Consider the following 144,179-nt stretch of genomic DNA (forward strand, 5'->3'; position numbering starts at 1 on the left):
TAAATACTTTTCTGCATGTGGGACCCTTTCCTATTTTTATGATCTGTTGGGGATGCAGTCCTAGAAGCACTATTGCTGGGTCAGAGGATATGCATAGTTTTATAGTCTTTTGGGCATAGTTCCAAATTGCTCCCCAGAATGGTTGGATCAGCTTACAGCTCCATCAACAGTATATTAGTGTTCCAACTCTCCCACATTCCCTCCAACATTTATCATCTTCCTGTTCTGTTACGTTTGCCAATCTGATAGGTGTGATGTGATACCTCAGAGTTGTTTTGATTAGCACCTCTCTAATCAAAATTAATTTAGAGGATTTTTTCATATGTCCATAGATATCTTTAATTTCTTCCTCTGAAAATTGCCTGTTCATATCCTTTGACCATTTATCAACTGGAAATGACTTGGGTTTTTATACATTTGACTCAGCTCTCCATATATTCTAGAAATGAGGCCTTTATTCCCAAGATTAGCTTTAAAAATTCTTTCCCAGTTTTCTACATTCCTCTGAATTTTGGTTACATTGGGTTTGGTTGTGCAAAAACTTTTTAATTTAATGCAATCAAAATTATCTACCTTACACTTCATAATGCTTTCTATCTCTTCTTTGGTAAAAAATTCTTCCCTTCTCCATAAATCTGATAAATACACTATTCCTTGCTCCACCAATTTGTCCATAGTATCAATGTTTATACCTAGATAGTATATCCATTTGGATTTCATTCTTGTGTATGGTGTCAGGCATTGGTCTATGACTAGTTTCCACCACACTTCTATCCAGTTTTCCCAGTAATTTTTGTGAAGACTGAGTTCTTATCCCAGAAGCTGGGGTCTTTGGGTTTATCAAATAGTACATTGCTGTATTCATTGTCTACTGTGTTTTGAATACCTAGCATATTCCACTTGTCTACCCTTCTGTTTCTTAGCCAGTACCAAGTGGTTTTGATAATTGCTGCTTTATAATACAATTTGAGTCTGGTAGCGCTAGGCCACCTTCGCTAGCATTTCTTTTCATTAGTCCCCTTGATATTCTGGATCTTTTGTTCATCAAGATGAATTTTGATACTATTTTTTTCCAGCTCGAGAAAATAATTTTCTGATAGTTTAATTGGTATGGCACTAAATAAGTAAATTAATTTAGGTAGAATTGTCATTTTTATTATATTGGCTCAGCCTACCCATGAGCAACTGATGTTTTTCCACTTACTTAGATCTGACTTTATTTGTATGAAAAGTATCTTGTAGTTGTGTTCATATAGTCCCTAGGTTTGTTTTGGCAAGTAAACCCTTAAATACTTTATAGTGTCTACCCTAGCTTTAAATGGGATTTCTTTTTCTATCTCTTGCTGTTGGGCTTTGTTACTAATATATAGAAATGCAGAAAATTTGTATGGGTTTACTTTGTAACCTGCAACTCTGCCAAAGTTGTTTTTTGTTTCAAGTAGTTTTTTACTTACACCTCTGGAATTTTCTAAGTATATCATCATATCATCTGCAAAGAGCGATAACTTAGTTTCTTTTTTGCCTGTTTTTATTTCTTCAATTTTCTTATCTTGTCTAATTGCTATAGCTGACATTTGTAGTACCATATTGAATAATAGTGGTGATAATGGACATCCTTGTTTCACAACTGATCTTACTGGAAATGCATCTAGCTTACTGCCATTCCATATAATGCTTGCAGAAGGTTTTAGGTAAATACTGCTTATTATTCTGTGGAAAGTTCCCTTTATTTCTATGCTCTCCAATGTTTTTAATAGGAATGAGTGTTGTATTTTGTGAAAAGCTTTTTCTGCGTCTATTGAGATAATCATGTGGTTACTGTTGGTTTTGTTGTTGATATGATCAATAATGCTAATAGTTTTCCTAATGTTGAGCCAGCCCTGCATTCCTGGTATGAATCCTATCTGACCATAATGTGTTATTCTCGTGATAAGTTGCTGTATTCGTTTTGCTAAAATCTTATTTAAAATTTTTGCACCTATATTCACTAGAGAAATTGATCTATAATTTTCTTTCTCTGTTTTGTCTCTTCCTGGTTTAGGTATCAAAATAGTATTTGCATCATAAAAAGAATTTGGGAGGACTCCTTCTTCCCCATTTTACAAAAATAGTTTATATAGTATTGGAATTAACTGTTATTTAAAAGTTTGATAGAATTCAATTGTAAATCTACCCGGCCCTGGAAATTTTCTCCTAGGGAGTTCTTTGATGGCTTGTTTAATTTCTTTTTCTGAGATGGGGTTGTTTAAATATTCAACTTCCTCTTCTGTTCATCTGGGCAATTTGTATTTTTCAAAATACTAATCCATCTCATTTAGATTGTCAAATTTATGAGCATAAAGTTGGGCAAAGTAATTTCTGATTATTGTTTTAATTTCCTCCTCATTGGAGGTGAGTTCATCCCTTTCATTTTTGATTTTAGTAATTTGGTTTCCTTCTTTCTTTTCTAAATCAGATTGACCAAAGGTTTATCATTTTTATTAGTTTTTTTCATAAAACCAACTATTGGTTTTATTTATTAATTCAATAGTTTTCTTACCTTCAATTTTATTAATCTCTCCTTTGGTTTTCAGTATTTCTAATTTGGTATTTACTTGGGGATTTTCAATTTGTTCTTTTTCTAGCTTTTTCAGCTGTATGCTCAAGTCATTAATCTCCTTTTTCTCTATTTTATTCATGTAGGCATTCAAAGATATGACTTCCCCTAGGAACTGCTTTTGCAGTATCCCATAATATTTGGTAGGTTGTCTTGCTATTGTCATTCTCTTGAATGAAGTTGTTGACTGTTTTTATGGTTTCTTGTTTAACCCACTCCTTCTTTAGGATTAGATTATTTAATTTCCAATTAATTTTTGGTTTATCTTTCCCTGGCCTTTTATTACATATAATTTTTATTGCATAATGATCTGAGAAGGATGCATTGACTATCTCTGCCTTTCTGCACTGGATTGTGAGGTTTTTATGCCCTAGAACATGATCAGTTTTTGTACATATGCCATGTACTTTTGAGAAAAAGGTATATTCCTTTCTATTCCCATTCAGTTTTCTCCAGAAATCTGTCATATCTAACTTATCCAGAGTTTTATTTACCTCCTTAACCTCTTTCTTGTTTATTTTGAGGTTAGATTTATCAAGTGCAGAGAGGGGGAGGTTGAGGTCCCCTATTAGTATAGTTTTGCTGTCTATTTCTTCCTTCAACTCCCCCAACCTCTCCTCTAAGAATTTGGATGCTATATCACTTAGAGCATACATGTTTAGTAAGGATATTGCTTCATTATTTATTGTGCCTTTTCGCAGGATATAGTTTCCTTCCTTATCTCTTTTGATTAGATCTATTTCTGGTTTTGCTTTGTCTGAGATTAGGATTGCTACTCCTGCTTTTCTTATATCACCTGAGGCACAATATATTCTGCTCCAACCTTTTAACTTCGCCCTGTGTGTATTCCCCTGTTTCAAATGAGTTTCTTGTAAACAACATATTATTGAATTATGGCTTTAAATCCATTCTACTCTCTATCTCCGTTTTATGGGAGAGTTCATTCTATTCACATTTACAGTTATGATTACAATCTGTGTCTTCCCCTCCATCGTCTTTCCCACCGTTTGTACTGTTAGTTCTTCCATCTCTCTTCCCCTCCTCAATAGTTTTTACTTTTCACCACCACCTACCTCAGTCTTCCCTTCCTTCTTTCAGCCCCACTCCCTTTTGCTTCCCTTTACCCTTACTACTTCTTCCCTCCCTTTTAGCTTCCACTGCTGTTTCTTCCCCCTTCCCCTCCTACTGCCTATCGAGCTAGTTGGATTTATATACTTAAATTTATTGCTCCCTCCTCGAAATACATCAGATGAGAGTACCTCTCAAACAATGCTAATCTCTCTCCCCTCTTTCCCTCTATTATAGTTTTGTACTTCTTCCTGTCATGTAATTTACCATTTTCTGCTTTCCCCTTTTCGCATCTCCTGTTACAATCCCTTTGCTTGCCTAAATCATATTTTATCATCACATCATTTACTTTATACCCATTTCCTCTATGTATGTCCCTTTCATATTTCATAATAGATGTACAATTCTCAGGATTAACAAGTATCATCTTTCCTTATAGGGAAATAAACAGTTGGGCCAACTTGAGTAAGAAGCTTTTCTTTCCCCCTGTTAACCTTTTTATGCCTCACTTGAGACTTGCGTTTGAAGATCGAATTTTCTATTGAGTTCTGGCCTTTTTGTCAGGAAGGTCTGGAAATCCCTAATTTCATCAAATGTCCATCTCTTTGCCTAGAATATTATGCTGACCTTTTCTGGGTAATTGATCCTTCGTTGTAATCCCAGCTCCTTTGCCTTACGGAATATCATATTCCAGTTCCTTCGATCTTTTAATGTAGAAGCTGCAAGATCCTGGGTGATCCTGACTGTTGCTCCTCAGTGTCTGGCCTAACTGCTGTGGGCTGCCAGGTCCTTCGTACCTAACTCAGGTCTTCAGTGATCAGCCAGATAAACGTAATGAGAGAAGAGACCTCCAGAGTCAAACAGAGGTGTAGGCTTTATTCCGGATCTTAGCTACATGTCAGCATGCAGGGTGAGTTCTCCCCGGGGAGCCCCCTTCTCCTTCTGGAGGAGAGAGGAACCCTCCCCCTCTCAGTATTCAGGGCTAGTGCTCCCCGCGAGAGCCCCCTGTGGGAGCCCCCTTCTCCCTCCCAAGGAGCAAGGAAAAGGAACCCTCAGGCTTTCCTGTCCCCATTTAAGCTCTCCCAGCCACATAGTTCGCTGTGGACACCGTGCATTCTCTCAGCCCCTTAGCCAATTAACAACAGGTGTGCTCAGACCAAGGACCAATCTCAAGGGTGGGATGCTCTCCCCAGCAAGTTTCCACTGAGAAGAGGTGGAAAAACGAGATAGCTCGTGTCTCCCTCCCCAATTCCCAGCTGTTCCCTGGGGGGCCTCGTGAGAGCTTGGCGTTTTCAAGAACCCTCACCTTTACCTAACCTGAGACCATTCACTTGAGAACTGAGCCTACCTTAACACCTTAGTATCTGAATGGCTTCTTTCTGGCTTTTTCTCCTTCATTTGACAGTTCTGGAATTTGTCAATAATATTTCTTGGGGTTTTTAGTTTGGGATCCCTTTATGGAGGTGAATGGTGGATTCTTTGGATGACTATTTTACCCTCTGGATCTAACACTTCTGGGCAGTTTTTTTGATGATTTCTTGGAATATATTATCCAGACTCTTTTTTTCATCGTGGCTTTCTGGTAGGCCAATAATTCCTAAATTTTTTCTCCTGGATCTATTTTCCATGTCAGTTGTTTTACCAATTAGATATTTTACATTTTCTTCTATCATTTCATTCTTTAGATTGGGTTTGACTGATTCTTAATGTCTCATAGAGGCATTAGTTTCTACCTGCTCAATTCTAATTTTTATCAAATTGTTTTCTTCAGTTAACTTTTGCATCTCCTGCATCTGTCCAATTATTCCTTTTAAGGAGTTATTTTCTCCAGTTAGTTTTTGCATTTACTTTTCCATTTGTCCAATTTTCCCAGTTAGGTTTTGTGTTTTTTTTTTTCATTTGTCCAATTTTCCCAGTTAGGTTTTGTGCTTCCTTTTTCATTTGTCCAATTTTCTCAGGTTTTCTTCTTCCTTTTCCATTTGATCAATTTTCCTTGTTAAAAAGATGTTCTCATTACTGAATTATTTTTTCCTACTTTTAAAATCATTGACCAGTTTTTCTTCCATTTCCTTCTTCAGCTGTTCCAGGAGAGCTATTTGTGCCTGCAAACAGTTCATGGTCCCTTCTGAAGTTTCAGATGGGAGTACAGTCTCACTACTGACCTCTTTGGTATTCTTCTTTTGGTCCTTGTCCCCATAGAAAGATTCTATGGTTTTTTCACCCTTGTTTTGCTTTTTCTTGCTCATCATGATGATTTGTGTTGTGGCTTCTGGTTCTTTCAGTTAGAAGCTGCAGAACTTGGTGTTGAGCTGACCGGTGTAAAAAAGCTAAGGGCAGATGCCTTTTTATCTTTTTGTTTTGTGTTTCCATGATCAGCCCTGGGGCTAGCTTAGCAAATGTAGGGGAGAGGTGGTCTGGTCCTGGGAGATCTCCTCAGCTGAGTTGAGGCAAAGGCAAGCTAAGGGGTTGCTGATCCTGGCTGCCCTATTATCTTCCCATTTCCCCTGGAGCTCTGAGGCACTCCTGGGTCCTAGTGCAAGTTTCCACCTCCCCTGGAGCTCCTCTCCTAGGCCTGAGGCTTTCTTGGGTCCTAGTGTGAGTTTCTACCATCCTGGGGCCCCTCTCCTTCTGGTTCACCTCTGCCACAGTAAGAGGAATCCCTCTTAGCTATTTTCTAGCCTCAGGTGTTATGAGACTGTTTGCCCCTTCACTGTGCCCCCTGATCGGGGATTTTTCTGGGGAAATATTTTATACTTCTTTCAAGGTCACCAAGGGGAGAGGAGAGAGCATTTACTGGTCACTCTACCATTTTAGCTCCTGGAAGTTCTAGTAGGTGACTTACAGACATTTGATCTGCGGGCTGAAAGTCTTAGGAGTTGCTGTGGCTAATATCTGGGCTGTCACTCGCTTGACTCTGCTGTTCTCTTACTCTGGGCTGCTGCTCCACTGATTCCACCTCCCCGGGGCCCTCCCCTTCTGCTGCTCTGGACTCGTTTTCCTGTGTGCTATGAGCTTACCCCCAAGGTGACCTGTCAACCTTACAGTCTGTCCTGGGTTGTGAACCTGCCACAGTCTGTCTCCTATTGGATTCTCCACCTCCAAAATTTGGTCAGATTCTCTTTTTAGAGGTATCTGAAGGAATCTGTCTAAGAGCTTAAGTGAGTAGTTGCTCTCACTCCGCCATCTTAGCTCTACCCTCCTGACATATTTTTAAAAAGATAAAATACCTGTAGCAGCATTTAAATGCAACTACTATAGAATATATGGATTTTTTTTAGCACCAACCAGAACTTTCATAGAAATTGGTTATATTGGGGTGGAGCCAAGATGGTGGAGTAGAAGGACACACATATGCTACCTCCGAACCCATAGCCCATTAAATATCTGTAAAAAAGAACTACCAACAAATTCTGGAGCAGCAGAAGCCACAGAACAACGGAGCAGATGAGATTTCTGTTCCAGAGAGCCTGAAAGCCTCTCGCAAAAGGTCCTTTGTGCACCAGACTGGGAGCGGAGCCAAGCCCTGCTGTGGCTACATGGCACCAAGAGGAGCAGATCAGAGCAGGCTTCAGGGATGGAATCTCCAGCAGCTGTGCGGGTCCCTTCACCCACAGGTGACAAGGGTTGGTGAGAGGGTCTCTTTGGCAGGTCGAGAGGGGAGTGGGGTGCCCCCATAACTTAGGCCCCCTCAGGAGGCAGCAGTGGAGGTGGCAGCAGACTGGGGCTCCCCAAGCAGGCAGGATTCTGGATCCATTGTTGAAGGTCTCTGCATAAAACCCCTGAGGGAACTGAGCCCATGAGGCGGCCCTGCCCCGACTTGAGCACCTGAACTTAATGTCACACTGAATAGCAGCCCTGCCCCCACCCAAAGCCCTGAGGCTGGGGAACAGCATTTGAATCTCAGACCCCAAGTGCTGGCTGGGTGGATCTGGAGGCGAAGTGGGTGTGAAGAGGACCCTCAGAAGTCAAGTCATTGGCTGGGAAAATGCCCAGAAAAGGGAAAAATAATAAGACTATAGAAGGCTACTTTCTTGGTGAACAGGTATTTCCTCCCTTCCTTTCTGATGAGGAAGAACAATGCTTACCATCAGGAAAAGACACGGCAGTCAAGGCTTCCGTATCCCAGCCCACCCAATGGGCTCAGGCCATGGAAGAGCTCAAAAAGTATTTTGAAAATCAAGTTAGAGAGGTGGAGGAAAAACTGGGAAGAGAAATGAGACAGATGCAAGAAAAGCATGAAAAGCAGGTCCACACCCTGCTAAAGGAGACCCCAAAAAATGCTGAAGAAAATAACACCTTGAAAAATAGGCTAACTCCATTGGCAAAAGAGGTTCAAAAAGCCAATGAGGAGAAGAATGCCTTCAAAAGCAGAATTAGCCAAATGGAAAAGGAGGTTCAAAAGCTCACTGAAGAAAACAGTTCTTTCAAAATTAGAATGGAACAGATGGAGGCTAATGACTTTATGAGAAACCAAGAAATCACAAAAGAAAACCAAAAGAATGAAAAAATGGAAGATAATGTGAAATATCTTATTGGAAAAACAACTGACCTGGAAAATAGAATCAGGAGAGACAATGTAAAAATTCTGGGACTACCTGAAAACCATGATCAAAAGAAGAGCCTAGACATCATCTTCCATGAAATTATCAAGGAAAACTGCCCTGAGATTCTAGAACCAGAAGGCAAAATAAGTATTCAAGGAATCCGCAGAACACCGCATGAAAGAGATCCAAAAAGAGAAACTCCTAGGAGCATTGTGGCCAAATTCCAGAATTCCCAGGTGAAAGAGAAAATATTGCAAGCAGCTAGAAAGAAACAATTCAAGTATTGTGGAAATACAATCAGGAAAGCACAAGATCTGGAACCCTCTACATTGAGGGATAGAAGGGAATGGAATAGGATATTCCAGAAGTCAAAGGAACTAGGACTGAAGCCAAGAATCACCTACCCAGCAAAACTGAGTATAATACTTCAGGAGAAAAAATGGTCTTTCAATGAAATAGAAGACTTTCAAATTTTCCTGATGAAAAGACCAGAGCTGGAAAGAAAATTTGACTTTCTAACACAAGAATGAAGAGAACCATGAAAAGGCGAACAGCAAAGAAAAATCATAAGGGACTTACTAAAGTTGAACTGTTTACATTCCTACATGGAAAGACAATATTTATAACTCTTGAAACATTTCAGTATCTGGGCACTGGGTGGGAGTACACACACACACACATGCACACACATACACATACATAGAGACAGAGTGCACAGAGTGAATTGAAGAGGATGGGATCATATATTAAAAAAAAATGAAATCAAGCAGTGAGAGAGAAATATTGGGAGGAGAAAGGGAGAAGTTGAATGGGGCAAATTATCTCTCATAAAAGAGGCAAGCAAAAGACTTATTAGTGGAGGGATAAAGAGGGGAGGCAAGAGAAAAACATGAGGTCTACTCTCATCACATTCCACGAAAGGAAAGAATATAATGCACACTCATTTTGATAGGAAAACCTATCTCATAATACAGGAGAGTGGGGGACAGGGGCACAAGCAGGGTGGGGGGGAGGATGGAGGGGAGGGTATGGGGAGGAGAATGCAATACGAGGTCGACACTCATGGGGAGGGAAAGGACCATAAGAAAATAGAAGTAAAGGGGAACAGGATAGGATGCAGGGAAATATAGTTAGTCCTATACAACACAACTAGTATGGAAATAATTTGCAAAACTAAACAGATATGGCCTATATTGAGTTGCCTGTCTTTCAAGGGGAAGGGGTGGAGAGGGAGGGAGCTAAGGAGGTTGGAACTCAAAGTGTTAGGACCAAATGTAATGTTCTTACCACTGGGTAACAAGAAATACAGGTTAAGGGGTCAAGAAAGCTATCTGGTCCTACAGGACAAAAGAGAAGACGGAGACAAGGGCAGGGAGGGAGGATAGAGGAGAGAGCAGATAGGTCACAGGGGCAATTAGAAAGCTTGGGTTTGGGGGGGGAGGGGAGAAAAGGGGAGAAAATTTGTAACCCAAAATTGTGTGAAAATAAATGTTAAAAATTAATAAAAAAAATAAAATAAATAAAAATGAAATCAAGCAGTGAGGGAGAAATATATTGGGAGGAGAAAGGAAGAAATTGAATGGGGCAAATTATCTCTCATAAAAGAGGCAAGGAAAAGACTCATTAATGGAGGGATAAAGAGGGGAGGTGAGAGAAAAACATGAAGTTTACTCTCATCACATTCCACTAAAGGAAGGAATAAAATGCACACTCATTTTGGTACGAAAACCTATCTTACAATACAGGAAAGTAGGGGATAAGGGGATAAGCGGGGGGGGGGGGGGGGATGATGGGAGGGAGGGCATGGGGAGGAGGGAGCAATTTGAGGTCAACACTCATGAGGAGGGACAGGATCAAAAGAGAGAATAGAAGTAATGGGGGGCAGGATAGGATGGAGGGAACTATAGTTAGTCTTATAGAACACGACTATTATGGAAGTCATTTGCAAAACTACACAGATTTGGCCTATATTGAATTGCTTGCCTTCCAAAGGGAAGGGGTGGGGAGCGAGGGAGGAAAAGAAGTTGGAACTCAAAGTTTTAGGAACAACTGTCAAGTACTGTTCTTGCCACTAGGAAATAAGAAATATAGGTAAAGGGGTATAGAAAGTTATTTAGCCCTACAGTACAAAAGAGAAGATGGAGACAAGGGCAGAGAGGGATGATAGAAGAGAGAGCAGATTGGTGATAGGGGCAATTAGAATGCTTGGTGTTTTGGGTTGGGGGGAGGGGACAAAAGGGGAGAAAATTTGGAACCCAAAATTTTGTGAAAATGAATGTTAAAAGTTAAATAAATAAATAAATTAAAAAAATTTTTTTTTTTAAAAAAAGGTAAAATGCCTTCCACATCCAGAGAAAGAACTATGGAATTCGATGGCACAATGTAGCAGATCATTTTCTTTTGTATTACATTTTGGTTTGTTTTATGATTTCTCCCATTCATTTTAATTCTTCTATGCAACATGACTAAGATGAAAATGTATTTAATAGGAATGTATGTGTAGAACCTGTGTAAAATTGTATGCCATCTCAGGGAGGGAGATGAGATGGGGAGAAAGAAGGCAGGGAGGGGAAAAAAACTTAGTTATAGGGAAGTGATTGTAGAACACTGAGAAACAATAAAATAATAATAATAATAAAAAAGAAAAACTCTTAGCAAAAAAAAAAGAAATTGGTTATATCTTAGCACAGAGATATTGTAAATGAATGGGAAAATTGAATAGAAAAGACATGGTTTATAGATCATAGCAAAATAAAAATCAATCAGGGAGTTTTATTCAGGCAGCACAAATAAAATACACAGATCTAATCAGTGAGCCAATAAACATTTATTAAGCACTTACTATGTTCCAAGCACTCTGGTAAGTGTTAGAGATACAAATATGAGAAAGACAATTCCAGTCATCACTGAGTTTACAAATCTAATGGAAAAAGTTAACACAGAGAATGAATCTTAAAAGCAATAGTGGCAGGGAGGAGATATCTGTTGTGGGGAGTACAGCTAGAAAGAAAATGAAGAGGGGGTTGGCTTGGGTTCGTTGTGAAAGGTCATAGGAGGAAAGTGGTGATGAGGTAGCAGGTACCAGGGCTGATGTGATAATGCAGGATTAAGAGGTTTCTGAGGCATAAAACAGAAGGACCAAGAAATGTAATTAGGTGAAGAAAAGGTCCTCAAAAAGAAGGCTGAACAGTGAAATCCTGAATCATGGGAGGACTAAAGAACAAATCATATACACAATGATTAATTATGTGAAAGAATACAATAGTGATGAAACAACATACCAAAAGTAAACCAGTACTCAGAAGGAAAAAATTATTTCTAAAATAATTTATTAATGAAGTTGAAAAGGCCAGATTTACTAAAGGAAATATCCCACTACACGTCTAAACAAAAATGAACATGAAAGAAGAAATGTTGAAAAGAAATTAGAGAGCAAAATAATATCACTAAAAGAATTCTTTGAAAAGTCTAACAAAATTAATAAATCTTTGGCAATTTGATTACAGAAAAAGGCAAGTATATAAAATGAATGATATGTTAAAAGAACAGAGTCAGATAAGAACAACACTAGAAGGAATAAAAGGAACTATGAGAATCCAGTATGTGCAACTATATGCCAACAAAACTTTTATAGAAAAGAAATTGCGAAATATTTTAAAATATATTTTAAAAAGGAGTAGAAGAGTAGGAATTCAACTAATCCAATCTCAGAAAAGGAAACAGAGCAAACTAAAGGAACTATCCAAAGGAAAAGAAATAGAAAAAAAGATCTTGTCCTGATGGATTTAGCTGAGTGTACTGTCACACTGTTAAAGGAAAAACATGCTAATACTATACAATTTGTTCTCCACAACTAAGAAGGAAGTACCTTACCAGATTCCTTCTCTGAGACAAAAAGCCCGAATACTTAACCTAGGAAAAGATGAATTAAAGAGGTAGACAGAGAATAGGTCAATATGATTAATGAACATCTATTTGAATATTTAAAGAAAATTTTGTGAGGCTACAGAAATTCATTCAATAAATCAGTCCTTATGGCCAATTTAGCTTTAAAGAAAGTGTAGTTTCATATTAGGAACTCAATTAACATAATTACATTAAAATCAAAATAGTCAAAACCCATAGAATTTTCTATATATAATATAAGACTTTGAAAAAGTATATTCATTTATGCTAAAAAAACCCTCTATATAAATCATAAGGATAAAAGACCCATTTTAAGAATGATAGAAATATCTTGTTTTTTAAAAAATTATTTCTTTTAAGTTTTCAACTTTCATTTCCACAAGATTTCAAGTTCCAAATTTTCTCTCCATCTCTCCTCTTCCCCCACTCCAAAGTGCCAAGCATTCTAATTACCTCTGCCACCAATCTGCCCTCCCTTTTAACATCTATCCGTTCCCTTATCCCCATCTTCTCTTTTGTCCTGTAGGACAAGATAATTTTCTATGCCCCATTACCTGTATTTCTTGTTTCCCAGTTGTATGCAAGAACAATACTCAATAGTTGTTCCTAAAACTTTGAGTTCCAACTTCTCCTCCTTCCGCCCTCCCCACCCATCCCCATTTGGAAGGCAAGCAATTCAATATGGGCTGCATATGTGTAGTTTTGCAACTGACTTCCATCATAGTCATGTTATGTAAGACTAACTATATTTCTCTCCATCCTATTCTGCCCCCCATTTTTTCTGTTCTCTCTTTTGACCTTATTCCTGCCCAAGAGTGTTGACTTTTAATTGTTTCCTCTTCCCATTGCCCTCCCTTCCATCATCCCCCCCCAACCCTGCTTATCTCTTTCTCCTCCACTTTCCTGTATTGTAAGATAGGTTTTCTCCAAAGTGTGTGCACATTTTATGCCTTGCTTGAGTCAAATGTGATGAGAGTAAGCTTCACGTTTTCCCTCTCACTTCTCCCCTTTTTCCCTCCATTGCAAAGGCGTTTCCTTACCTCTTTTATGGGAGATAATTTGTCCCATTCTATTTCTCCCTTTCTCCTCCCAATATATTCCTCTCTCACCCCTTAATTTCATTTTTTTAGATATGATCTCTTCCTACTCAACTCAGCCTGTGCGCTCTCTCTCTCTCTCTCTCTCTCTCTCTCTCTCTCTCCCTCCCTCCCTCTCTCTCTCCCCCTCTCTATGTGTCTGTGTGTATATGTGTGTTTGTGTGGGCACGTGTAAAATCCCACCAACTACTCAGACACTGAAAAAAGTTTCAAGAGTTTCAAATATTGTCTTTCCATGTAGGGAGGTAAACAGTTCAACTTTAGTAAATCCCTTATGATTTCTCTTTCCTGTTTACCTTTTCGTACTTCTCTTGATTTTTGTGTTTGAAAGTCACATTTTCTTTTCAGTTAGGATCTTTTCATCAAGAATGCTTGAAAGTCCTCTGTTTCATTGAAATACCATTTTCCTCCTGAAGTATTATACTCAGTTTTACTGGGTAAGTCATTTTTGGTTTTAGTCCTAGTTCCTTTGACTTCTGGAATATCATATTCCATGCTTTTAGATTCCTTATTGTAGAAGCTAGATCTTGTGTTATCCTGATGGTATTTTCACAATGCTCAAATTGTTTCTTTCTAGCTGCTTGCAATATTTTCTCCTTGACCTGGGAACTCTGGAATTTGTCCACAATGTTCCTAGGAGTTTCTCTTTCAGGAGGTGCTTGGTGGATTCTTTCAATATTTATTTTGCCCTCTAGTTCTAGAATCTCCGGGCAGTTTTCCTTGATAATTTCATGAAAGATGACGTCTAGGCTCTTTTTTTGATCATGGTTTTCAGGTAGTCCCATAATTTTTAAATTGTCTCTCCTGGATCTGTTTTCCAGGTCAGTTGTTTTGCCAGTGAGATACTTGACACTATCTTCCATTTTTTCATTCTTTTGGTTTTGTTTTGTGATTTTCTTGGTTTCTCATAAAGTCAATAGCCTCCATCTGTTCCATTCTAATTTTGAAAGAACTATTTTCTTCAGTGAGCTTTTGAACCTCTTTTTCCATTTGGCTAATTCTGCTTTTGAAAGCATTCTTCTCCTCATTGGCTTTTTGAAACCCTTTTTCAAATTGAGTTAGCCTATTTTTATACGTGTTATTTTCTTCAGTATTTTTTTGGGTCTCCTTTAGCAAAGTGTTGACCTGCTTTTCATGCTTTTCTTGCATCTCTCTCATTTCTCTTTCCAATTTTTCCTCCACCTCTCTTACTTGATTTTCAAAATCCTTTTTGAGCTCTTCCATGGCCTGACACCATTGAATATTTATTTTTGATGTTTGGGATATAGAAGCCTTGACTTTTATGTCTTTCCTTGATGGTAAGCATTGTTCTTCATCCGAAAGGATGGGAGAAGATATCTGTTCACCAAGAAAGTAACCTTCTATAGTCTTATTTTTCCCTTTTTTGGGCATTTTCCCAACCAGTTACTTGACTTTTGGGTCCTTTGTCAAGAGGAGGGTGTGCTCTGGGGATCTGTAAGTTCTCATTTCCTCCAAGGTGGCACAATCAAGTGTGTACACCAGTCTGGGGGCAACCAGAAACTTTTCTGCCCAGAATCTGTGAGTAGTAGTTTCATCTCCACAATCACCTGACCTCCAGTTCCACCAAGCCAGCCCTGGGTGCTGAGATTCAGATAAGCTGCTTGATTCTCCCAGGGGATTTTAGCACAGGCAGGGCCACCATTCAGTGTGAGATAAAGATCATCTGCTCAATTCCTCCAGGAGCACTAGGTGGGGGCAAGGCCTCCACACAGGATGAGGTAAGGATCAATGCCCCCAGAGATTTTATGATCCAACTATGGATGTGGCTGCTTTGGGAGCTGCTTTGGGAGCTGCAGCTGCCCAATGCAGCCACTGCCTCCACTGCCTGAAATCTCCCTTCTCAACTAGTTGAAAAAACTCTTTCACTGACCTTTGGCGCCTACAAGTTGAGGGATCTGCAAATTTCTGCTACTGCCACTGGGGATTCTGCCCCTGAGGCCTGCTCATGTCCTCCTCCTGGCGGCGCCATCTCTTGTGGCCAAAGCTGGTCTGGGCTCTGCTCTGTGTCTGGTGCAACAGACTTTTCACATAGTCCTTTCCCATTGGCCTTTCAGGTCACCCTGGGCTGGATATCTCCACTCCATTGTTCTGTGACTTCTGCTGCTCTAGAATTTGTTGAGAGTCTTTCTTTACAGATATTTTATGGACTTGTGGGGGAAGAGCTAGTGGATGTGTGTCTTTCTACTCAGTCATCTTGGCTCTGTCCCTGATAGAAATATCTAAAATTAAAAACATACATCATTTACAAAAGAGGTACACCAGAAGTTTTCCCAATAAGAAGAACAAAGCAAGTCAGCTCACTCTCACTGCTGTAATTTGATAATAATTCTAATGATGCTAGGAATAGCAATAAGAGAAAGAAATTACAGGTGTTAACAGAGACCAAAAGGAGATTAAAATAAACCACAATTATAAAACATTGTATATAGTCTCATTTTTAATAAATTTACCTATTTTACAGAATTTTTTCCCCTATTCTTCCTTTCTGTTTTTTCTTAATTTTCATAAGGTATGTATTTCCTGGGAAAGAGAGGGATACAGAAGGAAATATAAAAAAATGTAAAATTTCAGGATATCAATCAAAATTTTTTTAAAAGAATAGGAAACATTTTAGGTGTTACTTTAGCTCATGTGAGAAACTTCATCATCCCATATCTCTTCTGATTATTCTGCTGGCCCCAGACAGTGGACATAGACTCTCCCATACTCACGTTTACATTGAACGTTTTCATATGTGAGACACTATACTAGGCACAATTCAGACCCTGAAAAATCGTTCCTGATATCCTCATGGAGCTTTTGTTTTATGGACTTTACAAAATGACCTATTTTCACATGAATTGACTTCAAATTACTCTACCTCTCAGTTCTTTCCCAGGCCACTACCCTTGCATTGGCCGCATCACCTTGAATCACACTATCCTCTTCTGTCCAGTTCCTTACGCTTTTTTATTCTATCATCTGTCTTACCCTGCTAAACCCGAGTTTGGATTATCCCCATTTTCCACTTCCTTCAGTCCTATTCACATCCTGCTGAAGAAACTAGAGAAACCACAAAACTGTGATACCTGGGTCCATTGCAAATTTACATTGTACAATCTCAAATGGACCCTCGTTTCAGCAAGGTAATCTTTTTATTTGTCTCTAAGTGATTCAATATGTTACTCACCATGGCACATTTTCAAAATATTTTCATCTTTCTTCAAATGTCTTATGATTTTCCTCTCTGTCTCCCTGCCCCTCTACATACTCTTTCATCTGAGAATTTTGCCTCATCTATCATTGAAGAAGAATGAGGCCACATAGGAATCTCTCTTCTTCCCTTATCATCTCTCATATTCCTTTCCTCACTATTTACTACCTCAATCCTGTCTCTAATGAAGAAGTAGATTTTCTCCTCCAGAGGGCTACCCTCTACAAACACAAGTGACCCTCCTCTAGCTCATCTTCTCGAGCAGATTGTTCCACTATTATCCCCATTCACTTACTAGTCTTCAGTTATCTCCCTATCTACTGACTGCTTCCTAGCTACCCATAAACATGCACATATCTTACCCATCCTCAAAACATCTTTAGTTGATTCAGTCTTACCTGTTTATGTCACCCTATGTTTCCTCCTCTGTTTCATGTCTACACTTTCCAGAGAAAATTATTTAGAACTGTTGTCTCAACTTGCTTTTTTCCTAATTCTCTCATTAATTATCTGCAGTATGGCTTCTGATTTCATCTTTCAACTGAAATTACTCTGTTCAAAGTTACCAATGATATTTTAATTGCCAATTTGAATAGCTTTTTCTTTGTCCTCAAACTTCTTGACCTCTTTCAACCTTTGAAGGTATAAGTCACACTCCCTCCTCCTCATCCCCCTCTTTCATGTTTTCAACAAACATAACATCTCTTGGTTCTCCTTTCTGCCTGTAGCTAGTCTCAGTGTCTGTTGTTGGATCTTCATTCAGGCCACATCTTTGTAGCAGATGGGTACCTCCCCCCACTCCACTCCCAGGCTCTATCCTGGGTCCCTTACCCTTCTTCTTCAAGGTTATTTTGCTTTGTGATTTCATCAACTCAAAGGGATTGAATTTCATTTATATGCACGATTTACAGATATTTTTATACAGCCCTAACTTCTCTCTTGACTTTCTTCTATCTCTAAGTACCTATTTAGTATCTCATACTGGATGTCCTACAAACTTCTTAAATTCAATATACTCAAAGCCCATGATTTTGCTCCTCAAACCTCCCTCCTTCTTGATTTCCCTGTTACTGTCAAGGGCACTACTATCTTTCCAGTCACCTAGGCTAGGAACCTAGGTGTGTCTCAAAAGTTCATTTTTTTCTCATTCCTCCTTGCTGATTTCATGCAGTTCACATAGATTTCCCTCAAGCTTGAAATACTTTGCTTTATTGTCTCAGGATCTTAGCTTCCCTGGATTCTTTGAAGTTGCTGCTAAAATTCAGCTTTTTTGAGAAGCCTTTCCCTCTCCCCCATAATGTCATATTGTCTTCTCTCCAAGTTTATCTCTAATTTTTCCTTGGTATGTTTTATGTACATAGTGGTTTTCATCTTGTATCTCCTATTAGATTGTAAGTTCATTGAGCGTAGGGACTATTCTGTCTTTTTTTTTGTATCCCTGACATATAATACGTACTTATTAGTGTCAGGTGATTTAACTTGACTTGATTTGAATTTTAGGGCCCCTGACTGAATGCTTAAGTTGATAAAGAGAAGCTGTCAACAGGATACAGTAGTAGAGAAAAATGAGGTAAAGGTAGAAAAAAATATCTAGAATGAACAAGACATTGGAGACACCTGAGAGAGGTATCATCTATAAAAGTAACTGAGATGATGGCACTCTCCACAACTTCCTGGTCTCTGTTGAAGATATTTGTCTTGCTCAAAGTTCAGCTAATATGAAGGCATTTCAGAGATTAAGCGTGCTGTGCATTTTAGTTTTCCAGGCTTGGACCCAAGACTATCCAGGTAAATGGGAGAATAATGGATATTCATATAATGCTTCCATTTTGATAAACAATTCCTAGTTGGGCTATTAGTAGATGGGCTTATACTCACATGTCTGGATGTTGTAGTTTTTATGGAAAAACTGACTTCCTAAGACACTAGTCTCCCTAACCTCTGTCTGTTCTTCTCCATGGTATTTGTCCAAAATTAAACCCATCATTTCCCATGTTAAACACAGAATATCTTTTGGTGGCTCCTTTTCTTTTCTTTTGAAATTTTATTTTTAATATATGAAATAATACAAACATTTCTATAACATAGTACAATTAAAAAGATGTCTGCACATGAAATTGCAAATTCACTACATACAATTTGTTATTCCTTCTAAATACACAATGAAGTTATTTTGTAAATTTCCTTTTTTTACCCTTTCTTTTCTCCCTCCTCAGAGATGGCTGCCATTTGTCAAAAATAAGTATATGAATATATATATTTATAATATTATATGTATTATATAAAATTGTGAAATTCTACACAAATTTCTATTTATCAGTTTTTTCTCTGGATGCAGATAACATCTTTTTTTCATGTGTCCTTAATAATTTGGGTATTTATAATAGTCAAAATGATTTATTCACTCAAAAGTCATTCTTAAAACAATATTGCTCATACTGTATACAATCTCTTGATTCTGCTCATTTTGCTTTTTTAAATTTCATGCAGGTCTTTTCATGTTTTTCTAACTTCAGTAAGCTCATCATTTCTTATAACATAGCTATATTCCATCACAATCACATACCACATCTCATTCAGCTATTCCACAATTGATTGACAACCCTGAAATTTCCAGTTCTTTGCCAACGCAGAGAGCAACTATAAACATTTTAGAATGTATATGTTCTTTTCTTTTCCTCTACGTACCTTTTGCCCCCTGAGGATATTGCTCAGAGATTGACCATTGCACCTTTGCTTCTTTCTTTCTCACTAGTGTTGAATCCTTTAATTCTTAGTGCTTAATATTCTATACCTTTGTCCTTTTGAGAATCACTTAATTGATATTGCTTTGATTCTTATTTCAAGCGCACTGACTCGCATTTTTATATCTCCAGCAATTACTTCTGATCCAAGGTCCAATACTTTGTCCATTTGGCATCGTATTGTTTTCCCCTTTGCTGTCCTATCAAGCACAATTCAATGCATCTGAAATCAAGCTCTTCAGCTTGCTCTCTTCCTACCTCCAAACTGTCTTTTCTTCCTAACTAGTTCAGTGTCTTTGATCTCATCTCTCTCCCTCTCTCTTAGATTCTTCATTGACTCATTTATTACTTATCTCCAATCAATCTCTTTGGTTTGTTAGCCTATGATATTCATTTTCTCCTCACTTTCATCTTCCTAGTTTGCCTGTTTACCAACATTCTTGCATCTGGGTTATTTCAGTTACTTCCTAATTGGCCTTCTGTATCTAATTTCTACTTCCTTCTAATTGATTTTAGAGAGATAGCTGTGGAACATTCCTCATGCTTTAGTGAGTGATGTTAAGATTACTCATTTCGGTGTTTTGGGCCCTCTTTTCTTTGATCTAAACTTACTTTTACAACATTTTTTGACTCCTTAGATAAGGATCTACTTCATCTACATCATTCTCTGACTATTTTATACTCAACTTTCATGGTGCTACTTGTTTTGTTTTGTTTTGGAGGGAGGAGGCAAGGCAATCGAGGTTAAGTGACTTATCCAAGTCACAGAGCTAGTAAGTGTTAAGTGTCTGAGGCTGGATTTGAACTCAGATCCTTCTGACTCCAGGCTGGTACTCTATTCACATTTCATTTATATCTCTTAATGTTTTAACATTCAACCCAATGATGCACTCTGTGCCAACGGTAACTGTTGTCCTTCATCGTACACCCACATCGTATGGGATTGTCCTGGTTCATTGTAGGTACTCCCTAAACGGTTGCCCAGACTAGAATATAGAAACATGTGTTACAATCAGTCTCTAATCTCTTCTTAATTACCTACCATATGTGAGGCCCTAAGGATAAAAAGACAAGTGAAAAAATCTTGTGGCCAATGATTTTATATTTTATAAAAGAAATGGCATGATTTTTTGGTTATATCATTTGGGGGAAGGATCTAGGAGAGTGGTAACTAAGGGGAAGGACTAAGGAAGAACTCATGTAGAAGTTCCATTGGAGCTGATCTAATTCTTAAATAAAAATAGGAAATCTGTGAGGTCATGGTGAGGAGAGAATGTATGCCAGGCATGGGAGAAGGAGCATGATGCCAAAATCCTGAAGCACAGCCAGAAGGGTAATGAAATTTGATTGTCTTGGGCACTCTTCTAAAAGTAAAAGTCCCAGGAGAAGCTCCCACATGGGAGAAGACAGTATGGAGATGGAATGTTACAGGGTGAGGAGCCCCCTGTTTTGAGGGAAGTCCGAAGTTATAACTGCAGTTGAAGTATAATGTTTGACTCCAGAAAATCAGAAGCATATATGGGAGTCATAGTAAAGAGGTGATAATTAAAGGAAGAAGGATATCAGTCAGGGAGCTATGTTGGGTGGGATCTGCTTTTAAAGAATGAAATTTAATGGAGAAGTAAAGAGAGGAGACTGAGTTGCAACAACATCTGTTTCTTTGTCAGGTCAATGCCAAGTCATTCTTCTCCCTAACTCATATCCTAGGCTGCTTAGAAAAGAGCCACAGTGTGTCATTCCACCCTCACTTTGGCCTACAGAACAGTTAACTGGCTGTGAGATGTGAACCATGAATTGGCAATGTCCTCTCTAGGCAAGCCTTTGGCAAATGTCTTTCTCAAAAGGGCAGTAGTGGAGAGGCTACAGAGAGATTTTCCCTGAAAATCGTTTCTGATTTCCTACAGCTTTGAAGCTTTTCTCCTAAGGAGACTTGAGAAACTGGCCTCCTGGACCTTTATCTTTTTCCTGAAGGGTAACTAATGGATAGCTTATTTCCCTCAACTTTATTCACCAGAGATTAATAACTTGGCCAATTTGAGGGGGAAAATTACTCTACCGTTTAAGAATAAAAACTTACTGCCACCAAAGATATAGATATATAATTTTTTTTTAAAAAGTATCATTCCTCTCAACTCCAAATTCCAAAAAGTGTCTGGAGCAACAGCATCCATCAAGGAAACCTGTGTAAAACAAAAAAGTCCTTGAAGGTAAAATTATAAATGAATATTCAGAGTGGTTAAGTGCTGATGCCTGTTAAAAAGTGTCATTCATATGTAGACATACTCTATAAAAACCAGCAACTTTTCATCTGCATCCATCTGAATGACGTGCAGTTAGTTAGTTGTGCCTGACTTCATGACTCCATTTGGGGTTTTTATGGCAGAGTTCCTGGAGCGTTTTACCATTTCCTTCTTCAGCTCATTTTATGGAGGAGAACTGAGGCAAATAGGGTTAAATGACTTGCACAGGGTTACATGGTGTCTGAGGCTGGATCTGAACCCTGCTCTTCCTGAGTCTAGATCCAGTGCTCTATTGATGGCACCAACTAGCAACCCTAAAAATGTATAGACTGTGACCGTTTTCAGAGCCTTAAGATGTGAGATGGCTTTTGTTGCTGAGGTTTGAACAGTTTTATAATTGGTGAATCTTCCAGTTGATAGGTGGACTGTTCTATTCGTGGTTTATACTGATACTTTTTTGAAGAATTGGGTAGTATCCTCTCTAAAAGTATACAATAGCCTCATGGTTCATTCATCACCATCTCCATGCATTCAAAACCTCATTCTGGCTGTCGAATATTTTTTTGGTGCTCAAGTTTTTGCTCTAAGAATTTCACTTTGTGAAAATTGAAGATCCATATTTGGATGTACTTGTACTTAAAGGACTTAAGAGGGAGTCAAAATCACCTATCTCTTTGTTCACTTTGTGGTGATGCAGCCACAATTCAAACCCTGTAAGGAAAGCCTTGCTATATATTCCTTTATTTCTATCATTGATGCATTCAAGGCAAAAATCTTTTAACTGTCGTTTTGAGTCTTCAGAACATTTTTAAGGTCTTAACATCTTCTAGTATGACTGCAAAATGCTTCTATTCTTCCCAAATTGAAGACACTCTCAGTTTAAAAGTTTCAAGTCAGATGCCATCAATGTCTCTTAGAAAGGTTTGAGTTTTTGTGCAGAAAAGTGGACAGCATACAACACAAAGGCATTTACTTTCTGCCAACTCTATGCTGATAGATATGCTAATCTCTATGATACCTTGGTGAAAGGGAGGAGGTGACTTCTCTGCCAGGAATACTGCCTGGTTCTTTGAGCATCTTATGTCATTATGAAGCCAAGTAAATAGGACTGAGATCTCCATATTTTCCTGCTTTAAGGGTGGGCTTAGAATTCATTCTTTTTCTTGAGACATCTTTGGAAATCTTTGAAAAGACAGAAGATGCAACATAAATTTTCACAGAAATGGGCATTGGTATTAATTGATCTTGATACTTGGGCATCTTATTCTTTAGAGATCCATTCCATATAATGGAGATTAAGAGAAAACTAAAACTGGAATTTAGCCAGTGTGGTATAGTGGCTAGAGTATAGAGGAAGACAACCTAGATTCATAAGCCAAGTGCTTAAATTCTCCTTACCTGAGTTTCCTTGTCTGTAAAATTATGACTGACCAAAAAAATCTTTCTTTTGTGATCCTATAATATAAAGTCTGATATTATGTGTAATGACACATATCATTAGTATTTTTGTTTCCTTGTTTGCAAACGTGCTGCTTTTTTTTCCTCCAGTGTTTGGGACCAAACTTGAAAACATGTTAAACATAGATGATAATCTCATTTTCCTTATAGACTTGTTGTTGTCAAATATAATACGAGGAATGTTGTAAACATGCAAACCGTACAAAAATGCGAACTCATTTTGTTTTGTGGATCAGTCTTTAGCTACATTTTTCCTTACTGTGCAAATCAAAGTCATTTTTCAGTCTTCAGTCATGTCTTTGGGGACATTTATTGCATTCAGACTATATGAAATCATATTTTGGTCTTTCTGCAGTGACATCAAAATGCACCCTTCTCGACCTACTGGTATCAGTGAGGAGAAATCTGTTTAATGATGGTATATGGATAAGTTCTAATGATGTGATATTGGGAGATGGCTGTTCAGTAAATAATGTGGTAACTGATGTGTTTGAGTTCCAGTACTCCGTGAGAGAGTGTGGAATATATACAGAGGTAAGTAAGGTGACTGCAACAATAAATTAATGAATGTTGTCATGGCTAGTTGACCAGAGGTCTTTTTTGACTCCTAGAATATTTTCCAGAGAGAAAAATAAATTGAATTTCCCGTAAGCCAATGCTGGTATGATAGGCATGTGATGTGGCAAAGAACTAGTGGCACCATCATCAACTTAAGCCCCAACATCCATTGCTGTAGGATAGGGAGATTCTTCATGACCAAAAAGATGGGTTCCATTAGCCCAGAAAGTTTTTCTCTTTGTAGGCTAGGCTGAGGTAGGCTTTCTTAGAGATCTGAGATTTGAGCTATAGTACAATTCATTATTAACTTCATCTAGCCTCAGTAATATACCCTGAGTAACCTCAGAACCTCCACCAATGTAAAGTGTCTCAAAGGAGAACAGTACCTATTTCGACTTATCTTTGACTGTCAGCTCAGACCTTATGAGTCAAATTATGGTGTTCCTGAATCAGAGGCATCCCTGCTAAAGGAAACTTGAGTGAGGACCCATCACAAAGAGGAGTCTTCCATAATTGTTATAAGGTCCTTAAGAGATGATGTCTAGAAAACACTTTAATTAGAAAACTCTAGGTGAAGAATTATGAGCTCATGCTTATTGCTTACTTTTAACAACCTCTCTCTGAGTTACTCAACATTGTTTTCCCTTTATCAAACCTAGACTTATGGTTTCAAACTTTTAACCACACAGTCCTAGGCAGACTGTTTCTACCACTGGAGATTCTGGTTGAATCAGAATGCCTAAATGATTGTGTATTGTTTTGCTTATAAAGAATATTTCCACTATATTGAGTCTTAGAAGTGGAAGAACTAATCTTTCCCATGATTGCTTCTAGATGAGCAGGCAGGCCTTCACTGTCTTACTCTTACACTATGAATTACGAGATTTACTTCTTGGGTAGTCTCAACTTGTAAATGCATTCATTAAGTGGCCACTGTATTTTAGATGTTGTACTTGAGATAAAGGGGACTGGGAATAAAATGAGAACACTTGAACTGGGTTTGAAAGGAACCTGAAGACTCTCTGAAACAGATGTGAGAATAGAGAGAATTTTCTGGACTTTGGGGACAATCCAGGTACAAACATGGAAATTGGCAATGGAATGCAATTTTTGTGAAGGAGCAAATAGGCCAATTTGGAAGAACTAATGAACATGTAGGATACAAGGGAGAACCTAACAAACATTTGTTAAACACCTATTATGTTCCAATTGTCAGCTAAGTGATGAAATGGATGGAGCACTGGGCTTGGAAACAGGAAGACATGTTCCTGTCTTCCAATCTGACTACCTGGGTGACCCAGGGACATTGCCTCAGCTTCCTCATCTGGAAAATGAACTGGAGAAGGAAATGGCAAACCATTCTGGTATCTTTACCTAGAAAACCCTAAGTAGATTCAGTTATGACTGAAATGACTGAACAGCAACAAATGTTCCAGGTATTGTACTAAGTGCTTTAAGTACCATTTCATGTAATCATGTTGTAAGTGTGGAAAGAATAAGTTGAAGTTAGACTGCAAAGGTCTTTAAATGGCAGACAGAAGAGCTGGTATTTAATCCTGGAGGTTGGAAGGATTCGCTGGACTTCTAGACTAGAAACTAGACATGGTAGCACCTGCGCTTTAAGAATATCAGTTTTGTAGCTGTTAGAAAGATGCATTGGAAAAGGGAAAGACTGGAGGATATTCCTATAGTAATCCAGGCAATAGATGATGAGAGCCTCTACTAATATGATAGCTATGTGAGAGGAATTACTGGGACAGATATAAGATATTTCTAAGATAAAATTGAAGAGATGTGATAATTGGTGATGTGAGGGATAGCCACAGATTATTGCAAGTTGGTTGATTGGGCTGCCTAGAAGGATAGTGGTGGTGCACTCCACCATAGGAACATAGCAAAATGTGAGTGCTTTGTTGGGATGGAGATAGATAATATACTCTTTTTTGGATATTTTTGAATTCAATATAACAATGGCCAGTAGAATTGTTGGAATAGAGATTAGCAGAGAGAGTTGGACTAGATTTGTGGGCCTAGATGCCATCAACCCATAGAAAGTTGAATCCACAAAAGTTTATATCATGATAAAGGGAATAAAGAAAGCCAAGCACAGAATCCTGGATTTTGTATCTGTGTGTGTTCATCCTTTATTGCTGAAGAAGACCATGCCTTCAGAGGAATATGACATGACTTGCACTTGACTTTGTTTTGAGTGAGTGAGGGCTGTGCAGGTCACCAGCCTCACTTCTCTTCCAGAGCCATCTGAATCTAGTGACCAGATATTCATCAGGATGACTGGAGATGACCCAGGATGAAGCAATTGGGGTTAAGTTACTTGCCCAAGATCACACAGCTAGTGAGTGTCAAGTGTCTGATGTGAGATTTGAACTCAGGTCCTCCTGACTCCTGCACTGGTGCTCTATCCACTACACCACCTACCTGCCCCTGCAACCATCTGTAGTATCTGGGACAAGGATGATGATCTGTCAAAGAAGGTTGTGAAAGTATGGATAGCCACATTAAAAGAGAACTAGGCATAGGCAAGATCATGAGGACCCAGTTTGGAAAAATAGAGTCTTGGAGTAGGGGTTGGTCAGCTGACTCACCTACTACAGAATGGAAGAAAAAAAGAGTCCTTGGGAGAGACCAGTCATCTATCCATATATACATCATGGGTAACTTTGGAAGACATAGTTCCAGTTGAGTAGGAAGAGCAAAAACTAAATTTCATGGTATAAGAAATTGAGGAAGATGAGACTATAATGAGGATAAGAAGCTTTGCCCAGTAGAATATCTGTGCAAAGGAAAACACTAGAAATTTAGCCTGAGGTCATGCTAGCATCAAGTGAAATCTTTTTAAAGCTGAGCAAGAGCTAGACTTCTTTGTAAATATCAGATCAGCCAATACATAAAGAGATTGAAGATTAGGAAGACAGCAGGGATGCTCAACAGAGAAAGATAGAAGTAAGGGCAGAAGAGGATGTGGTTTTGAAACTCTCACTGAAATTCTTTCTCTCTGCCTAAAAGGTTTATGCAACTAAACTCATTTTCAAAACTGTCATCTACTATACCCCAACATCATATGGGAGAGAATGTTTTCATTCAAAGACCGAGTTCTATGTATCATGTTCAGTAGATAGGTAAGTTTCAGAGTTGACATCTGTTACCACTCATCTTAATATCATTCTCTTTTAATCTACCACCTGAACAGTAATATTGGCTTATTTTTCCCTTGCCTTTTAGTCTGTATTGATAGAAACCCTTTATTAGGATTGAGACTATAGAGGAGAGCCAAGATGGTGGACTTGCATCTTGAAACCTGTGTTTCAAGCATGACCATGCTACTTGATTACCCGTGTAATACTGAGATTCACTCTTCTCCCCAACATAGCTTCCTTACTTGTAAAATTAGGGCAAGTCAGCATGTATTTATTAATCACATATGTGTAAACACTCTATTTCTAGGATTTAAAACCTTCCCCTTGCCCTCCTCCAAATACCTTTAGAGGACAATGCTCTCAAGGAAGTTGCATTTTGCTTGAATTACTTCAATTGTATGTGAGATATCCTTCTCAAAATTCCAAGGAGTAAAATACCTGGGCTTGGTTAAGAGGTGAAAGAGGCTGAAGGACCATCTCATTCTTCCTAGGACATGAATTGTATCTAAATAATGCAGTATATTTAGCAGTGAAAATACTTCACCACCTGTCCTCAACTGAAGTTTAAAGCCATACTCTCCGTTATTCCATTTGCATTCTATACTCCAACCAAATTACTCTTCCTACTCATCGTCAACAACACACTCCATCTCCCATCTCCCTGCCTTTGCACAGACTGTCTCCTATGGCCAGAATACACTCGTTCTTCGGTTTCACTTTTCAAAACTTGGCAAAAAAGTATCAATTTCAAAATGATTTTTGGGATTCCCAACTCCTCTGCTTTCCTTCATCAATTTCTATTATGTAAGTGTAAGTTGCTTCCCCCACTAAAAGTAAACTCCATGAGAACAAGACCTATTTTATTTTCTTCTTTATATCCTTGCACATTAGGGTGTCATAGCAAATGACTTATGATTTAGTAAACTTCTTCCCCCTCCCCTTACAGGACAGTATCACCACAGTATTCCCTCATATCTTCTGAGGAAGATCCACAGAGCAGTGAAAGAAGATATCAGGCTTGCACGAAAAGATCTGTGTTTTCAAGTCCAGAATTTCACTTCTTCTTATTTAAGTAACAGCACAGAGCCGTAGAAGATAAAAATACATCCTGCCAAAGATATATCAGCATTAATTATGGTGGATCTGAACTACTGAGAAGTTTGAGACTCTTTAACATGGGTATCATTGCATGATCATTTATACTTGGCAGTCTCCCATTTCTGGAATGTATTCACCATCTCTGCCTCTGAGAATCATTTCAACACCCAGTTCGCTGGTATTATCTTTATATATAACTGCTTTCTATCTCAAAACTCCTCTGATGTTTCTTCAGCCTGCTCTCAACTGCTTGTGTCCTCTTTGCTTAAATTGTATTTATTGTATTTGATTGTCATTATTATGTATATTATTCATATATACCTAGTATCACCTGGACAAGAATAGAAGACCATTAAGAACAATGACGATCACATGCTGTTTTTGTATTGCATACACCAGTTACTAGAATAAATGCTTGTAAGTTGGCAGACATCTACTATGGTAAATAAACAAATGAGGAGCAAAGACTAGAAAATCTTTATCTTTAATAAGTATTTATTCAACATCTACTATATGTCATCTATTTTACTATGTACCAAGGACATAAAGACAAAAACATTCCCCTATGGAGTTCATGTTCTAATGGGTGTAGGTAGCATGCAAATAATTTTGTAGAACTAATTTACATTGCAAAGGGAAATAAGATAAGTGTAAAAGACCGTGTGAGTTCAGGGAAGGGAGAGATTAACTGTGTGTGTGTGTGTGTGTGTGTGTGTGTGTGTTCCTATATTAATGAGATGGAATTAAAGAAATGGATATCTCTTACTCCATTAAGCCTCTCTGTGGCAAAGTCTGCTCACTAAATCCTTCCATATTCTCCCCAAGGAACTGTTTCCTGATTCCCTACCCGGTACTGGTATCCACATACCATAGCTACATGGTATATCCATATGCTATAGCTACATTAGGTTACCTGTGCCCAGAGCTATGTATCTAACAGTCCTTCCTATCTTCCCTCCCCACCTTTCCTGTCTTCTTACACCATCCATATCCCACCAATCCAAGGACTCTGTGATCCAGGAACATTGACTTTCTTGCTGTTGCTTGAACAGGACACTCTATCTCTCTCTCTCCAAACATTTTCACTGGCCATCCCCCACGCAGGATTGTATTCCTTCCTCATCTCTGCCTTCTGGCTCCTTCAACTTCCAGCTAAATTGCCACCTTAATTCAAGAACACTGACATCCTTAAAAGCTAATCTAGACCCTTTCCCCCCATGAGTTTCTCCCTCAATGTACTCTTTATCATTAAAGCAGCTGTCTCTTGTGCCCAAATGTTAATTAAGACTCATAATTCAAACAGGAGCCTGTGTGATGGAGGAAAGTCCCTTGACTGCTCTGTTTCATAAATGGAAAGAATAAAGCTTATGCTTAAAATATAACTAATAGCACTACTGTGAGGAGAGGTCTTTTTGAGTCATACATATGCCCTTTATAATAACGAGGAACACATTTCTATAGGGCTTTGTTTGAACAAAGACAACTCTGACCCACTCTCTAGGGGTCTGTTCCATTAGGACATAAGCTCCTTGAGGCAGGGGTTGTTTTCCTGCTTATATTTGTATTCTCGGTACTTAGCACAGTGTCTGGAACATAGCATTTAATAAATGCCTGTTGCAGACTTTTCTTCCCTTCCTTCCCCCACAAAAGATGCTCATCACCTTTGTGAGAGAAGGTTCTAGTTAATTACTGAGGATCAAGAAGGACAGCCCAAGACGGGACTTTTCATATGTAGCTTTGTGTGGAGTTGACCTTGAAAACCAAAAATTGAATGTATTTTACTTTAGTTTCATAAGATTTCATACCACTTCCTGCATAATGGGTGGGGTTGCTTTGACTAAGAAGGAAGACAGAGATATTTGGACAAGTTTGACAACACAACATCCTTCTTGCCCAAACCAAGGATTAGGTAATCCCTTCAAGAAGGTGATGAGGCAATATTTTGCATGAAGCAGTCACTGTAGGAATAATTTTCCTCCACCTGGAGCAGAGACACCCAGGAGACGCAGGGGTGGAACACAGCTGATGTCTGTCAACATCACCTCCAAGTAGCTCTCCAAAATCCTTCTTTCTTGGTGTCTGCCTGCCTGACTCTCTAAAAAGGTGTCTATTGGTAAACTGCTGCTAACATCCTTGAAAAAGAAAGATTTATATGCTCTAGTGAGAAGCATTATTAATATAATGAGGGAAGTTGTGTAGAACACTGAAAAGTGTGCTGGATTTCAAGTCAAAGGATGCTGTCCATCTATATAATTCAGGACAAGTCATTTAACTTCTCTGAAATGTAGTTTCCTCATCTGTAAAGTGAGTAGTTTGGACTAGATGATCTCTAATGTCCCTTCTAGGACCAAATCCAAGATTCTCTGATAATATAAATATATAAAAATATGACAAATTCACATCATGGCATACATCTACTTGTGTATTAGAGAGACATTTATATAGTACCTACTATGTGCCAGGCACTATGCTAAGCACTTTATAAATATTTGCTCCTTTGTAATATGGTGTTGAAGTAAGAATCATGAAGGCCTGGCTTCAAATCGTGTCTCAAATTCTCACTATGTTTATTTGGTCAAGTCATTTAAGCTTTCTGGGGCCTCAGTTTCTTAATGCATAAAATGAGAAAGTTGCACTTGAGAATCTGTGATTTTGATCTCATAAATCTGTGATTTAGAATTCTCCATCAATACAGACCACAACCCATTTAGGTGTGCTTGGGGAATTCTTGTGCTTGGTCTTTTCCAGAGAGGATTGACCTAATGCATCAATAACTTCCTTAAGGATTATTTATTTATTTATTTTACCAATCATGGCAATCAGTGAAGGACTTGGGCTGTCATTTTGTTAGCTTGTTGCATAATCAGTTCTGTTTTCTTATTAGGAAAGGAGAAATTCTCATGATTAAATAAGACCCAACTTGAGATGGTGTGCTATAGATTTAGCTTGGTGGTGGAGATCACCTCTCAATCTGTCTCCAGAAGTATATTGATTTATTCTTTATTAAAACACAAATTATAACACTGGTTTGATGCAAAGTTCGTTTCCCAGCATAGATTACTTTTCAGAATAGAAGATTTGCCTTTTTCCCCTTCTATATCCATATAACGATGTACACAGATATCTCTATATAGAAATAGCTGTATAAAAATGGCTACATTTTAATTCAATGATGGGAAAATTATCTATAGAGATTATGTTATATATGTGTGTATTAATGCTTATAGCCCTTTTATGTGTGTGTGTATATGTGTATGTGTGTATACATATATGAGCAGGAGGGAAGGAGAGAGAGAGAGAGAGAGAGAGAGAGAGAGAGAGAGAGAGAGAGAGAGAGAGAGAGAGAGAGAGAGAGAGCATGTAATTTTCTTGCCATTTTAGTAAATTGTTTACTCATTTCAGTTCATTAGGACTAATACAACACCTACTCCAGGCTACAGCAATTTTATTATAAAAGATCATATTAGTATTCAAGTTGAATTGACTACTGGGTGACTTTCTGTAATGTGTAACATTCCACCTGAGAAGAACTGATTCACTTGGGTACTTAGAATCAGCTGCATTCACTGTCCTTATGTTGAGAGAGAGGAATGGAGTGGGAAAGTTCCATATCATTTTGCCTTCCAGGCAATGGCACAGCACACTGGAAAGAATCCACAATACGTGACTACCCCAACTATCAGTACTCACATCATGCAGCTGGAGCAGCATGAGTCAGCTAGATCCTCCCATAAATCTTTGGATGAATCTCTGAAGATGCTCAAAGGAAATCCAAAGTATGACAGCCTGTGCTTCCAAAGAGAGTTAAGGGAGAATAACCAGTTTACACAGATAGGCCTGGAGATATAGACTTGCCTAACTTTAACTCTCCATCTTAGTGGCTCTGCTCAGTTGTAATGGCATGTGATTTGGGCTTAGCAAATTGAAAGAAAAGGCAGAGTGTTCACATAACTTAGAGCAAGGCTTTCTAATGTGTTTTGTTTCCTGGACTCCTTTGGCAATCTAAAGACCATATACCTCTGCTCAGAATAATGTTTTTGAATGCATAAAATAAAATTCATGGGATTTAAAAGGAAAGCAAACAAAATATAGGAAAGGCATAAAAATTCCCAGACCTTAGCTTAAGAACCCCTGACCTTATGCAAAGAATCCATGTAAGCATGTGATGGTATATCAAAAAACTTCAGTCTCAGAAGACCTGGGTTTGAATCCATGCTCTTTTAATTTGGGCAAGTAATTTCATTTCTCTGGGCTTTTGTCTCATCTGTAAAATGAGAAGCTTGTAGCTGATAATTTAAAAAGTCATTTCAAATTTTAAATCAGCGATCCTACTATTCCAAACACTTTTGGGAGGTGTTTTCAAATGTCCTCATTTTGTTCTTCACATTAATTCCATAAAGCAGGTTAGGCACCAGAGCTCATTATCACACACTAGTATTTCTGCCCTTTCAATTTGGAGGAGAGGGGGAAGGATGTCATTTCTAATTTTTGAGGGCCTACATCAGGAATTCCTAAGTTTTAAAGGAATTTTTGTAACCATTTCAATATATGACTTCCTTTATAATCTTATGACTTTATGCATTTAAAAACACTATTCTACAAGGGCTCGATAAGGCTTCACTAGAATGCCAAAGGGGTCTATGACTCCAAAAAGAATCTTGTGTCTAAATCCAATCTATGATATGGAAAAGCAACTGGATTCAGAGTTAGGGGAACTGATTTTGAATCCTGGTTCTCCCACTTCGAGTAAGTCACTTATTCCATCTAGAATTTTCTTTCTTATCTGTAAAGTGAGAGAGTTGGACCAGATGATTTCCAAGGTCCCTCCTCACTCTAGGTCTTATAAGCCTTTTCCTTTATTTTGAATCCCTCACCTCATACCCTGTAATGGTATTTGGACTTATCTGGGGTGAGGAACCTGAGACCTCAGGGCCATATGTGACCCTCTAGGTCTTCAAGTGCGACCTTTTAATTGAATCCATGCTTCACAGAACAAATATTTAATAAGATGATTTGTTCCGTGAAACTTGGACTGAGTCAAAAGGCTGCATCCAAGGACCAAGAAGGCTACATGTGACCTTGAGGCTGCAGGTTCCCCACCTCTGTAAACCTCTTCTGTTCCAGATATGCTCCCTTTCTGGATACATTTGAGAGTCAGGGCTTGGGTACCCATATGATGTCATTAATTATAGTTTCATCTAGATAGAGGTGGGATATGACCAGGTTAATTTCCTTGTAGTGCAAGGAATAGGATGGAGAGGAAGGGGAAATCTTGTGTGATTCACTGTGGTTCCTTAATTGTAACCACCCTCTTCTTGAGTTGAAAAACAAAAATTAAATCAACCTCTTTAATTTGTCTTTCTTTTCCCTACAGGCTCTCCAGATCCTGAATGGGAGTATGATCTTTGCCTTAGGGATATTTTTAGGCTTATTACAACATGTTTCTGATTTCCCCAGAAATGCATTTTTCATAACAGTCTACACAGGCTACCCTTTCTGGGGAGGTGCATCTGTGAGTACTCCCAACTATTAACATTTTGGATTTCTTTTTTCTCTATTCATGTTGATTTTTCCCTTTAATAGACTTTAAGTTCTTTGAAGACAAGCATTGCAACATAAGTCTATACCACCAGTCCATAGTGCAATGCTTGCCATGGAGTAAATACTTGCTGAATGAATACATACTGGTATGAATGAAAAATTCACATTTGTAGTAATTTTATGATTTATAAAGCACTCAGTTCCATGAGACAAGAGTAATGAACTTTGCTGTACCCTCTCACAATTTAAGAGTCAACAACTTAGGTAATGATCATCTATATACCACAGGTCTTGTGAAAAAGGATGTGTGGTTTCTATGGTCACTGCACAAGGGTGAGATCCTTAACAAATGCTAAGAAAGGCAGAGTAATTTACAAAGTGATGGAATGCAAAGAGCTCTGCGACCAGAGACAAGAATCTCTGAATCTGAGTCACATTTTGTCACTGTTTCCTCGTGTCAGTGACAACAGCAGCAACAGCCAACTTCCAGATTGTTAGGAGGATAAAATGAAATAATGTAAAGTACCTTGCAAAATATGCACGCACACACATACGTATATATATTACCTAGTCTTATCATTACAAACATAAAATATAGTGACAATACCTAGAAATTGTTAGTAATATTAATAATTGTAGTTAATTATTTTTATGATAATAATAGTTAGCATGTATATAGTACCTTAAGGCATTGCTTTTTTGTTTTGGAAGATAGATGTTTTATTATTATTATTCTTTTTCAGATAAGGAAACTGAGGCTGAGAGAGGTTAAATGATTTGTCTGGGATCATACAGATAGTGAGTGAGGCTAGATTTGAGGTCAGATCTTCCTAACTCCAGTTTCAACAGTCCTATCAACTATACCACCTAGCTTGTTTTAAGTGAGTGATTTTCCATTTCTGGGCCTCAATTTCTCCCTTTTGTAAAAGCAAGGCAGACTTGATACTATCTAAGACTCCTCCTAACTATGATATTATGTTGGTCTAGATTGAGTCTGACCTGTGGAAGAGCCTTCCAAGCTTGATCTGATTTTGGTCTGATCAGTCACACTCAGACACACTGTACCTTGACCCCAATCTGGTGATGTTTCTGGTCCTATTTGAGAAAGAAGGTGAACAGCCAAGTCTAGGAAAGATAAAATAAAATGAATCCTGATGGATACATTTTTAACCTAAAGGGAGATAGGCTGGTCTTAGAGCAAGAATATGGGAAACAGCCTGAGGGTTGCATCAGTATATTTCATAAAATATTGGAAGAACCTCAGGAAGATCTCTGATCTTTTAGGCTAATTTTCCATGGAGGACTTAGGGAAAGAAATGGAAAAAAAATTACAATGGATGAAAATCAAGGATGGGTAGCAATCTATGATGTTCAGGGGAATGATACCTAATGGTAACATTAAGAATGAGGATAAAAATAGTGCTTCAAAGTTGTGAATCAACTGACAAACATTTGAGCCTTGCAACAGCCCTGTGAGTAATGTGCTACTATCTCCATTTTATAAATGGAGAAACTGAGTTTCAAGGAGTTTAAATGGCTTTCTTAGCTTTATATTACCTGTAATTATCAGAAGCAGGCTTCAAACCCTGGCTTGTTGCTTACCATCACAATTAGGGATTTAGAGATGTGGGAGGAAGGGTGGAGAGTCTAGACCAGCATCTTGCATTCTAGCTGAATAGTTGGTAATTTACAGCAGCAACAAGGGGACAATATAGTTGAAACAACATTTCTTTGTGATATTTCTTATTTCCTAACCAGTTCATTATTTCAGGATCCCTTTCCATTGTAGCTGAAGGAAAACCCACAAGGAATTTGGTAAGTGATAATGTTCCTGCTATTTCTCTAAGGACATAGAAACGGGTCTAATCCTTTTCCTTTTAAGAGAAGCTATATCACTCAATAAGCCTTCCTTTAGTGTGACTCTGGGGCATGGTGACTCATGCCTTTAAATCTATTTTACTGATTAGACTGAAGTTGGTAAACAACTTGACTTCAGGAATTTTAAGGTGTAGTAGGTCTGAAGTTGATTGGGTGAACATGCTAGTCTGGCACCAATATGATGAGCCCTAGGAGAAGAGGCAAACTGGGCCAGTTTGGAAATATTTGCCAAGGCCAGTTTAATCAGTATATATTTAGTATGTGTTTACTATGTGGTAGTCACTGTGTTAAGTAATGAAGATACAAAAAAGATCCCTACCCTTAAGTTGTTTACAATCTAGGAGACAGCAAGCATCTAAAAATATACAAAAAAACTATATACAGGATAAATAGGAAATAATTAAGAGAGAGAAGGCACTGGGATGAAGAGAAGGATTAGGAAAGGCTTACTCTAGAAGACTGGATTTTAGTTTGAATTAAAGGAAGTCAGGTGGAGACAATCAGGGAGATCATTGCAGGCATGGGAGAGAGAAAACATTCACAGAGCTGGGAGATGGAGTGTCTTGTTCATGGAACAGCAAGGAAACCAGTGTCACTGAATCTAAGAGTACATGAGAGGAAATGAGTTGTAAGAAGACTTGAACTGCAGGAGAGGCTAGGTTATGATGACTTTGAACACCATACAGAGGATTTTGTATTTGATACGTAGTATTTGGATTTTAACAAAAAGGGAAAGTGAGGCAAATCTCCATGCAAGATAAACTTTATTAAGAGGGGTGTGCTATCTGCCAACAAATGGGTCAGTGGATTGCCTTCATTATGCCAAAGTTCCCAAGAAAAAGGAAAATACTCCTTTGGCAGGTTTTGGGTCATGCAGAACAAAGAATAGAATAGGATATATGACATTGTGGGGTGGGGGCCAACATTACTGGTTACAAAACTGATGCACAGGGAACAACATGTTTGGTTTGAATTTTGGTAATGGAGACTAGCAATAACCCCCTCCCTCTCCTTTCTTCTTCCATGAGATTAAGAAGAGTTTGTTTGAATACAGGTACGAGGTAGAGGCCCAGAGTTTTGGAGAACAAACCAGTTACCCTTAGATGATAGCTTGTTAAAGTAAAGATATGAGGTCTGACTACCTTAGTGTTCATACCTTCCTAAGGTTTTCAAAATTCTTTGAGACAAGAATAGATCTGTAATTGACAGGAGAGTTGGATTTCTAAAATTAATCCAATATAGGCCAGCTGAATTCTGAACCAAAGTCAGAGTCAAAGAACCATAACTTAAATAGTTACAGGACAAAAGCAGTTACAGGACAAAATCAATGAATTATAAATTGGATCAATAAGAAAATGATAAAGAATTGACCTTAATCTTTTCAGATCTTTGCAATAATAGGGAGCCACTTGAATTTATTAAGAAGAGAAGTGACCTGGTCAGTCTTGTACTTTAAGAAAATCACTTTGGTGACTGAATGAAGGATAGATTGGAGTGGAGAGAGGTATGATTCAGGTAGAACTACCAGCAGGTTATTTCAATAGTCCAGGCATGGGGTGATGAGGCCTTGTACCAGAGTGGTGGCATTGTTAGAGGAGGGAAAGGGACATCCTTCAGAGATGTTGTAAGGTGAAAGCAACAAGCCTTAGCAACAGTCAGGAAAGGGAGAGTAAGAGATAGTGAGGAGTGGAGGAGGACATTTAAGTTGCACATCTGAGAGGTTTCTTATGACTCTTTTTCATTCATTCAGGGCTTAGGTAGATCTGGAAAATATGGAAAGGTCATGAGAAGATGAGTTAAGAGAATGAATAAAGCAAACTTTTACTCTGGAAGGAGATGATATCAATGATGAATGATGGAAATTTCTTAGACTTCACCCCTAGTGTCACTATCAGCTAACATCAGCTGAAGAAGAAAGATATTGTGGGTAGTGATCTGGGCCTGGACCTGTGGAAACCTCGTATTATGTCTTGACTGACAAATACTAGCTATGTAACCATGGGAAAACTATTCAACCTCTCACCTCAATCAATTTTCTAAGACTAAGTGACAGAACAGTTGTCAATTGCAGCAATGAAGGTAACTTCCACACAGGGAAATCTCCCTGTTTGTGAAGTCATAGGTCTAGACCCACTCCCCCAAATAATTGAACCAGTTATGACTTTGTCATTGTATATCTTTAATTCTTCCACCAATGCCAATTACCAACCAGTTTCATAAGTTGTCTACAAAAAACAGCCAGTGATTAGCCTTGTTCAATAGTGATGCTTCACATACTTATCAATTGCCTCCCATACAGAAAACAATCTCCCACATGCCAGAGATATGTAATATTTAGATAAGGCACAGATTTTGTCCTGGTGGAGTTTGCAATTTAGTAGGAGATAAATAACAAACATAGATAACTGATTTAAAATGTTGCCCAAATACACCAGGGAAGTAGAGTACAAAGTGATATGGAAGGTCGCAGGGGATGTTTGCTCTTCTCTCTATTTCATAATCTATCTCATAATCTTCTACAAGTCAGAGATGCAATCCATAAATATCGCTTTGCATTGGTCACATATCCAGGCATGTTGTTGTTGAATCATTTCAGTTGTGTCTGACTCTTTGTGACTTCATTTGGGGGTTTTCTTGGCAAATATACTGAAATGGTTTACCTTTTTCTTCTCCAGCTCATTTTAGAGAGGAGGAAACTAGTCGTGTAACTTGCCCAGGGTCATACCATTAGTAAGTGTCTGATGCCAGATTTGAACTGAGGAAGATGAGTTAAGAGTAGTCACTCTCAAAGTAGTTCTAATTCTGTAAAATGATCACCAGATGAACTTCTGCATTGCCTGGAGAAATGTAGGGTTTGTTCTGTGCCCATACAAACTTCATGTTCTTGTGATCATTTTTAGGTGCAAAGCAGTTTTGGGATGAACATTGTCAGTGCAATAATCTGTTTCATCACGCTCATTTTTCTCTTTATCAATTTTGTGCTAAATAGTTGGGAAGCCAACAAATGTTCAATGGCATCTCCTAATGTGTACACTTTGACCAGTTCAACATCGACTGTAAGTCTTTTGTGGGTGCGTATTCTGCAGGGATCGATAGTGATTGTGTGATGCTGAGGTATGGGCATAGCTGGAGAGAATGGGGTGTACTATTGTTGGCTAAGACAAGAAGAGCTGGAGTTAAAGATGGGAATGCACAAAAGTTGGAGGTGGTAGAGTCAGTAAATTCAAAGAGTGCATGAAAACCCAGAAGCCAAGAGGGAATAAATGATTGAAGCTGGGCAGATATTCAAAAGTCAGGAAGTCTGAAAAAGCTAGAAGGAGAGACAGGAAAACTGGTCCAAGCATGGTAATTAGTCCGAATATCAGTCATGATACAAAAGACAAAAGAACCTTCAACAGTTGATAGCTAATGCTGCTACCAAAGCTCCTTTAATGTTTACGAAATATTTTGCATGCATTGTCCTACCTGAGGATCTTGTGAATTGGGTAATATGATTGTTTGGACTGGACCTGTAATATCTGTTGGTGGAGAGAAGTCCTACTGAGGAAACTAACTGTACCTCCTTAGTATTATAACTACCAGTCCATTTTATAGAGGAGATAACTGAGGCTCAGGGAGGTGAACTGATGTGCTTAGAAATCACAAAGATGGTAAGTGGCAGAGGTGGGATTTTAATCCTGGTATCTGTCAACTTCAAGTTCACTGTTCTTTCCATTACCATTTATTAAACACCTGCTATTCACAAAGCAGCGTGGAATAATGGCTAGAGAGCTATTCTGTCATGCAATTCTCATCTAAGAATGTAAGTTAAGACTTCTATTGGCACATGAAGTTTCTCATTTAAAGTTCCTATATCACTGAAATCACAGATTTGGTCCCCATTTCTGCCCTACCAAAAAAAGAAAGAAAAAGTCACAAGATATGAGAAATGCAAAGAGAAAAAAAAATGTCTGTACTACCTAGGAGCTGATATCCTTATTCAACTTTGCATCTGAGATGATCCTGTCTTAATAAGAAGATTCTAATTGATCTTTGCAATAATTGTCAGAGTATGAGTGTCCTGGTCAGGCCAGGACCTAGGTCTCAGGCTAGGACAGTCCATCAGCTCTCAAGCTTTAACCAGTCCAGAATTACATGGGGCTAGATAAGTGTTTTTCCAATGGAAAAAGCAGGCTTAAGTCAGGATTGGAAAACCATCCTTTTGATTTGCTGGTTGAACTGATTTTCACAATGATTTCCGCAGGGGCACCTGTCTTTGATACTGATCCTCACTGTGCTAGAATTCTGCCTTACCATCTCTTTCACAATCTTGGAGTGTAAAGCAAACTGTTGTGAGCCTAATGAGGTGAGTTCATGTTGTGGGCCACACGTAGGTCTTATATTTGACACCTTTAATCAATACTCCATGCCTCTACTTCATCTCTTTTCAGTTTCTTTTGAACACTCTGTACTCTAGTTTCCAATCTCATCATTCTCCTGAAACCACTCTGTCCAAATTTAGCAATGCCTTCTTATCAAACTCTGTCTTTCTAGACCTCTCTGTAGCTTTGGACACTTGGAAACACTTCCTGCTGGATGTTTTCTCCTTTCCTGTTTAATTAAAATTCTCTCTCTTTGTTCTTCTATTCTTGTCTGACCATTCCTTTTTAGTCTATTGTGTAAATCTTCATCCATGCCATGCCCTAGTGTTTTCCTGGTAAATGTTTAGCCATTGGTTCTCTAAAAATGTATACTTTATACACTTTAAAATTTGATTTTATAATCATAATTATTCTGTCATTCACTTAAGTATAGACATTCAACAAAACAATACATCAAGTCTTGATTTGTATTTCTTGAAGATTTTTGAGGTGTAAGTGCTTAAACTAAAATTTTAACAATGGTCTCTAGAGAGCAGACTCCAGTACCCTCACAACTCTTTACTGGAATTTCTACTATTTTCTGTTTTCAGTCTTAATTGTTGATCTTATCAACTGAGTGGGTTCAATTTCTCCATGCAGATTCTATGAATCAAGTTCTGTTTTCTGTCATAAGCCTTAGTCTCTCAATGTCAATTGCCCATCAGAAGTCTATTGAAATAGAGTTGGCTTCTGAGATCAAACATCCCAAAACATCCCTCTTCTAAACATTTCTAGAACCTTTAAAAGGTGCCATCATCCTCCCAAACATCAAAGGTCACAATCTCTATGACATCTTTCTCTCCTCACTCTCAATCATCTAGTATTTACAATTAGCTGCTCAGTCTTCATATTTTGCCTCCACAACCATCACACACACACACACACACACACACACATGCACACACACAAAATGTGGTGTAGGCACACATATAGTGTCATATATATTATATATAATATATTATAATATAATATAAATTATATAGATTATATTATATAATAATATAACAATATTATATAATAATATATATATTATATATAATTTTGTATATATGATGTGATGTATCTAATGTGTATATCTATAGCTATAGATCTTTGTATAGATTAAGGTATATCTATAGATTTGTAGATATAGATTCTCTCCATATATATATATGTGTGTGTGTGTGTGTGTGTGTGTATATATATGTATGTATGTCCCCTTCTTTCTACTTACACAGCAATCTTTTATTATTGTTCTTCATCACTTATCATCTGAACTATTATTGTACTAGCCTTTAATTAGCCTCCCTGCCTCATCTCTCTCTACTCCAATCTATCTTCTAATCAACTACCAAAGTAATGGTCTGACCATAGTAACCCTCTCCCCATTCAATAAACTTTGATACTCTCTATTACCTATAGTACCAAATACAAGCTAATTTTTGACATTTCAAGATCTTCATAACTTGGTCCCTTGTCACCTTTCCAGTCTTCTTATACTTTGGTCTCCTCCACTCACACTAGGATATAGCTATTCTAGCCTACTTGGTTTCCTACACACATGTTCCATCCCCTGTCTCTGGGCTTTTGTACTGGCTGTTCCTCCACATCCAGAAAGATTTCTCTCCTCACTTCTGCCTCTTAGAATCCATGGCATCCAGGCTCCATTTCTGTGTCAGTTTCTCTATGAGGCCTTCCCAGGCTGAAGTCTCTTATAGACTTCTCCAAGGTTCCTTCCATCTTCTCAGTCTATACCTTCTATGTTCCTATTTATAGGCATGTTCTTTCCCCATTTGAATGAAGTTCCTTAACCTTTTTTTTTGGTTATTGTATAGCCAAATAGTTTAGTGTCTACCATCTAAAGCTTCACAAATGATTTTTGATTAGTGTTAAAAGATGATGATGATGATGATGATGATGATGATGATGATGATGATGGAGGGAGGAGATGGAAGGTGATCATTAAAGGCAATGAACAATTTTCTTTTCTTTTTTGTTTGGCCTCATATTACAAATGGTTTTTTCTCTTCCTGATTCTTCTGTGGTGGCTGGGATGCCCCCTGCTGAGCACCATTCTGAAGGCTTGGAAGCCTCAGTCCCAGTGAATGATACTGAGATATTAAGCAACTAGTTCTAGTGATATCTACAGAAATGCTCCTTTAGAGCTAACAGTTGAACAAATCTTTAACCAAGGGCACCCTACTGAATGATGTGGCCTCAATTTTTCCCTTTCAACAGAATGTGACTTTTGGGTTCCTTGCAATCTCCGTTTGTGTGCTTTCCAAAGCACTTTTCCTTCACCCACTATACATATTTTTGCCTTCATTAGGATTCTGTCTTCTATCATGAAAGATCCCATTGATGAATGTTCATTCACCTAGCTATCCTATAATGAAGAGAGGAAAGACTTAGAGACCAATGAATATGCTGGATATACATCATATAGAGATATCAGAGACATAGTCAGATCAAGATGGGGGAACTTTGGATACTGATAATCAAAAATGATCCAGACTGTTAATGCTGTCATAATGGACATGTTCTTCTCCACTGAAACTATAAGAGAGATAGAAATATCAAAGGCAGTTGGTCATTCATTCCTAAGTTTTGGTGTTTTGGTGAGAATTTAGAGTCCCTTCCCAGTCATACAAGTCTCCCTTCTACTCCAAATTAAACACCTTGTGGGCCAGAACTAGCTGTTTGGGTTGAAACACCTAGTTTTTCTTTTTTCCTATTATTTCTAGTAAATCATGCAAGCCTTGTGTTGATTGTACTGAATAATTTCCTTTCTCTGAGTTATGAAAGAATGCAGTCACTTTGACCAATACAAGTTATCATCTTTGAAGCATGTGTTGGGAGGAAAAAGGATGCAATGAAGTTATTTCCCTTATTGTTCTTCATTTAGAAATTTCTGCAGCTGGCTGTAGTCCTGGACTCTGCACTGAGCATTTATTAGATAAGAATGATATGGGAAAATGACTCTTTGTTGTGCAATCAACTATCTTTGATGGATACTTACCATGACGATCATTCTGGGACAGGTGACTTTATCTCTCTCCTTTCCAGAGAACAAATTATAAAAGTTTACAATTCAAATTCCTTGTGAGGGGTAGGAGAGTCTCCTTCTACACTGGAGCCTGAGAACAGAAACCAAGTCTCAAAGAAAAGATTGGCATTGACACTCAAGGAAAAACATTACCTTCTCTTAGTGGTGGTCCCCCCTCCATCTCAGGAAGCTGTGTCCAGCTTTCCTGAAGGATCTTCTGCATGTGGAAAAAGGAATGGAAGGGACATTATGGGAGTTGAGTTACTATCACCTTTCAAGACTGTTAGGGCCAGTGCCTAACTGTTGTGACTTTAAAGAATCTTAAAGAACCAGATCAGTCCAGTTGTAATTTCAGTAGACTGAAAGCTTAATACATACATACATACATACATACATACATACATACATACATACATACACACACATAAATGAATGAATGAATGAATAAATAAATTACCAGTCTGCATGGCAACCAATTGCCTGAAAAAAATTAGGTATAGAGTATGAACTTGTTATTTTGTTGGTATAGGAAGCCACATGGGTGAGGGAACTCCTAAAAATGCAAATTTGTCCCTTCTCTGAAACTTACAATCTTTGAGAATTGACTAAACCACTGAGAGGCTATCTGGCATGTCAATATGTATTAGAGTCTGGACTTGCACGCAAGCCTTCCTGGCTCTGAGACTATCTACTCTGACACACATCCTCTCATTGTAAACTGAATTAGTGATGTCGGTCTCATAGAAATTTAGTTGAAATATCACCCAGTCTGTCCTTCAACAAGGATCTCCTCTACTTTATCCCCAACAAGTAGACTACAGCTTCCAATGATTACACTGTGGGGAGCACAAAGTTATCAAATTATGTTGAAATGAAGAGCATATGAAGGACAGAAGTGTTAAGTAAATCACATAGAGATTAGAGTCACATTATGAAGGGTCTTAAAAATCAGAGTTAATTTTACCCTGAAAGCAATGAAGCTAGCTCTTTCTTTCTTTTTTCTTTCTTTCTTTCTTTCTTTCTTTCTTTCTTTCTTTCTTTCTTTCTTTCTTTCTTTCTTTCTTTCTTTCTTTCTTTCTTTCTCTCTCTTCCTCTCCTTTTATTTCTTTCTCTCTCCCTTTATTCCTTTTTTCTACCTTCCTTCCTTTTTCTTTCCTTCCTTGCTTCCCTCCTTCCTTCCTTCTCTCCTTCCTTCCTTCCTTCCTTCCTTCCTTCCTTCCTTCCTTCCTTCCTTCCTTCCTTCCTTCCTTTCTTCTTCTCCTTCTTTCTTCTTCTCCTCTTCCTCCTCTTCCTTTTCTTCCTCTTTCTCCTCCTCCTAGCAGAGGAATGACATGCTCAGAAATGTGCTTCAGGCATCTCAATTGGTTGATATTTGTAATATTCATTCACTTTTTTTTTTTACAGTTCCGATGAAATGCCTCATTTCCTCCATAATAGGAAATGTGTTTTAGATGGCATGTGTTTGTCAAAGTTGTGAATAATTCAAAGGTGACCATCAGTGTGGGCCAGGATCTAGAATGAGTTCTCAGATTCATTCTTCTAAGTCACTTGTGAACATTTTGAACAGTGTAGGATACTGAAAGATCCCTGGAATATTTTGAGACACCCCTATACAGAATAACATTGATTCATCAATCAAAAGTCCTTGTGCATGGTCATTCAATCAATTCTGTATCCACCTAAGTATATTATAGTCCTTATCAACTCCCAGTATCCTTTTCCCAGCTCCCAGTGTCACTGATGATTCAATTTTCCAGAATGTTAGTCTGCCTAGATTTCCATCTCAGGGTTACAAGGGTATCCTGGAAAGTTTAAAATATCTTTCTGAGGTTTTTGTCAAGAGTGGTATTCAATCTATCAAGCAATTAATAAACATTTGTTAAGTGTAAGGCACTGTGCTAAGTTATTCCTGCTGATATCTTCATTATATCATTGATTCATCTAGTGATGAGCACCCTGATATCACTGAACCAATTAACATTGATAAGACATTCAACGAAAAACTATATAGGAAAAGAAGTATAAATTCATCCCTCTGAACCAAGGGCACACTCTTCCCATATCACTTCAGTCCCTGGAAAGAGTGGGCTCCAACTGAAAGCATTTGCCCTACCAAGTCCACTTTCAGATGAGGCAAAGATGATGGATGAGATTGCTCCCTTGCTTGCAGAAACTGGTGCCTTACTGTATGGTCTGATTCATTGATGGGCTGGATCTCATGGGCTGCCCCAGGAGCTGCTCTGAAGCACTAGACTATCTTCATGAAAACTTTGTCATGGATGCCAATGTGTGGAACCTGGATGACAACCTTTCCTGAATTTTCAAAGCTTGCAAGTTTCTAATTTTATGTCTATAAGGGTGAGGAGAGGAAGAGAAAGAGAGAGAGGGAGAGAGAGAGAGAGAGAGAGAGAGAGAGAGAGAGAGAGAGAGAGAGAGAGAGAGAGAGAGAGAGAGACAGACAGACTTGATGGTGCTCTTTTCCTTCACCCTGATGATTACAATAGTTATTAACTTCTTAATTGAAGGTAGGCAGGAAATAGAACAAGGGTGAGTCATCAGAGTTTTTAGCATACTTACTCGATTCTAACCCTCAATTCTAAATGCCTTACAGATTGATCAGAGCCTTTTCTCTGCTTTGAGATATGGGGACAGGAAACAATCATGGAATAACTGTGTATAGTCTGAAATAAGCTTCATTTTGCATGCATTGTTATCATTCGATCATTTCAGTCATGTTTGATTCTTTGTGACCCCATTCGGGATTTTCTTGACAGTGATACAGAAGCGGTTTGCCATTTGCTTCTCTAGATCATTTTACATATGAGGAAACTGAAGCCAGCAGGGTAAAATGAGTTGCCCAGGGTCACAGAGCTAGTAAGTATCTGAGGCCAGATTTGAATTCAGGTCTTTCTGACTCCAGGTCTGGCACTCTATCCACCACACCACCTAGCTGCCTATGCATGCTAGAAGCAGGCTAACCAAATTGCCCATTACTGGGTCCATTTTATCCAGTCTCCTGTGCCAATAAGATCACCAAGTGTAGGCTTCTCTATCATTATCCCAAGGATACCATGATGGACTTTCTCAGAAGACTGCAGCCTTTCTGGGGAGAAGATTTCAAATGAACTGGTGATGGAATGTCTCAAGATATAATTCTGCTTCTATGAAGCTAAGAGTTTTCAGTATCTGGATAATACAGTACCTAAGGTACACTTACGCATTACCAGCTATAATGATAGGGAATAAAATGTAGGTTAGTTCTCCCAAATATAGTGGAATTGAAGTACAATGGTTGCCTCCCACAGAACATAGAAGGAAAATGTGGGAAGAGACTCAGAGGCCATTTAGTCCAACCTGGCAAAACACAAGGCAGCAAGACTGATGTGTATAATAATACCTAAGAGGAAGGATGGTGTGGTTGACAGAAATCTGAACTGGGAGTCAGGAAGACTTGGATTCAAATCCTGTCTCTAGCACTTTAGCACAGTGAATAGAGTGCTGGATCTGGAGTTAGAAAATGTGAGCTCAAACACTACTGGTATGATACTGGGTAAGTCATTTAACTGCAGTTTGCCTTACCTTCCTCATCTATAAAATGTTCATGCTCCATACTATACCATGCTATGGCTGGGGAAAAGAGAGTCTGTTTTCCTTTCTTCTTTGCATGTGGGAAGGAGAATCCCCCATAGTATGAATGGAGAGATCAGCTTCCTCAGTAGAAAGAGTGTATTCCTTCCCCCGTACTCATAGCTATGGTACCAGTGAGGCATTTAGCAAACCTTGCTGATAAGATTCAGTAGAGAGATAGCAGGGACTTGTTGATAGGGTGAAGAAATCTGTCCAATAGCCCCCTAGAGGCTAAAGATCACACCAATATTATTCTAAAACCCTTTTTATTATCTTTAAGATATAGAACTGTTTTGAAATGACTGGAGCCAAGAACATTGTCATTCAGTCTGATGAGACTGACCCATGTATGATATCACCTTTGAATCACTGTGTGACTGATGATCACTGTGGACCATCTCTTCAGAACAATGTGATTATCCTCTGCAAGTCCTTCCATTGGAGTGTCTAGTAGCTGCTTTAAGACCTGTACAACTTTCATTTATGTGTACCACCTCCTTCCTACATATGCCTCCTTCCCCACCTTGATTACTATCTCAGATTCAAAATGCAGTAGGTGTTTGTGTTAGTATCGACTAAACCAGAGCTCCCAAGGCCCTACAGATATGTATACCTTACCAACTGACTGGAGGATACAGTTCATAATCAATAACATTTAATTAAACTGGCCACTGGACCCAGATGACTCTAGAGGTGAAAGTGAGGCCAGTGACTTTTTATGCCCTCCCTCTCTTAAATCCAATTGATTCACAAGTCAGGGCATCACCTCCTTGGTGTCATGGTCCTCTTTGAGAAGGAAGGACAAACAGCAGCAGCAGCTATCAAGATAAATGACACGAAGGGTTTCCTTTATGCAAATGTGGATACATCCTGCTTCAGGTTACCACACTAGCAGTAGTAGAAGGGGACAATCAAAATTAGTGCCAATTATTAGGGAAAATTCATGGGAGGGCCTGGATCAGGAAGCACACACAACCAGGACAATTGAGTAGTGGTCTAACACACTACAGAGTCATCAGTTACATCACCAGCCACCATCAGGGGAGCTTCTTTCTCCATTGAGCTGATCTTCCTCTGCCTTTCTGCTCTCTCTGTGGGAATACCTGAACTTCAGCATATTTTCCTGGCTTCCATTAGTGTTGACTCAGTTGTCCTCTGCTTCGCTCTGTTTGTTCTCAGTGGTGCGGATTCTTAGGGTCTTCTGATGCTCTCTGCTGCCATCTGTTATGGCTCAACTACTAGGTGTCTGCTGGTGGAAGGTTGAGGTAACAACTGAAACAACATGATGATAATTGACAAGGAGAGAGACAGCAGCCTCAAGGAGCAAAGCTGATGTTACTTCCTCCTTAAAAACAATGATTTTGACAATAAACCTGTGAAGATGGAGATTGAATCTTCATCCCACATAAAAACCACATACATTTTCACATTCAGAGAATTGACTTCACAATTAGAAGATGTTGAAGGTCACAAAGAGTAGGATATGACTGAGAAAAGTGACTAAACAACAGTAATCACTTCAGGTAATGGAGTCTCCTAACTCCAGGTCCAGCACACTCTATCCACTGAATCACCTAGCTGCCAGAATAAGAGAGAAAGAAGTACCCATATTCTGACATGTAAGCATGTGTAACTAAATCTTGATGATTTCATTATTTTAAAAAGTCCTTTATCAAATTTCAATAGGGGGTGAAGTTGGGGGAAAATGGATGGGGAAAAATAGGAGAAAGATGACCATACCTCTGAATTGAAAATGTATGGGTTTTCAAACTTGGTATTTAAGGAATTGATTTTTGCTTTCTAAAGTTATATTCTTACATAGAAATAATGCAGTGCAGTAGATAAACAGCCTTGGCATAGGGGACTGGAGTGAAAGCCCTGCCTCTGATGTGTACTGGCTATGTAACCCTGGGCAGATCATTCATTTCCTTAGTGCCCCTCAGGCAACTCCCTGTGAATATTCATTGTTCTGCACGGGTGGAACCAGTTTAGCACACAGTTTTAGATTTAATCCATTTTCTTATACCCAATGATAAGTTTAATTTTCTTTGTATCAACATCTATGAGCACAGTGCCTGACACATTACTAATCTCTTACATGTTTGTTGACTTTTGTCTCTCACACATGTATGAAACTTCATAAATAATATAGTTCTTAAAAAAACAAAAAGCCCCACTGTGACAGCTCTTTTGGGTTTCCTATATAGTCCTTTCCCCTATTCTTCTTCATGTCTTAAAATCTTTGTTATGGTTTGTGACTTAAATTCATAATCAAAATAAAAAAAGAACAAGAACATATCTTTTGCTAAGAACAAAAGAGGAATTATTAGTTACTTCCGATGTTGGAAATGAAACAATTCAGAAACTCTGAAACTCTGCTTGTTGTAGGTCTCATCAGCATATCCTTTAAGGCCCAGAAAACTGCAGGGGGAAGGGCAATGTGTCAGGGGGAAGCAGGCGGACAGACCAGCGTGAAACCGCAGGGGAGGATTTCCTATTCAGTGTAGCTCCATCCATTGACTAGGCAGTGTGTGACAAGGGAGACTTGAAGACCAGGAGACCCTGGAAAAGCTGGCCGATTGGACGGGTAGGCACGCCAGGTAGTTCTCATCTTTGCTTTGAGGTGAAGTTAAAACCCAGGGAAGATGGGAATGGGAGGGATCCAAGGGGGCCTTGAGTGGGAAGGAGTATTCAAGTCTTTGGGTCTGATGAATATCTTCAGTCATAAGACAGAGCAGGTTTGATTGTACTAGCATGAAGATGAACGTTCTTTGGGGATATAAAGAGAGACCCACTGGGCTTTACGGTCCTGATTTTGCCCAGGCTGACATCCTCTGCAGGGGATGAGCAGCCCCTGGTGCCTCCTATATGCTTCTAGCTCAGAGACAGCCAGAATGTCCAGATCTGCCCTGGATATTAGGTAGAATAGGCATGGTTCAGTGGTCTCTTGGGACTCCTTCTGCCCTGAATTTCTCAGCCCAGAACTCATTGCCTGACTCTCAGGTATAACTAAAGGCAAATGTTTGTGTCATGGTGTTGGTGAAATCTTCCCCTTCCTTTGGAGAAAGGCAACCCCACATTTCATTGTGCAGATGAGATTAATGCCGGGGAAGGAAGAAATGTCTTGAGGGATGGTTCTCCTGGTACAGAGACTTAGTCCCTTCTTTGCACTAATGTCAGACCTGTTTTCCCTTAAGCACCACTCCTGCAGTGCAGATTATGAGCCCTTTGTAATCCCTGAGAGGGATGGAAGGGAGGGGACCTTAGAGATCAGAGGTCAGAGAAATTCATACCCAAACCTCACCTTCCCACCTTTCTACTCTTATGATTTAATTAATTAATTTAAAGCTCATTTTGAGGTCTGCAATGACCATGAAGTTTGGTTTCCTGGCTACTCAAGAATCTCTCTTTTTTCCCTCTAATCTCCCAAAGGACTCCTTTCTCATAAAGCTTTTCAGAGGCAGATCATAGGTTTCTTTTTTTTAAATAAATTCTCTTATTTAGTCCATCTATTCTTCCTGGACACAGGTAATCTTTGGGTAATAAGGAGCTTGTCTTCTCTTGCCCCTTTCCCCAAGGCCTTAACTCATCCTAGGTCCTTAGTAAAGGCTATGTGGAGTCAAGGCATCAGAATAGCATGGGCTCCTGGTAGCTAATCAAGACTGTTTCTTCCAATTTATTTTCATCCTTATAGACCTTCCCACTTCCCTGAGAGAGTCCTGTCACTTTAAGGGGGTTATTGGGAGGAGTCTGCTCTGCTTCTCCCTTGGAGTGACAGATCTGATCTATGTGCTCTGTGCCTTGCCTACTCCTGGTATAGGGTCAGGATGGGATTACTGACTGGATCATTTTCATGATCACAATAGAGTGATTTGAAAAATTTGGTTTCTTACAGAAACCTTCAAGTAAAATTAATAATCCAAATGATTGCATCAATTAGTTCCCTCTCAATCAACCAAGTAATCAACAAAAAATTACTAATTGAGGGCAGCTAGGTGATGCAGTAGATAGAGCACCAGCCTTGGAGTCAGGAGGACCTGAGTTCAAATCCAGCCTCAGACACTTGACACTTACTAGCTGTGTGACCCTGGGCAAGTCACTTAACCTCAATTGCCTTGAAAAGAAGAATTTATTAATTGGCCTCTAGTTGCTTAGCACTGTTCTGGGCATATTTTATTGGAGGAAATTTGAAAAAAATATTGAGACATTCCCAGCTGTCCCCGGGGAATCAAGATATATAGGCAACTGGTGTCAGGGAAAGAGTGCTTAGGATTGAGTAGTCATGAGTTTGTAAGTGAGTCTATGAGACCATGAGATGCTGCACCCTTTTCAGGACCAGTAAGTGGTGACACTGGTTTGATTATTTTTCCCTGAGCATAAGTGAAGAGAGGGGATAGGAGGGTAGACATGTGGTGTCTTGTAAATGGCAAGATTGTCCTTGCTATGTAGACCCTTGTGTCTTGGTAGATATCTAGATGGGATGTAGCATATTATAGGCTTGAAAGAGAAGGACAAATGGAAGATTCACTGACCCCTCCACCTTACAATCCAGGCATCTTTATCTGAAGGAAGGTAATTCCCAAAGTTGAGTAGACTACCTTTTTATCCCTACTTCCCTTGAAGACCTTTGGGATGACATTCAAAGTCTCTGTAGAAGTCTGATCTTGAGTCAGTGATAGTTGAACCCTTCTAGTTTGGAACATATATGAACATAGTACTAATCAGTCTCAAACCCTATGTGGGACAGTTTACTTTGTTCTGATCTATGAACAGAATTTAACTTCCTTGTCCATATGTCTTTGGTCATGCTCAGGTTGAAGCTGGAGAGGATGTATGGATAATGTGCATAGCATGTGTCCTATAATGGTGTCCCCTGTGAAGGATGTGACACTTTGTCTTTATATCTCATTGCATAACTTTCAAGGTCTTTCATATCCATTTCCTCATTTTATTCTTTCAACTTCTTCTTTCCAAAGTAACCATACCCATTTTTTTCAATCAACTATAATATGGCAATGTCTCTAAGCTCGTAATCATTCTGGTTGTCCTCTATTGCATGCTCTCCAGCTGATCAGGTCCTTCCTAAAATATGGATCCACAAAATGAACACAATAATCCAGCTGTGATCTGACCTGGGCAGAAGAATGTTGTACCATCAACTTCATTATTCCACGTATTCCTCTCTTAGTGTGACCCAAGAGAGCATTAACTTTTTTGGGCTGCCATTCCTGCTTTTTTTGGGGGGGAGTAGGGACACTGAGCCTGTGTTTCATGCAACTTCTCTTCTCTTACAGCGTCATCAGTAGCCTCATGGACTCCCAGGAAACTCCAAAGGGAATGGTCTCATTCTATCCTCAGCCAGGTTTCATCTCCTTCTCACAGGGTCCAGTGCAGACACCTATACAACTCTTTAAATCAAAAGCATCCCTGCAGAAATTCCTGAAAGGGGAACCCAAGGCACTAGGGGTGAGTCAGAGTCCCCCATCCATTGTGAGAGCAGATTCATATGTTTCCAGCTGGGATGGACTTACATGTCTGTAGTTTTGGGAGCCAGAAGAAACTACTTTTGTCTTTGTATCTGCAGAGCCTAGCACAGTAAGAGCATAATGAATGCATGTGGGTGATTAAGTTATCTTAAAATTATTAAGATATATTTTAATACCATGAGATCTGAAATAAACCTCAAAAATATCTTAGTCCTCCCTTCCCACATTGTTTTAGAGTTGAGGAAACTGAGGCTTTAGCAGGGTTAGAGGCACACCTAACATCATGGAGATGGTTCATAACAGACCCAAGATTTTAAAGCAGGTAAATAATTCCTATCACAATACTCTTTCAAATGTTTGCATTTCAGGAAAATCTCTCATTTTACAAATGAGTAAACTAGAGAGATTCAATGATTTGCTGGCATGTAGATACTGAGGAGTAGTACTCAGAATTTGAATACATTCTTGTCTTAAAATTCGGTGATATTTCCATTCTATAGGCTGCCTCAGCTATGTGACCTTCTCAGGGGTTAGTAGATTTCAGAATGGGCCAAAATGGCTCCATGAAATCGTCATTCTGAACAGTGCCATAGCTAGACCTAGAGAGGACCCAGGGCTTTGTACCAACTTTATGTGGCCCTTGTCTAGAATCCTTTTAATTTAGTCAGGGTACTGGGAAAGGAAAAGAGAGATGTCCCCATTGGTTATGGAGGTGGGTATCTATAAATTGATGCTTTGGAGCATCTGCCCTCTTCTGTTGTCCTAGGGAGCAGAGTAGGGATTTTCTGGTGAAGTTTCTATTTTTTTCCTATTCTTTCCTCTGTGAGATGATATCAGATAAGAAGGACTAGCAGGGAATAGAAAGGCAAGAGGCACTTAGGAAGAGGAAGAAAAAAAACAGGATGTCTCTCAGCATTGGGATCTAGATCAAATGGATCATTTCTTTACATGCCAATTCCATCCACGTGATATAATTTCTATGGCCTTCTGTTGATTTCCCCTCATCATTTCTTGGTTCAGAGTCAGGTGTGTAAATGTTTAATAATAGATTTTGTGAAAAAAAAATGTATGCAAGACAGATTTTAATGTTAACATTATTTGCTACATCAATTAAGTCTAGACAATCCACAAAGCATTAAATCAAGCCCCAGTTTGGAGGGATTGTCAGTTTCTGAAGGATAAATGATCGCATTGATGATTTAGCCATTGGTTTTCTCATTTGGAACTTCTCTAGTGTATCCTTGTGTCCTGGAAAGAGTTGGTTTGTTGGACCAGTAAAAGACCAAGGCAACAATTTCAAATAGCTGATAGCATAAAGGAAATTACATGAATCCTTTAGAACTATTTAATTAAGTTCAGCTTCTATTTATCTCCTTCCTGGCAAGTAAATTATTAAATAAAATTTATTAAATTATGAATTAAATTCTTAATAAATGCTTATTGATTGACAGTCTGAGTTGGGGGCAGAGAAGTAAACTAGCTTTCAGGGATGTCGGTAGCTCATGTACTAGAGAGAATAGCTATTCTAGGTTTACTTTAATTCAATAAACATTTATTAAGTGCTTACTATGTGCCAGGTACTGTACTAATCTATGAGGATATAATTAATAAAATAAATACAATCCCTGCATTCAAAGATCCCAATCTAAAGAAAGAGACAAAACACATCAGGAATCAGGAAAGTACAGGAGGGGGAGTAGGGACACTGAAAGATACCCATCTCAGGGCTTCTCTGTTCTAAGAATCTGAAACAAGGTAAAGCAGCAATGCAAAGTGGAGTGATCTAAGAATCCAATATCTGCCCTCTAGAAAGAAAGGTGCTGGAGGAGTTTGGCATTCCACCCTTAATCCCTCCAGCCAGCGAGAAGAGGAAGCTAAGGGAGGTGGGGTCAATCACCGCTTGAGTTAGCAGCATGGCAGTATCTAGGGTGTCTGAAAGTCAACATCCTGGTAGGGTCATCTTGTTTCATGGAACTGAAACCAAGCAGGGCAGTGAATGTGAAGTGCATATTCAGTTATACTTATTTTCCAGATAGAGTTCACTTTCAAAATCCACCAACAAAGCTCACAAAGTTACACTAGGGGACACTCTTCCTCTTGGTTTTAGAGTAAACCTGTGATCTTATTGGTGTAAAATGCTCCTAAAGAGGAAAAATGCTTTATCAATGAAAATTGGCCCCAGCTTTATGACATATTCATAGACAGTGACTCTGAAGGGATTTGGGATACGGTGACAACAAGTGATTTGCAGCCAGTATGTGTCAAAGGCAGGACTTTAACCCATATCACAGTGACTCTAATGACAGCTGTTTTTCTAATTTGCCATAATGCCTGTCATTTTATCCTTACTGGGAATAATCATTCAAATTTGGAAAGCTTCAAAATTGGCCAAGTACTCAACAGAAATTATATTGGGATTAAAAAAATTGCTTTTTCAAAATAAATTAGCTCAAAATTTTAAAAATAATACAATTTAATTTTTGTAATGTGGAGCTATGATTTTATTGTTGTAGGGAAGTGTCAATGAGAAAATCTCCCAGTACCAGCATAGATCCATTTGTAATCTAACAAAGTGGCTAGGGGCATTAGCAACTGAATGATGTGTCTGGGACGTCATGGCCAACATATAAGAGACAGGAAGAGCACAGACCAGTTCTTTCTGACCCTTCAGAGAAGTCTCTACCCATTGAGTGTATATGCATTTCTTGCGCTCATATGATTAGAGGATTTTTGAGCTGGACAAGACTTTACATATCTTCTAGTTCAACTTCCTCATTTTATAGATGAGGAAACTGAGACCTAGAGACAGGAAGGGACATGTCCTAATTTCTAGAGATTTTAAATAGTAGATCTGGGGATTGCTCTAAGTTCTCCCAAGCAATCACTCAATTAACCAGTTACAGACTTTTATGAAGCCTCTCCTACCTGCCAGGTACTGTGAGTTCTTGCCAGACCCTAGCAAGATTCTGGAAAGGAAGAAAGGTACTTGAGGAAGGCAGAAAACCCTTGCCTCCATTTCTAGAGAGAAGTGACTCAGTCCTCTGTATGCTCATGAGAATCCCTTTTTCTTCTAGACTGTCCAGATCATGATTGCCCTGATGAACTTCAGCTTAGGAATGGTTCTCATTTTGATTTCTTCGGATCCTTATAGACGTGAAGTTTTTCTGTTTTACACTGGCTATATATTCTGGGGAACAGCATTTGTGAGTAGAGTTGGTAAAACTAATTCTGAAATGTAGATTTTTCCCTTTGTACCTAGAAGGGAAGTAGGAACCTGGGTCCCAGCAACATGTCCAGTGTCTTCAAGGTTTCCTTTTTACTACTTCCAGTGATGGATTTGGGGAAGGGTTGATATGCAAACATACATACGTAAACAAATATGTATACATATATATCTATTTCTCAATCTCATATCCCTGCTCGTTGGTTGTAATCCTAGGCTGAATTTTAGATATTTGAGACATCCTCCAGGGCAGCTCATCAGCCGCTCATTTGCTTTTAAAAATGATAGAAGTGTAACACTTTTATCTACTTAATTGTAGCCTGAGAGAGGCATGGACTCCCCATTGTTCTCTGGGCCACCTCACACATCCATTTTTTCATCATGCTGTAACATCAAATTTCCCTATAGGAGTGGTCATTCAGAGTCCTAGTTGTAAGCCAAATTCAGGAGAGGATTTACCGTTATGATTTGCCACTGGAACTCCTGAGACCTTTTAAGGGTACTTTACATTTGTGCAAAATCAGTTACCCTTGACTCCCTCTCTTTCTTTACCTCTGTCTCTCTTTCTCTTTCTTCTCCAACTTTCACCAAGTCCAAGCCATGTCAGAGTGATTTGTGATTATTCTCATTGTGAAAGAAGGCAGTCCTGTCTGCTTGCTTTTTGTTCAACTGTTCAGGAGGCCCCTGGAGTATATGATGGATCCATCAGAGACATCAAGTCCTCAGGGATGGGAGAGGCAGGTCTTAGTGACTGACTTTGAAAGGGTGAGCACAGTGGGGACAGAAATGAAAGTTTTAGGGCATTGATTTGTTCCCTGTTCTGCCCACAGTTCATCATCTCTGGCTCTCTCACCATTGCTGCAGAGAACAGAACCACAAATACTCTGGTGAGTAGGCTTTCTTCTTTTCCTGCAGCTCAAGAGGAAAAATCTTCTAATATTTTCTGTGCCCTCTGAAAGGGGAGGGGAAAATAGAAGGGTTTTTGAGAGACAGCCTCAGCAAGTCTAGGTTTGTCTGACTGATGCCACGGGGCTGAGCTTGTAACCTAGGGTCACAGAAGGGATGAATCACTATTGACTGCTCTCCCATTATTCAGATGGTTACCTGGCAGAGCTTGCAGTCATACCGGCAGAAATAAAAATAGTTCTCTTGACTTTACAGTTCCCTTGATCTCTTCAATTACCTTTATGTAAAGAAAGGATTCCTATACACCCACTGCTTAGTAGAATGTAAGGCTTTTGAGAACTAAGCATTTCTCCCTTATTCCTTGTATTTCCAGGGCCTGACATACTGTCTTGCATACACAGTAGACATTCAATAGATACATCTTTCTCTTGTTCCTGTTGGGGGCACATGTGCATCTTGAACAAGACTGAATATATGTAGCAATTCTATAACCACATGTTAATGGGTTGACTGTTCTTATGTGTTTTCAGATCCAAAGCAGCCTAGCAATGAACATTGTTAGCTCAGTGGTGGCTGGACTGGGAATTATCTTTTTTGCAGTCAACTTGGTAATGTCTGATCACATCCTCTACTATTACTGTCACCAAGAAGGTTACTATGATTCCTGTGCTTTGGGTCAGTCAATATTACTGGTGAGTACTTCCAAACTGGAAACGATTATGATCATGGATCTTCGGAACCGACAATCTTTACAGGCCAGGGCAGAAACATTGACGGCTTTGTAGAGGTCTGAACCTTTGAGGACAAGAAGTTTCCTTGGATTGGGAAATAAGAGGAGATTCTTTAATATTTCTGACTTTATTCCTGTTGTCTGAGTCAGAAATGTGAATTTTGAGAACTCCAAAGGGTAAAAAAGCAATTAACATTGCCATTCAATTAAGTTCATTCTCATCAATTTGGAGAAATTAATAATAATGATAATTACAACAACAATCAGTTATCACCATGTGTGAGGTGATAAACTCTTCCCAGGGTATGTGACACAAGAAGGTCAGGTAGTTCTGAAAGAAAGCTTCAAGAAGTATTGGAGGAGAGACAACCCACTTTCGACTTAAGAAAGGCAAGGTGAGTCAACAGTTTTTAAGGAGTCAATGCCAATTGTAATGGATCTTGAAGGAACAGGACTTTAGCAGATACACATGGGGTTTACTAGAGCCTATTTCTGGCTGGTGTTTGATGCATAAAGGTCATTGCAAAGAGACAGAGCAGAGAAAGATTTGGGGACAGATCATGTCCACAGCTAGCCTGGATGGAAATCAAGAAAGAGGAATGAGTTCAGCAAGAGATAAAGATCATAATATAATGAAGTCTGGAACTAGACGTTAGGAACAAATGTGGAGAGTAAGAGCTCTTCTAATAGTGCCTTTGTTCACTTCCCCTTTCCTTTGTGAATGATAAACTTTTAAGTCACGATCAGGTCTCTGAGTGGTGGCCGCAGGCACCATTGTGTGCTCACTGCACCAGGGAGTTACTGATGATTTCAGCAACCCAGAGTTACCAAATCTGGAAGAAAAACAGACACAGAAATTGAACCCTGGTTAGAAATCTGTTTCTTTCTAGGGAATTTGGGGTTTTATTTATCAAATAAACATTTGATGAGCATCCATGACACACCTAGACAGATGTCAACCTAGCTTCTGTATGGAATGGAACATAAGGGAAGAATACTTTTGTGATCATAGGCAGTCCAGTTTACATTTCTGAGCCTTAGTTTGCTGATGTGAAAAATGGGGGTGATTATATTTGCACAATATATCACATAGGATTATTGTGAGGAAAATGCTGTGAGTCTTAAAATGATGTGGACATATGATTTCTCACTATTGCTAATAATAATAATATTTATCTCACATTGCACCTTAAGGTTTGTTAAGAGCTTAATATAAGTCTTAAATTTTGTTTCAGGACAATCTCTTGTTTCCTGTCTTGCCCCACTCAATACTCCCCTTTACCTCATTTCTTTCTGAGTTGTCAGAAGTAGGGCCTTGTATCCACCTCTCACCATTTATTCTCTGTTTGGTTCCTCTTTCCAGGGAATCAATTTTATTCTTCTGATCCTAACTGTTTTGGAATTTATCATCTCCCTCACGATCTCAGGCTTTGGCTGCAAGGCAAGCTGTTGTGTCCAGAGTGGGGTGAGTAACTGAAGCCGTGTGGTGCCCTGGTCACTTTGATGGGGATATGTAATGAGGCTACTGCATGGAGGCTCAGGAGATAGGTCTTTTCAGGCATAAGAGAAGGGACTGAAGTTACATCCTTAAGTGTCATTAATTGGGGGAAGTTTGGTTGTCTTAGGATTCCTTGGGCAGCTGTCAGATCTTGGTATTCAGCCTATGTAAAAAAGAAAATGACAAGGTCAGCCTTTTACCTCTCCCTCCCTATTTTAGATGGGTTCAGAGAGCAATTCTGCTATGAGTGAACTTGGAGAAAGAGTTAGAGGGCAAGGTGGTCGTAAGCTAGAATGGTGGAGGGGAGAGAAGAAGACAGGAGTATGGAAGAGTGGAGAAGGCAAAGAGTGAGAGGACATGAGAAATCAGTTGTTTAATGCCCTCCCAATGCTACCCTTCCCATCTCATTTATCCAGGGCTCTGGCCTTAGCATAAAGCTGATGTAACTAGGAGTATTCTGCCCTTACAATCCTTTCAGTTTTATTGCTGTCCCTTTGGGTGACTCATGCGTGGGCTTTCTGTTGGCCTTATAGGTCACTGTCTTCATGCCTCCCCCACCCTACATGCCAGAAAATCCAGCTGCTGAAGCCTGCAAAGGAGGGACCAAGCTTCAGAGCCCAGTTGCTGACACAAGTGCATTTCCAGGAAGCCATCCTGACAGTTTCATCTAGAACACATGCTTTCCTGTTCCCAGGGAAGGCTCTTTGCCTTGCTAGCTGTTTCTCAATGAAAAATAAAACAGATTAATTATGGTTTCCTAGATTTCTTTGTTAATAAACCCCTTCAATTTTGGGGATGGACTCCTTCCTCTTTCCTTTGTCTCATAACAATTCCCTAATAATGTCAGTGTTTCCTCACAGTAGCATCAGTCAAAACATCAGTGAGTTGTGTTTTAATGTGGCTGCCTCACAAGTGTAGCCTCCCTCAGTCACCCTATGGATTCCTATAAGAGATGAGGACAGTGGGATAAAACTGGGACCCTTGCTGTTCTCCATGTATGAGCATCCTCACCTTCTGGAGTGTTCTGTCACTCCTATCTGAAGATACACTGTGATTTCACCTCCAGTGCTGGAGGCTTTATCATCTTTGACCTTTGACCACTCTGGTGGCTCCTCTAGCCTCTGACCTCTCCTCTCTACCTTGCTTTCCTGTTAGTGAGCCATTTGTAGAGCAACCCTAATCTCAAGGTTTCTTCATCCTTTTCTAACCCCACAGTTCCTCACAAAATCATAAATTCCTTTGGAGTTTCCTCTTCTTTTACCACCAAAGTCTCCTTTTGAGGACTTCCTGATTCAAAGTGGTATAGCAGAATGAATGCTACACTGGGAATGCAAATCTTACCCCTGACATTTGCTTAGACATCATCCAATTTAACCCTTTCATTTTAGAGAGAAAAATATGAAGCCTAGAGAAGTTAAGTCTTTCCTTGACTGACACTGTAAGTTTCATAGAGCTGGGATTCAAACTTGGGGGATTGTCTCCAAATGTGGTCTTCTTTGCACCATACCAGGTACCTTCCTGTTTTACAGAGAGAAATAAACTCATTTCCCTTTTCTTGACCTCTCTCATAAAACTGGAGAAAAGTTTCTCTAGGAGGCCAAGAGAGGACTAATAGCTCTGCTACAGATATACAACTTCGAACTAAATGCTATAGCCCACTTCCCAAGTGGTCACTTGTCATCCAGGCAAGTGCTCTTATCACTGCATTATGCTGCTTCTTTAGCATATAAGAGAATTTAAAATTGAAGCCCAATGACCTTAGCTCCATCATAGGGCAAATTTCCCCCATAAATCTTGTTTTATTTTCAGCTTTATAGGAGTTCTCACCTACCATACTCAGAGAATATAGGACTGTTTGCTATGAATGTCCTCTAACTTTCTTCAGGATTTCATTGAACAGAATAATCAAGGGTGAAAGTCGGCACAGGTACTTGTGCAAGAATTATGTGACAAATTAATTTTCCATGTACCTAATTTGTTTCTTACTGTCTTCCCTATTAGAACGTAAGCTCTTTCAGATCTGGAACTGTGTGTGGACTTTTCTTTGTATCTCCATTGATAAGCACAGAACCTAGAATGCCAGTAAATCTTACTAAATGTTTGTTGACTGTTACTACTTACACACATGTATATGAATTATGGATGTAATATAGTTTTTTTTCAAGCTAGCTCATTTTGATTAGATTTGCTGCTAACTTTGAATATCCTGTTTTTCAATACAAAATAGTCATTGACATCTTGAGGAATCCTTTGAAGACAATGTAATGACATTGGCATTTGTCTAAGACTTGAATAATCTTATGCAATTCATCCATGCCTTCTGATTTTTTCAGACTCTAATCCATGTCCTGCTGATATGTGAGACAAAGTTGTGGCATGAGTTTATCATTAGTTACTTCCTATGTTGGAAAGTAACAGTTCATGATTTTTGGAAACTGCTTACTATGGTCATCATCACATATAAGTAAGAGAAAACCAGTGGGAAGGACATAGTATCAGGGCAAAGAAGGAAGATAAGACAGGTTGGAACCCCAGTGGAGGATCCCTAATTCAGTGCAGCTCTATCCCTTGTCTTAGCAGACTGTAAGGAGGAAAACTTGAAGGCCAAGGGACCCTGGATGAGCTGAGGGAGAGGACAGGTAAGCATTCTGAGTAGTTCCCATCCCTGGTTTCAGGAGAAGCTAGAACCCAGAGAAGATGGATTTGGAAGGAATCTAAGAGGGCTTGAGGGGGAAGGAGTGTTCAAGTCTCTGGATTCAGGGACCTCTTCAGTCAGCTTTCCCCCAATACTCACAGGACAGATCAGGGTTGGTCATAGGAAGATGAAGACAAAAGATCTTTTGACTGTGAGCAGAGACATTTTGGACCTTATTGTATTTCCCAAAAGCTCCTTCCTGGCCTTGCCCAGGCTGGGGTCTTCTGAAGGGAATAGACTTTCATTGGGCAGCCCTTAGGTCTTCACAAAGAGTTCTAGCTTAGCAACAGCCAAAAAAGTCTTCCAATCTGCCCTGTTTATTGTGGATAAGAGGAATAGACTGTCACCCTTTTCGACATCCTTTTGCTTTGAATTTCTCAGTCTAGAATTCATTATCAGGCTCTCAGGTGCAGCCAGGGCCTCAAGACAGAGAAAAAAATTATACCGGGATACTGACAAGGTCCTTTACTTTGGTGACAGTCATTGCCACATTATATTGCACATATGGGATTAAGGATGGGGAAGTCTTGGGGGATGATACTCCTGGAATAGACACTCAAACCCCATTTGCACAAACTTCAGACCTGCAGTCATGTTAGCTCCAGTGCTGCAGTGCAGACTCTAAGGCTTTGTAAACTGAGAGAGTGAGGCATGGGAGAGAGGAAATATTGGCAGTAAGAGATCATAGAAATTCGCACCCATCATTATGTTCCCCTTTTCATATCTTATGATATACTATTCAAAGTCCAGTTCAAGGTGCATAATGACTTTTAAACTTGACTTCCTGACCACTTGGGGCATCCCAAGTAATCTGTATCTCTTCTGCCCTTCCAAAGCACTTCTTTCTCCTAGGCCTTCCCAAAGATAGCTCTTGGCTGTTGCCTTTTTCACTTCTCTTCTTTAGTTCATCCATTGTCCTTAGGCAGAGGCAAGCTTTGGAAAATGAGAAGCTGTATTCTCCTGCCGTTTCCCCAAGGCAAAGCTGAACTCAGATCTAGATTTATACTAGGCCCTCAAAGCTCCATGGAGTAAAGGAATCTGAATGGGATAGGCTCCTAGCTGGTTAAATTCATTTCTTCCTTTTCATTTTTCCCATCCTAAACCTCCCCAGTCCCCATACAGTCTTGTGACAAAATGAGGGGGTTGCAGAGCAAGGGTGAATTATTGATTGGATCCTTTTCATGCTCAGAACAGGCTGATTTGTGAAAACTTGTTTCTTGCATTTAAGCAAGATCAATAACCCCATTTATATGACTCATTCAACCAGTTCCCTCTCAATCAATTGATCAACAAAAAATTATTAAATGGAAACTATGTGCCTAACTTAGCACTATTCTAGGTGTGTTTCATGAGGATGCAAATTCAAAACTGAGACAGTCCCGATTTCCCTAGGAGATACAGGTAAGTGGGAGCAGGGGAAGAGTACTTTGATCTAGATAGTCATGGAAGTTGCTTCCATGTGAAGCTATAGGGCTCTAGGTTGCTGAGCCCTTTGCAGGCTGATTTGCATATTGTTCCCTGAGTATAAGTGAAGAGAGGGGACTGAGAGTATGTGTATAAGGTGTTTCATAAATGGCAAGATGCTGCCTAGATCCTGGTGTCTTATAGATGTCTAGATGGTATATAACATAGTCTAAGCATCTGGGACAGCTGGGAAAGAGAAGGATGGATTGAATATCCATTTACTCACCCATGTTTTAATTCAGGCACTTCCCTCAACTTTGGGGGTTAAAGCAGAAGGTCTCTAGAGGACCTTGAACCTGAATCAAAATGACAGATGTGCATTTTTAGTTTGGGACAGACATGCATATAGTACCAATCATTCCCAAATGTCATAGAAGCCAGTTCAGTTTGCTCTGATATATGACCAGAACCCAGCCTCTATGTACACATACCTTTGGTCACTTATAGAATGTATCTGGAGAGGATATTTTGATCCATACTAGCCCATACTCAAAGCTGGGAAAAATGTTATAAGTATATATCCTGCAATGAAGGTTTTAGCAGTGTTATCTTCCCCTGTGAAGGACATGACTTTTTGCCTTTGGATCTTAATGGAGTATCATCCAAGGCTTTTCATATCCACCACCTCATTTTATTCTTTCAACAACCTAAATCTTCTTTTCTCCAGGCTAACTATTCCCATTTTTTCTAATTATCTCTCTAGGACCTTTACTATCCTCCAACTTATCAATGCTCTTCCTCAACTATGAAACCCCAAACTATGACTGTGGCATTATTGGCTCCATTGTTCAAGACACACGCTACTCTTACTATAGCCTAAGCTTATATTAGCTTCTTTTGGCTACCATTCCATCATCTTTTTTATTTTGAAGGGAAGGGTATCCTGAACTCATGTCTCATGTGATTTCTTTTTTCTTCTTACAGCATCTCCAGTGACCTCATCAACTCCCAGGCAACTCCAAAGAGAATGTACCCACCCTTTCCCCAGTCAGGTCCTATTTCCTTCCCACAGGGTCTAATGGGGACACCTGTGCAACTATATACATCAAAACTGCACTTGCAGAAATTCCTGAAAGGAGAACCTAAGGTGCTGGGGGTGAGTCAGAGACACCATTCCTCAGAAAGTAGATTCATATATTTTTGACTGAGAGAAACTTACAAAAATTCCCTCTATCAATATATCTAGGCAACAACCCTGTCATTTATAACCTTAGAATGTTGCTAGGAGTTCGTAAGAAGTTAAATGATGTGTCTGGGATCACAGAGTCAGTCTATGTAAGAGTTAGGAGGACCTCAACTCAGGTCTTCCTGAACCTTCAGCAAGATCTCTATACACTATGCTTTTCTGCCTCTCTTGATCTTATATGATTCTAGGATTTTGGAGGTGAATAAGACCTAGAGATGTTTTGGCCCAACCATCTATTTCACAGATGAAACAAATCAAGGTAGGGTAGATAAGTGGTGGAATGGGTAGAACACTGAAATTGGAATAAGAAAGACTTATCTTCGACTTAAAAACTGGCCTCAGACACTTGCTAACTGTGTGACTGGGGGCAAATCACTTAATCCCATTGGCTTGTTTACTCATCTGTAAAATGAGCTAAAGAGGGAAATGGCAAAGCACTCCAGTATCTCTGCCAAGAAAACCCCAAATAGGATCACAACTGTGAAATGACCAAACAACAACAGAGGAAAGGACTTCTCCAAAGTTCTAGAGGTTTTACGAAGTAGAGCTGAGGATTGATCCTCTTTTCTCTGACTTGAAATCTCAAATAATCAATCAATTAACCAATAATAAACTTTTATTAAGTTTCTACTACATGACAGTTACTGTGACCTCTTGCTCATGCCCAGTAAAGTTCTATAAAAACACATTTGGAGAGGACAAAAGAACATTGACTCCATTTCTAGAGAGAAGTGAATAAGTCTTCTATGTACTCATCAAAATCTCTTTCCCTTTTAGACTGTCCAGATCATGACTGCCCTGATGAACTTCGCCTTGGGCATGGTTCTTATTTTGGTTCCTACGAAAGTTTATTATATGCATGATTTTCTGTTTCACATTGGCTACATATACTGGGGAACAGCATTTGTAAGTAGAATTAATGAAACCAATTCTGAAATATGGAGTTTGTCCCTTTGTTCCTTGGAGACAGGAGGCAATCTGTTTGTCTACAAGATACCCTTTATGCCCAAGGTTTTTCATTTGCTATTTCCAGTGGTGGAGATAAGGAAGAGTTGATATTGTAATATATATACTATGCACTGTTCATTAAATATTATATGACTTATAATATGTAAATGTGGTAATATAAGATGAATGATAATACTATACATATTATATATATTATTAATATATAATCTACCCTATATAGTATACTGGGATAATAGGTAGATAGATAGTATCCAAGTGCATGGTAAAGAAGTCCACTCATTTTTTATTATCAGCAATTCAAAGTCCAATAGAATCAGAGTTGTAGAACTGGATTATATTATAGTTCATCTCCCCTTATTTTTACAAGCTCAGAGCCATGGAGTGACTTACTGGAGGTCCCAGAGTTATTGAGCACCAAAGCAAGGATTTGTAACTTAGTTTTCCTAGGTACAAAGACAGCACTGTATTCACCCTTCCATGTTATTGATTTGGAGAGAAATGAGCTTTCCACTTTTAATAGATTAATGATAACAATGGCTCATGATTTACGATTTCAGAACCATTTAATCACAAGAACCCTGTAATGTGCACAGCACAGGTATTATCATCCCCATTTTCCAAATGAGAAAACTGGGATGCAGTTGTTGATTTCCCTAGAGTCATGAAACTATTTCGTATGTGAGTTGCTAAGGCTACCAAGAAACTGAATTTAAAATAATTGAGATACTTACCAAAGCAGCTCATCAGCAGCTCATTTTCCTTCAAAAATGATATACCGATTGGAATAATTTTTTTAAAAGCCTTTTAAAACCCCTGATTAAGGGATTGACTTTCCCTGTCCTTCTGGGATGCTTCATAAACCCAACCTACCACCATTCTGTAAGGCCAGGTTTTCCCCATAACAGTGACCATGTGGTTATTCTGAATCATAGGCATAATGCAGATTGGGGGTTAGATTTACCCTCATCATTTTCCATTGGAACTCCCAGGTCCTAACTGAAGTGCTCTGTGTTTATGCAAAATAACTCACTGTTGATTCATATGTGTGAAACATTTACCAAATAAGAGAGAAAAAGCAAGAATAATCTCTGTATTTAATGAATTTAATGTAAGAGCAGGAACTCATTTCACTCAGCAAAAGAAATAATCAAAATGTAACCATTCAACCATAAACATCCATTGGAGAGAGCGAGCATGCACCTATGGAAACCTAGCAGGAAGTCACACATAAAACAATTCAACTCTGTATTACCACCACTGATATTCCTATTCTCTTCAAGAAACAGAGTGTACCATGCATCACCTTCTGGGCAAAAGAACTCTGCTATCAGCTCCCCTCCTCATTCTCATCACTCTTCTGCTTTACAAACCTAACTCTCTTTGATTTTTAAGCTATGGAATCATTATCAAACTCTTTTCTCATACACCTATCCTCATTAGGAGTGTAAGAAACTGATACTTTTCAAAAAAAAATATAAGTATAGCTTATAGAAATGAAGATACAAATCTCATCTTTCCTCCTCTTTTTCTTTTTCTCTTGAGATACTAGAACTTTATAGAGAAACATAGGTAATCATAAAAGGTTTCCCCTCAGTCAGGAGGAAGATGGCACTAGATGACAATAAGCTTCCAACAGGAAAGGCTTGCACTTTCTCCAGTTATCTTTTCCCAAAGCAACATCTCTTTTCCAATAGAGTATTTTTGCCTTTGGTCAACTCTCTTGGTGGCGTCCACCTGAAACATCTATGCTAATTTTCTGACACAGTCAGCAAACAAATATTAACTAAAGGCCTACTCTGTGCCAGTTACTCTGCTGAGAGCTGGGGATACAAAAAGAGGGAAAAGACAGTTCCTACTCTCAAGCAGTTTATAATCTAATGGAGGACGACAGAACATAAAATGAAACTGAAACTTGTGGGCAGGGGAAAATGTACCAGCATGGGGACATTATGAAGATCTATATCTAAGTAAGAAAGAATGATATTGGAGGAGCTCTCATACCCACCCTTTCTAATTAGAGGGAGGGAGGGGTCCTAGGACCAAGAAGAACTGATGAGGTGTAAGTTTCAGAATCGATACCACTGTACAAGAGGTTTCCTCTACTCTTCTTTAAGTACCAGGTAATAAAGTAATAAGGACCATGGTCAGCACCCCTCTTTAGGCAGCTTCTTTGTTTGATTGATCTTCCCTTAAGATCCACTCAGTCTGGCTTTTTCTTATCCCCTCTCTCCTATACCTTCTAATGCCTCAAATCAAGGACTGTTTGTATTTAGTCACTCCTGTCTACCTTATGATGTAAAACTCAAAAAATCCACTCTTCTTCCAGGTATGATTGGAGCAACCCTTATATAATCTTCCAGTATTTCCCCAACCAGTTTGTAAGATGTTACTTTAATATTGAAACCAGCTATATGTAAAGGAAATAACGGATAACAGTGAACCACAGTGAACCACAACACCATGCTCTCAGTCAACGTGGTGCTTTCAAACAAGTCCTTCCAGTATATTAATTAGAGGGAGAAGTTTTCTCTCAGATCCTTGCAATGATTTGTGAATCTCATTATACACTCAGAGACACAGATGAAGAAAAAAAACAAACAGAAATACATGCCTATACACACATATATGTATTGATGTATAGATCAAGAGGTAGATAGAAATACAACTGACGAGCCTTGTTTTTTCTCAAACTTTCATCAAATATAAGTCATAGGATGCTAGCCTTGCTTTTATTTTTGACATGGTTACTTGAATTCAGAGTGATTTGTATTAATTCCCATTATGAAAAGAAGACAGGTCTAACAATTAGTCCTTGTTCAAATGTTTATGAAGCAGTTGGAGCATATAATGGAGCCATCAGAGACATCAATTCTAAGGGATAGGAGAGGCAAATTTCAGTGACTGACTGGGCAAGGGTGAATACAATGGGGACTGAAATGAAAGTTGTAGGGCATTGATGTATAACATCTTCTGTCCACAGTTCATTATCTCTGGCTCCCTTTCCATTGTTGCAGAGAACAGAACCACAAATACTCTGGTGAGTGACATTCCCTCTTTGTCTGTTGCTCAAGAAGAAGAAATTTTTGATCTCTTTTCTGCCCTCTGGAAATGAGAGGGATAAATGGAAATGTCATTGAGATACAGCCTCAGCAACCCTTGGGTGGGCTATATATAGCATGCTTGCCTGACCAATGCCTATGGCTTGGCTTGTAACTTGGGGTCACAGAGGGTATGAATCATTATTGGCCACTCCTCCATTATTCAGATTGCTACATAGGAAAGTCTACAACCATACGAGCAGAAATAAAAATCATTCTCTTGACTTTTCACTTCCCTTGACCTCTTCAATTATCTTTATCTTTATACTTTAAAGGGGGGGCATCTAGGTGGTGGCACAGTGCTTGACCTGATAGAGTGCTTGACTTGAAGTCAGGAAGACTCATCTTCTTGAGTTCAAAACTAGCTTCAGAAACTTACTAGCTGTGTAAACTTGGTCATCACTCAACTCTGTTTGCTTCAGTTCCTCATCTGTTAAATGAGCTGGAGAAAGAGATGACAAACCCTTCCAGGATCTTTATCAAGAAAATCCCAAATGGGGTAATGAAGAGTCTGACATGACTGAAATGACTGAACCACCACAACAAAGGATTTCGATGCAGATATTGCATTGCCTAGAATGTAAAGACTTTGGGAAATAAGCAGTTGTTCAATTGGTCCTTGCATTTGGAGAAGCTTGTATCATCTTGAGCTCATAGTAATTGCTCAATACGTGTATCTTTCTCTTGCTGTTGGATGCACATCTGTATCTCAAACAGGACTGGACACTTGGTAGCAGCTCCGTAACCATGTGTTAATACATTGACTTATTAATGGATTCTTGCTTGCTTTTAGGTCCAAAGCAGTCTGGCAATGAATGCTGTAAGCTCGGTGGTGGCAGGGCTGGGAATCATCTTTTTCTCAGTCAACTTAATTAGAATGGATTCAGCCCATTTTCTTTGTCACTATGAAAGTTTCTATGATTCCTGTCTTTTGGGCATGTATGTATTGATGGTGAGTACTTTCAAGCTGGAGCCAGTTCTGACCATGGATCTTTGGAATGGCAATCTTTATAAGCCAGGGCAGAGACACCAAGTGTCTTGCAGAGCTCTTCATTGAGGAGAAGCAATTTGCTTGAGTTGGGAAATAATAGAAAATTCTTTAATATTTCTTGCCATTCCTTTTTTTTTAGTCAGAAATGTGAATTCTGGGAACTCCAATGGCTTAAAAATCAATGAGCATTTTCATTCAATTCTGTTCATTCCCATTTAACTCAATTCAACAAATAAGTATCTGGGTATGCAGTTATTACTGCTTGTAAGGTGATATGCTCTGAGCAGGCAATACGAAGATAATTTTAAAAATGCCACAGTTCTTGCTGTCAAAGAATCTACCATCTCATTTGCAATTTGGGGAAGGACAGGTAAGGGGGAAAAGAGATCTGTGCTAGAAGAGGGCAAGGTAAATGGGAAGGAAAGTTTCAGGAAATTTTTGAGGAGAGAGAATCCACTTTTGACTGAAGGAGAAAGTGGCATCAAAAAAGTCTTTAAGGACAGAATGCTAACTCAGAAGAATTTGAAAGGAATAGAAGAAGATAAACACGAGGATATTCCTGGCCTGTAGTCAGTGTGGGAGAGATCAGGGCAGAAATGGGGAATAGAGAATATCAAAAATTAGCTTGGATGGAAGCTTGGATGGATAGAAAAGAAGAATATATGCAGTAAGATTATCAATGGATGACCAAGGCAAGAACTACAAATGAGGAACAAGCTTAGCAGGAAAGAGCTCCTGTAAGAAATGCTTTTGTTCCCCACTCCTCCCCTCCCTTCTCCTTAATGGATTATAAACTTTTAAATACATGCCCAGGACTGAGCCTCTGACTGATGGCTGCAGGCACCATTGAAGGATGGGAGACTCCTGGGATTGAAAGAATGCCCTAGAGCCCCCAAATCTTCCAAGAAAACAAACATAGAAATTGATTCCTAGTCAGAACTCTGTCTCATTATAGAGAGTTTAGGTTTTCCTTCACCAAACAAAACTGTTGAGCACTCATGATGTACCAAGATGGATGCCAGCCTAGTTTGTGTAGAGGATAGAGCACAAGAGAGGAATGCCTGTGTGACCATAAGCAGGTCACTTTTCTGAGACTCAGTTTGATGACATCCAAAACAGGGGTGACCATCCTTGCACAATATATGACACAGGATTATTGAGAAGAAAATGTCTTGTGAGTCTTAAATGTGACATTATTTTTGCTAATAGTAATAAAATAGTAATAAATAAATAGTAATAAATAGTTAGTAATAATAAATAAATAAAGAAGTAAACAAATAAATAAATAGTAATAAAAATAAATAAATAAAAAATAAATAGTGATAAAATAGTAATAAATAAAATAAATAAAAACGTTCATATTGTTAAAAGCTTTTTATACATCTTAGGTTTTGTTTCCAGACAATTACCCTCCTTCAGTCTTGCTTGCATCCTTTCATCTGCTCTTTCACTTTTTTTCTTCCTGAGTTGTTCAAAGAGTGGCCTCACGTCTAGCCCTCACTATTGTCTCCTTGATCTGTCTTCGTAGGGAATCAATGTGATTCTGCTGATCCTAACCATATTGGAACTTACCATCTCCATTGCAATATCAGGCTTTGGCTGCAAAGCCACCTGCTGTAGTCAGGGTTCGGTGAGTAGCCAACAACATGTGGTGCCTCCGTAACTTTGATGAGACTGTGCCATAGGGCTTGTTTTGGGAGGATCATCAAGTGGGACCTTTCAAGAATCAGTGAGAGGACAGCTTGCCTTCAGAGAGGATATTTGTATGCCTCTGCCTCCATACCCCTAAGCATCATATCCAGTGTGAGAGACCAACCATCCCCTGGGGCCACCAGTAGGGATACCAAGAATCCTCAGGCATTGAGATGCACCCTTTCAACCTAACCACCACTACTTAACTGAGACTACACTATTCACCCCACAACTAAGCAGATATTATACCCCAGTTAAGAATAAAAAGTGAGGGAACATTTTGTTTTCTCTCTCTTGGCTCCCAAAAGAAGGCATAGAAATTGGCTAAGGGAGTTCTTTGGTCAATTTTATGACTTCACAACCTAGTGAGTCTATATCTGGAATATTGCAGCTACCTAGAAAGCGTATGAGGCACATCCATTGACAACCTACTAAAGATTACTAGAGGGGCCCAGATACTTCCCACTTGGACTGAAGGCATATCTTTAGATCTCGTTAGTTGGTTTGGTTATTTTGGGCTTGATTGTTTAGTGTCATATCTTGATATTCAGCATAAATAAAGGAAGTAATTACACAGGATCACTCTTTCCCTGCTCCCTCTTTTGAGAATTCAGAGAACAGCCCATTCAAGAGTGACCTAGTAGATTGAGTGTGAGGGCTTGAGGCCATTACAATGTCATCCTTCTGGTTGCTTTTAGGCAGGGCTAGCCCTTGGCAGGATGACTGCATCCTGGTGTGACTCATGAATACAGTGTTTGCTTGCCTTATAGATGGCCCTTATCATGTCTCCTCCACCACATGTACCAGCGAACGCAGGAGCTGAGCCCTCCCAAGGAGAGACAATGCTTCAAAACCCAGTTGCTGACAACAATACATTGCCTGGAAGTCATCCTGACAGTTTCATATAAAACACATGCTTTCCCCTTCCCAGGGAAGGTTGCTTCTGTTACTGGCTATTTCTCAATGAAACATAGAGTAAAGTGATTCTATTTTCCTGAAATTCTTTGTTAACAGTTGACTTCTGTCTTGGCTATGGACTAATCACATCTGCTTTCTTATTTTCCACAACAGCTCTGATTATCTCAATATTTGCTCACAATAATATCAGCAAAAATGTCAAAAAATCCTATTTTTTCCTTGGCTGTACACCAAACCTAGCCGAAGTTTATAGATACTAGGAAATATGGTCCCTAGGAGATAAGATAAGGGAAGAAGAAATCTAGTCTGTGGCACAAAATGAAATCCTCTCCCATCCCTTATGAAGAAAGATTCTTGACCTTTGGAATTTTCTGTTGCATTTACCTGATGATTTACTGTGATTCTACCTCCAGCATTCTGGGCTACATCATCTTAGCTCTTTGAACTCTCTGTTTGCCCCTCTAGCACCCTGGTCATTGAAAAAAATGCCTCATTTCTACTTTGCTTCCCTGTCAATAGGCATTTTGGGAGGAACTTACTCTCACCTTCGAGATTCTGCATCCTCTTCTGGCCCACAAAATCAGAAACTGCTCCACAATTTCCCCTCCCTCCACCACCAAAGCCTCCTTTTAAGACTTCCTCATTCAGTGTATTGTAAAGAAAAAAAGAACTTCGGATTGGAAGTCAGAAGAGCTAATGATGTCTCTGAGGCTTCCTATCTATGAAACCAAAGCCTTCCCTTTTCTGAACCTCATTTTCCTTTCGTGTAAATTAAGGATAGTCAGGCCTAGCCTACTTATCTCACAGGTTTGTCGTGAGAATTACATGGCATGGAATATTTCAAGTGCTTTATAAACCTAAGAGTGCCAGTAAATGTCAGCAAAGTGGAGCTATATACAGTGTGGTAGTAGGAATAAGGAAGCTGTGAATATATATCTGGTCTCAGACCAGCTGTATATCTCTGTTCAAATCACTTAACCTTGTTCAGCCTCAGTTTTCTCATCTGTAAAATGAAGACAATTAGCACCTACCTCAAGAAGTTGTTTTGAGGATCAGATGAAATAATGTCTGTAAAATGTTTTGCCAACATTAGTGAGCTATATAAATGCTAACTAGTTAGCCATCATGTCAAATATTTTTATTTCTTATAATTCTTATTTATCCAGTGTTCCCTACTATCATACTACAGAAAGAGATGAACTGGCCACTGGCTCTGGCAAAATTTTGGAAACAGAGGAAGTTAGGTCTAAATACACTATGGTTTCCCCTGGTCCAGATGGGATCTGAAGTTCCAATTCAAATATTAATTTAAGTAGAATTTTTATGTATTATAACAATAACAAGGACTATAATAACAATAAGCAATAACAACTAGCATTTACTTTTTTAAGATTTGGAAAATGCTTTACAAATAATTTGTCATTTTGTCCTCAGAGCAACTCTGAGTTGTAGAGATAAACTGATTAAATGACTTAACCATGGTAATGCAGCTGGGAAGTAGTGTCTGAGGGATAATTTGAACTCAGTTTTTCTGGAATCCAGATCCAGTATTCCAGTCAAAGCTTTTCTGATCTGATTAGAGTTTAAATGTTATGGTGTGACTCAGTGGAAAGAGTACTTGCCTTGGAGTCAAGTTGACACCATGCAATCTGAAAATGAACAAGACCTTTAATGACTGTGAGAACACTGACAAATTATATAACATCTCTAGGCCTCATTTTCCTTATATATAAAGTGGGAGAATTTGATTAAATAACCTCATTTACATTCTAAGTTCTAGGGAAGCAATTAGTAAGTGTTCTGATATTTTCTCACCAATTACTAAAACTACATCATTTCTCTTATTAATTAATACCTTATCTCTGAGCTCTAGTTTAAGAAACACTATTTGCTAACTCAGATTAGAGAAAACTCTTTTCCCATGGGCTTTTGTTCATCTCCTTTGGTATAATCTGCACCCTTTCCCAATAACTTTGATTTAAATAAATATTAGGTCAGTGGTCTGTACAATTTATTAACTACAAAAGAAATAATAAAAATGTTCAACTAATTATTGAAAATGCATCTGCTGTGGCAGCGATCACATTCAGTGTCTCTTTTAAACACTGGTGTTAACTTCTCCGTCCTAGAAGAAAAGATTCACCATTTAGTTCTCTCAAAATATCAGTTAAAATATCTTCTCAAGAATTTAGTTCCTAATGTTTGTTTCTTTGCAAAAGATAAGAGTTGCAACACTTTTCACAACAAAAAGTTTTTTTTTATAGTCTTTTCATTTAATCTTCTCAGTGTTTCTCACAAACCATCACAGTTAAAAATATGTACAGAAAAGCAATTGAACTCTTGGTCTCATTGCATAATCTTTGAAGAAGATTAAATTAAAGAAGATTAAATGTCCATGACTAAAATTTCATTGCTGCTTAAAGAATAATAACAAATAAGAAAGCACACAAACATTGTCTATAGTCTTTGTGGGACAGGTCATTGAAGTTGGTGTTAAAATATAGTGAGGGTTGCTTCTCGATCAGTTGAACAAGACAACGAATTAGATTTTCTCTGATCTTCATGATCTCTCAAAGTTCTCCAAAACAGACATTATGCATCAAAGATAAAGCAATTTCAGCTATTTCTATGGTCTAGGATTCCTGGGAACCAAAAGAATCTAAAAAAACCCAGAACAAAACAAAATCCAAGAACTGAAGCTTACTGACTCTGAGCTCACTCAGCATCCCTGTCCCACCTCCCATACTACCAGCAGCAAGGTTGAACTAGCAGACCCATGAACACAACACAAACTTTCAACAAAACCCTCTCCTGCACCTTGGTCCTACCTCCCTCTTTCCAGTGCCACAGAACCCTGGCTTCAAACTGTGGAAGATTCGTTGGACCTCAACACCCAGCTTAGCCACAGCCCTCCAGGAGAAAAAGCCTGCTCAGGCCTATAACCCCAAAGCACCAGCACTGCAAAGCTCTGAATTGTCAGTACTAGGGAAAGCAAGCTCTGTATTGCTGGCATCAGGGCAGAGAATTAAGGAACAGGAATAGGACAAGTCACCAAGACAAGGTGTGTGTATGGGGAACTGTGCAGCACTCCACCAAGCCTGAGGGAAGAATATAGAATCTAGATGGGGCCAGTTCTGTCCACCCCAAAACCAACAGGGAAAATTACCTAAGCTGAGGAACCATGAATTGCCCAGTATGGGAGGGGGCTGAGATCCTTTTAGGTCTAGCTTTCAAAGTAACCATAATTAGAGGAGAGGGAGTCAGGAAGTGAGTGATAAGGAAAATAAGGGGTGGAGAGAGGGAGGAAATTGAAGGTGCCAAAGATTCCAGGAAGAAAAAAGCTCAAAGACCTTGAACAAAAGCAGATAAATCAACAGGAAAAAGAGCAACAACAGAAGAAAATATGGCTTCCAGATCTATTAAACCAGATCAGGTATCCATAAATGCTGCAGAATGAAGGAAAATGAACCAATATGATGAGACAGAGGACTCTGTAGAATCTGAGGAGAATGTAAAATCACTACATTTTATTCCTTAATACTTTAAAAGAGAAATGCAAATTATGAGTGGAATTTTACTTCCTGCATTTATTTCCTGTAAAAATAATGAGCAGAAAGAAAACTTGAATCTTTAATGGCAAGTCTTACCAAAGAGATAAAAGAGAGAATAACAGATTAGGAATTCAAAAACACAGAAGTGAAAGACAACCTAGAACAAAAGAAGCAAAAATAAGAATACTAAAGGAAAATATTCACTCTGTAAGCAAAATATATGGATTTTGAAGACAGGATGAATGGAAACAACCTTAAGCTCATAGGTCTTCCAGAACAAAATGGATAAAACAAAACAAAATAAACCCTTGCATCACAGGATAGAAGAGAAGACTCAAGAACTTCTGAACATAAAAAATGCAATTACAATAAAAAGTATTAATAGATTGCTTCCAGAAAAATAGAAAAAAAAGCAAATGAACAAACAAAATCTAGATTGCAAATACCAAAACACACAGTAGTTAAATTTAGCAATTGAATTCAGAAACAAGAAATTCTTCATGCCATCAGAAAAAAATCTCCACCTACAAAGAAAAGGCCACTCAAATAATCCAATATTATTCTACATCCACTAGAATAAGAAAGAGGAAATGGAATAAAATGTTCCAAAGATCACAAGAGCTCAGAATGTATTCCAGGGTAATCTCTCCTTCAAATCTGAGCATTACCACACAGGACAAAAGACAGATCTTAAATAATAAATAAGAGGTTGATGTTTTTTTAAAAAAGAAAACCAGAAATGAAAAGATTATTTCCTTCTTGAATAGCTGAAACAACAGAGGAGTGAAAAAATACAGGCAGCAATATCAGCAGAATTACAGAAAGACCAGTAAGAGGTTTGTTTCTAAAAGTATACAAGGAGAGAGGGGTGAATGAGAAGAGAATCAGTGACAAGTGAATGCTTCTTTTATGGGAAAACATAACATCATGGGGAGGAACATGAAAGCTGGAGAGGAGAGTAGGAGGAGAGAGGAGTGATACGTGGACATCAAATGAAAGGCTATTAATGAGAGGAAGGTGACCTTTGTGGTCTCAGAAAGAGAAGAGCCTACAGAAGAATGGATGAGGAGAGGAGAAAGATAGAAAAAGGGAATATGGGAAGGTTATAGAAGAGTTTTTAGAATCAAACAGTAATGCTATCTGTATACTTCATAACAAACAAAGCTTCCAAGGTATCCATTCTAGGCTTTATCCTCTACGTACTTTCTGTCACTGCCTTGTAGGACTTACTACCTGTCATCAAGGAACTTACAATTTAAGGAAGGAAGAAAACACATAAAATGAAGTTTAAAAAATGCATAGTAAATGAATCTTACTCCCTTTGCTGTTGGAGTCATCTCTGTGCCTTAAACAGGACTGGACAAATAATGGCATCCTTCATAACGACATGTTAATAGGTTGACTGTTTAATTCTTTCTTGCTTTCAGGTCCAACATAGCCTGACAATGAACACAATTAGCCCAGGGGGGGCAGGGCTGAGGACCCATCTTTTTCTCAGTCAACTTGGGAATGACTGGTCACTTCCACTATTACTGTTAACCAACATTGCTTGTGACAGTTATTGTGACGTCTGTGCTTTGGGGTAATTTGTGTTTCTGGTGAGTATTTCAAGCTGAAGCCTGTTATAACCACAGATCCTGGGTCTGGGTAATCTTTACAGACCAGAGCAGTGACATCAGAGACATCTTTGATGAGAAGCAGGTTGGTTGGATTGGGAAACTACGGGAAATTCTGTAGCACTTCTGCTATTATTCTTATGGTGGTATTAGTAAAAAATGTGAACTTTGAGACCTGCCTAGGGTCAAAAGCAATTGATATTTCAATTCAGTTCACTTCATGTCCATTAAATTCAATTCAACAAATAAATACAAATAAAAATGAATACACAAATAAATATAACAAAGAAATACAGTTACCACTATATATGAGGGTGATATACTCTGTATTGGGAACACAAAGATAAAAATAAATGCCACAGTTCAGGCTGTCAAAAAATTTGTGGTTTCATTTTTTTTTGAGGAAGAATAAATATGGAAAATAAAAGATCTGTGATTCAGGAGGGCAAACTAATTGTGAAGTAGAGCTTCAGGAAATATTTGAAGAGAGAGAAGCTATTTTTTACTGTTGGAGGCAGAGTGGTGAATCAAGAAAGTCTTTAAGGAGTAAAAGGCAACTGAGATGGGCATTTAAGGAATAGAAGGACATTAGCAGATGAACATGGCATGTACTAGAACCAATTCCTGACCTGTGCTTGGTGTGGCCAATGCCAATTATAAGGAAAGAGAACTGGGCAAGATTGGGAGACTGAATGTCTAAGGCTAGCCTGGTTAGGGTATAGGAAAGAGAAATTGATAGAACAAGACATAAGATCAGAGGATGAAGAAGGTTGGAACTACAGACTAGGAAAGAGATTAGCAAGGAAGAGTTCCTGAAAACAATATGCATGGTTCTCTCTACAGAAGTGGATCATAAGCTTTGAAGTATACACTTCAGATCAGATCTGTGGTGGTTACAGACACCATTGTGAATTTGGTGCCCTCGGGGAATCACTGATGACTTGAGCAAATCAGAACCTAATCTGAAAGGAAAAGACACTGAACCTGAATCCTGGTTAGAACTCTATTTCCTTCTAGGGGATTTGGAATTTCCTTTATTAAATAAACCTGTGCTGAACATCCATGACATACCTAGGTGGATGCCAGACTACTTTGTGTACAAATAGAACACAAAGAAAAGAACACTTAAGTCATCAGAGGCAGGTCAGTTTGCATTTCTGAGCCTCAGTTTGCTGATGTGCAAAATGGAAGTGGCCATTCTTGCACAGTATATCACACAGGATTATTGTGAGGATAGTGCTTTGTGAATCTTAAAGTGTATTGAAATGTGACATTATTACTGAGGATAACCATAGCTAATATTCATAATTGTACTTCAATGTTTGCCAAGATCTATATGTATGTTTCAAGTTTTGTTTCAGGACAATCTCTCACCACCTGTCTAGTCCCACTCAATGCTCTCCTTTACCTTATTTCTTCCTGAGTTGTTAGAGGTGAGGTCTTGTGTTCACCTCTCCTCATTCTCTGTTTGGGCCCTTTCCCAAGGAAATTAATATGATTTTGCTGATTAACTGTTTTAGAACTTGTCATTTCACTGATAGTCTTGAACTTTATCTGTAAGGCAATCTACTGTGGACAGGGTAGAGGGAATAACTGATGTCATGTGGTGACCCTCTCAATTTGGTGGGAATGTGCTCTAGTTCTCCTAAGAGAATCAACAAATGGGTCCTTTCAAAGACTATTGAGAAAACAAGCTTTGTTCAGGGTGGATAACCAAGGAATTGCTTATGCATCTCTCTCTCCATGCTCCTAAGTATAATTTCCAATGTCAGAGACCAATCAGTCCCTAGAGCCACCAGTGAGTACATCAAGATTCCTAGGCACTGAGGGACAACTCTCTACACAAACCTTTCCTTTCTTTTCCCTCCCCTCCATCATTGTTCTTCCAGGACTTCACTATTCATCCCACAACTAGACAGGCATTATATACTTGGTAAAGAGTAGAAAAGTCAGGGGTGCATCCTGTTTTCTCCACTTTAGCTCCAAATACTAGGGATAGCAATTGCCCAGGGTACACCCATGTCTCATTAATTAGGGATAGTTTGGTTATCTGAGCTCTCCTGGGACAGTGTCATGGCTTTGTATTCAGACTAAACAAATGAGACAATTACAGGGTCAGTCTTTTGTCCCTACATACCTATTTTGGCAAGTTTAGAAAGCATCAGCTAAGAAGGACCTTGGAGAAAGAGTAAGAGAACCCAAGGGAAAGGTGGTCATGAACTAGAAAGTAGGAGGGAAGAGGACAAGTGGATGGAGGGATTGAGAGTACAAAGGAAGGATGAGAGGACATGGGGAGCTACCCAGTCAGAACCCTTATAATGCCACCATTCCTGTCTAGTTTAGCCAAGGTCTTAGCATAAGGGTGATGACCACTAGAGATTTTTGCCCCAGCAATCCCTTCAGCTCTCTTCATGACTAATGTATGAGTTTCTATTGGTCTTACAAAAGTCACCTTCTTCATGCCTCTCCCTTTCTACATACCAGAAAATCCAGCTGCTGAAGACTGAAAAGGAGGGATGTGCTTGAAAACCCCGTTGCTGACACAACTACATTGCCAAGAAGCCATCCTGATAGTTTCATATAGACCACATGCTTCCCTATTCTCAGGAAGGGCTCCTCCCCTAACTGGCTGTTGCTCAATGAAACACAGAACACATTGACTATATTCCTGGAGTTCTTTGATAATAGCTACCTTCAGCCTTGGTCCTAGGCTCCTCACTTCTTCTTTCTTATCCCCAGTAATCTCAGTATTTGTATCAACAAAAATGTAAGTAAATCATGTTTTAATTTGGCAGTCCACAAGCCTAGCCTGCATCAGACACCCTCTGGATAATGGGAAGCAGGATTCAAAGAAGATAAAGGAAAAGGAAAAGATGGAGAGGGTGGGACAAAACTGGATCTCCTCTTCCCAATGAATGAGTGCTCTCACCTTAGTACTTTATCTGAGGAGAGACTTAGATTCCATCTCCAGTGATCTGAGCTCCTTCATCTTTGTTTTTGACTATTCTGATTGCTCCTCTAGCATTCTGACCCTTAAAGTAAATCTGTCATCTCTACTTTGTTTTTCTTGTCAGCTACACATTTGTAGAGGAATTCACCTCTCTTCTCAAAGTTACTTCCTCCTTTTCAGATCCTAAATTTGTCCACAAAATCACAAACTCTTTCCTTCCCTTCCCCTAAGCTTCCCCTTCTCTTACCACCAAAGTCTCTTTCCTCATTCAGTGTTTTGCAGGAGAAAGAGCTCTAGATTGGGAGTCAGAAGAGCCCTGAATACAAATCAAGTCTCCAGCTCTTGGTATCTATGAGAGCCTAGACTGAATTTTATGAACTTCAGTTTTCTTGCCTGTAAAATAGGGAAAGATATACCTCTTGGACTTACCCTCACAGGATGGTTGTGAGCATGCCATGGTAGAGCATTTGTCAGATGCTATTCAAACTTGAGAGTGCTAAGTAAATGCCAGCAAAGTAGTATTGTGAATAGTGTTGTACCCAGAGTAAGGGAGGCCTGAATGTGCATCTGTCTTCAGATACTTATTAGCAGTATAACTTTGGCCACATCCCTTAACATTTCCTAGCCTCAGTTTTCTCATCAGTAAAAGGAGGACAATAATAGCAACTACCTCACAAAGTCGTTGTGAGGATAAAATGAAATGATGGTTTGCAAAACTTTAAAGAGTTCTATAAATGCTAACTAGTTGTCTATCATATCAGATATTTTTATTTCTTTTTTTAATAAAATAATTTTTATTATAAAGGATTGACTTAACAAGTTAGGCACCCACTACTCCTGCAATAAATATGGGAGAGAGAGAAGCAGCATACAGGGAAATCTACCAAAAACACTTATTCAGATGTGCTTCATTTTACCTTCTCCCTGTTTTATCTTTTATTCTAGTTCAGAGTTTGCCATTACCCTACCCATTTCTAAAAAAAGCTTCTTATGATGCTTCATATATACTTCATACATATTCACCTGTGTATGGGTCATGGAAGATGATACCTGTATGAGCATAGACAGACTGCTCCAAGAGCTTCACATTTCAAATTCCACATGGAGCTTCTGATCCTTTCAGATAGGGCAAGGATTCCCAGCAATTTTGTTCCCTTGAATGCATGTCTTATGGGTTCATTGGGGTAGGATAACCAGACCAGAGTGGATGGGAGCCATATTGAATCAGGTATTCTTCTGTCTCCAGATATTCCTAGGGAGCATCCTGATAGAAGGAAACAGGAATAGCAGATTCTTCCTCAGGTGGAACTTTCGTGCATAGAGCCCAGGGAGTAGCCTGCACCCAGTAGACACCTCTGACAGGTGTGAGGACTGGGAGCCACCTAAGCAGAAGAGTTAGGAGAGAGGTTGCCATCTTGGTGTACAGCTAAGGGAGGAGAGGAGATATTTTTATTTCTTAAAATTGTTGTTTTTTCAATATTTCCTTTTAGAGGATTTTGATATTCTGGTCATTGGCTGTGGCAAAATTATAGCAAACAAGTCAAGGAAATTGAGCCTGAATGTGCCTTGGTATCCCTTCCTCCAGCTGGTCTGAGGTTCCAATCTAAATATAACTTTAAGGATGGTTTTATATGTATGACAACATTAGCAACAACAATAATATTTAGCATTAACATAGTTTTTTTAAGGTTCAGAAAATGCATTACAAGTAATTCATCATTTTATCCACATAGGAACTTTGCATTCTAGAGACAAATTGGATAAATGACTTGTCCAGGGTCAAGAAGCTTGGAAGTACATGAGACATAATTTGAACCCAGGCCTTCCTGACTCCAGACCTGACTCTATTCACAGCTTTTCTGAGTCTATCAAATTCCACATGTTATAGTGTGTGACTCAGTGGAAAGAGTACTGACTTTGGAGTTTTAAAGTTGACATCATTGGAACTAAAACTGAATGTGACCTCTGACCTTTAATGCTTGTGAGGTCATTGAAAAAATCATTTAACATCTTCACTCCTCTGTTTCCTTATGCATGAAATGGGGAGATTTGATTACATGATTTCATTTTCATCCTAGGTTCTAGGGAAATAAATTGTATTCTCATAATTTCTAACTAACAACTACAATTGCAACTTTTCTCAAATTAACTAGTCAATCATTTCTGAGCCCCAACTCCAGGTTATGAAACATGATTTGTAACACAAACTATAGAAAGCTCTTTTTTGGTAAAGTTTTGCTTGTCTCTTTCTGTATAGACCACACCCATTCCTTCCAGTCTCCTTCGTTTAAATATATACTAAATTCATAGTCTCTACAATTTATGAACAACGTAAGAAAGACAAAAAGGCATAAATAATTACTGAAAATGCACCTGTTTGGGCAACAATCACATTCCATGTCACCTCTAATCATCATCATTGCCAGTGCTGACTTCTCTAATCTGGAAATACAGGCCTACCATTCAGCTCTCCCAAAATACCAATTATTGTCTCTTCTCATGAATTGATTTCTTAATGTTTCTTTGTTTTCCAAAGGTAAAAGACAGTTCTCAAAGGAAAGTGGTAATTTTAGACTTTTCTTTCAGTCTTTTCACTATTTCTCTCAAGCCATCAAAATGAATAGTTTGTCCAGAAACACAGTTGAACCCTCATTCTCCTCTAATACTCTTAAAAAAAAAACTAACAGTAAAGTGTCTCCCTATATAATATGAGAAGATTAGAGCAGATGACCTCCATGGCTCCTTCCAGCTATAAATAATACAATTCTCTTTAAACAGTCATGATCTTGAGTAGGATCAAAGATTTAGAGCTAAAAATAGTCTTAGAGGTCATCTCTTTCTAGTTGAGGATCCAGAGACCAAGAGTAACTAACTCACTCCAAATCTTTAGATTGAAATGATAGGGTCAGGATTTCAACCCAAATACTCTGTTTCCAAATTCAGCCCTTTGTCTTCTGGTCCACTCTTCTTCCACATTTGTCCACATCCTAGGCATTCTTCCCTTTTGTTTAAGAAAAAAGAGTCAAAAGCACAAATTTCAAGTCTAGAGAAGCCATCAATCGACTCTGATTGTCTTTGCCTTGCCCAAGGAAATAAGCCATGATTTTTTGGGGGTGGGGGTTTGGAGTAAAGAGACAGGGTAGGAGGGCATTTGGTTAGTTTCTGAATTTTGTGATTCTTACTGTAGTTATGTGTCCTGCAGTAAAGAGGTTAACATAATGTGTGTAAGGCAAAGGAAGAGGAGAGAAAGTTCAAGTTCTTTGCCCAGGGTAACACACATCGAGGTCAGTAAAGGTAGGGTCCAAGCCTTAGCTTCCTTCAAGACTCAGTTTGAATACCACTTTCTGCAGAAGGATTTTTCTTGTCCTCTCCCTTTTCTCCCTCTGCCAGATGAACAAGTTATCACCTCACTCTCTGAGATTATCTTCAGTTATAGTCAATTTAGTTGCATATTGCATCTCCTGTCAGAGTACATCCTCTTTCAGAGGAGAGATGGTGTTTTTGCTTTACTTTGTAGCCCCAGCAATTAGCACAGTGCCTGTTGCTCAGTAAACTCTTAATAAATGCTTTTTGACTGTTGACTCACAAACACATTTGTATATGAATAGGGCCATTCTTGCATAGATTTGTTTAAAAATAATAAAAACAAAACAATGTGTGAGTTGGTCACTCTGCTTCCTATACAATCTTTTCCTCTTTTCTTCATTTCTTGAAATGTGCCTAATGGTTTATGGTTGTTGAATTTATAATCAAAACTTTAGAAAAGAAGAAAAGATTTCCTTCAATAAAAAAATGAAGCATTAGTTACTCCCTATATAGTTCAAATAAGTCTATTTGTTGAGAAATTCTTCTATCATTTGTAAATTCTTTCAGGCAGAGGAAACCACAGTGAATTGGAAAATGTGTTAGGGGGAAGTAGGCAGACAGGAGAGGGTGGAACCCTGAGGGGGGCACTTTCACCTTAGTGCACATTGATCCGCTGTCTTGCAAAGTGTGAGAAGGGAGACTTTGAAGTCCATTAGACTCTGGGAGTACTGGTGGAGAGGACAGGTAAGTACCCTAGATGGTTTTCACAATGGTTTCAAGCAAAAGCTGAAACTTAGAGAAGATGAAGGTGGGAAAGAAGATGAAAAGGAAACCCTGTGGGAGAAGGAGTATTCATGTCTTTGGTTTGAGGGAGCTCTTCAGTCAACTCTCCCTCCTGGGATCACGAGACAAAGCAGGTTTAATCTCAGGAGCATAAAGGAAGATAACAAATCTTTTTGACAGGGGCAGAGGCATTATAGTTCTTCCAGAAAGCTCTTTCCTGGTCTGGCCCAAGCTAAGATCTTCTGAAAGGAGATGCCTTGTGGTGGGTAGCCCCTGGTGCCTCATAAATACTTTTATCTCAGTGGAAGCCAGAAAGAGTCTCCAGTTCTGTTCTGGATATTGGAGACAAAGACTACTGGACTAGTTCCTCTTGGGTCTTCTGCCTTGAATTTCTCAGCCCAGACTTCATTATTTGGTTCTCAGGTACAACCAAGGTCTCTTGGACTTTGAGAAAAATATTTTGTGCCAGTGCACTGAGAAGATGGGTTATGGTGGTGGTAGAATCTCTCCCTTCCTTTGATAACAGTCATTCCCACATTTCATTGTGAAAATGGAATTAAGCTGAAGAAGTAAGAGGTATTTTAGGGGATAGTGCTCTAGAACAGAGCCTCAACCCTCTTTTGGCACATATATAGGATGTATCATCATTCCAACTAGCAATTTAGCAGAGTAGATCATGACAGCCTTCTGATCTTTAAGAGGGTGAATGATGAGTAGATAAGAGAGGGGGAGGGGCCATTAGCAGTTATAGTCTACAGAAACTCACTTATCACCTCTCCACTATTATTATTTTACTACCCTTTAAAGTGCATCTCAAGCTCTTCCACCTCCTGGCAGAAGCCTGGTCCTGTGTTCACTGAGAGTAGTCCACAGTAATCTCCTTTCTCACCTCCTAGTGCAGTCCCTTCCACTGGACCTCTCCAGAGGTAGCTTAGATGGCTTCCTTTTAAAGTTTTCTCTGTTAGTCCATCCATTCTCCCAGGCCAGAGTAAGTTGCAAGAGATAATCAGAGGCAAACATTTATTGATTATATACTGTGTGCTAATATAGGGATACAAACATGGAAAAGAAAAATCATCCCTGCCCACAAGGAAAAGACAATATGAAAAAAGAAGGCAAAAGGGGGAAGGGAAGGCTGTCAGAAGGTACCTGGTGAAGGGGCATGGTATTCATGGAGTCAAAACCCAACAAATCAACTGATGGCAAATGGAGAGTTTAGCTGGAAAGGTTGGAGCCTCTATACAATATCAGGAAGGCTTTGGGAAAAGTTTATTGCCCTGCTTGCCATCCCTTCAATCATAGGAGAGAGGCAACTAAGGGAACTGAAAAGATGTTAGGTATCAAAACAGGATCACACTCCATGATGATGAGATCTCAGGCAATGAGCTACTGATGCGAAATGAAGCAACGAGGGATTTGTCTTCTTCTGCCCATTTCCCCATAGCATAACTGAGTCCACACTAGATTCTCAGTACAGGTTTTGGGGAGTAATCATAGCAGAATGAGCTCCTGGAAGCTGGCCAAACCTGTTTTCCCATATTTATTTCCCCCATTCCAGACCCATCCTTTTCCCATAATGAATTATACTAGACTAAGGGGGTTGCTGGGAGAAGTCTATCTTCTTTCTGCTTGGGAAGAAAGGTCTAAACTGTGGGCTCTGTAATAACTTTTCTTCTGGCATAAGGAGGGAATTGCAATCATAAAATGGGTCTTTTTCATGGTCAGATTTGTAAGAGCTTGTTTCTTACAGCCACCCTTAATTGAGATCAATAACTCCAATTGTCTGGCTCATTCAGTCAGTTCCCCCTTAATCAATCTGCCAATTAATAATTCATTAAATACCTACTAGGTGCTTGGTCCCTTTCTAGATTTCTTAAGAGAGGAAGTATATCCAAAAGGGAGACAGTTTCTATTTTACTATAAGGTCCAAAATGTATAATCAAGCAGTGGCAAGGGAAGAATTCTTTGGTCTAGGAGTCACAGGGGCTGTGAGTGTAGACATAGGGCTATAGGTTGCTTAGTCCTTTTCAAGACCAATTTGATCATTGTTCCTGGGGATAGTGAAGAGAGAGAGAATGGGGAAGGCATATATGAGATGTCTTACACATGGCAAGATGTCCTTGCTGCCCAGGCCCTAGTGTCCTTGTAGATATCTGGACATTTGGTCTAGACATCTGAATCAGCTAGAAACAGTAGAATGACATGAGTACACACTCACCTTTCAGTTCAAGCATCTTCAGCCAAAGAGAGGGAGTTCCCAAAGCTGAATAGATTAACTTTTTGGCACACTTTCCTTGACCTTGGGGATGGAGTTCAAGGTCTCTGGAGGACCCTAGGCCTGACTCAGGATGGACCTTTCTCATTTGGGGCAGATATTCACATAGCACCAATTGTTCTCAAACATCACATGGGATATGATCTATGACCAAAACCCAGCTTTTTTGCACAAGTGTCTTTGGCTCCATCCAGGACTGGAATAGAGATCCATATTCACAAGCCTATACTCACAATTTAAAAAATAGATGCTCAGGATTGCTCTTTCCCTGCAAAGGACATGACATTTTGTATTTGTATCTAACTTTCTTTCAAGACCTTTCATTTCATCCTTTGAACAACCTAAAGTTTCTTCAGGATAATCATTCCAAGTTCCTTTCATAACCTAAATATGGCATGATTTCTTGGCCCTTTCTCATTGTGGATACCCTTCTTTCCATATTCTCTAGCTTTTAAGTGCTGTTCCTATGATATGATCCTATGAATTCAATATCCATTTGTGGTCCGATCGGAAAAGGAGACTATGTCACTCTCCACTCCATTGTTCCAGACATTATACCATTCTTATTGTGGTCTAAGATAGCATTATCTTCTTTTGGATATCATTTCATCAATTTTTGTTTGGAGGGAGTGATGAATGAGGGGAATTCCTGAGACACTGTTTCATAACCTTCTCTTCTCTTTTTACAGCTTTACAATTGATGTCATGGAGTCCCAGGCTGCTACAAAGGGAATGTTTCTATCCTTTCCTCAGACAGGCCCCACTTCCATCCCACAGGGGTCAACGTTACAAACCTATCAGTGGAAAGCACCTCTGCAGAAATTCTTGAGAGGGGAACCCAAGGCACTGGGGGTGAGTTGGGGGTCCCACATCTCTGGGAGAGCAGATTCATAGTTTCTACATGGGAGAGACTTATAGAATTATAACTCTGAGAGCCAGAAGAAACTAATTTTGCTTTTATATTTGTATGGGCAGAGCTTAGTAGAGCATCTGGTATGCAGTATATTTTTAATAAATACTTGTTGAATGATTACCTGATCTTAAAAATCATCATTATATTATAATACTGTGAGAACTTGAATGGATTGCAAAGGTAATCTAGTCCACCTTCCCTCATTATATAATTGAAGAAACTGAGGCCCTACTGAGTTTAGTGGCTTAATCCAAGGAGGTAGCAGACCTGTAATATGAACCAAAGTAATTGACTATAAATCCACATGTATGTATCCTACATAAAAGCTTCCTCATTTTACAGATGAGTTAGTGAAAGATGTTTAACAACTTAGTTATTCAATAAGTTAGGTATTAAGGAACAGTGCTCAGAATTTGAATACCTGCTTTCCATCTCAAAATTCCATGCTATTTCCATTTTTGATACAGATTGCTTCAGCTATGTGACCTTCTAATGGCTCAGCCGCTTTCTTGATGGACTAACACTGAACTAGGCATGCAGAAATATTTATTTTGTGTGAGAGAGGGATACTCACATCTGTTTCCTGAATGACCTGCACTAAATCACTGATGAAGTTGGACTTCAGGAGGATTCAGGGGTAGATCTCCTCCCTGTGGCTCATATTTTTTTTTTATTTAACTTTTAACATTTACTTTCACAAAATTTTGGGTTACAAATTTTCTCCCCTTTTATCCCCTCCCCCCCCCCAAACCCAAGCATTCTAGTTGCCCCTGTGACCAATCTGCTCTCTCCTCTGTCCTCCCTCCCTGCCCTTGTCTCCGTCTTCTCTTTTGTCCTGTAGGGCCAGATAGCTTTCTTAACCCCTTAACCTGTATTTCTTATTTCCCAGTGGTAAGAACATTACATTTGATCCTAACACTTTGAGTTCCAACTTCTTTAGCTCCCTCCCTCTCCACCCCTTCCCCTTGGAAGACAAGCAATTCAATATAGGCCAAATCTGTGTAGTTTTGCAAATGATTTCCATACTAGTTGTGTTGTATGGGACTAACTATATTTCCCTCCATCCTATCCTGTCCCCCATTACTTCTATTCTCTTAAGATCCTTTCCCTCCCCATGAGTGTCGGCCTCGGATTGCATTCTCCTCCCCATGCTCTCCCTTCTATCCTCCCCCTCACCCTGCTTGTGCTCCTGTCCCCCACTCTCCTGTATTATGAGATAGGTTTTCCTATCAAAATGAGTGTGCATTTTATTCTTTCCTTTCGTGGAATGTGATGAGAGTAGACCTCATGTTTTTCTCTTGCCTCCCCTCTTTATCCCTCCACTAATAAGTCTTTTGCTTGCCTCTTTTATGAGAGATAATTTGCCCCATTCAACTTCTCCCTTTCTCCTCCCAATATTTCTCTCTCACTGCTTGATTTCATTTTTTTTTTAAGATATGATCCCATCCTCTTCAAATCACTCTGTGCACTCTGTCTCTATGTATGTGTGCGTGTGTGCATGTGTGTGTATGTACTCCCACCCAGTACCCAGATACTGAAATGTTTCAAGAGTTACAAATATTGTCTTTCCATGTAGGAATGTAAACAGTTCAACTTTAGTAAGTCGCTTATGACTTCTCTTTGCTGTTCACCTTTTCATGGTTCTCTTCATTCTTGTGTTAGAAAGTCAAATTTTCTTTCCAGCTCTGGTCTTTTCATCAAGAAAATTTGAAAATCCTCTATTTCATCGAAAGACCATTTTTTTCTCCCGAAGTATTATACTCAGTTTTGCTGGGTAGGTGATTCTTGGTTTTAGCCCTAGTTCCTTTGACTTCTGGAATATCCTATTCCATTCCCTTCGATCCCTTAATGTAGAGGGTGCTAGATCTTGTGTTATCCTGATTGTATTTCCACAATACTTGAATTGTTTCTTTCTAGCTGCTTGCAATATTTTCTCTTTCACCTGGGAATTCTCGAATTTGGCCACAATGTTCCTAGGAGCTTCTCTTTTTGGATCTCTTTCATGCGGTGTTCTGCGGATTCCTTGAATATTTATTTTGCCCTCTGGTTCTAGAATCTCAGGGCAGTTTTCCTTGATAATTTCATGGAAGATGATGTCTAGGCTCTTCTTTTGATCATGGTTTTCAGGTAGTCCCAGAATTTTTACATTGTCTCTCTGGAATCTATTTTCCAGGTCAGTTGTTTTTCCAATAAGATATTTCACATTATCTTCTATTTTTCGAATCTTCTCGCTATGTTCTGTGATATCTGTCTTTCTCATAAAGTCCTTAGCGTCCATCTGTACCATTCCAGTTTTGAAAGATCTATTTTCTTCAGTGAGCTTTTGAATCTCCTTTTCCATTTGGCTAATTCTGCTTTTGAAAGCATTCTTCTCCTCATTGGCCCCTTGCACCTCCCTTGCCAGCTGAGTTAGGCTAGTTTTCAAGGTGTTAATTTCTTCAACATTTTTTTGGTTCTCCTTTAGCAGGGAGCTGATCTGCTTTTCATGCTTCTCTTTAATCCCTCTCATTTCTCTTCCCAGTTTTTCCTCCACCTCTCTAACTTGATTTTCAAAATTCTTTTTGAGCTCTTCCATAGCCTGAGCCCATTGGGTGGGCTGGGGCACAGAATCCTTGATTTCTGTGTCTTTGCCTGATGGTAAGCATTGTTCTTCCTCATCAGAAAGGAAGGGAGGAAGTGTCTTTTCTCCGAGAAAGCACCCTTCAATAGTTTTATTTCTTTTCCCTTTTCTGGGCATTCTCCCCAGCCAGTGGCTTGACCTCTGAATATTCTCCTCACACCCACCTCGCCTCCTGATCCTCCCAGCCAGCTTTTGGGGACTGAGATTCAAATGCTGCTTCCTGCCTTAGGGCTTTTGGCGGGGGCAGGGCTGCTATTCAATGTGAGAATTAAGTTCAGATGGTCAGGTCGGGGCAGAGCCGCCTCTCAGGCACCGTTCCCTGGGGGGGGGGGGGGGGGGCGGGGTTATGCACAGACCTTCCACAATGGATCCAGGCTCCCGCCCGCTTGGGGAGCCCCTGTCTGCAGCTGCCTCTCAGCTTCTATCTCCCGGGGGGGCCCAAGCCATGGGGACACCCCACTCCCCTGTCGACCCGCCAAAGAGACTCTCTCACTGACCCTCGTCACCTGTGGGTGGGGGGGCTTGTGCCGCCGCTGGATATCCCATCCCTGAAGCCTGCTCGGATCTGTACCTCTCGGAGCCACGGCCTTGGCAGGTCTGGACTGGGCTCTGCGTCTGCAGGGCGATGGACCTTTTGCAAGAGGTTTGCAGGTCCCTCTGTGGGTGGGGGGACCCGCGTGGCCGCTGGAGATCCCGTCTCCATAGCCCGCTCGGATCTTTTCCTCACGGTGTCGCGGCCACTGCAGGGCTGCCCTCTGCTCCCAGTCCCGGCGCCCAGTCCACAACGCGAAGGACCCCCCGCGAGAGGTTTGCAGGTCTCTCCGGAACAGAAATCTCCCCCGCTCCAATATTCCGTGGCCTCTGGGTGCAGAATTCACCGTGAGTTACTCCCCTCTAGCCGTTCTGTGGGTTGTGGGTTCGGAGCTATGTGTATGTGCATCTTTCTACTCCGCCATCTTGGCTCCGCCTCCCCTGTGGCTCATATTTAGGAACCTTTGAGGTTGGATGACAGTAGCCAGGGCAAGGGGAGAGAGGAAGATGAGTGTGATTTTCAGTTTGGTTATGGATGTGAGTGGGAAGGGAATCAACATAATGATGCCTTGGAGTGCGGGCTCTTTCCAGAATCTAGAGTGGTTCTGGAAAGTTAGGTATTTGAGGAAGGCTCCATGGACCTCCATGTTTGGAGAGCAGTGAATCAGTCTTTTCTCTGTCTTCTTATATGAATCTTTTCCCCCTCTAGGCTGTCCAAATCATGATTGCCCTGATGAACCTTGGCATAGGAGTGATTGTCAATTTCTTTCCTTGGCGTCCTTATGGACCAACCTATTTTCTAAAGTCTGGCTACATATTCTGGGGACCAGCATTTGTGAGTAGAGTTATTGAAACTATTTCTGAAATGTATTCTTACTCTTTGTTACCTGGAAACTGGAGGGAACCTGGTCCCAACAACATATACCTTCTGCCCATAGTTTTCCTTTCTGTACTTCCATTGGGGGATATAGGGAAAGACTGATACACACCGAGACACACACGTACTCACACACACAGAGGGAGGGATCAATATTGTATATATATGTACATATATATATATGTACATATATACACACACACACACATACACATATATGTATATGAAGGGTTCATATATGTATTACATATACACACATATACATACACATATGTGTGCTAGGAAAAGCATATTATAAGAATTAATGCTTTGTTGCATTTGTTGCAAAGAATTATCTGAAGAACAGTTTGTTTTCAGCAATATGTAATGAAAAGTCACAGTTTTCTTTTGCCACCGGGAGCTAAACCCCTATTTCCCATGGGTTCAATGTATCAGCATTCACATTTTTGACTTTCCTGCTGTTCTTTAGCAACATTGCCCCTGAAAAAAATTGAAGATTTACTGTATGTGTCTGAGTGTGTATATAGTCTTGTCCCTCATGCTTGTGACTCTATTTGTGTAAAGGTAAGAAAGAATCAGGCAAAATTGATTAAAATATGAATTATGTTATCTTTTTAGTAAAATATGTATACTATTTTTAATAGTATAGAGAAAAAAACCTGGGAGAACCCCCAAAAATCCTTTAAGTGCCCTACTTTAATGAATGTGGGCGTTATTATTCCTTTAGCATATAGTTATTTTGATTGCCAGAAAGGTGGATTATGGTGGGTAAATGACTGTTAGAGAGGTGTTGCCCAAAAAAAGTAATTACATAATAAGATTACAATCACTTACCCTTGATCACTTCACATTATGAGATCCAGAGCAAGTTTCATCTGAAAATACATGAAAAATATGCAGAATTGATTGTAGGCCTATATCAATAATAATTTTGAAGGGATGACGGAGAATAGGAGAAGTGTTTTGGACTGAAGAATGACATTTGTCTTGATCATCAAGAAAGGAAAGACAATGTGATCTTTAAATTATAAGTCGGTGAGTTTGACTTCAGTCCTGGCAAAATTCTAGAATGTATAGCCCATGATAGGTCAGGTTTTGTCTAAAAAGTCAAGTGGTCACAAAGAGGGAGCAAAGCTTCACTAAGGTCAAGTCATGGAAGACTAGCCTTGTTTTCTTTTGTAGCAAGGTTATTTGACCTTAGACTGATTAGTCACTATGAAAGAAGGCCCTTTGTCCAAATGTTTAAAAAGCTCTTGGAGCATATGATGGATCCAATAAAGACATCCAGTTCTCAGGGATGGAACCATGTTCCAGTGACTGGTTGGGTAAGGGTGAACACATCAGGGAAAGAAATGTTTTGATGTACTGATATTTGTCCACAGTTCATCATCTCTGGCTCCCTCTCCATTGCTGCAGAGAACAGAACCACAAGAAAATGCCACTGGTGAGTGGCATTTTCTCTTTCTGTGCAGCACAGGAGGAAGACATTTTTAATTTATTGGAATGGGAAGGGGGAAATGGAAGGATCCTTAAGAGACAGCCTTAGCATCCCCAAGCTTGGTTGTAGCAGGCTTGACTGACCAATGCCATGTGGCCAAGCTTGTAACCTGGGGTCATGGAGGGTATGAATCAATATTGGGTGTTTCCCCATTATTAAGATTGCTACCAAGTAAATCCTGTAGTCACACCAGGAAAAAAAAATTCTTTCTACTTTTCAGTTCCCTTAATCTCTTCAATTATCTTGTATAAAGACACATGTTGCATTGCCTAGTAGAATGTAAAGACTTTGGGAACTGACCAGTTTTTCACATTATCCCTGTATTTCCAGCACCTGGCATAGAGTTTTGCATACAGTAAGCACTCAATAGGTGCATCTTGTTCTTCTTGGTGTTAGATTCCCCCTTGAATCTTGAACAAGACTGGACATATGACAGCATTTCCATAACCATGTGTTAAGAAGTTGACTGTCTTATGGATTCTTACTTGCTTTCAGGTCCAGTGCAGCCTGGTAATGAATACTATCAGCTCAGTTGTGGCTGGGATTGGAATCATCTTTTTCTCAATCTACTTGAGACTTTTTGATTTTTATTTTCTTTGTTATGAAAAAAGTTCCCCTGATTCCTGTAATTTTGCTGAATCTGTAGTATTGGTGAGTACTTCCAAAGTGGGGACAGTTATGACAATGGATATTTAGAATGGGTCATCTTTACAGTCCAGGGTAGAGACACCAAGGGTCCTGAAGAAGTCTGAACCCTTTGAAAAGAGACAGGTTGCTTGTATTTAGAAATAAGAGGAAATTCCATAATATTTCTGGTCTTATTCCTGTGGTCTGAGTCAAAAATTTTAATTCTGAGAAATCCAAAGGATGAAAAGCAGCTGACATTTTTATTCAGTTAAGTTCACTTTTGTTCAATTAAATTTAAAAAAGTATCCCATGATGCAGTTATCACTATATGTAAGGCAATACACTATGTACTACAGATGCAAAGATAAAAAATGCCTCAATTCTTGTCAAGGACTTTGATTTTTTTTGGAAGAACCAGTATGGGAAGAAAGAGATCTCTGACATGAAATGGTAAGGTAGTTGTCAAAGAGAGCTTCAGGAAATGTTTGAGCAGAATGATTCCATTTTTAAGTGATGGCAGTGATGATGATGAGTTAAGAATGTGTTTAAGATGTCAGTCGAGATGGTCCTTAAAGGAAGAGATGAAATTCAAAGGTAAAGGTAAGGGTATAGGATAGCCTGTCCCTGACTCGTGGTTGATGTGAGCAATGCCATTGAAATGGGAAAGAGAAGCACAATATTGGGGGAGAAAGTATCTAAGGTTCACTTGGAGAGTAGAATAGAGGAATGACTACAGCTGGATCTGGAGGTTAGGAATAAATTCAGCACATCTGGGATCCTCTAACAGATGTGTTTGTTCACCTATCCTTTAGTGGATTATTAACTTTTAAGTGCACACCTAGGATTGAACCTTTGATTGGTGACTGCAGGTACCTTAGGGGGATGTGGGACCTTAAGGAGTAGCTGGTGATTGACTGAACAATCCAGAAGCCACCAAATCTGCAAGATTTCCATAATCAAACCTTGGAAAACTGATCTATCAATCAATCAATAAACATTTATTGTCTTGAAGAGGACTCATAATTCTGTCTTCTTCTAGAGAATTGAGTGTATTTTTTAAATGAAATGAGCCTGTACTGAATACCATGAAAGGGCCAGATGAATGCTAAAATGGCTTGTGGATGGGGTGGAGCACAGGGGATGAAGATCTGAGTGACCGTAGAAAGACCACTTTGTATTTCTTAGCCTTCACATCCTAAAGTGCAAGATGGGAATGGTCTTCTTTGCACGATATGCCTCACAAGATTATTGTGAAGAAAATGCTTTGTGGATCTTAAAGTGTCACTAGAATGTGCTTTATTATTATTAAATAATATCAGTAATGATAGTAATAATAATAGTAGTTCATATATCACTTTAATGTTTGCCAGATGCTTCAATGTGGTTCAAGTTTTGTCTCAGGGAAATCCTTCCCTTCCCCATCTTGTCCTCCTCAATGCTCTCCTTTACCTCATTTCTTACTGAGTTGTTATAAGTGGGGCCTTGTTTTTATCCCTCACCACTCTCTGTTTGATCTCTCTCTCCAGGGAAACATTGTGTTCCTGCTGATCCTAAATGTTTTAGAATTTGCTGTCTCCCTGGTCATCTCAATCTTTGCCTGCAAGCCATTCTGCTGTGCCCAGAGTGGGGTAAGTAACTAATGCTATGTGGTGACTGTTACTTTGGTGAGACTGTGCCACAGAGATTCTCCTGGGTGGATCAGTCAGCAGGTCAAATAAGGGACTAGTGAGAGGACAGTTAGGGACTTCTCTGTCTGTCATCATACTCTTAAGCAGGGAGCTTGTGACCAGGAGGTCACATGTGGCCTTCTAGGTCCTCAGGTTTAGTCTTTTGACTGAGTCCAAGTTTTACAGAACAAATCCTTTTATTAAGGGAATTTGTTCTGTGAAGTTTGGATTCAGTCAAAGGGCTGCACTTGAGGACCTGAGGGCCACATGTGGCTTCCAGGCTACAGGTTCCCCATCCCTGATCATGAGTATCATATCCATTGTCAGAAATGTTACCGGTGAGGATATGTCAGGAAGTCCCAGGCACAAAGAGGTGCAAGTCTATGTGCAGATCCTTCTAATCTTTTCCCCAAACTGCCACCACTCCCCCAAAACCCCACCATTCACCTTACAAAATATGTAGGCTCTATATTCCTATTAAAATAGAAGAGTAAGGGGGGAATATCTTGTCTGTCCCACTTTGGCTCCACAAAACGGGGAGTGCTGCTGTAGTGAATTTGATAACCTCATGGGATAGTCTCACACTCTGCTATTGCCTCTTTCTAAAAAGCTTTGTGGGGCACATCCACTGACAACACATTTAAGAGGATTAGATAGGAAGAGGGTACTTACTGGTGCCAAAATATGCCCCACTTCGGCTTAGGGTATCTCTTTAAATATCATTCATTGGGGATGGCTTGACTTGAGTTTCCCTGGGTTTTTAGCAATGCCTTTATATTTAGCCTAACTGAAGGAGGTAGCTACAGGTTTAGCCTTTTTTTTTTCAAAAACATCTTTTTACCCTTTAGGACAAGTTTCAGAGAGTAATATGGCTAAGAATGAACTTCAAGAAAGATGGAGATGTCCGGAGAAAACAGAAAGGAGATAGGAAGGAAAGAGGGCAATGGGGAGAAGGAGTTGAGAGTGAATAAAAGTGGATGGGAGCAGTTGGCCAGCCAGGTCCTCACAGTGTCATCCTTCTTATCCCGTTTAACCAGGGTCAGCCCTCCATAGAAGGGTGATGTCACTAGAGTTTTTCTGCCCCAATATTCTTTGAAGCTCCATTTCTGCCCCTTTAAGTAACTCATACATGGGATTTTTATTGGCTTTACAGGTTACCATCTTCATGTCGCCCTCTACCTGTGTTTCAAAGAACTCCGCTGCTGAAGCCTGCAAAGGAGGGGCTTCAGAGCCCAGCTGCTGACACAACTTTATTGCCAGGAAGCCATCCTGACAGTTTCATATAGAAAACTTGCTTTCTTTTCCCTTCCTGACTATTTCTTAATGAAAGAGAGAGCAAATCAACTATATTTTCCTGGGATTCTTTGTTAATATTCACTTTCAGTATTGGTAACAGATTCCCAATTTCCTCTTTTCCACTCCCCACAACAATCCTCTAATAATTTCAGTGTTTGCTTACAATAGTATCAGCAAAAAATCAGTGAATCAGATTTTTCTTTGGCTACTCAATAAGTGTAGCCTGCCCAGTCAGCTTGTGGGTGCTGGAAGACAGGGTCTCTAGAAGATAAGACAATGGAACAGGAAGGGATGGAGATAGTGATACAAAATTGGATTTCCTGCTATTTCCCATGAATGAGGATTCCCAACCTTTGGAATCTCCTGCTTCTTTCACCTGAGGGAATACTGTGATTCCAACCCCAGTGATCTGGGCTCCATCATTTTTGTTCTTCAGCTTCTGTGGTCTCTCCTCTTGTACCCTGGACCTTGAAGTGAATCTCTCTACCGCTACATACTGCCAAAATTGCAGGTCAGGGCAAATACATAAATGGCAAGAATTATAAGGTAGACCAGCATTCTCTAGTAAGTCTCCTCTAAGTCTCCCATTTGACATGTTTATTCATATATCGTATTGTTATGTCAAGTCCTTGCATAACTCAGAGACATATTGGAATATTCTCTCATTAGTTAATAAAATGGCAACTTTTTTTTTTCACAAATCAGTTGTTTTAAAATCTCATCCTATTTCATCCAATGTAAGTTACTGAGTAAACAGAGGGAACCTCCTTTCCCTGTAGTGGTAAGTACTTACAAGGAGAAGAAACAGATTTTAATTGATGGGAGCACAGGGAGGTCTGAAAAAGATAGTGAGGAACACAAAGCATATTACCTATTCCCCTTAGCATTGTGGAGGCAGGGGTAAGTGGCAGTGAGCCACCAGCCTTGGAGAGGGGGTCAAGAGAGGTCATCTTTAAGAGAAAGCCGGGATTCAGGGAGCACTAGAAGATGGAAGCAATGTGAGAAGAACTTTAGAATGAAGGGACTTTGGTGAACAGAGTGTTCTAGAGGTCACAGTATGAAGGGACGGCAGAAAAGAATTAGAACTCTGGAGCTGAGTAGGGATGAGGATGTGTGGGGAACATATAGGGAAATCATTTTTTTTTGTTTTGTTTTCCCTCAGCATAAGGCAGGTTTGAGTCACAGGGATTAGAGAGACAGGGAATAGGAATTTGTAAGGAATAATGCTTGGGAACCTCCAAGTATGGAGATGATAAGGGCATTACAACACCAAGGTCAGATTAAAAGGGTGTGGAGTAAGTTTTCCAACACCTGCTTACATTGGCAGAGCAAGGGAGTAGAAAATTTATTTGATAGGAACCCTATGAACTGCTAAAATAATCAATGTGTCACCTGACTCATTCATTTGTGCAGGCCACAATTTTCCAGGTCAGTGAGATCACAGGAGGAGCAAAGCTCAGTCCCTGGCTTTATAGAGTTTTTCATGGATGTAAAGAAAAGGGGCTAACCCTCGGCATCTTGGCAACTGTTTCCCCTCCCTTTTCCCTGATCATTCTGACCTTAGTCTACTCCTGACCCCCCATTATTCTAGAAAATGAGTATCCAAAGAGAGGGGCAGTCAACATAACCAAGAAAGCAAGCTTCCCTGGGAGAGTGAAGTGATAGCCACAGGACCCTGGGAGAGGACATCTGAAGGCCAAGTGAGAGTGAGTGAGGAGACAGACTTCCTAGTTTATCCACCATGTGGTTCTGATACTCTAATTAAATACTACCACACTGAGCTAAGTTTATCTGAGAATTGTGGACAGAAGCAATCACTGGCACCTTTGAGCTTCTCATTAGCTCCAGGAGGCATGAATTTTCACGGCTGGGTTAGCTCTCTTTCCCTGTAGCTTGGTTGGTTATTTACTAGATACTACCACTCAGTTTATACTGGAGGCTATGAAAGCATGAGATCTCAGGCCCTCATTTCCATTTCTTGCTCCTTGATTTAGCTTAGAGGATCCCTATTGCTCCACCTGGACCAAATTTCTGGTCTTGGGAGGAGGCAGGGGAAGAGGAAGTCCAACTAGGCCCAAACAGAATGTCCCCTGCCTTTTCTTTCTCAACCTCAGTTCAGATGTATAACAATACTTAAAGATCTTTTGGTTTCTTCCCAAGTGAGACTTTTCCTTGGTATTATTGCCCAAATTCACAGGAGGTGGCACAGTGGATAGAGTGCTGGTCCTGGAGCCTGGCCTCAGACATTCACTAGCTATGTGACCCTGGGAAAGCCACTTTGCCCTGTTTGTCTTAGTTGCCTCATCTGTAAAATGAGCTAGAGAAAGAAATGGCAAACCACTCCAATATCTTTGTCAAGACAACCCAAAATGAGGTCATGAAGAGTCACATTTGACTGAAACAACACAACAGGAGGTATATATATATATATATATATATATATATATATATATATATATATATATATATATATATATATATATGTATATATATATATGTATATATATATACGTATATATATACAGAGAGAGAGACAAAGAGAGAGAGAGAGAGAGAGAGAGAGAGAGAGAGAGAGAGAGAGAGAGAGAGAGAGAGAGAGAAAGAGAGAGAGGTATATATATATGAGGTATATAGCTTGCTTGCCATCAGAGAGTTGGCTAATCTACAGGAAAGATTCAGTAATGGGAAAGATGAAGAGAACAGGAGATAGGAGTTCAAGATTTCCTCCTTCTGCCCCTAGTTCATCATTTTGGAATCCCTTTTCCCTGAAGCAGAGAACAGAACTTCAAAGGACTGGTCGAGTGGCAGTTTTTTCTCTGAAGTTCAAAAAAGAAGAAGGAGTTTTTTATTCATTTCCTGCACTTTGAAAGAGGAAGGAAAAGGAGGGAGAGATACTCTGGCTAAAGCAGCAGAAATATTGGGCCAGGCAAGGGGCATTTTGTTATTTATGTGTTTGTTTACCTAACCAGTCATTCTCAGCATTGACTGTGTGGCCAAGCAAGCACGGATCTAAGGTATTGAAGCTACCCCTAGATGTTGATGGATTTTGACACTATACAAATGTCCCTTCCCAGTGTATAAGGCATAGCAGACTTGATCATTTTTATGGGTCCCTAGCCCCAAAATCCATCTATGACAGAAACCCTCAGAAGTAGCTTGTTAATGAATATCAGAGTGACCTCAAAAGCCAAACATATGACCAGAAAATCTCCCCTTTTCCAAGTAAAGGATTGTCATTACTCATCCTCACTGAAGCCCCTTTACACTATTATCCTTATGCCTAATAAGTATTTAATAAATGTTAGTGAATTTAATTCAATATTCTGTAAATCTTACTATTTTTTCCCAAGAAACAGCAGTGGAGAAGATACATTTTTCTTTCCAATGTTGTCTGTTGCTCAGAAGAAAAGGAAGAGGAGAAGAGAGAAAGAAAGGGAAAGAAGGGAAAGTAGAGGAAAGGAAGGAGAGGAAGGACAGAAAAGAGGAAAGGGCAGAAAAGGACAGGAAAAAAGAGGAGAAAGAAGATGTATCTTTGTGTTATTACCTGTTATTGGTGGCAAGTGGAAAAGAAGAATCCTGCAAAAAAATGTAGTTGGGATGACTTATGTCAGTCTTGGGATAAGGGTCACTGATTTTTTTTTCCTGAAAAGAATATAACCCTTCTTTACTTGAAGGCATCTAGTAAGTCTGAAACTAGAAGTGACTGATACAATTCTTGTAGAGAAGCAGATCCAGTTTAGGAGAGAAGCTGCACTAAAAAAAAAAAAGCATTACCAGGATAGGAACCTGTTGAATCTACTCATCCATTTGAAATGCCATGCTTATTATTGATGTTTTTGTCTAGCAGGACATGCATCAGTTCGAATTAATAGCGGAACAATTGTTTGAACTCAGAAAATATTCTCATGAAGGACTCTCTCCCCCTTTAAAAATGAATAGTTCCTGAAACACAAATGGAATATTGAAGTGTACAGTTCCCATTATTTTAACCTTCCTTGACTTATCTAGTCCTTTCACGTGTATCTTACTATCGTACAATTTGAAGTGTGTGCCCACTTTTGTGTGAACACCATATGCATTGGTGGAACAATGAGATCAATGATGTTAAATGGAATGTTATATAAGTATTGTGTGTTTGCTTTGCATTTTCAATAAACGTTTGAGTTAAATTCAATTGAATGGCTCTTTTCTTCACTGGTGGGGACTCATGTGTACACTGTTAGTAGGAATCGTTATCCACAAACATTATTGTAGAGACCTTAGAGTAGTGAGTTGTATCAGCATCTCTTCCTTGGTAAAATCATTGCTTCCTATTGTGACAGCAGGTTAAGGGGAAATGATCCACAGAAAAAGAAAGTTAAGTACCTTTTTGAGTCCTGGGGTGTGGGGGAGCAATCAGAAGAAGTTAGTTTTTCTGTTTTTCATCCAAAAGACTTCATAATCCTTAACAATGTTAAAATTAAAAAAAATAAATCTGTGATACCAGTTAGATCAGTTAGAATGTGGGGAGCAGTTAATGTTTCCTGGAAAAAGGGGGTTAGAAGTTTAGCATGCTTTATAGTACTTCCTCACTAATATTAGTTATCTAATATTGATTGATTAATTATATAATGATTATTTGCTTTCAGGTACAAATTATTATGACCTTTAACAGTCATGCTGTGGTGGCAGGACTTGATAACATTTCTAATTTTGAACCAACTCTGCATTTCTGCTATAAATATGACCTGGTTAGAGTATATAATCCTTAAATGTTTTCATCAGATACTTATTCGGAGTTTTGGTTTACAATTTTATTTCTCCATTTTAACTCTCCTTGATCAACATTTTACATGATATTTAGATCATAGGAACATTTCTGTGGGACATATTCTCCCATTTTTTAAATGGGTGATGTAATTTTGGAATTATATTTTTCTTGAAATATTTTATAGAACTTGCTTGTGAGTTCAAATTTTTATTTTTTCTCATTTGGAGGGCATCAATGCTCCATTTTCAATTTGTTTTCCTCCAATGTTATATTAACTAAAATACTTTATTTCTTATTCTATTAATCTGGAAATATATGTGTGTATGTATATATATTCATGAATATTAATCCATTTCATGTAGATGATCAGCTTTTTTGGCATATTATTGGGCAAAATAGTTTTTAATAATCTCATTTCTTCATTTGTTGTGAATCTATCATTTTCATTTTTTATATTTTTCGTTATTTTAAAATCAAATTTGCTAATATTGTTTTAAAGATCTCTTAGTTTTGTTTATTTGTTTTTATCTTTTCTATTTTATTGATTGTTTGACACTTAAGATTTCTATTTTGGCATTTAATAGAAGATTAAAATTTGTTGACTTTCTAATTTTAGTTGCATTTCCCACTTGTTCTTCTGTATTTTTCTGTTATTCATGAAAGTATTCAGAGATATAAATTTTTCCCTTAAGACTTCTTTATCTGTATCCTCCAAAACCTGATATTTTGTCTTACTGATATCATTGTACATAAGGGAATTCCCTACTATTTCTAAAATTTCCTTTTTGATTTACCTATTGTTTAGAATTAAAATATTTGATTCCAGTTAATTTTAATTGATTCTTCTTTATTGAATCTGATTATACCTGTATGATACCTGATTATCTTAGGATTATGATGGGATATGTGTGTAATCTCTTCTTATTAAAATGTAAAAAGGTCAACCTTGTTAAATCTCTTATGACTGCTCATTCATGTTAATAATTTTATATTATTTTCACCAAGAATTATTAAAAGTCCTCTATTTCATTAAAGATCATATTTTTAAAAATTCTGTATTATTAATACTCAGTTTTCTAGGTAAGTTATTCTTAGTTGAGAGCCTATATAAGAAAAAGTTTAATTTTTGAGCTGATGTAAAGTAAGAAACTAAATCTTTCACAGTTGATTATCATTAGAATATTCCAAAGTACTTATGATGAAAAGTGCTGTCAGAAAGAGGACTGATGAACACTGAGTGCAGAATGAAGCATATTTTAAAACTTTTGTGACTTTTCCTAGCTTTTTAATTTTTCAACATTACTAATATGGAAATATGTCCTGCATGACTTTGTAAGTAAAATATTAAAAATAAAATAAAATTATAAAACTGAAAAAAGGACAACTTATTCATCTTGGGAAGCTCCATTGGTGATGTTTAAACAGGAGTTATCTTTTGATTTCTTATCAAAATAGAAATGGGCATATTTATAGCATCCTAAACTGAGAGCTAGGAAGGATTTTAGAGGCCAGTAATATCAATATTTAATTACACAAATAAGGAAACTATGGTCTGGAGAGGTTCAATGTAGATATTAAACAGAGAAGAAAATTAAATTACTTCTAATAAACATGTACTAAGTTTCTTAATGTGTGTAAGGAGTAAGAATATATAAAAAAAACTTCATTGGTAACAAATACACCCAAGGAGAAGAATTCTGCACACATAACTGGCTTTCAAGATGATTCCTGTACTCTCTAAAGCCAATTCCAAGTGTTTCTGTGGCACCTCTGAGAATTGTCCAGTCTGGTATATCATATAGAAAGGAAAGGATAATTAAGCAATTCCCAGTTTTCGCTAGTATCTGAGGGGTATCCCTTGAACACTATCAGATCCATCCTTGGTCCCAACAGTCAATGCTGAGAATAGCTGATGAGGAAAAGACAGACACTAGCAACACAACTGCCTGGTCTAGGTTTTCTGCTACTATAGCCAGAGGATCTTTTCTTTTCCCTATCCCTTTGAAATGGCAAGAAAAGGATAATAAATTCCTTCCTCTTTTTCATCAAGCTGTAGGTAAAGAACAGCCACTCAACAGGACCTTTGTGTTTTATTCTCTGTTGCAATGGAAAAGGAACCTGTAAGGGGGGCAGAAAGGGAATATTTCAGTGTTTGATTTCCTATATCCCCTTCTCTTCATTCTTCCTTTCACTTAATCATACTCCAAATCGATGATCCTATGATATTATTACCACATATACAATATCCACCCCTCCACCTCCATGATTTTGTACAAATTTCCTCCTTATTCTTGGAAAAATTGGCAACATGACACGTACTGCCAATGAACCAACTTTAAACAAGTTCTTGTTTGAGACCTTGTTCAGTTTCCCCCTTTTGTATCTCTTTGTTCTTGGTTATTGAGTACTGAATGAGTTGAATGAATATTATAAAGGTAGATCTATCCAGGTTGTGAGGTAAACTTCTTATTTTGAAGGTTAGTATATATTTGACAGCCAGAGATGAATGAGTCAGGAAAACTAGTGATTTTGGTATTGGGAGTTGTTCCTTGTAACCATCATAGTACTTTTGGAATAGATATCCACTTTCAAAATCAGGACTGATCAAAATCTGCTTGTGTTACCACCAGTATCATGTGAACAATACAGAGCAGAGGTGAAATATAGACTACTTGATATTTGTTGAATGATAAAGACCTGGTAGTGGTATTTCTGGGTCAAAGAGTAAGCAGAGAGTCATTGCTTTTTAGGCATAATTCCAGATTGTTTTCCAGAATGGTTGGACTAGTTCAATACTCCATTGACATTATGTCCTTACTTTTCTGCAACCCCTCCAGCATTTTTCCTTTATTTTTTCTGTCATATTAGTTAATCTGACAAGTGTGACATGGCACCTTAAAGTTGTTTTAATTTGCATTCTCTAATCAATAATAATCTAGAGTAATTTTTCATGTCACCTTTGATAGCTTTGGTTTCTTCTTTTGAAAACTGCCTGTTGATGTCGTTTGACCATATATCAATTGGGGAATGACTCTTATTTTTACAAATTTGTGTCAGTTCCTTATGCATAAAATGTCTTTCTTTAATTGAACATCCATGTTTTATCATTGATGATTAGGCTCAGGTTTGTAAAGTATGCCATTTCGGGTTGAATCTTGATCTTCTTTACTTTTCAAAATGTAAAATGTACTTTTCATACTCCTCTGCTGATTCTGGTAGATTTATAATAGTTTTCCATTATTCAGATTTCTTATGCTTTATATTTGAAGGTATTTATTGTACATGAGATTTACCACTGGTTGGTTAATTTAACCAGTATATCTCAGATTCTGCAGCATAGATTTTTTTGGGGGGGAGATGTTTCTTATATTTTTTTTCTGGAGGGAATCTGTGAATTATTTCAGTTGTTATTTTTGTTTCAGTATCCAGAAGTTCTGAGCATCTTTCTTGTATTATTTCTTGGATGACGTTGTTAAGGCTTTTTTGGCTTACATTCTTTTAGGAGGCTTAATATCTTTAGGTTATTTTTCTAAATTTTCATGATCATTTCATGATCATTCATGATTTTTGTTTACATTTATTGCATTTTGAATCTCCTAGATTGTTATCCAGTCTAGTATATTATTTCCAGTCAGCTGTTTTTTCTTTTGTTTTGTTGGAGAGATTCATTAGTGTGGATTTAAGTTTTTCTATTATCCTTATCTTTCCTGCTGAGCAGGCCACAAATCCTACAATTTGTCTCATTTTTAACTTGCTTTAAGACTCTAATTTCTCTCTTGAACCATTTGTGAACATTCTGTTCTGGTTTCCTGATCTCCTGGCAATTCACAGGGTTCAATGCTCCATTAGATACTGACTCAATTTCCTTTGTCTTACAATATTTATTTAGAGGCATTTACAGTTGGTTATATGCTTTTCTAGGCATGCTTTCTTCTATTTTGTTAACTTTTCTGTTGTTTTATCTACTTATGTTTAAAGCTTTTCATTCAGTTTTTCCCACCTAAGATGGATAGTTTGTATATATTTACTCATATTCTTTCATTACTTATTTTTCTGATTTGTTCTCCTTTGATAATTGCTCCCCTGGGAACTAGACATCAAATTGTTTCAGCTCACTCCCATGACAGGGAATCCACTTTTCACTAGCCTCATTTCCTGATCTAAAATATTTCTCTAGGCACAAGACGGCCCCTAGCAGAATTCCAGGTCCTTTTTCTTCAGGGCTAGTGCAAATCTCAGCCCCTTAAACAAAAACACACAAACTAATGGACATCCACATCCTTCCTGTTCATTAAGTAGGTCAAGCCCTACTCTTGTCTTTCAAAATCTCTTCCTTTTCCAAAAGCAAGTTGTGAGATTTGAGGTTTGTTGTTTTTTGCTACAAAATTTTAGGGTGAAAAGAGAAGCAGGGTGTGCTTGTGGAAACCACAACAGCAGCAGTAAAATGGCTGACTAAATTTCTGCTCTTAAGTATATGGGTTAAATTGTGTGCTCTGCCAGAGTGAATGTTAGGTGAGCTCATTAGGGATTAATTTTCCCCATTTTTATTCATGAGAATGTTATGTTTTTAGACTTTCTATTGTCATTGCATGTGGAGACAGTGATAAAGGTTCTCTCCCTGTAGTAAATTTCTCTTTGGGAAGTTTTTTGACAGCCAGTGAATACTGGAAGAAGTGACTAGTCCTCCATTGTGTTGGATATATGGTTAGGAAGTCCTCATTGCATAGTATAGTGGTTGCTAAAGGTTTAAAGCTAGGTTTATAAGTAATTATAAGTTAAGTTTCTGCATTGTTTATTTATTTGGTGTGTGTGTATGTGAATGCACACTCATGACTGTTCTGTATTTCACATTTCTTTTGTGTATAAGAATAATGGCAGATTGATATTGTCAATATTCCACTCATTTTATTACCCTCTCTCCTTTTTTCTGGGCAGTGTAGACCTAAAGATTAACTAAAAATTACCTTAAACAATTGTCCCTGGGGGACAATTTGAGTTTGTGGTTCCTTCTGGTGTTCACTTACAAGGAATGAAAAGTTTAAGTATTTTCTATGAGGAATGGTAGGGTGAGGGGGTGTCAATGGCTACACACACACACGCACACACACTTATATTATTATCTACTTATTATTTTCATGAATTCAAATCCAACATCAGACACTTATTAGCTGTGTGATCTTGTAATCCTTCTTGATTTAGCTTCCTCACCTGTAAAGTGAACTGGAGAAGGAAATGGCTAAGTACTTCAGTATCATTGCCAAGAAAACCCCAAATGGAGTCATGAAGAGTCAGACACTACTGAAATGACACAGTGACAACAACAACAACAATTATATCTATTTGTCTACATATCTATCACTTGTCAATTTAGATATATAATCGAATTGGTGTAGGGTACTCCTAGTAAGAAAAATCTTAGAAATGTAAATCATCAACTGACCTGCAGCTTAGAGTTGAGTAAGGGCACTTAGGACCACACAACCAGTATGTCAGGGACAGAACTTGAGCCCAGTTCTTGATGCTGAGGCTGATTATTTACTCATTATACCATATTGTTTCCCTGAAGACTAGTACCTTATACAAAATGCAAAGTTAGTTACTCATTAGATTGTGACATGAAGGGAATTTACAGATATTTGAGTTGTCAAAGTGAGCTGATCTGGCCAACGTCTCTGATCTAATTTTGGCATGTCACAAGTCTGTCATGAGCCCTTTCACCTCCCACCCCAGAGACTACTGGGGAAGGGAGGACCTAGGAGGAGGTACCAATGTGGCTTGAACCTATGCTCCTTCTTACTTCCAAAGGCCAGGGAATGAGGGTAAACATTTCAGAAATAGCTCCAATGACTCTACTCTTAAAGACTCATGCTCAAAAGGTATAACCTGAATATGTGACAAAGTGTATGCTTTCCACATAAGAAAACAAAAAAAAAATTCCTAAGAGGAAATTTTCCGGGGTAAATCAGGATTTGGACCATCTGAAAGGGAAAGAAGGGAGGTTGAGTCATTTCAGTAGTAATGGAGCCCTACTCCCTCTACCTGTGTTCCCAAGTTATTGTGGAAAGAACCTTGAATTCTGAGTCAGAGAACTCACTTCAAATCTTTTCTCTCATACTCCTACCCCTATGAGCTTCTCTTCACTCATTTAGAAAATGACATAATTGAATTAAATCAAAAGTGTCAAATACATGTCCCACAATACTTCTGAGTATGACCCAAACCAGTTTAAAAAGTATTTAGGAAACATTTAGCAAAACAAATAAAAATACAACAGAACAGAAATAATATTAATATATTGCTTTCCAAGTTAATATGTGGCCTGAAGGGATGCTTATGTACTGTTCAGTTAACCTTGTTCCTATTTGAGTTTGGCACCAGTGAATTAGTTCATCTCTAAGGCCCTTTTCAGTTTTAGCTTTCTAATAATCTAATTGGTCAGTCTTCCATTGCAATATAATCCAATAAAACAGGAGAGGAACAGTTATATTAGGTGTTTTGGAAGTTGTGAGGGAGAAAAAGTTTCCAAATGTGAAATAAGATGTCACTTAACTCTCATGATTAGCAAGAAGGTAGACTTTATAGGAAAGTGAAACATAAGTCTCAAAATGGAGTCAGTTTGGTTCACACAATTCTTTCATTTATTCCCATTGATTTATGGGAGAGGGAGCCAGCCCACTGCCCCCATGGATCACTTATCTATTAGCCAAATTTATAAGGTTTTGGATGTGCTCCTGCTATCAAGATTACACACCAAGAAAATATCACTTGGAAGCATCGTCTCACATAGCTTAGCAAAATAGCTAATACAAAGTCTAGGAAAAATAACAATGATATACAACCCTTGTGAAATAGATTCTCTTTTTATTTTATTTTTAATTTTTAAAAAATTTTAATTTTTTAATGTTTATTTATTTTCAGTTTTCTACATCCATTTCCACAAAATTTTGAATTCCAAATTTTCTCCCCATCTCTCCTTTCCCCGCACTCCACAATACTTTCTGATTACCCCTTCTCTCAATATGCCCTCCCTTCTATCACACCCCTCCCTTCCCTTATTCCCATCTCCTCTCTTTTCTTGCAGGGCAAGATTGATTTCTATACCTCATTACCTATATTTTTTATTTCCCAGTTGTATGCAAAAACAATTCTCAATATTCGTTCCTAAGACTTTGAGTTCCAACTTCTCCCCTTCCTCCCTCCCCACCCATCCCCACTGAAAAGACAAGCAATTCAATATAGGCTATATATGTATAGTTTTGCAAAAGACTTCCATAATATTCATGTTGTGTAAGACTAACTATATTTCTCTTCATCCTATCCTGCCCCCAATTTATTCTATTCTCTCTTTTGACCTTGTTCCTCTGCAAAAGTGTTTACTTCTAATTATTCCCTCCTCCCATTTGCTCTCCTTTCTAGCATCCCCCATCCCACTTGTCCCCTTCTCCCTTACTTTCCTGTAGTGTAAGATAGATTTTCATACCAAATTGAGTGAATATGTTATTCCCTCCTTAAGCCAAATGTGAAAAGAGTAAGCTCACTTTTTCCCTCACACCTCCTCTCTTTTCTCCTCGATTGAAAAAGCTTTTTCTTGCCTCTTTTATGAGAGATAATTTGCCCCATCCCATTTCTCCCTTTCTCCCCCCAATATATTCCTCTCTCACTCCTTAATTTTATTTTTAAAAATATCATCCTTTCTTATTCAACTCACCCTGTGCTGTCTCTCTCTCTCTCTCTCTCTCTCTCTCTCTCTCTCTCTCTCGCTCTCTCTCTCTCTCTCTCTCTCTCTCTCTCTCTCTCTCTCTCTCTCTCTCTCTCTCTCTGTGTGTGTGTGTGTATAATCCCTCCAACTACCCAAATACTGAAAAAAATTTCAAAAGTTGCAAATATTATCCTTCCATGTCTGAACGTAAGCAGTTCAGCTTTAGAAAGTCCCTTATGGTTTCTCTTTCCTGTTTACCTTTTCATGTTTGTCTTGAGTCTTGTGTTTGAAAGTCAAATTTTTTATTCAGTTCTGGTCTTTTCATCAAGAATACTTGAAAGTCCTCTATTTCACTGAATGACAATTTTTTCCCCTGAAGTATTATACTCAGTTTTGCTGGTGATTTTTGGTTTTAATTCTAATTCTTTTGACTTCTAGAATATCATATTCCAAGCCCTTTGATCCCTTAATGTAGAAACCTCTAGATCTTGTGTTATCCTGATTGTATTTCCACAATACTTGAATTGTTTCTTTCTAGCTGCTTGCAATATTTTCTCCTTGAACTGGGAACTCTGAGATTTGGCTACAATATTCCTAGGAGTTTCTCCTTTCGGATCTCTTTCAAAAGGAGATTGGTGGATTCATTCAATATTTATTTTGCCCTCTAGTTCTAGAATCTCCAGGCAGTTTTCCTTGATAATTTCATGAAAGATGATGTCTAAGCTCTTTTTTTGATCATGGCTTTCAGGTAGTCCCATAATTTTTAAATTGTCTCTCCTAGATCTATTTTCCAGGTCAGTTGTTTTTCCAATGAGATATTTCACATTGTCTTTTATTTTTTCATTCTTTTGGTTTTGTTTTGTAATTTCTTAGTTTGTCATAAAGTCATTAGCTTCCATCTGTTCCATTCTAATTTTTAAAGAGCTATTTTCTTCAGTGAGCTTTTGAACCTCCTTTTCCATTTGACTAATTCTCCTTTTTTAAGCATTCTTCTCCTCCTTGGTTTTTTTTTTGACGTCTTTTGGCAATTGAGTTAGCGTACTTTTAAAGGTGTTATTTTCTTCAGCATTTTTTTTGGGTCTCCTTTAGCAAGCTGTTGACTCTCTTTTCATAATTTTCTTGCATTTCTCTCATTTCTTTTCCCAATTTTTCCTCCACCTGTCTTACTTGATTTTCAAAATCCTTTTTGACTTCTTCCACAGACTGAGACCATTGCATATTTAATTTGGAGGCCTCTGATGGTAAGCATTGTTCTTCACCCAAAAGGATGGAAGGAAATATGTGTTCATCAAGAAAGTAATCTTCTATAGTCTTATTTTTTCCCTTTTTTGGGGCATTTTCCCAGTCAGTTACTTGTCTTTTGAGTCCTTTGTCAAGAGGGGGGTGTACTCTGGGTACCTGTAAGTTCTCAGTTTCTCCAAGGTGGCTCAATCAAGGAAGAGGAATTTACTCCTTTTCCAGCCTGTGCTCTGGTCTGGGAGCTACCAAAGCTTTTCTGTCCAGGATCTGCAAGTAGCATTCCCTTTCTGTAGCCTCCACCAGCTCCACTCAGGGCTGACAGCCAGATCATGACTTAATTCCCCTAGTGTCTTTAGGTGGAGGCCTCCATAAATGGATACTGCTGCTGCTGCCACTGTCACTGGTGCTGCCTCCTCCTCCTCTGCCACCACAGCCACCTGGGACCAAGGTTAAGCGAGGACTCTGCTCTCTCATCACCTAGTTGAATAAGCTCTCTCACTGATCTTTGAAGCTGTCTTTAGCAATTGTGGGTTGAGAGATCTGAGAATTATAGCTGCTGCTAGGGATTCTGACTCTTTCCAAGGCCTGTTCCTGGTCCTGTTCCTGCCACATCAAGCTGTGTGGCCCATGCCAGTCTGTGCTTTGCTCAACTCTGTGCCCTGTATGGTAGACCTTTCCTGTTCACCTTCCAGGCTACCTGGGGCTGGAAATCTGTTTGACTCTGTCATTTTGTGACATCTGCTGCTCTAAAATTTGTTTAGAGTCATTTTTTACAGGTATTTTATGGGCTGTGGGGGAAGAGGTAGAGTATATGCATCTTTCTACTCCACCATCTTGGCTCCACCCCCTAAATAGATTCTGTTGGCAAACTAAGTCAGGCTATGGATCAAAATACTTGGAGGACTCACAATAGACTGATTTTGAGAGGGGAGATTTCCACGTCAGCAAGGTAAGCAAGAAACTCAGCAAACATAAACATCATGAAAAGGTCAAAAGGTCAAAAACAATATGATGATATTATTATCATCAATATTAAATAACATCAAGTCTCCTTGTATCTTAGTAATCCCCTGCCAAGGTCCATTTAATCAGAACAATTTGTTTTGAGTCCCAGATATCATAGTAGTGGTTTCATCCCAGGAAATATGTTCTCTTGGATATTCTGAAATAGGCCTCATTCTCAGGACAGCTCCAAAGGGGGTTCTCCTTCTCCAGTTCCAAGTCACTTATAGATATTCCTAGGTAATTCTGCTAAAATCTGCCAATAACCAGATTTAATACAATTTATTATAACTCCTAAATTGGGTTTTCTGATAACTAGTTCATGGCTCTTATCCCATTAACAGCAAAGCTATATGAGGAACATCAAATTAAGAACCCATAATTCACTTAAAACTTGAGACAATTTCCATTTTTTTACGTATCACTTGATGTTTCTTTTCTTTTTAATCATAACCCTGTATGTAATATAAGAATCTAAAAAAACTCATGAGGATCTGAGTTGTAAAATTAACCCTTCTGTGTTTTAAAATTATCATAGAAATACTTTTAAATAGGACAATAATTTCACTTTCTTTAGTTATCAATGCAATTTTATATGTAAAATCCTTAATCCAATTTTGAGAACTTAATGTCCTCAAAGACCAAATTTCCCACTAAAAACAGTTCAAAGCCAATCACATACAAAATTCCATATTTTTCACAAGGTAACAGAGCTAGACTCAGAATTAACCAGGAGAAAAAATTTCCTGTTCCAAAAGGAAATAGCACCATGGGAAAACTAAGTCATTACCTTATACCATGTATCACACAGATGTTCTTTCCTCAACTTTTTCTAGGGACAGACGGTTTTCAAAACTCAAAACAGTGTCAAATTATAGTCTCAAGAGTTTTTGCTTCAAACAGCAAAGTTTCATTAATCACAGCTTAGGGCTTGAATATAATTAATTTCTCATTGTTTCCTAACGGTTACATTTAATTTATCCTTCATTTGTAAATTAAAATAAAAACATTCTGGAATTCTTTAAATTGCACATAGAGTGAATACATGAAATTTGACTCAAATTAACATATTGAAATTACACCTTTAAACCACTTTAAACATTCTGATAATTTTTATTTCACTGCCAAATAATTTCAGATAAAAACTCACTCTTTTATTATAATAAACTTGTAAGTCCTCTCCTTCTTTTCATAAGGAATGGGAGAGGAAATCTTATTTTCTTAGTTACAGGATCTCAAACTTCAGTACTGTAGAATTTTACATCTGGTCAGTAGGGCTGAGAAGATGTTATGATTCAACCTGAATGTAAAGTTTCAAAGGACCTCACAGATAAAAATATCTTAAAGGGTCTGTGCAATTGTCTTTCCCCAAACAGCAAATTAATATTATCTATTTTAACACAAAATACATCCCATTAAATAATTAACAGCTTTTCAGATATCTGTTTTTATTACATACTTTTAAAAACTTAATGTTTCATCTAATAGCATCCAAATTTAGAAAAAAAATGTTACTCATCTAACAGCATTTCTGATACAATGGTTTCTCAAATTCCATGATATAAGAAAACATTTTAGAAATATAATAACGTACATAATACTTTGCATTTAAAACATGAAACAAAATTTATTACCAGTCAGATGATATCAATTCAGTCTAATATTTTTGCAAGTAATCTTACATAGAAAATGATTTATTTGATCATCTTTGACATTTTATACTAGTCACATCTAAAATGTGGTATAGAGCTACCAAGTATGGAGCAATTACATCCAATTAATGAAATTATAATAGTCAACATTTATATATTGATTACCATATGCCTGGCACTGTATTGTGTTTCACAATCATTTTATCATTGGATACTCACAACAGCCCAGGGAGGTGGGAGCTAATACTTTACAAATTAGGAAGCAGATGCAATCAGAGGTAAAGTTACTTGCTTAAGGTCATACACCAATAAATTTGTGAGACCAAAACAAATTAGATTTCCCTGATCCATGTATTTTAAAGCTTTTTTTACATTTGATGTCACAACTAATTAAAAAACACTATTCACCACATCATAGTTTAGTTACAAGACAAATACAAACCAAAGCAAATCTGAATTTGCAGCCACAAAATAAAAATCTCAATTAGGCACCTGTGTTTTAAAATGTAGAGCCCAGAGTTAACAATTAGTACATTTTCCAAAGTTTGCAGTAACACTTTCACTTTTCCATGAACTTTTTATTATTTTCTTTCAAAAACTACCCAAGAGCTAAATCAATCTCTTTCATGCTCATAATCTACCCTGGCACTCTCTTTCCCTGAAGTTTTTTAGTTTTAACCCGGAGTGAAAGATGAGGAGGGATTGCAAGTGGCAGTCTCACATTCCCATCTGCTTGCTTTGAAGCTCATAAAATTCTAAAGACTTGGGAGTATTCCCTTGAGATGGTCTTTCAGAAGCAGAGTAATGCATTTCCGAGTCATATCTCAAACTATGTAAGTAACAAATATTTACTCATTTCATTTCTCCTTTGCAATTTAATAAAACAATTTAAACAATTTCAATTAATTGTAATTTTGGGGGGGGTTTCTAAGAGCTTACAAATGTGTGGTTTCTGTCTAATATTCTTTGATATTATTGTTCAGTCAGTTCAGTCATGTCTGACTCTTCATGACCTCATTTGGAATTTTCTTAGCAAAAATGCTAAAGATGTTTGCCACTACCTTCTCCAGATCATTTTTCAGTTAAGGAAATTGAGGCAAACAGAGCTAAGTAACTTGCCTAGTGTCACACAGCAGGTAAGCATCTGAGGCCAGATTTGAACTCAGGAGAATGTCTTCCTATCTCCAATCTGGCAATCTATCTACTGTACCACTTAGTTGAATTCTTTGTGGCCTTGCTTCTAATTTCTTTAAATAATTAATCCTGTTGGATAAGGCTTTGAAAATTCTACTTTATCCTTTTCAAAAGACATTCCTAGTTCCTAGTCAACTTCTTCTTTTGCTCATTTATTCATAACAGAGTTTGGGTTCAGGCTAGAAGGTGGAGTAAGGTAGGTGGTCTCACATGGCTGAGGGTAAGGTTAGACATTTATTATAATTAATGAATATATTTATTTATATTAAATATATATGTGTTTAATAATCTTCATTTATTATAAATCTCACTTACCATACCTTTATTAAATTTCATTTATTTTTAAGTTGTTCCCTGATCAAAACAAGTTTTTCTCCTTTCATGTTCAAGGAAGGGTTAACAAGAGGTAGCTATTAAGTTCCAGCGCATCTAATTTTGTTTTCTTCATCCTGGGATTACTTTCAAACTAATTGCCTTCCTTCAAACAATAGCTCTATTGGGCTCCAGGGAAAATGTGATATACACTTTCACTCTCAAAGTCTTATTTTTATTTTTCCTTAAAATCAACAGAGAAGTGCTCCCAAAATCGCTAAGATGTTTTGACATTTCTTAATTTTTGCTAAGTGCCTCATCAGATAGGACAAAGAGAAGAGGGGGAATTCCTTATTTAGTGCTTGCCTCAAATGTATTTATCTCAATTTTGTTAAACATTCTCACATCACCTTCCCAATTACAAATCAAGGGGAGAGAGGTGCTTAACTTTTGGAAGTCTACAAACCTCCAAAATCTACACAGATGTTTTTAGCAGTTACCATAATTTGGAAATTTACAGAGAATGTATTAAATTTCAGTTAAAAATTCATTTTCTAATTCATTTATAATACTACAAATTTCTACAAACCAGGAAAAGGTTTTCCTTTCTTTGATTACTTGACTTTATCTCTGTGATTCCAACATATCCAGTTCTGAAATGATGGAAAGTATCTTGTAGATTTTTTTTTGTGTATAACTTAATCTCCCTCTGAAAGCCTAAAGTGGGAAGATAGTTCTGCTTATGGGGGCAAGGAGTTTGGTGGCAGATTACAGAAATCTAGGAGAAATGTTTCAAGTAAGAAATTATGAAACTTCATGAATCTTCCCAAGCATTCTAATCTCTTTGGTTGTAGCTTTTTACAGTGATCTTTATGGCTGGCTGCTTTTCCCCCTTAGAAATCATTCAAGGCTGCAGAATCTAGCTGCAATTCTAAACGTGACCCAGGCCAAAGGTTTTTCTGAACATTTTGCAAAGACATAAAAGCACACACAAAATTGTAAGAGAAAAAAATTATTGCACACAATTTTCTAAAATTTGCAGCTTGGAAGTCTTTTCTTTAGGACCAAATTGGATTTTTATGTATTTTAGATCTATCTTAATTCCTTTAATGATAAAAAAATAACCAATTAAAAACAAAATAGGTTATCAATTGAATCTCTTGAAGTTTTAAGCCAAATATCCAAATTAACCAAAATTCAATAGCTCCCATTAACAGTTTGTCACTTATTCACTATGATTATTTGTGACTGCCAACCATACACCTTGCCATCATTGTTATTTGTGACATGTAGAGCACTCTTCTCCAACATAAGTTGAAAATTGCGTATTCCCTCAAAGGAACTTCTTGGGAAACACCTCCCTCAACAATCTTGGGACTTATATTAACTCAGAAGAATTTGAAATCAAGGCGGAGCCATAGTTTTTCTGATCCTCCTTACTGCTTCTGTCTTCCCTCCCAAAGTACTCTGTAGTTAGCTATATTTATATTCTTCGCTCATATACACACATTCTGCATATAAATATGTATTGATTGTTATCGCCTCCACTAATATATGTTTCTTATGAAGAAATATTATTTTACTCATATTAATATCCTCACTGTCAGTGTCTTACTGATAGTAGTCACTTAATAAATGTTTGTTGATTGATGGAAACTGAGGCAAGGGAGAATATGTAACATACCCAATGTCACCCAAATACTTTAGAATAAAAGTTGAATTAGAACCTGTCTTCTGTCTACAAATCTATCGTTCTTTCTACTCTACCACACTCTTATCTATCTTCTCCCTATGTTATATATCACTTTTCCTCAGATATATATTACAAGAATTAAACACACTAAATGTATAAGGAAATTGAAATTGAAAGAAGGGAAATTACTTGCCTATGGTCACAGCTAAATTTGAGCAGAAATCCCAGGATATTTTCCACTATACCACACAGCAGAGGGCTTTGGTCTCAGTGTTCTGGGAAGTAGTCAGTCTTCAAGGGAATTGGCATGCTTAAAAAGAATAGACTTCACACATTGATAAGAATTTTCCTTGTTTTTTCAGCTCATGGGCCTAAAGATTAAAATTATATTTATATTCCTATGCAAGTTTATTTGCAAGTCAGGAAGGACATGTCTCTTCTCCCATAGAGACACTGTGTTCTAAGTTTTGCCTGGTCCTGTTTGCAAGCAGCTTCCTAGCTTATCTATTGCTATTGCTTCCTCTTTTCTAAAAACATAACTAACAAATGGTGTAGATAATAGATACAGTCAAAAAATATTTATGTGTAAGCAAATTCCCAGGCAGTTCCTCTGATTTAATTTAAGCCATTTTATTTTTGCCCATTACAAGCAAAATTAATTTGAGAAACAGAATTACCCTTACAGATTCTGGAGGCCTATATTTCTAGATCATTCTTATTGTCCTCAAAAAAAAATGAATGCTGAAGAACAACTTGTCTTTTGTTACCAATGGTACAAGTTCAAGTCTGACTTCTGATGCTTACTAGTTATGTGATCCAGGGCAAGTCACTTATCCTCTGTCTGTCTTAGTTTCCTGAACTGTAAAATGGATCAAATGAGACAATGTTTATAAAACACTTAGCATGGTTCCTGGTACATATGAGGTGCTTAATAAATGCTTATTTCCCCCATTTACTTCCGATGTAGCAAGAATTGTGTCTATTTAGAGTCTGGAATACTCTGTAGAAGAATTAACATTTCTTGGAAAGCTCCTGAATAGCCGACGACAAAGGGAGAAAGAAAACTAGACTCCCAAATGGAAGAAAGAAATTAATTCTGAAGCATCTTTCAAAGGCAGCCTGCTGTAGGACACTAAGGGGAATTGACTGGAAAGCTGGATACTTGCATTGCAGTTCTAGTTCCAGTATAGTCTCCCCTCAGTCAATTCACTTTTGCTCTTTAAACTTCAGTTTTCTTCTTCAGTAAAGAGACAGGCTTCAATTTGATCAGGGGTTATAATCTTTTTCATATCCTATGAACACATTTGGCGATCTGATTAAACCAATGGACACCTTCAGAATAATGTTTTGAAATGCATAAAACAAACAAACAAAAAAGGGAACTAATTACATTGTAAATAAAAGATATCTCTCTCCTGTCCAAGTTCATGAGCTCCCACGCATCTAATCAAAAATGCCTTGGGGGATCCCTGAACACAAGGTTCAGAATACCAAGATCAACATATCGAGACTATCTTCTAGCATTAATAAGTTGCATTATATGCTCTAGCTTCCTCTCTAGTGTCCTAAATTTTATGTTCTAAATTCTTTTCTAGGTATAATTTATTTTGTTCTTTCTTGTAGGAACTTAAATCTGACATTCTATGTCTTACACTCTAAGTGTTTTAATAGGTCTGATATTCTATATTCAAAGGTCCTTCTGAGTTTTAACATTCTAAAGTACGTGTCCTAAATTTTTTCTATTCCCTTTCTCCCTCTCACACTTCTCCCATCCACTGAGGAGACAAGCAAAATGACATCAGTAATACAAGTGAAATCAGTCAAAACATTTATGTATATATATATGTACATATCACAAAACTGGCAAAAAAGCATGAAAATGATACTTTAATTTGCATTGAGTTCATTAGTTCTCTCTCTGGAGATGAATTGCTTTTTTACATCAGGAGTCCTTAGGAATTGTCTTGGATAGTTGTATTGATCAGGGTGGTCAGGTTTTCCACACTTGATCATTATTGCAACTTGCACAATGATCTCCTGGTTCTTCTCATTTCAGTCTACATTAGTTCACGTAAGTCATGCCATGTTTATTTTTTTTCTGGAACTACTCTCTTGTCACTCTTTAGAGCACGATAGTACTCTCCCAGAGTCTCATGCCTCAACTCTTTTTTATCCATTCTCCAATTAATGAACATTTTCCAATTCTTTGCCACCATGAAGAGTTGCTATAAATAATTTTGCACAAACAAGTCCTTTTCCTTTTTCTTTGATCTCTCTGGGTTGTAGACCTAGTACTAGCATTGCTGGGTCAAAGGGTAAGCAGAGTTTTATAGCCCTTTGGGCATATTTCCAAATTGTTCTCCAGGATGATTGCACTAGTTCATAACTCCACAACAATTTATTAGTGTACTCATTTTCTTTTATCCCCTCCAGCATTTGTCATTTGTGATGTGTGAGGTGATACTTCAGAGTTATTTTAATTTGCCTTTATCTGATCAATAATAGTTTCAAACATTTTTGTATGACTATAAAAAGTTTTACTTTCTCTTTTTGAAGCTACCTGTTCATATTCTTTGACAATTTATCAATTGAGGAATGGCTCTCGTTTTTAAAAAATAACTCAGTTTCCTATATATTTGAAAATGAAGCCTTTGTCAGAGAAACTTGATATAAAATTTTTTTGATATTGCTTCAATATCTGTGGTGCCTTTTAGCAAAATGTAGTTTCCTTGATAGTATCTTTTAATTAGGTCTATTTTTGCTTTTGTTTTGTTGGAGATCATGAGAGCTACCCTGCCTTTTTTACTTCAGTTGAAGCATAATAGATTCTGTTGTAGCTCATTATTTTAATTCTATGTGTGTCGTTCTGTTTTAGATTTGCCTCTTGTAAACAACATCTTACATTCTGGTTTCTAAGCCATCCTGCTGTGTACTTCTGTTTCATTCATTCACATTCAGTTATGATTACTGTGAATTTCCCTCTATCCTATTTTCCTCTGCTCATTCTTTTCTTGCTCTTCTTATCCTATCCCTCTTCAAAAATCTATTTTGCTTCTGACCACTACCTCCCTTAATTTGCCCTCCCTTTTATCATTCCCTCCCCCACATCTCTTATTTTTCCCATCATATTTCCCTATTGGGTAAGATAGATTTCTATACCCAGCTGATTACATATATACACATATATATGTGTATGTATATACATACACACACATATATATGTATACACACACATATACATACACACACACACACACACACACACACATATATATATATATACACACACCATATTCTTCCTTCTTTAAACCAAATTTAATGAGGGTTAACCCTCTCCCTTTCCATTTCCATTGTAAAAGCTTTTCCTTACACACCTCTTTTATGTAAGAAAAATTCCCCATTCTACCACTCCTTTCTCCTTCTCCCAGGGCATTCCTCTTTCTCACTCCTTTATTTTAGATCATCCCCCCAAAATTAACTCACACCCATGCCCTCTGTCTGTGTAGACTTTTACATGTATCATCTTTCCATGCAGGAATGTAAGCAGTTTAACTTTATTGAGTTCTTATGATTTCTGTCATGTTTATCTTCTCTTGAGTCTTCTGTTTGAGTGTCAAATTTTCTATTCAGTTCTGATCTTCTCACGAGGAATACCTGAAAGTACTGTATTTCATTAAATGTCATTTCCTTCCTCAAAAGATTATATTCAATTTTGCTGTGTAGGTTACTTTTTATTGTAATCCTAGTTTTAATCCTTTGCCTTCCAGAATATCACATGCCAATCCTTCCACTCCTTTAACATGGAAACTGCTAAATCTTTTGTGATCCTGTGAACCTACAGCTCCATGACATTTGAATTGTTTCTTTCTGGATGCTTGCAATATTTTTTTCCTTGACTTAGAAACTCTGCAATTGAGCTATAATATTTTTTGGAGTTTTCAACTCTTTCAGGAGGTGGATTTTTCCAATTTGTATTTTACTTCCTAGTTCTAAGATATCAGGGAAATTTTCCTTGATGATTTCTTGAAATATGATGTCTAAACTTTTTTTTGATCATAGCTTTTAGGAGTCCAATAATTTAAAAAAATATCTCTACTTGATCTATTTCCCATCAATTGTTTTTCTTATGAGGAATTTCACATTTCCTTCTATTTCTTCATTTTTTTTTACTTTGTTCCTTTGTTTCTTGATATGTCATGGAGTCATTAGCTTCCATTTGTTCAATTCTAATTTTTAAGAAATTATTTTATTCAGTGAGCTTCTGCACCTTGTTTCCCATTTGACCCATTCTGTTTTTTAAGGAGATTTTTCCTCTGGTGAATTTTTGTACCTTTTCCCCCTTTGTCCTATTCTACTTTTAAAGAAGTTTTTCAGTGAATTTTTGTGCCTCTTTTGCCATTAGGAGAGTTCAATTTTTTAAAGTGATATTTGTTATTTTTTGTTTCATAAATTTCTTGCACCACTCCCATTTCTTTTCCCAATCTCCCCTCTGATACTCTTACCTCTTTTGTTAACTCTTCTAGTAATTCTTGTTGGACTTGGGTCTAATTCATGCTTTTCTTTGAGGCACGACTTGTGACTGTGTTCACATTGTTATCTTCCATGTCTGTGTCCCAGTCTTCTATGTCTGTGTCCCAGTCTTCTCTGCCATAACTTTTTATGGTCAAATTCCTTTATTGTTGTTAACTCATTTTTCTAACTTATTTCTTGACTTTGAACCTTATGCTGTAGTTGCTCTGTGCTCACTTGGGTGGGGGAGGCACTGTCCTAAGCTTCAGGCTTTTCATGATGCTGTTTGTAGAGCTAGTTCTGGAGGTTTGCAAGTTTTCAGTGCTTCCAAGGCAGTATGATCTGGGGAGAAGTGTGGTCCCTTCTGTCCTGTTTTGTGCTATGGTCTTTACTCAGAAAGGGCTTTTTCTCCCTTTCAGCCACAAACACTAGAGTTCCTCTCTGTCATGGAACTGAAATTAGGGATCATGCTCCTTTGTGACCAGAAGGACTTCATTCTGCCCTGGAACTGAAACCCAGACCTCCTTATAGGTCAATAGTCAATCAGCACCAGCTGCATCTAGTGCTAGCAAGGAGTCTCTTTTTCCTTCTTTTCAAAGAGTCTCTTTCTGACAAATTCTCTGATGCCCTTACTGTCTCTGGACTAAGAGCTCCTGAGACTGCTGCTACTGCTGCTGCTGTTAGAACTGCTTGTCTAAAAAGTAATGTTCATAAAATGTCTATGACTATCTATCAGAATGTTAAATTAAGGGGAATTTAATTTAATCTTTAGCTTCAAGTGACTGTCACCATCAACTTCCTTGAGATCATTTTATGCCACATCTTCTAAGAATAATTTATCAGTCTTCATAGCTGATGATGCCTTTGATGAGTTGGAATTGATTTTATCTCTTCAAGAGGGGACAAAAAAGAACCTCTCTGGAAACTATGCCAAGAAAATCCCCTTCTAGTCAAGTTCCCCACTGCCTGTCCTCGAGTTTTTGTCTCTATTCCTTATTATCTCTATTCCCCCATATCAAATCTGTTGCCAAATCCTGTCAATTTTACTTTTATAACATCTCTCACATAAACCCTCACTGCCACCACTCTGTTGGAAGACCCTTTCACTTCAAGCATAGACTATCTCAATATCCTGATAGTTGATTTCCCTTCTACAAGCTTCTTCTAGTTCATTTTTCACTCAGTTATCAAAGTGATCTTTCTAAACCTCATATTTGACCACCTCCCTACTTAAATTCCAATTTTCCCCAACAACTCCAGGATCAAAAAAGAAATCTGTTTTTCATTCAAAACCTTTATAATCTGCCTCCCCCACATTTCTAGGCTACCTTATACACCTACATGTTCTCGGTGATCTAATGATTCTGACATCTTTACATTTTTTGAATAACACAGTCTATCTCTCAACTCTGGGCATTTTTGATAGCTGTACCCCTGCCTGGAATATTCTCCCTTCTTGTTTCTGCCTCATAGCTTCACTGGCTTCTTTCAAGTTTTACGTAAACATCTCATCTTCTATAGTTAGCCTTTCCTTGCTCCTCTTTATTCTAGAACCTTCCTTCTGTTGATTATTTTTTAATTTATCACAAACACACACACAGAAACATACACACACACATATATACATAATAGTTGTTTGCAAGAATGAAATAATAAGACTTGTGCCTTAGGAATAAATTAGTCATTCAATAAGCATTTATTCACCACTCATTGTGTGCCAGAAACTCTAGTTAGTACTGGCCATAAAAAGGGTTAAGACACCATCTTCACTCTTAGGGTGTTCATATGACAATGGGCCAGATAACATGCAAATAACTATCTACTTACAAGATATATGAAAGGATAAAAAATATAAGGAAGAATATTTTGACAGCTTTGTTGTCCATGAGCTGAAGAGGGCAAGGGTGCAAACAAGTAGAGCAATTAAGAAACTGTTGCAATAGTAATCCAATAATGCAGTGAAGTAGGGCTAAACTGAGGGGGTGACAGTGGAAGGAAATAGAATGAATGTGAGTAATTGGAAAGTAATATTTATACCAAATGGGAACAATTCATCAAGTCTCAAGGTGCTGGAAGCAGAGGGAAGGATCAAGAATGATTAATGCACAGAACCTTCAGAACATGATTAATGGGTCTCTTAATTCATTCAAAGTTGTTCAATCTTAATTACCATCATGTGTTCTTGTGAAACAGTCAGTCTAATCTCCTGATCAGTTTTCACCTATTTCATTCCTCTTCCCAAATCTGCTCAAATGCTGCAGTTTCTCAGACTAAAATGTTCTTCTGGGTTCTTCCTTTGTATTTAAATACAATCTTAATTCAGATTTGGTTAATACAGATTTGGTTCTGGAAGGTATCTCAGAGATCATATATCTTAACCCTTTCATTTTAAAGAAGAGTAAATAGAATACTACAATGGGTCAGTGACTTCACACAGGAAGCAAGGATTACAGGCAAAATATGTACCAAGGTCATGGAAAGGTAGGTAGTGCAGTGGGTATAGCAAAGGGCCTAGAGTCAGGAAGACTCATATTCCTGAGTTCAAATCTTGCCTCACACATTTTACTAGTTGTGTAGTTTTCCTGAGAAAATCACTTAACCTTGTTTGCTTCAGTTTCCTCATCTATAAAATGAGCTGGAGAAAGAAATGTCAAACCATTCCTGTATCTTTGCCAAGAAAATCCCAAAAGGGGTCACAAAGAGTCATACACAACTGAAACTATTGTGGGCCAGTGAGGTTGGCACTTGACTAAAGTTATATAGAAAGTAAAAGACAGAGGCAGAAATCAAATTCAGGTAATCAAATCCAAGTCCAGTACCATATACATATACTATGTCTTAAGACATTTGCTGGTCTTTAGAACTAAATGTTCTGGAGCTCTTCTGGTGATTGATATATTCTTGAACTCAGTGACTCCCTGGATTCGCTTCTCATGTCTTTTGGGTCAGTGGGTATAGATCTTCTTTCCTGTAGCTCTACGTTTTCATCAGTTGGGCAATAAATGGATAATTCTTCATAAAAATCTTCATGGCTAGCTTTGTGATGCTAAGGGAAAAACACACATTGGTCAAACCCTCCTCCATTTCCAGTTCAGGTTGAATTCTTTAACCTCCTCTTTTTGTCCCTCTGAGGCTATCACTGATAGCCCATCTTTATTGTCTGTCTTCCACCATAATTCTACCATCCCCACCTTTTCAGACTACATTGAGAAGTTCTATGTGAGCAGATTCCAGTCATGGGGGATAAAGGCCTATATCCCCACCCCCATCAACTTACTAGAAGCATTTCTAGGCCAGAAATTCTAGTTTGTTTCCCAGACTTAAATCAACGCTATGTCTGCACAACTATCTTGAGGGAGAGATTGGAGTGATCACTGTAGTGAGATTAAGGAAGAAGGTAGGAAAGTGGGGTTTTTTGTATATTTGTATATTTATTGATGATAGCATATCTGTCTATATATAGTCTGCATATGATATTTGTAAGGACAGATAGATGATAGATGAACAGATACATAGATGACAGTGAAAGAGAGAGAGATCTTTAAAGTTCAGTCCAAATGTCATCTTCTATTTAAAAGATATTGTTATTTTATGGCATTATTTAATTAATTTTAAAGGCATTATTTAATGCCTTTCTGAATGTTTCTCAACTTCTAGAATGCTTTCCCCAGTTTCATTAATCTACTTTGTATATTTCTATAAATGTATTCCTATAAATGTATGTAAATTCCTATAAATATATAAATGTATGTTGTCTCCCTGGGCTATATTATACATTCCTCAAAGCAGAGATTCTTTCAGTGTTGTCTTTGGGTCTCTAGCGCTCAATACAACTCCTGCTATGTATTTGGTACTTAGTCATGATTATTTATTATCTTATATTATTGATTTATTTTGTTAAATCCTAGGCACACAGCCTTAGAACTGAAAGAAGGTTCAGAAGTCTTTGAATCCAAGTTACTTAACCTCTTCCAAGCTTAGTTCCCTCATATGTAAAATTGGAGTGATATCATCTACTCTACATCATTATATGAGGATCAACTGACATAATACAAGAGCTTTACAAACTTAATTATTGTATACGTATTATTTCATATAATGACTTGCATTTATATGACATCTTAAGGTTTAAAAGTCATATTATCTCATTTGATTTTTGAGGGTATACTTCAGGTACATAGTAAAACTAGGACTTGAACTTTTCTAACTTTGATTCTAAGAGGCAGCTAGGTGGTGCAGGGGATAGAGCACCACCTCTGGAGTCAAGAAGACCTGAGTTCAAATCTGGCCTCAGACACTTATTAGCTCCGTGTCCCCAGTCAAGTCATTTAACTCTGATTACCTACAAATAATACCGATAACTCTGAATCTCAGATTCTTCTCACTAGCTCTTGTTCTATGCCACAGAATTCATTTTTTTGTATTTTGTTTTGTATAACGCTAAATGACTTCATATGTGAGTCCTTTGCTCTCAATTTATACTTCTCTGTATTTGGATCTTATACTTCTCTGCACCAATATTTTATGCCTCTGTGTATCATATAGACACAGAAACATGAGCACATATTTCACAGTAGTTAAATACAAGGTCATTTGGAAGAGAGGGCATTAGAAGTTGGATGGTCAAGTCAGGTTTCACAGAAGACGATATCTAATCAGCATCTTAAAGGTAAAGAGGGATTCTATGAGACAGAGATAAGGAGGGAGTAAAATATTTAAAAAATTACAAAAAAAGAGATAAGGAGGGAGGCATATGGAATGGCAAATTCAAAGGCATGGAGAAGGGAGATGGAGCTCCATGAGTGAGGAACAGAAGAAAGTCTTGGATATTAGATTCTAGAGTATGAGTAGTGGAATAATAGCCAATGAGGGCTGGGAAAGGTTGGAAAGGGAAAAGGAACCAATGTATATTTTCCACATTTTTTTTTTGAGGATTGAAATGATGTCATGATCTGTATCCTCAGAAGTCCACTGATTTGGGAAAGAGAGTGATGAACCTTCCATGAATTTCCCTAGTTCTTCCTCTCCTCCACAAGTGTTATGTGTTTTACTTGTTGACATCAAAATTTGCTTTCCAAGGTACCATTTTGCCATGCTTCTACATTGCTCAAGAACCTCTGGGAACTTTTGATTTTGAAGAACTTCAGACTTTTAGTTTTGCATTCTAGACACTCCACCATTTACCACCAGCCTACCTTTGCCATCCATGTTTCCACTATTTTTCCAATTATTTCACTGATAGAGAGTAACATACCAATGACCAACTCCAGGACAGTGAGGATTAAGACCATGACTGCAATCTCCTGTCAGACAGTTAGAAAACAGAGTCACAGGACAGATTCATTCTAAAGGATTACATGCTGTCAACTTTTGAAGGCAGGCTTGCTTTCAGTACCATAGCCTCAAAAGGGATATAGTTAGTGTAACTTAGAAGTTAGGCCAATATAATCAGGGCTTCTCCACTTCATCATAGCAGGGTCTTTGTGGTGTTTACAGCAGCTGATTTCTCACATGTCTACATACACGCACAGAGCACCACTCCAAGTGTTTTCCATGACTTTAAGGCCTAAAAACTATTCTTACTATGAAGAAAAAAGAAGGAATTTTCTAACTCCAAGAAAGTTAATAGCATTTTAGCTTTTTTTAAAATTTAAATTATTTTATTTGTTTTCACTGTTCCACAATCACTTCTATCTATCTTGCATTTTAACTTTTCAATGAGAATCACTTACACTTAAAAAAATAACTGCAAAGCAAAAATCCCCAACTTCTTCACTCTGGCATTCATAAAAAATAGAAGATGTTTCCTTCAGATCAGACCAGACCATTGCTATTCCAATCCCTGCAACCACAGAACTGAGAGTGGCCATCACCAGGCTGCTTTGTACCTGAGACACAATTACAACAGTCATTGAACCATCTGGTTTGGGCAGATCCATTTTCCTACTTTAACCTTTTCCAAAGTGGAAAGAGCTCACTCTCTGGTGTCAAATCTCACTTATGCTGCTTGCTCCCTAGGTGTCCTTGACCAAGTCAATTCCATTTTAAGGGGATCACTTTAATTTTATGGAAAAGAAGGAGGATTAGATTGGATAATATCTAAACTTTCTGCCATATAGCCAAAGAGAATGATTGAGCATTTGGGACTGGATGCCATGTTTCGTAGAAGGGACTCAATAAATGATGTTTTGGAGCAAATTGACATACAGAGGTATGTGTAGATACAATGCCCTGTGGAAAAGAGAGGATTGATCATTCTTTAAACAAAATTTTCAGGTGTATTTCCATGTTTCATTTTCACAAATACTCTTTTCCACAGATATCACTATGCTATATTATACTATACTGTACTATTCTATTCTGTACTATACTATACTATACTAATACACTTCTTCACTCTCCTGAAGACCTTCTTTTTCTACACTGATCATGATTTCTTCCTACATTCTCAGTGACAAAAAAGGACAGTGCCTTTACTCACCAGATATTTGGTGCCTTTTCTTTCAGATGCAATCAACAGAGATCCAGAAATGATGAACTATCCAAGACAGGAAAAAATAAAACTTGTCACTGAAAGTTGACTGCCTGCCTCACTTCTCCCACATACTATAAAACCATAACAACTCACTCACTCCATTTTTAAGGCCTCAGATACTAGCCTGATGATTCATAGCATCCCAGAACTAAATGTTGGAAATGCAGAGAAGGTAAATATTATCATTAAAGAAAAGATAATTGAAATTGGGGGAAGGACATGTGCTGATGACTCTAGTACCCAATATATTTCACAGTGAGAACCAACAGGATCATTTTATCATGAACTTTAATTGTGCTAATCATATCTCACCTGCCCATCTAGAATTCCAAGCCATTGGTCTATTTCTCTGAACATGTTTCTACCTTTCCTTATTAGTAAAAAAGGATTTGATCCTTCTCAAAATTTTCTAGGGAAAAAACTTTGTTTGCATTGGTCCTTCTCCACCATCATAGCATCCCTTATTTTTTCATCTCTTTAGATACCGTTCATCTTAACTCACAGCTATGCCTCAAGTGAGGTATCTGGTCCAAAGCCCCAGAATGCTTACTTTAGAAGGGGTCAAATTTAGAGGACAGGGGAGTTATAGCACTTGCAATATTGAAATAGCATAAAGGAAGAACAGAGGAAGAAAAGTGGAAATGTGAAGCTACCAGCTGGCAGGCTCGTGTGAAGCCCTACAATATGATGAGGACCATCTCTCCCTCACCCTTATGCTATCCTTTATGTCCTTGAACCCTGCCCAGCAGGAGGTAGTCTCCGAACATCCCTGTCTCATCCCTCCTCTTTACTTCCTCCTCCCACAGAAAATGAGGTTATACTTTCTGCCACTTGCCCCAGGTGTGGTTTGTGGTGGTTACCTGAGGGTGTGACCTCCAATTTCAGCTGTATTTTCATTATTAGACTTTAAGTCCATTGAGTCTTATACAGTTACAGAAACTGTATTATCTTTTTCTTCACTTCTTCAGCCTCTAGAATGGAGTCTTACACATAATAGTAATAAAGGTTGTTAAAGCTGAGAGAAATCTTGAAAGACACACCCAGATGTTGGCATTTAATCAAAAAAATAGGGAAAGCACAGGAGGGCTATGTATTGTAGACAGCAGGAACAGTGACATTTTCCTTTAGCAAATTTCTTAAACCTGTCAAACTTCTTTGTATTTAATTCAGATAAAGCTTGTGTATTTAATTCAGATAAAGCTTGTTCAGGCTCACACATTAAGGAACAGGTCTTCTTGACTCTAAATGTATCATTATATACACCATGCTTTTTGCTCCACTTCCCTCACACTTTTCTAGCTATTTTATGTATGCAAGAAAACTGGGTTTTGGATCACTTTTGAGACTTAGAAATTTTACTAACATCTTACTGGGTATAATAATATGATATCCTTTGTTGGTATAAGAGCATAGGACAAGATCCAGGAGTGATTTTAATTTTACACATTTAGGAACTGAGTCCCAGATAAGATAAGTGACTTGTCCAAGGTTGAAAGGGCAATAAGAAGAAAAACCAGTATTTGAACTCAGGTTCTGTGACTTCACGTTCCATACCCTTTCTTTCCACTGTACCATTCTCCAAACTGACAGGCTATATTTTGGCTCAATTTATTGAATGGATTTGTTAGTCAAAATGGCTGAAGACTCTCAGTCCAACCTTCTTTTCTTCCTGAAGACTCCTAGCTTCTCTTTATAGATCACCAGCCTTTGGGTTTTGAGATTATGGTCATCCATACGCTGTGTTCCTGATTGGTACATCATTTATAATAGCACACTCGTTGGACACTCATTTATTACTGTCTGCTGTGGAGAGCAGGACTGTCCATGCATAGAAAAGCCTTTGTCTGCTTCTCCAAGGTAGTGCAAAGGGCCTAAGCCACAGAGAGCACAGAATTGTTGGACTAAGTTGAGGCCCCTTTCTGTTTACTGGTGATTCATGTGCAGTTATATTCAGGAAAATATATGTACTGTTGAAAGTCATGTGTCTAGAACTGGGGATATAATACAGTTGTGAAGGGAAAAAGGAGAATCTGGTGAGAAATGGACTGTACAATCTTATTTAACAAATTTAGCACACAGCCTTGAGGCTGGTGTTAGTTGATTTGGAGACAGAGGATGGCTTGGCAACAAGACTAAGGTGAAGTGGATGAAGCAATAACAGTGGAGAGGAGAGACTTCTTTGGCTATCTTTTGCACTGATAGAAAGTCTTGTGACTGGTGCACACATTTAGGGGAGGAAGCTTTCAGTGTTCAGTGCAGGATCACTAATGATTCTATTCATGCTAGGGTAAGTATAGAGCTTGATGACCTTGGAAGTGAAAATGTGAGGGAGGGGCATAAAAATGTGCATGTAGGGAGTGAGCCTGTATAAGTTCATAGGGATTGGGACTGGGAGGGTCTGTGGTGGTATTTTTAGTTTTTAGTTCATGCCAGAGAATTGAGTTGAATGCCAGTTTATAGAATAATAGGAATTTAGAATTGGAAGGGGCCTTAAAATTTTCTGGTCCCCAACTCTTATTTAATTTGCATTATTATTGATCTGTTGTTTTTTTATATCACTTTCATTTCCCAGAATGTCCCTCTTCTGCTCATAGAGTCATCCCTCCGTTTTTAACAAAACAAAGCAAATAAACAAACAAAAGAGTAAAACTAAAAAGTATGTATATTGGCTGGGAAATGGGGTGTGTAAAGTGATTCATCAAAATCAATTTTCACACCAACTTAGTCTGACAGTATGTGCAATATTCCTTCCTCCAACTCTCTCTCTCTCTGTATCTCTGTCTCTCTGTCTCTCTGTCTCTCTCTCTCTCTGACTCTGTCTCTGTCTCTCTCTTTCTCTCTCTCCTCCTCCTCCCTCCCTCACTTTCTCTCTCTCTTTCTTCCTTCCTTCCTTTCTTTTCTTTCTTTCTTTCCTTCTTCCTTCCTTCCTTTCTTTCTTCCTTCCATTCTTTTCTCCTTTCTTTCTCCCTTTCTCCCTCCCTCTTTGTCTTCTGTAGAGAAGGGAAAAATGTATTTCCTTTTCCCTTCTTTGGGACCAAGACAGACCATTAGAATTGCTCAGGGATTAGTTTTGCTATTTTCTCAAAAGTTTTTACTTTATTCATGAGAAAACTGACAGCCAGAGTCTCAGTGACCTGCCCAATATGTTACAAGTAGTAAGTGGCAGAGACGTGGTGAAATCTGGGCTCTTTTGACGTAATTCAAGTTTCTTTTCGCTATGCCACACTATCTTTTTTCTCCTACTTATTTTTCCATGCTAATTCCAGAATTTGTAATGGAGGAGGAGTGTGCTATCACATGGCATGGTAGGTTAATTGTGTGAATGATAATGAAGACAGCAAATGATTAACCATTTTTTTGATGCTGCATTTTTTTTGGAGAACATGAATCTCAGAATACCAAGCAAGAAATGACCTTCCTTTTGTTTCAATGGGAGAATTCAGAAGACATTCTGAGTATTTTCATATTTCAAATGATGAAAAATATTCAAACCTAAGATTCTGACAGATAAGGTGAAGATAGAGGATGTATAAGAAGGTGATACTGAGATTTAGCCATATAAGGTACTTTAAAGGTGTTCATGGGATTGAGTTTGACTCACTTAAATAGACTTACCAGTAATCCTCCCCATATTGGATAGCCCTTTCGGAAGACTGAGAAAAAGTACGTCTTAGAATTTAGAATATTCTGAATGAATTCATGAATTACTCCAAAGAAGCAGCAGATAAGACCAATCATGGTCTGAGCTACCTGCAAGGAAAGAAATACACTGAGAAGGGAAAACATTTCCTGGGATGGGTACTTTTTCCTCAGCACAACTAGTTAAGACGTAAGTAATGGATCTTGAATACTGATTAATCACTGAAAAGTACTAAAGGAGATGATACAGATGCATTCTTCTTTGCTAAGGCATCGATGAATATGGATTGGTGATGCCTTGATGGAATTGTATTAGATAATCCTAAAGACTTTTCCCCTTATCTCAAACATTTTGCATTCTCATGTACTTTCTAAATCTGGCATTCTATATCACCTCACATTATCTGTTCTAAGACCCCTCCTAATTCTAATATTTTATATTCTAAGGCCCCTCTCAGCTTTAAAATTTCATGTTCTTTTTTTGCTATCTCTTCCAGCTCAGTGACATTTTCTGTTCTAAGATGCTTTAAAGCTCTGAGATTCTCTCTTCTAAGATTTAAAGTCCATTTCAGTTTAAACCATTGAATGTTCAATGAAGTGGTAAAAATGGGAAAAAAGAGATCATTAGTTTCCTTTAAGAGTAGAAACACACTTGAGTATTTTTGTCATTTTCTTCTCCAGGTGTCGGCAGATAATGAAACTAGAACCTTCTAGAGGAATCCAACAGCAATTCCTTAGCATGAGCTCCTGAGTTAGAAGAATTTTCTTTCTAATATGGTAATATTGGTACCTTGCCAGGGATACTGGCCCCATTTAATTTACTTGAATCTCCACGAAATGATTACCCCCAGGAATTCCAGTTCTTTCCTCAGGAATGCTTCCAACTTGCTCCGTGGTGGGGAGGGAGATTTAAGTCCCTTTGCTTCCTCCTTCTGGATGTCTTCTTTAGTGGGATCCTCCACAGACTGGATAGGTGAAGAACTCATGATTATGTAGTAGATTCTGTAACAGAAAGTCACTCACTTCACTATTACCCAGCACACTCTTTGTGCAGGATCTGGTAGTTATCATTATCTGTGGAAATGATGGTGGCCTCAAATGATTTCCATGCTAAGTTTGGAGATTAACAACCCACAGTCACACGATATAGTTAAAGAATGAACAAAATTTGTCACTTCTAAGAAGGGAAAAACAATCAGGAAAGTCATGAATTAGGGTTTTGTTTCCTTTCTATCTTCAGGGTTCGTCATTTGGTATAAGTGGGTTGCCTTGCCTTTCTTGATTGAATGCACCAGGACCCACTGATATATGAATGTAGTTATACTTGATGTCTCAAAAATTTTAACTAAATCCTATACATCCTAATGTTCCTCAACAGGGACCTGATCTCACTCTCCAATTTTGTATGTGCATCTCTTCCCAAATCATCCTTATCCTCTAATTCAATTCAACAAACATTTATTAAGTGTGCACAACACACCTATTGAGTATGCAAAACTGTCACAGAGCAGTCCATGTTTTTAATATATTCACAGTATCACCTTCACAATTATCCATTCATGTATTATTGACATGTCTATGAGTCCTCCAGACAGGGTAGCTTGAAAGATTTGTGAAGGGAAAGATTACTTAAAACTGGGAGTTCAAAGAAGACTCCATGGAAGTGGTAGCAGCTGATCCTTCACCTGGAAAATGGGCATATACCTGAGAGCCAGTGTGGCTTCAGAAAGGGCTGAGGAATAGTTGATATAGTATTTGCTGCCTGGCAACTACAGGAGAAATGCCTGGAGTAAAACAGAGATCTGTACACAATGTTTGTAGATCTGACCAAGGCCTTTGACACTGTTAGTCATGAGGGTTTATGGAAAATTATGTTAAAATTTGGTTGCCCAGAGAAGTTCATCAATATTATATGTCAGTTTCATAATGCCATGTTTGCCCGGCTTCTGGACAAAGCTCTTGTGCCTTCCCAGTCACCAGTGGAGTGAAACAAGGCTGTGTGCTTGCTCTCATGCTTTTTTAGCATGATGTTTTCAGCCATGTTGACAAATGCTTTCAACGAGGATGAACACGGCATCAAGGTCAACTACCGTACTGATGGTAAGTTCCTCAATTTGAAAAGACTACAAGCCAAGACCAAAGCAGAGGGAGTGCTGGTGCATGATTTTCTGTTTGCAGATGATTGTGCACTAAATGCAGCCTCTAAAGCTGAGATGCAACAAAGCATGGATCAATTCTCTGCTGCCTGTGCTAATTTTGGCCTAATAATTAACACCAAAAACCACAGGTGCTCCATCAGGCACCACCACAACCTCCATACGTGGAACCATTGGTTACAACAAATGGAGAAGCTTTGAATGTTGTGGATGAGTTCACTTACCTTGGTAGTGTACTTTCCAGGGATGTACACATTGACAGTGAGGTTGATGGATGCATTGCCAGAGCTAGCTCATTGTTTGGGAGACTCCGAAGATAGATTTGGGAGAGAAGAGGTATTAGACTGACTACCAAATTGAAGATCTACAGAGCCATTGTGCTGACCTCTTTTCACCTGTTTGTGAAACTTGGACGGTCTGCCAGCACTATGCCAGGGAACTGAATCACTTCCATTTGAACTGTCTTAGGAAGAGTCTGAGGATCATGTGGCAGGATAGGGTACCAGATACTGAAGTCCTTGCTCGAGTTGAACTGCCAAATATTCAAACTAGACTTCAGAGAGCGCAACTCCGATGGGCTGGCCACGTTGTTCGAATGCAGAATGTAAGCTTGCCAAAAGGAATATTTTATGGCGAACTTGTATGGGACAGGCAATCACATGGTGGCCAGAAGAAGCGATACAAGGACACTCTCAAGGTCTCTCTCAAGAACTTTAAATTTGACTGTGAAGCATGTGAGACACTGGCATAGTACTGCTTAGCATGGCGTGCCCACATCAGAAAAGGTGCTGTGCTCTTTGAGCAAAGCAGAATTGAGACAGAACCAAGTACATGCAGGATGCGCAAATTTGGGATATCCACCCCAAATATTCATACAGACTATCTGTGCCCAACTTGCGATAGAGCATTCTGAGCTTGTATTGGTCTGATCAACCAAAGTTGGACACACTGAAATTTCACTTTACAATAGTGATGTCATTTTGCTCCTCTTCAAAGACGAAGGACAAAAACCAACCAAGCAGCTGAGCTAGATATCAAAGGGAGGGGAAGATTTCACAAGTGAAGAGATGCATATGTATGTTGGGGAGAGATATAATTAAGTCCATGGGAGAATTATCATCTGAACAATGCCATGGAATGCATGGTGTAGAGGCAGGAAGAGAAGGTCCTTATATCTCCCCTCCTTTGATGTGTATCACTTCACCTTAGAAACCAGCCTCCATTCCAGTTAAAGTATGTAATGAGATTTTCATTTTTCAGTTCCCTCAAGTCCTCTCTACTTTTGTCTTTGCTTCTAGTTTAATAAAACGGACAATTTTACTTCTTGTCAATAATGATATTGAAAGTATTGCACTTAATAGCTTCCTAAGTCCTCTTCAGCTACAAATCAATGATCATAATTGCCTACTATATATGTACAAGCCATATTTGAAAATATAAAAACAAATATGAAATAGTCCCAGTCATCAAGGAGATTAAGTTAAACTTGAAGTATTCCAAATGTAGAGAGATAAGCGTAAGACAACTTGAGGAGTGAGAGAGCATTAGGAATTAAGGGATTCTGGGAAGGATTTCCAGAGAAGTTGATATATGAACTGAATTTTGGGACACTAAGCTAATTTTGAGACATTAAGACACATGAAGAAAATATTTGTTAAGGGCTTATGGTGTATTAGAAAACTAAAAATTAAAACAACTCTGAGGTACCACTTCATACTTATCAGATTGACTAATATGACAGAAAAGGAAAATGACAAATGTTGGAAGGGATGTGGAAAAATAGGTACACCATAAAGCACTATTGGTGGAATGGTAAACTGATCCAGTGGTTCTACAAAAGATATTTGGAACTATTCTCAAAGGACTATAAAATTTTTCATACCTTTTGACCCAGAAATACCACTACTAGGTCTATACCCCAAAGAGATCAAAGAAACAGGAAAAGGATCTATATGTACAGAAGTATTTATAGAACCTGTTTTAAAAATAGTATTTTATTTCCCCCCAATGAAATGAAATTAAAAAAAAACATTCATTGCTTATTTTTGAGTTTCCAATTCTACCCCCTCTTTATCCCCTCCTTCTCCCTGAGATGGCAAGCAATCTGACATAAGTTATACCTGTGCAATCATATAAAACATTTTCACATTAGTCATTTTGTGCAAGATGACTCAAACAGAAATAAAGAAAGGAAGAAAGAAAGAAAGAGAAAAATAATATGTTTCAGTCTGTGTTCAGATAACGTAAGTTCTTTCGCTGGAGACAGACAGCATTTTTTCCTCCTGAATCCTTTAAGATTGTCTTGGTTCATTGTATTGCTGAGAATAGCCAAGTTATTCATAGTCCTTCATCATATGATATTGGTGTTAACTGTGTACAATGTTTCTTATTTCTGCTTATTTCAATATGTATCAGTTCATATATGTCTTTTCAGGTTTTTCTGAAATCATCCTGTTTGTTATTTCTTAGAGTACAATAATACATCATTATAATTATATACTACAACTTGTTCAGCCATTCCTCAATTGATGGGGATCCCATCAATTTTCAATTCTTAGCCATCATGAAAAGAGGTGCTGTAAGTACTTTTTGTGCAAATAAGTTATTTTTACTTTTAAAAAATCTCTTTGAGATACAGACCTAGTGGTGATATTGCAGGATGAAAGGGTATGTGGAGATATATAACCCTTTGGGAATTGTTCCAAATTGTTTTCCAGAATGATTTGATCAATTCACAATTCCACCAAGAGTAAATTTAGTGTCCCAGTTTTCCCATATCCCCCCTAACATTAATCATTTTTTTTGTCATATTGTGAAGTAGTACTTCAGAGTTGTTTCAATTTAATTTCTCCAATCGTGATATAGAGCACTTTTTCATATGATTTTAGATAACTTTGATTTTTTTGTCTCAAAATTGTCTGTTCAAAATTACTTTGATCATTTAGCAATTGGGGAATAACTTGTATTCTTACAAATTTGACACAGCTCTCTATATATTTGAGAACTGAGGCCTTTGTCAGAAATATTTCCTGTGAAAATCCCCCTCCCAGTTTTCTAGCAGCTCTTTTTATTATAAGAAAGAATTAAAATTGAGGAGATGTTCATTAATTGAGGAATGACTGAACAAGTTGTGGTATATGATTTTAATGGAATATTATTGGGTTATAATAAAAGACAAAAAGGATGCTTTCAGAAAAATCTAGGAAGACTTAAATGAACTGTTGCAAAGTGAAATGAGCACAACTAAGATAACACCATGCACAGTAGCAGCAATATTGTATGATGGTTGTGGATGACTTAGCTATTCTCAGCAATACAATGATTCAAGACAATCATGAAGGACTTATCATGAAAAATTCTGTCTACCTCCAGAGAAAGAACTGATGGAGTCTGAATGAAATTTGAAACATACTTTTTTAAAGTTTCTTTTTTGAATATCTTTTCTTTTGCAATATGGCTAATATGGAAAAGTTTTCATGACTAAGATATATAAAATTCTTTGCTTCTCAAGGAGGGGGAAAGGGAAGAAGGGAGGGAGAAAATTTTGAACTCAAAATTTTAAAAAATGTTAAAAATTTTTGTTTACATATAATTGAGAAAAATAAAATAAAAACTAAATGTAAAAAAGGACCTTATGGTGTGCTAGATGATGTGCTAATCTCTAGGGATACAAGAAACAAATAAATCAGTTTTTATTCTCAAGGAGTTTGCATTTGAATGGGGATAAGAAATATAGGGAAACTGAAAAAGGGCAGAAAGAGTGGACATTAGGGTGCATTCCAGGGATGGAAGTGGAAGTGACCAGAATAATGTACAGAATCCAGAAAAAGAACATAAGTTCAGAGAGCAGTGAATAGTCTACATACTTTCAAATCTGTCAAAGGACATGCTATGAAATAAGAGAGAACTCTAGGTGGATAACAATTTGTGGAGGGCCTTATACACTAGGCTGAGGGATTAGAATTTTATTCTCTAGATATTTTGGAGCCATGAGAAGTTTTTGAAGAGGGGATTGGCAAGATCAGGCCTATGCCTTAGCAAGATTATTTTGGCAACTCTGTAGTGGGTGGGTTGAAGAGGGGTGAATTTGTAAAGAAGATCTATGAGAAAGTTCAGGTGAGAGGTGAAGAGAGTGGGAGTGTGTAGGCAGAGAGAAAGAGATGGATGTAAGAACCTCATCTGTAAAATGAAGATTGGATTAGATTTTCCCAAGGGTACCTGCCACATCTAAATCTATGCTCTTGAGAAATTTTGAGAAGTGAAAATCGGTAAAATTTGATAAGTAATTAAATTTGGGCTATAACGGAGTGAAAATAGTTAAAGAAATATAACTTTAATTTGACTTATATGAACTTTGTAACTGAAATTGCAAACCTGGTTGAGTGATAATAACCCTTAAGAGAAAAAGTAGGATTAAGAAGGGAAGTTGATTTGTTCTGTTTTGCATATGGTGACTTTGAGATGCCCATGTGATGTCCTGGAGAAATTGTCCAGCAATTAGTTGATGATAGGAGACTGGAGTTCAGAAGAGAAATTAGGCTGGATAAGTCAAAGGCAAAGAAACAAACCTTCCCTTAAAGTGGTATTCCCTTAATGAGGTATCCATTCAAGCAGGGTGACAGTTGAAGAGAGATGTATTTAAACTTGATGTAAGGAAACTGTTCTAAACACAGAGCTCTCTCAAAGTGCACTGAGCTGTTTCAGCAGGTGGACATTCTCCCCTACTGGAGCTCTTTATATAAATCCTCAGTGGCCACTTTTCTGAGACATTCTAGAAGGAAGATCTTTCCAGGAAAGATTGGATTAGATGATGTCCAAGGTCCCCCCCCCCCTTTTTAGGATTCTGCAATTTCGATAACTATTTAAAATAATATTTGAACACATGGGAACTGGCCAGATCACCAAGATTAATGGAAGAGAAAATAACCCAGGTATGAGTGCTGGGAGATACTTATGCTAAAGGGACAGAAGAATAAGGATGATTTACCTGGTGACTGAGAAGCATAAGTCAGATACATAGAAAAACTGAGACGAAGCATTGTCTTGAAAGTCAAAGGCACAGAACCAACATCAAAGGTCACAAATGTCAAGGATAGAATAAAAGCAATAAGAGTAATAATTAATAGATAATTGATAAATGAAGAATGAAAGCTCATTAACATGTTATAATCAGAAGCCATTTTAGAAGGGTTGGAGAAGCGTCTGGGTGATGAGGAAGTGAAATAAGAAAACATATACATTTTTTCCTACATGTTTTGTCACGAAAGGCATGAGATATTTGGATTAGTAAAGGATTTGTAAGGATAAGATAAAATTAATATTTTTTTAATTAGGTGGAGAATGAGCTAATAGGGAGAAATTACAGATCAGAGGGCATAAAAATGAGGTGATCAATGTTCCAAGTTCCAGTGTTCCAAGAATGAGTCTAGAGTGGGTAGGATTAAGGGAACAAATGAAAGTCTTGACCTCAGTGAAGCAGCCAACGTTTTTCTCATGGAGAAGAGGAAAGGAGAAATTGGGTCAAAGGAAATTTTGAGGTGTACAGATATCAGAAAACAATTATTTCAATAAGAATATTGAAATAGTTCATCTATTATCAAACCATAGTTAAGCGGTTTGAGAGAGGACAGAATAGAGAGTTAAGGAAAACAGAGGGTTTTGACCAGAGGAAATCAGAGAAGAAAAACATAGTGAAACATTAGTGAGTTTCTATAATATGACCTTGTTGTGGACCCAGCTGGCATAGCTATTGCATGACTTACTTAAGGGCATGGAGCAAAATGGAATTGATAGTGGAGAAGACAAAGAGTAAAACTAATGACTTCCCCAAGGTCACATAAGTAGTAAAGGGAAGAGCAGGGATCCAAAGATCAGGGATTTTTCAATTGTGCCACAAAAACCATAACCAAACATTGGCTTGTCTCTTTAACATACAATGCTTGGAAGTCATAGATGTAGAGGCAGAATATACCATAATAATCATCTAGCCCAATCCTGTTGACCTCTGAATACAAATCCAGTGTTTAGACATTACAATGTGATGGCATTTCTAGACCGTTTGATATAAGATTCTTAAAAACTATTTAACTTCATTTTACAGTAGGGAGCCCATCCCCTCAACTCTTTCCATTATCCCCTCTCCCAGTTCCCTTCCCAGACAGACAATGACTGACCATGGGTACGTATACAAAAAGGAACCAAGGAGTGTCTACTTCTACCTTTATGCTTGCTGTCTCCTCCTCATAGTGTTAGGCAGGTGCCCTGCAGTTACCACCACTCCCCCCAAAGTGGAGTTTCATGTGGTTGTTCACACTGCTTATACGAGCAGAGAATCACCAACTATAATCCTTCCAATAAGAAAAATGACCACTACTTCTTATCTAGACCCTCTAGACCCCCCAGGAATTACTATCTACCATTTCTATGTACCAAAATGATCCCCAAGATGTTCCATTTGCCCTAGGGTTCAACCTTCCTATACATATTGTTTCAATCAATTGGTATGTGAGTTCCTTGAGAGCAAGGAATGTTCTGATTTTCTATTTGTATCCTTGGAACTTGGCATATAGTAAGTGCTTAATAAACACCCTTTTTTATTTGTTGATTGATTTATTCATTTATAAATATGAAGAAATGGAATCTTTGAGAGGAGAAATTCACCTTTGGGAGAACTACTCATTAAAGGTCGTTTAAGACAGTTGGGTGATATTTACTTGGAAATATAAAGAGTAAATTATTATTAAGGTAAGAATTGAGATAGATGACCTTTGAGATCCCTTCCCCTTATAAAATTTTTTGATTCATTGGAGCCAGCATGGGGTAAGCAGCCTCACCCATAAATTTTTTCCTTAAGGGCTTAAAGAAGTCATTTTACTCCCCATAAAGACAGAATGTTAAGGATATAACTCAGACTTCTACTCATACATAAGCCAGTGTGTCCTCAAGGCAAGGACCCTATAGTTCCAGAGCGTAGAACCTCTTTTGGGACCATCTAAAAGGCTAAGATTACACACATTATCTGTACCTACCTGAGTCTTTTGAAGGTGATCTAGGGAATTTGGAGCTGAGAATGTTTCTTGATCATGGGTCTTTCTAGTCAGTTTCTTCCAGAGAATGAGCTACTCTGACTGTGAGAGAACAGATATCATGGGGACCTGCTTCCTTTCTAACTGAACTCTAGATGGGCTGGCATCATGAGATATTTTACTCAGATCATTATCTACAGATAACTTTCATTCTTAGTCAGAATTATTCAACAGTTAAGATTAGCTAGAAGTCTGTCCCTCAGTGACCTTTCTCTCCAACCTACTGCCACAACCCACTCACAGTTCTCTCTTCTGCAGTCTATAAAACAACTATAGTTCTCTGTGGAAACTAATTAACTGCTAGCATACAACTACCCAAATCATTAAATCAGGTGTTCTTGAGATCATGAAGCAATGAAGCCCCAGATTCCATGAAGCCATGAAACAACAGCATTTACCTTTACTTTTCTGGAACTGAGGTGGTAGAGAAGTGACCCCAGCATCAAGAATACAAGTTCTAATATCTCCTCTGTCACGTGGTGGATATGTGATTGTGGGTCAGTCACTTGAACTCTCTTTATCCCAAGTAATTTTCTAAGAAGAAAAGTTGCAGAGGAAGTGCTGAGTTGCATTGGTAGAGGCTTTCCTTGCTGGGAGTTCTCTATACTAATAGAGTCACAATAAAAATACAGAGGAGCAGGACAGCTTCAGCTACAACATAGCTGAGTCCAATGGGATCTGTGACCATATATAGAAAGAAGTGTATGGGAATGGAGACTTTGGGTCACAGTGGACCTCAGCAAGGTTTATTCCACTGAAATTTGATGGTATTATTTTATTAGATATGAAATGAAATTCACTGGGATCATTCTCATTGAAGGGGCATTGAGGAAAAGGAGAAGGCTCATTGAACCCTCTCAGGACTCTAGTTGGCCAGAATCTAGAAATTATCAGTGTAGGTCAGAGTCTCAATACTCAGTTACTCCCTGAAATATTTGTAGGGCACCCTATTTTCCTCTGAGGCATTAGATGTACCCTGGATATGGGAATGGAGTGTTTCATCTCACAAAGATAAGCCTCTTCCACCTGCTCTCTTCCATCACTTCCATTATGGCTACCTGATTAGATCTGAAAATGATATTTCCATGCCAAAAATATTATTTCTTTGAAGGAAGTTCCAGTAAACCAAATGAACTTAATGGTCTCTGAATTTAACTGCTTCTGGACTAAGCAGGGGAGACCTTTGTGGTAGCCTCAGCATATGGTAATTACTGATTAGGAAAGATGTGCTTTCACCCCACCTCCATTTGAAAAAACACCTGTAATTCCTACAAACTTTTTAGTACCCTGTGGATCCCCTCTTTAATTGTTCGATTTCATTCACTTATCTCATTGATAGTATCTTTATGATTGTAGTTGAATGTAGTAGGAGAATTCATCTCTTAAGTGTATCTCCTACCTTATGGGGCAACAGGACAGGTTTAGGGAGAGGAAGAAGGAAAGGGAGAGGGAAGGAGGGAGGGAGGGAAGGAGAGAGAGAGAAAAAGAATAGTCAACCTTATTTTGTCTTTAGGTTTTCTTTTCCACTTGAGTCACTCACCTGAGTCAACAAATCAGAGGCATCAAATATGATAAGGGGTGGTGTTTTCCTAACAATGGGAACAAGTAGAGAAACTTAGGGCACCCAGACCTTCCTGAACTTTGGGTATTGCAGAAAGTTCAGAGAAACCTGATTCTGGGCACCACAAAATCCTTTCTCCTGATACCCAGACTAAATACGTCTGAAGTGACTATATTTCATGTGTATGTGTGTGGGTAGTAAGAGAGAGTAAAGGGAGAAGTGAGAAGAGGATGGGGCAAGTAGAGCAGGAGGAGGGAAGAGGGAGAGGGGAGATGGGTTAACGCAGGGATAGGATGACAAAGATTCTGTGAGAAGGTGAGAGGAGGTCAAAGGTCAGGGGAAAGAGAAGAAAGGAAAATATAGCAAGAGAAAAGGAAGAAAGATCAGAGAAGTTAGTAAAGAAAATGAAAGGGTGTAAGGGAAAGAGAATGGGAGGGGAAAGGAGGGATGGAGAAAAAGAGTGGGGGTGGGAAGGAAGGAAGAGAATAGGAGAAGGGGAGAAAAAAGGGGCAATAGAAATGAGGAAGGGGAAGAGAAAGACAAGAGAAGCAAGAAGAGAGAAAGAGAAAAGAGGAGAAGGGAGATAAGAAAAGGAATAGAAAGAGTCAGGAGGAGAAAAAGATGAAGAGATAGTATGTATGTGTGTGGGGAAACCATCTCAATGAAATGATCACGGTTAAAACCAATTTGGGGTCACTTTCTACTCTGGCCATAAGTTTCAGCATTTCTTACTAAAGGGTTTATGTTTTCTTTCTGAATTCATGAAGGTAGAGCATAGGGAAAAATGGAGATGGGGAATTATACTTAGGAAATCTAGTTAGGAAATCAATGTTTTATAGTAGATGGAGTTCTAGCTAGACCTGGATTATAGAAGATCTGACTTCGAATTCTACCTTAGATACTAGCCATGTGGACATGGTCCAATAACTTAAGCTTTCTGAGCATAAGGTCCCTTATCCTTGTACTTCTAAGCAGTTAAGTCAACGATTTAAACTTTTGACTCCAACTATAGAATTCTGTAAACTTTTTAAATACTGAGTCATTTAGCCCAAAATATATGATTATACACAATATTTTCTATTTCTGTATGGGTTTCTTGATTTCTTACTTCATCTCCTCCTGCTGTTATCAGCTTCATGTGTTATCAGTTTGTTTTTCTGTTTCCTTTCTTGTCTGGAGCTCATTATCTAGTAAAGTGATCAGCCAAATGCAAGTGTTCCATACGTACGGATACCAACAGATGCTTTGGGATACCTGAACTGGAGTTCTTGTCTTTCAATTGAGTCTAAAGAAATTGAGCAACTGAGAGAGTCTACATAGTTCCAAAATCATGTATTAATCTTTCTTCAGTTGAGCGGGAGGGGAGAAACATTGGGCTAAGTGCTAAGAATGCAAATACAAGCAAAAAGAAAGACACTCCCTACTCTCAAATAGCTTACATTCTAACTGGGGATAACACACACACAAAAAGAGCTAAAAGGGGGAGGGAGGTACCAATAGAGAAAAGGTAGAAGAGTCCAGGGAGTTCAGAGTGGAATTGAAAGAGAACTGAGTTGTGGCTGGCTCCAGCATTTTTTCAACTATAGGTTTGAGTCAAGAACTCATCAATAAAGAGAAATTATGGGAGGAAGTGAGTGGATACAGGATGGAAACATTCTCAGGGTGGAGAGACATCTGGAATGGAGCTGGGAATGTCCAGAGAGTTAGAAGCTTATCTCAGAGAAGAGTGAGTTGTGGCTGGCCCAGGAATTTCTTCAAAAGGAGATTTTGGGCAAAAACTCACCGACAGGAAGCTGAGACAGACCATGAGAATACAGTTGAGAAGGCAGATAGGGGAGGGTGGGACATGACCTTGAATGAGAACAAAGAGAAAAAGATTTCATTTCCATGGAAAATTGAGTCAATCAAGCATGTCTCTGGGAAATAAAATTATAAGACAATAATAGTAGTAACAACAACAGCAACATAGAACTTTAAGTTTTATGAAATAATTGAAATTGTTTTCTTACTTGATATTTACAAGGATCCAATGAAGGAGATGCCATTAATAGTCTCATTTTAGAGATGAAGAAATTGGACCTGAGATAGACTAAGTTACTTGCTCTTTTTGATACAGCTAGTAATTAACTCAGACAGGAATCAAATGCGGGTCTTTCTAAATCCACACTCTCTGTCCACTCTGCTGAAATACTTCTAATAATGCTTCAAATAAATTCTCTTTGCCTACAATAAGATGATGCACTGATGGTTAAAATGACAAGAATCAAAATCCTGAAAGCATCTAACTAAATCATTTCCTTACTGTCAATGTAGAAGTGAAGATGGATTTAAGAGAATCCCGGAACTGGATTGTGATGAGAACCAAAGGGTCTACTCTGAGGTGAGTAGGAATACAATTACCTCAAGTTCCTCTGGGGACAATCACAACAGGCACAATCAATGCAGGACCATTGAGTCAATTTAGGACATCTTCCTTATTTGGCAAGGTGTTGATTATTGAATATGTTATGCAGAGACGGGGGAAGCAGAAGAGGTAATCATGCCCTTTTGATGAATATCATGTTTCATTTGATGTTCAGAAACAGAATAAAGTACATGGAAAAAGCTTATGGGCAAAAGTTAAAAGAAAATTCTGCCTAGTAGATCAATCTGCAATAAGGGGAAGGGTGATGTATTAAATTCATTCATTCATTTTTTTCTTTTATTCATGGATTTATTTGTTCATTTATTCTGTCCTATAATTTACTCATTGATTTTGATTGCAAGCCCCCAATTTCCAACACAGAGATTTACAAATTGAAGAAATGATTGTTATTAGATAGATACAAACGGAGAGTTTGTGGACAAAGACTTAGTTTAAATGGACAGTAAGTTAGGAGAAATGGAAGTAGCCAGGAGCTGTCATGAAAACTCAGTTACTAAAAATGTGTCGTGCAAACTCAGTGATTACCTGTGGGTGCTTTTCCTGGGGTCATCTATACTAACTTGTTTGACAGGCTCTGGAGAAAGGTGATAAATCATGACTTAGATAAATCATGATCTTCATACTCCAATCCCTGAGGTACACATTTATAAGAATAGGATGCCCTGGTAATGTAACCCAAGAGACATTTTGGGCCCTCTTGTTTCTCTATACTCTTTTTTTTGAGAGCTCATTAGCTCAACCACGGTTTAACTAGTTATCCAGATCTATATATTCTGTTCTGATCCCTGAATCCAGAACAATATTGCCAATGGCATATTGGGCATTTCAAAATATTTGTCCCACAGACTTTTGCAAAATAGAACTTATTTTTCCCTACAATCCACCCTAACCTCCTTCCAGTATTCCAGGTTCACAACTTTGGAGCTATTGTCAACTCCTTATTTTCTCCCATCCCACCATATCCAGTTATTTGCCAGATCTTGCAATTTTTGACTCCATACGTTTTGCATCTTTCTTCTTTTCCCTCACATGACCACTTACCTAGATCAGGACCTCGAGAGTTTTTGCCTCAAGTGTTTCACCACTCCAATCTCGATTGCCCAGAGTGGCACAATGATATTCCTTCTCACTTCTGACTGTTTCCACAGATCCAGCCCTGGGTCCATGGCTTCCTAGTGATGTGTCCAGAGTGTCCTAGTGTCCAGAACTGTCC

At 38.4% G+C, this 144,179-nt stretch overlaps 4 protein-coding genes, 2 long non-coding RNA genes and 1 pseudogene across 10 annotated transcripts; 5 read left to right on the plus strand and 2 right to left on the minus strand.

Moving 5' to 3' along the window:
* Window positions 1-17,949: 17,949 nt before the first annotated feature.
* Window positions 17,950-28,153, plus strand: LOC140523401 (oocyte-secreted protein 2-like). Its single transcript, XM_072638294.1, has 4 exons — window positions 17,950-18,213; window positions 23,223-23,401; window positions 26,450-26,562; window positions 27,527-28,153. The coding sequence occupies exons 1-4, from the start codon at window positions 18,144-18,146 to the stop codon at window positions 27,654-27,656; spliced, it is 492 nt and encodes a 163-aa protein (XP_072494395.1). The 5' UTR covers window positions 17,950-18,143; the 3' UTR covers window positions 27,657-28,153.
* On the minus strand, window positions 22,088-22,639 carry LOC140530367 (kinetochore-associated protein DSN1 homolog; annotated as a pseudogene).
* LOC140522478 (membrane-spanning 4-domains subfamily A member 3-like) lies at window positions 28,051-41,607 on the plus strand. Its single transcript, XM_072637908.1, has 9 exons — window positions 28,051-28,061; window positions 29,669-29,726; window positions 31,306-31,454; window positions 31,826-31,832; window positions 33,053-33,190; window positions 34,978-35,034; window positions 37,998-38,153; window positions 39,341-39,443; window positions 41,492-41,607. The coding sequence occupies exons 1-9, from the start codon at window positions 28,051-28,053 to the stop codon at window positions 41,605-41,607; spliced, it is 795 nt and encodes a 264-aa protein (XP_072494009.1).
* A 6,987-nt stretch (window positions 41,608-48,594) lies between these two features.
* On the plus strand, window positions 48,595-58,744 carry LOC140524343 (membrane-spanning 4-domains subfamily A member 4A-like). 5 transcript variants are annotated; one of them, XM_072638738.1, is made up of 7 exons: window positions 48,596-48,772; window positions 51,444-51,615; window positions 54,710-54,838; window positions 55,689-55,745; window positions 56,295-56,456; window positions 57,858-57,959; window positions 58,526-58,744. In XM_072638738.1, exons 2-7 carry the CDS (start codon window positions 51,460-51,462, stop codon window positions 58,661-58,663), a joined length of 744 nt encoding a protein of 247 aa, XP_072494839.1. In that variant the 5' UTR covers window positions 48,596-48,772; window positions 51,444-51,459; the 3' UTR covers window positions 58,664-58,744. The 5 variants fall into 5 exon arrangements, with proteins under 5 accessions (XP_072494840.1, XP_072494841.1, XP_072494839.1 ...); XM_072638737.1 differs by having other exon boundaries at window positions 48,596-48,736; XM_072638736.1 differs by having other exon boundaries at window positions 48,597-48,749.
* LOC140524345 (uncharacterized) lies at window positions 56,453-76,058 on the minus strand. Its single transcript, XR_011973674.1, has 3 exons — window positions 75,873-76,058; window positions 57,777-58,155; window positions 56,453-57,327 (listed from the first exon to the last, which is right to left on the minus strand). It is a non-coding gene; the product is annotated as an uncharacterized lncRNA (long non-coding RNA).
* On the plus strand, window positions 60,003-71,458 carry LOC140524344 (membrane-spanning 4-domains subfamily A member 4A-like). Its single transcript, XM_072638741.1, has 6 exons — window positions 60,003-63,247; window positions 64,115-64,243; window positions 67,287-67,343; window positions 68,198-68,356; window positions 69,924-70,025; window positions 70,858-71,458. The coding sequence occupies exons 1-6, from the start codon at window positions 63,119-63,121 to the stop codon at window positions 70,993-70,995; spliced, it is 714 nt and encodes a 237-aa protein (XP_072494842.1). The 5' UTR covers window positions 60,003-63,118; the 3' UTR covers window positions 70,996-71,458.
* A 16,392-nt stretch (window positions 76,059-92,450) lies between the features above and the next one.
* On the plus strand, window positions 92,451-96,190 carry LOC140524346 (uncharacterized). The gene is made up of 3 exons (XR_011973675.1): window positions 92,451-92,576; window positions 94,079-94,180; window positions 95,373-96,190. It is a non-coding gene; the product is annotated as an uncharacterized lncRNA (long non-coding RNA).
* The last annotated feature ends 47,989 nt before the right edge of the window (window positions 96,191-144,179 follow it).

This window comes from Notamacropus eugenii, chromosome 2, assembly GCF_028372415.1.
Source record: "Notamacropus eugenii isolate mMacEug1 chromosome 2, mMacEug1.pri_v2, whole genome shotgun sequence".
NCBI classification, from domain to species: domain Eukaryota; kingdom Metazoa; phylum Chordata; class Mammalia; order Diprotodontia; family Macropodidae; genus Notamacropus; species Notamacropus eugenii.

Excerpts from the sequence above, each read along its gene's own strand:
- LOC140523401 (XM_072638294.1), top strand. The coding sequence starts at position 18,144 with ATGAAGGCATTTCAGAGATTAAGCGTGCTGTGCATTTTAGTTTTCCAG. Across the intron at positions 18,214-23,222 it reads TTGGACCCAAGACTATCCAG|TGACATCAAAATGCACCCTT; the intron begins GTAAATGGGAGA and ends GTCTTTCTGCAG. Across the intron at positions 23,402-26,449 it reads AGTGTGGAATATATACAGAG|GTTTATGCAACTAAACTCAT; the intron begins GTAAGTAAGGTG and ends TCTGCCTAAAAG.
- LOC140524344 (XM_072638741.1), top strand. The coding sequence starts at position 63,119 with ATGTACCCACCCTTTCCCCAGTCAGGTCCTATTTCCTTCCCACAGGGT. Across the intron at positions 64,244-67,286 it reads TATACTGGGGAACAGCATTT|TTCATTATCTCTGGCTCCCT; the intron begins GTAAGTAGAATT and ends TTCTGTCCACAG. Across the intron at positions 70,026-70,857 it reads CCTGCTGTAGTCAGGGTTCG|ATGGCCCTTATCATGTCTCC; the intron begins GTGAGTAGCCAA and ends CTTGCCTTATAG.
- LOC140522478 (XM_072637908.1), top strand. Across the intron at positions 29,727-31,305 it reads TCTGTCAACATCACCTCCAA|GCAATGGCACAGCACACTGG; the intron begins GTAGCTCTCCAA and ends TTTGCCTTCCAG. Across the intron at positions 39,444-41,491 it reads CTGTTGTGAGCCTAATGAGG|TGGTTTTTTCTCTTCCTGAT; the intron begins TGAGTTCATGTT and ends TCATATTACAAA.
- LOC140524343 (XM_072638738.1), top strand. The coding sequence starts at position 51,460 with ATGGACTCCCAGGAAACTCCAAAGGGAATGGTCTCATTCTATCCTCAG. Across the intron at positions 56,457-57,857 it reads TGGGTCAGTCAATATTACTG|GGAATCAATTTTATTCTTCT; the intron begins GTGAGTACTTCC and ends TCCTCTTTCCAG. Across the intron at positions 57,960-58,525 it reads GCTGTTGTGTCCAGAGTGGG|GTCACTGTCTTCATGCCTCC; the intron begins GTGAGTAACTGA and ends TTGGCCTTATAG.